The sequence below is a fragment of the Podarcis muralis genome, chromosome 13 (assembly GCF_964188315.1).
Source record: "Podarcis muralis chromosome 13, rPodMur119.hap1.1, whole genome shotgun sequence".
Classification (NCBI taxonomy): Eukaryota; Metazoa; Chordata; class Lepidosauria; order Squamata; family Lacertidae; genus Podarcis; species Podarcis muralis.
The window spans coordinates 47,146,308-47,290,486 of NC_135667.1; the positions used below are offsets into that span (position 1 = coordinate 47,146,308).

General features: G+C 44.8%; 2 protein-coding genes across 7 annotated transcripts; both read left to right on the forward strand.

Annotated features, from left to right (window-relative positions):
* Nucleotides 1-8,747: 8,747 nt before the first annotated feature.
* Nucleotides 8,748-118,128, forward strand: ANKRD17 (ankyrin repeat domain 17). Of its 6 annotated transcripts, none has more exons than XM_077917560.1 (34): nucleotides 8,748-9,281; nucleotides 53,339-53,492; nucleotides 54,843-54,999; nucleotides 56,518-56,665; nucleotides 62,243-62,390; nucleotides 66,688-66,921; nucleotides 68,588-68,682; nucleotides 70,894-71,131; nucleotides 74,161-74,352; nucleotides 74,593-74,702; nucleotides 75,192-75,279; nucleotides 75,904-76,031; nucleotides 76,558-76,701; nucleotides 81,990-82,092; nucleotides 83,922-84,680; nucleotides 87,720-87,868; nucleotides 88,633-88,744; nucleotides 89,643-89,788; nucleotides 90,947-91,089; nucleotides 93,691-93,904; nucleotides 95,369-95,544; nucleotides 96,918-97,080; nucleotides 97,570-97,665; nucleotides 99,223-99,339; nucleotides 101,498-101,669; nucleotides 103,630-103,726; nucleotides 105,147-105,302; nucleotides 106,748-106,897; nucleotides 108,517-110,168; nucleotides 112,065-112,262; nucleotides 113,370-113,621; nucleotides 114,395-114,573; nucleotides 115,061-115,225; nucleotides 117,543-118,128. In XM_077917560.1, exons 1-34 carry the CDS (start codon nucleotides 8,901-8,903, stop codon nucleotides 117,600-117,602), a joined length of 7,476 nt encoding a protein of 2,491 aa, XP_077773686.1. In that variant the 5' UTR covers nucleotides 8,748-8,900; the 3' UTR covers nucleotides 117,603-118,128. The 6 variants fall into 6 exon arrangements, with proteins under 6 accessions (XP_077773686.1, XP_077773684.1, XP_077773685.1 ...); XM_077917558.1 differs by having other exon boundaries at nucleotides 8,750-9,281; nucleotides 103,279-103,726; XM_077917559.1 differs by having other exon boundaries at nucleotides 8,750-9,281; nucleotides 87,723-87,868; nucleotides 103,279-103,726.
* Nucleotides 118,129-127,417: 9,289 nt separating this feature from the next.
* On the forward strand, nucleotides 127,418-140,358 carry COX18 (cytochrome c oxidase assembly factor COX18). Its single transcript, XM_028702762.2, has 6 exons — nucleotides 127,418-127,783; nucleotides 129,707-129,807; nucleotides 131,200-131,363; nucleotides 134,916-135,037; nucleotides 135,939-136,046; nucleotides 138,395-140,358. The coding sequence occupies exons 1-6, from the start codon at nucleotides 127,433-127,435 to the stop codon at nucleotides 138,563-138,565; spliced, it is 1,017 nt and encodes a 338-aa protein (XP_028558595.2). The 5' UTR covers nucleotides 127,418-127,432; the 3' UTR covers nucleotides 138,566-140,358.
* The last annotated feature ends 3,821 nt before the right edge of the window (nucleotides 140,359-144,179 follow it).

The following is a 144,179-nucleotide window of genomic DNA, read 5'->3' on the forward strand; positions in this document are numbered from 1 at the left end:
TCCAAGCAGTATCGTCCACACACCAAGGGCTGTTTAATTTAAGTTAATTAACTGTAATTTTATCCTCCTTTCCAGACAAATAGTGTCTCCCACAGCGGCTCACATCAATGCAAAAAATTAGACAGGCCCTGCCTTCGGGTTAACAAGTGTGGAAAAAAGGACAAGTTATATCCAGGTATTCGCATGCAGCTGGGGCACGGCTGATCTTTTCTGGGATAAAGGTGCTGCAACCGACCCAGTGTTCCAAACACTGGTAGCATTACCTCCTTTCAGGAAAGAACTGGCAGTAAATCACACTGTGCAAGTTGGAGTTAACTCTTTATTAGCAAGAGTACGATTTGTACAGAATTGGCGGAATGTCAGGCCTAACAAGCTCAGCAGCTCATGTCCGGTAGCTCTTGCCCCATGGATCAGTTGCTGAGACTGAAAGTCCCAGCCTCCTTAAAGGTAAAGCGACCCCTGACCATTAGGTCCAGTCGTGGCCGACTCTGGGGTTGCGGCGCTCATCTTGCTTTATTGGCCGAGGGAGCCGGCGTACAGCTTCTGGGTCATGTGGCCAGCATGACTAAGCCGCTTCTGGCGAACCAGAGCAGTGCACGGAAACGCCATTTACCTTCCCACCGGAGTGGTACCTATTTATCTACTTGCACTTTTTTGACGCACTTTCGAACTGCTAGGTTGGCAGGAGCAGGGACCGAGCAACGGGAGCTCACCCCGTCACGGGGATTCAAACCGCCGACCTTCTGATCTGCAAGTCCTAGGCTCTGTGGTTTAACCCACAGGGCCACCCGCGTCCCTCCCAGCCTCCTCACAGCCGTCTTAAGTACCCTGCTTTCCGGGTTTCCCCCAAGCAATCAGAGACTATACCTGCGTGAAGCTAACTTCTCTGCCCTGTTTGCTCTGCAGTGCATCCTTTTGTTTGTGATTCCCCTTGCGTACTTACAAGAATATGTCATTAATGTGCCTCAGTACTTCTTTGGGCCATGCTGTCCCTAGCACCCAAAATATTTTTATTCTACTAATAAAAATATTTAGCAACAACCATTATAAAAGCGGCTTAAACAACTCGCTGAGCCAGAATGCCAACCATGCCCAAACATGCACTGGCAGCTTCAAAGCTCCTTGTCTTGTACGTCTATCCATGCAGCCTCTATAAAGATCCACCGTAGTAAGGGTGGGGCTTGCCACAGCACGCTCGCTTTGCCCAGTGGTAGCATCGTACATGTTCTACGGGAAGCCAGCACAACTAAAGATCTCGTGGGCTAGAAGTGAATGTACGCTTGGGAGTGAGCATCCAAAACACTTCAGTAATCACGGCTTCTTTCTCAATAATACAAAGAGACCCAGCTGAATGGAGTGTTTATATGTACACCTTTAAAGCCCATTCGAAGCCCATTTTTTCCCTCAAAGAATTCTGGGGACTGTAGTTTTCCCTCTCACAGAGTTACAGTTCCCAGCAAGCCTTAAGCCACTGTGCGCAGACATCTCTGAGGGTGTAGAAAGCCCAAGTTTTATATGAAAAGAAGGTTTAACGAACAATTCCACTGCGAAATACTACTTCCAGTGAGACTTCCTGCTAAGTCCTTTGTGCATGAGGTGTATAAAGGTTTTTTTGTTAGATTGTCTCATACATACCACCCAACATTTCTCAGATGAAAACAGGGATGTCCTATTCCCCCCTTCTTCTTCTTCTTCTTCTTCTTCTTCTTCTTCTTCTTCTTCTTCTTCTTCTTCACTCTTCTGACTCTGGGTTGCTCCAGCCACTCTGGGTGGCTTCCAACCTATGTAAAAACATAGTAAAACATTAAACATTAACAAACTTCCCTATACAGGGCTGTCTTCAGATGTCCCAAACACATCATTGAGACTGGAGGCAAGTCTCCCTTCAGTAGAAGTATGGACTTGGCAAAGAACTCTTAACTTCTGGCTCTGCCTAAACTCAAATCCCCCCGGTTTACTATCCCTAGTACTTCAAGACTCCCATAAAAGAGTCTGGCTTAAAACCATCTATCAAAAACTTCACTCTTGTGGCCTATCCCCACAACACCTACTCACTATGGGCCCTACTAAAGCAAATTGTCTAATTGGTCAACCTCTAAAAGATATTGAGCATAAGAACAACCTGGCCACTATAAGGAAATTCTGCCCTTGGTATGTTCATTTTCCACCTCTCAATTTTGATTCTCTGGCCCCATATCTGCACAAACTTATTATCCCAAAATACATACGTGCTTTTACACTTGCAAGACTGGATGTTTTGCCATCTGCAGTACTTAAGGGTTGATTCCAAAAGATCCCGTCTGAGAAACGTCTTTGCCCCTGTGGAGATGGTAGCACCGAAACAGCGGCACACGTCCTCCTGTCCTGTACCCTCTACAAAGACCTGAGGAACGAGATCACCACCCCACTCGTACTAACCATCCCAGGGCGTTCAACCACTGCTACAATGTCCTTTCTTCTATCAGATCAAAATGAGCAGATAACAGCAAAGGTTGCTAGGTTCATAGCAGGGGCAATCAGAATAAGGGCCACTAACTGACGGCTGATTCAGGACTTAAAATTGTGCTCTTATATCAAATTTCCTTTTTTGCATATACTGTAATGTTTTACTGTTGCTATGGCAATTGGCTAATGCAAATAAAGTTTTATCAGATGTCTAAAGATTGTCTAATTATTTATCTCCTTGGCCCGTGGGTCGCATAACCATACCATCCAACATTTCTCCAATGAAAATAGGGATGTCCTACCATGCTCTCCGGGGACGCGGGTGGCGCTGTGGGTTAAACCACAGAGCCTAGGACTTGCCAATCAGAAGTTTGGCGGTTTGAATCCCCGTGGCGGGGTGAGCTCCCGTTGTTCGGTCCCTGCTCCTGACAACCTAGCAGTTCAAAAGCATGTCAAAGTGCAAGTAGATAAATAGGTACCGCTCCGGCGGGAAGGTAAACGGCGTTTTCGTGCACTGCTCTGGTTCGCCAGAAGCGGCTTAGTCATGCTGGCCACATGTACGCCGGCTCCCTCGGCCAATAAAGCGAGATGAGCACCGCAACCCCAGAGCTGGCCATGACGGGACCTAATGGACAGGGGTCCCTATACCTTTACCTTACCATGCTCTCCAACATACCTTCTGGGCTGAAATCAGGGCTGATGCTGGTGCTACTTCCCCACTGCTGGCAGCCTCACCTGAGTGCTGCCTATCACCAAGCCACAGCCGTTCCCCGCTTGCCCCATTGGATGGGTGGTACTGCATGTTGCTACTACGCTCGCCGCTGCTCCTGCCCATCCCAGAAAAGGAGGTGGGTCAAACATTGTGCCCACCCATATCCACAAAATAGGAGAGTGGCATAGTACCCCATTCCAGATTAAGGCAGAACACTGGGGTTGCATACACACCACAAATGTAAAGCACATTTAAAGCACGTTCCCTAATGGGAACTGTAGTTTGTTATATCACTCAATCCTTTATTAGGCATAGCAAACCACACATTATAAAACAAACACCGTATACAAATTGTGGAAAATACGAATTCAGCATAACAGTTTGCAGAAATAATACAGTATAACGCTACGACATCACCGACCAATCAAGAACCACTAAATCTCTCTATAATGGCCCAGTCTTTCCACATGGACAGCACTAAAAAATTTAGCCACTATTAAAGTAATTTGTTAAGGGTGTTGGGAATTTTATTTATTTTTAAAATTTAACTTAGATACCACCCTTATTCCAAAGATCACGGGGGAGTTTACGGCATAAAAATACAAAATGGGAACACAAAATACATAGCAACCCCCCAAAAAACAATAACGCCCCCTGTAAAGCTCTGTGAGGGGTAAACTACCGTTCCCAAGATTCTTGTGTTTGCATGTGTGTACTCACACTTTAAATGACACCAGAAACCACTATAGGCCTATCTGATATTGACATGTACGATAACTTTCAAGTCCACAATAGTTACAAAGCTGTGTAATTGTTCCATAGTCCACCCAACCCTACACATACATAGCTGTCAACCGTCCCTTATTTGGCGGGAAACTCCCTTATCCCAGTGCTGTGTCCCGCTGCTGTCCTTTATTGATGATGTCCCTTAAATTTCCCAGGTTTCAAAGGAAGTAGCACCTCTCCCTCCCTCCCTGCCGGCCAGGGAGGAGGGAGGCTCCAACTGTGTTGCTTGGCTGCGTTGCTCACCCAATAAGGAGTCTAAGAACGACTGGGGGGTGGAGCTTGCATGCCTTGTGCCGATCAAATTGGCCGCGTTGCCTGGGGACTCGCCTTTGCTCAGCGCTTCCCAGCGGAGAGGTGACGGTGGTTTTCCTTGCTGTATCCCCTTTGCAGGGTTGCTGCACTGTGGGAACCACCGCTTGAGGCTTTGTTTGGCTGCTGGCTGGGGTTTCTGCCTTTGGCTCGGAGGGGCTCAGAAGTTGAACATACCTGTGCCCTGAAAATCCCTTATTTTGGCTGCTGATCCCTTATTTTCAAGGCTGCTGGTCCCTTATTTTCAATTCTGTAAGTTGACAGCTATGCACATATTCATGTTGTAGAACAGCAACAGCGGGCAGGGTGGGGTGGAGAAGGCAAAACACTACCCTAACCAATTTGTTCCATTCTTCTTCTTCACTTGTTTCTCCCTCCTTTTCCTAGACTCCCAAGTGGAGCCAGCCTGGAGCAGCAGGAGTGTTAGCCCCCCACATTGAGTTAAATGACAGTTCAGAAGGGTGGTGAGGAGAAAACCAATTTGTCCTCTTTACCAAGCATTCTTGGCTTTTGAGCATCTGAATCACAACACTGATCTCCAGCTGCTGTGTACTTTCAAAGCAAACACACACACACACACACACACACACACACACACACACACACACATATAAGTAACAACCCAAAGTACCCAGCTAGGCATATTATTTATGCTCTTGTGCTCATTTTCTGCTTACTAGTTTACCACAGGCATCTGGCTGGCCACTGTAGATGGGCCATTGGCCTGATCCAGCAGGGCTCTTCGTACGTTCCTATATTCTTGTGTGCGTGTTAAGACTGGGATGCAGTGGCGTAGCGTGGGTTGTCAGCACCCGGGGCAAGGCAAGTAATTTGCGCCCCCTAATCTGTGGATTTGCCCTAACCCCAGATGTTGCGCCCGGTGCGGCCGGCCCCCCCTGCACCCCCCACGCTGCGCCACTGCTGGGATGTAGTCCTTGACATTCATTTTGACATTCATTTTTTGAGCCACTACATGGATGTGCCACAGCAAGAATTCTATTTGCTTTGAAGATTGCAAACACTGGGTGGCTCACCTGCTGTTTTGCTGAGAACTTTCCCTTCTTTTAAAGAGACTGTCCTCCTCCAAAACCTTTTTTGCTCTATAAGACTCGCTTTTTCCCTCCTAAAAAGTAAGGGGAAATGTGTGTGCGTCTTATGGAGCGAATGTAGACTGCGCAGCTATCCCAGAAGCCAGAACAGCAAGAGGGATTGCTGCTTTCACTGCGCAGCGATCCCTCTTGCTGTTCTGGCTTCTGAGATTCAGAATATTTTTTTTCTTGTTTTCCTCCTCCAAAAACTAGGTGCGTCTTGTGGTCTGGTGCATCTTATAGAGCGAAAAATACGGTAACTAGCTCAGCTGGAAGAAACCACCTTTGACCCTCAACTTTTTACTTGTCAATATATATCCTTTAAAGCAGTGTTCCCCAACCTTGGGCCTCCAGCTGTTTTTGGACTACAATTCCCATCATCCTTGACCACTGGTCTTGCTAGCGAGGGATGATGGGAGCTGTAGTCCAAAAACAGCTGGAGGCCCAAGGTTGGGAAACACTGCTTTTTAATGACCCTTTATAGAGTTGTATGGCAACATACGTGCAAGATTCCAAAGGTTCGAGGAGCTTACCCAGGGCTCGTGGTTACTTTTGAAAACGAGGTGCTTTATGATATATGGTTCATTTACACACATATAACCTGAACCTATGATGGAGGGGTTCACAGTATTAACCCCCCCAAGAGTCTTCTTTCTCCTATAGCCACGGCATTGGATTCAAGCACACATCAAACACCATGCTCAGACTCTTCTCTCCAGCTTGCTGCTTTCCTTCTAGTTTACATCACACACACACTTTCTACTCTGGCTTTTTCTGTTGAGGGCCCCCCACCCATTTGCCATCTTACACCAAGCTCCTTAATCCCCCCTAATGGCTCATCACCCAGGCTATCACCCCACAGGAAGCTAGATGGTAGCACATGCTGGATCCAGGGATTGAATTATTATTATTATTATTATTATTATTATTATTATTATTATTATTATTATTATTATTATTCCCCACCCATCTGGCTGGGTTTCCTCAGCCACCCTGGGCGGCTTACAGCATGTAAAACATTAGACATTAAAAATTTCCCTACAAGGCTGCCTTCAGATGTCTTCTAAAAGTCAGATAGTTCTTTATTTCCTTAACATCTGATGGGAGGGCACCACCACCGAGAAGGCCCTCTGCCTGGTTCCCTGTAAGCTCACTTCTCACAGTGAGGGAACTGTCAGAAGGCCCTCGGAGCTGGACCTCCATGTCCGGGCTGAATGATGGAGGTGGAGATGCACCTTCAGGGGTCTGGCACCCAATTTAACACTCCAAGCCTTGATTTAATTTTAACACTTGCTGGATTCAGGGATGAATTGAGGGGTCTGGCACCCACAAACTCGCATCAACAACCATTGCTCTGTTTGCTTTTCTGCTAACGCATGTACAAATATTTGTTTAGAAACCTTTTAATAAAAACTAAATTAAAACAGAAGTGGGATGTGGGGGGTCACAATTAGGGTTGCCACATTTGTTCTGGCAAAATACAGGACAGTTGGGGGAAAATTTCTTTTCCCCCACCTGCTGCTTAAGCGACTTCAAAGCAATCCATTACAATCTTTTGCAGGATGGCCCCTCTGGAATTTGTCACACACTCATGCACGCATACACTCACAGGAATCCGTAAATCTGTGCGTGCTTTGCTACATGGAGCTTAAGTACATGACCTTTCACACCCCCTTTCAAACACATGCATTTGGATAGGGTCCCTAACTTGGCAGAAAGATAGGTAGCTGTGTTGGTCTGATGCAGTCTATTAATAACAACAACAACAACAATTTATTATTTATACCCCGCCCATCTGGCTGGGCTTCCCCAGCCACTCTGGGCGGCTCCCAAAAAATATTAAAGTACCGTAATACATCAAACATTAAAAGCTTCCCTAAACAGGGCTGCCTTCAGATGTCTTCTAAAAGTCTGGTAGTTGTTGTTCTCTTTGACATCTGGTGGGAGGGCGTTCCACAGGGAGGGCGCCACTAGCGAGAAGGCCCTCTGACTGGTTCCCTGTAACTTGGCTTCTCGCAGTGAGGGAACTGCCAGAAGGCCCTCGGTGCTGGACCTCAGTGTCCGGGCTGAATGATGGGGGTGGAGACGCTCCTTTAGGTATACTGGACCAAAGCTGTTTAGGGCTTTAAAGGTCAGCACCAACACTTTGAATTGTGCTCGGAAACGTACTGGGAGCCAATGCAGATCTCTCAGGACCGGTGTTATGTGGTCTCGGCGGCCATTCCCAGTCACCAGCCTGGCTGCCGCATTCTGGATTAGTTGTAGATTCCGGGTCACCTTCAAAGGTAGCCCCACGTAGAGCGTATTGCAGTAGTTCAAGCGGGAGATAACTAGAGCATGCACCACTCTGGCAAGGCAGTCCGTGGGCAGGTAGGGTCTCGGCCTGCGTACCAGATGGAGATGGTAAACAGCTGCCCTGGACATATATATATAGACTTCGTATATAAATTGTTGCTAAGACGCTACTGGAAAAACTTTTATATATATATATATATATATATACATATATATATACACACACACACACATGTGTATATATATATACACACACACACACACACACACACACACACACACATATAAACACACACACATACACCTATACACACACACACACACATACACACACACAGTGGTACCTCAGGTTAAGTACTTAATTTGTTCCGGAGGTCCGTACTTAACCTGAAACTGTTCTTAACCTGAAGCACCACTTTAGCTAATGGGGCCTCCTGCTGCTGCCGCGCTGCTGGAGCACGATTTCTGTTCTCATCCTGAAGCAAAGTTCTTAACCTGAAGCACTTTTTGTGGGTTAGCGGAGTCTGTAACCTGAAGCGTATGTAACCTGAGGCACCACTGTATATATATACATACCTATACATATATATATATATATATATATATATATACACACACACACACACACACACACACACATATACATATATATATGTACACACATAAATAAATAAATACACACACACACACACAGGCAGAAAGGGAGAGAGAGAGAAGACCTGAAACACAGGACAAAACTGTATCAATACAGGACGAAATATTTTACATGGAAATACAGGACCATCTTGTATTATACAGGACAGGCGGCAACCCCAGACTGACAACTCAGAGCTTCCCCAGCGCAGCGCTTCTCGCGCGCAGACCCCAACCCGCGCGGAAAGGGCGCACGGCGATGACGCACGAACCGCCACCCGGAAACCCAAACCCCGGCGCAAGCGCAGAGGGTGAGCTAAAGCAAAACATTCCCTGTTGGTGTTCAGAGCTCGTTCCGGCCGCGGCCGAGGGCCTCTGCGCTTGCGCGGCAGCGACGCGGCGTCGGCGTCGGGGGCGGGTCCAGCCCTGACGGCTAAGCCTGAGGGCGGGCGGCGCAGGAGCGAGCCGGGTCTGGCCGCGGCGCTGGCCTGCGGGTCTCGCGAGAGCTGCTGCTGCTCCTCCGCCTCCCTCCCCGCTCCCACCTCCGCCACTTCCACCGCGACGGCTCCAGAAGGTGACCGGCTGCGAGACGGCGCGGGCGGGCCGGCGGCAGAGCGGTGGCGCGGGCGACCATGGAGCCTCCGCCGCCTCCTCTGGCGGAGGTGAAGGGCGGCGGGTGCGAGGCGGACCCCGAAGGGCTGGCCAGGGTGTGCGACCTGCTTCTCCTCAGCGGCGAGGCGCCGCCGCCGCCTCCTCACGGGCAGCAGCCGCCGGCCAAGCGGAGCTGGACCCGGCGTCGTCGGAGGCAGCAGCCGCCGCCGCCTCAGCAGCAGCCGCAACCGCCGGGCGGGGAAAGCGGCGTCGGCGGCCACAGCAGCAGCAGCGAGAGCAGCGAGGAAGAGGAGGAGGACGACGACGAGGAGGAGGAGGAGGAAGATGAGGAGGAGGAGGAGGAAGAGGAAGACGACGAGGACGACGACGAGGAAGAGGAGGAGGAGGAGGAAGTGTCTGAGGTGGGTCGGGTGGGGTGGGGATGGCCGGGGGGGGTCACCTCTGCCTCTTGCCCTCCCCCCCCGAATAGGTCTCCGGGGGGGCGGGAAGGGGAGAGGGGAGTCTCTCCAAGCCAACCACTCAACCCCCCCCCCCCGCATGTCTCTGATCTGGTTTCATAACCTTGTTTTTTTGCCCGGGTGGAAGGAGAGCGCAGCCAGGCGGAGGCATCTGCCCCGTGGGGCTTCTTCAGCGCTGCTGCTGCCTGCCTCCCTGAGGAGGATCGGGGAATTGTGAAGTTGGAAGGGGACCCCCAGGGTCATCTAGCCCAACCCTCTGCAATGCAGGAATCTTTTTGCTCAGTGTAGGGACCGAACCCGCCAGTCTACCTGACAGTCAGAAAGTTCATGTTGCCTGGGGGGGGGGCGGGAAGAGTGAGAGAGCATGAGTGGGGGTCGATCTGGATTCAGGGGTGAGTGGGGGTGAAATGGGGTCCCGGCAGCCTGGATCCGTTCTGCACCCCAAAGCTGGCAGCAGGGCTTGGAGCTGCCGCCGCCGCCGCCACTCTCCCCAAAACAAATGTCCCAGCAGAAGCTGCGCTGTGGCAAGCTTCAAACCACAGCTGTCATCACCCCCGGTGGGAGTCTTACGGGCTGCAATGATCTTGGAAGTGCTTCTTCAGGACAAGGCCCCGCTGGGATCTGTTGGGTTTTTGCTCCGTGGGAATGGCCGCAGCCACTTGCACATGTCTCTTTCTTTCTCCTGGGGTGGGTCAGTAAATTGAGTGGCCTCTGCTATGGGCTGGGGGAAAGGAAAAGGGCTCTTTGAGCTAGAAACACGCATAAGGCTCTTGGAGGCAATGTGAGAGAGGCCTGCTTGCTTGGTGTGTTAGATGCTTTCTCTATCAGTTTTTATTTCGAAAGCTAGTTTCTTATCTGCTGCCTCCTAAATAAAGGCAGTTTCTGCATGTGCTGTAGAGGGAAGCAAGGGGCAGATGGGACTCTTCAACTCATCTAGGAGGAGGAAAATTCTGATCCTAAAGCTCTGCTGCCTGGAGGAATATCTTCAGGAGAAGAAAAGGCTAAGGAGTAAGCCCTACACAAATCCAGAGTGGAGACCCTAAGACAGTTGGATGGTGCCTTGTACGCTCCCTGTCAGCAACCAAGCTGGTGCCAAACGTATTGCTCTGCTCTCCTTTGGACCACATCAATGAGAACGAGAGGGTGGATCATCTGGCTAGCCCAGGACCTCTGCCCAGGACACACTGCTCAGGCATGCACCCTGGGGAGCTGCTAATGCAACATTTAACATCACCCCCGATGGTGCACTCCATTGTCTCTTGAGACTGATGGGTGCCAACAAAGACATAGGCGCATCAGACTATTCTCAAGAGCTGTCTTTTGTACTTGCGTGGCATGCGCTTCTGTGTAAACTACAACTCCCATCATCCCTGACTGCTGTCTGTGATGCCTGGGGCTGATGCGAGTTGTAACTCAACTACATCTGAAGAGCCACCAGTTCCTATCCCTGCCTTAGGTGCTGGTTGTTCAGCCCCTGTTGCCTTCTGTCTTAAGCATGGCTGTTTGCTTTTTTATGAGATTAATTTCCTAGTATGAATCCATATAGTTCCAACCTTACAGCATGATTCTAACCTGATTCTAATCATAAGTCCAGTTGGTTCAGATTGCAGATAATTCCAGGTAAGTGTGGTTGCAATGGCTCCATATTTTAAAACTCAAATGGAGGTAAATCTTATCTGTAGGCATCTCCTCTGTTTTGACCAATTGATGCATGCTTGATTGGTGTGCTACAAAACCCATAACTACTTAATATATTTAAAAGTTTGATGTCTCTGAAGTTGTGAGTCTCCCACCAATTTGATTTTTATATGTGCAATTGACTCTTGAGCCATATACAGAAGTGCATAAAAACATACATATAATTTAAATGAATGCAAGCAGCATGCTGGTGGGAATATATTGTGTCGAGCATCATTAGCTTTTTACAAACCAAGGTGTGGCTATTTATATAATAGAAACAGGCCATGTATAATTTAGCATAGATTTGTTCATATGATTCATGCACAGTTAATACAATGAAGTTCTTCCCTCACTGCCTAGCTCATTCCCTGAAGAAGAAAGCCTTTAAAGCATATCCCACTTAAATCAGTGAGCGTGAAGAATATGCCATATTCTATATGTGGATGATACTTGGCTCCTTACCATAGAATAGCAAGGAAACCAGAGTTCCTGTGTATATTAATGGATGTGGGCTAAGAAGCTGAGGCTTAATTCAGACAAGACAGGTACAGCTGACTCGCATCTTGCACACATATAACTTGCGTGATCACAGCTTTACACGCTTGGCGGCCAGCTGGTTGTGACTGCACAAATTAAACATCAAGAGCTTAAAAGCACTTTCCTGGCACTGAAAGCACCTTTAAACTCTCTGACTTGCTTACCAAGCTTTGGAAAGGTTCTGTGTGGGCCCTGTGAGATTCCCAGAGCCCAGCGTGGGGGGTGATGCCAGCTTGGCGAACCAACTCCAAAATGGTAGGGATGGTTGTGCAGGGGCACTTCTAGGATTGTTCTGGCTAAATGTAATTTTGACTTTGCACACAATCCCTGGAACCTCACCCCCAACGCAGGTTATGAAATAAATATTGAGATTAGACTTTAAAAGGCAGGAAAGGGAACATAGGTTAAGATTTAAGATTGATTACAGGGGCAGTATTGTCAGCTTCCAAGGAAATCAATTTCCTAACCTACCAGAATCTTGCTGACATGGATTTGACAGAATTGTAGATTTTGGTGGATAGGACAGAGGTATGTGGGCCACCGTTTATTTTTTGTGTGAAGAGTGCAGTCAAGAAAGCTAATTCCCAATGGGAATTGTGGGAAGAAGACAGTATCTATGATAGGGAAAGCCCATGCTTCTTAAGGATATACTGTATAGTTCAGTACTAACCCGTTTCTGTCTGTCATAAACAATAGTTGGCCAATCACTCATATCTGCGGAAGCATTCGTGGCCTATAAGAAAAACAGACCAGCCTTAGCAGAGTTTCCCTGCTTGGTTACCTGGAAGCAATTCTTATTCTCCCCAATGGCTAGGTGAGAGGCTGCTACAAGGTTGGTAGTGATATTTTGTGCAATAATCCACTATGAAGTGGCTCTACAGTACATCATAGGAGGTAGGCTGCTTTGTTTTACATCATATGCAGTTTTAAAGAAGTTTTTGGGCAGCCACATTAATTCTTTTCATACATGTGCATCTCAGGTTTCCTCCAAGTAACTTGGAGCAGCATTTCTGCCTCTTGACAGGGTGTGAAGTAGGTTCGACTGAGAGAGTGCTCATGGTCAACTCTATGCCATTGGCAGAGAAGCTATAATGTATTCCCAAGTCAGTATACCTATGTGATGAATGTGAACGGCATGATGTCAACTGCATGTTTTTGTCCTCAACCCCATTGAAATGTGCACTTGGTTAATACTTCAGTATTCAGCTGCTGGGAGGGCCACAATATATCTGTGCTGTATTGCTTTGTTAGAATTTTAAGGTAGGAAGCATTTGGCATTAATGCATGGTTTTCTTAAATCTGTGCAACTGTAGCATTTGTATTGAAAAAAACATTCTGTATGGCCTTAAAATAGCTCTGTTTGTTTTAGCTAGGTTTCTTTTGCTCTTGATTCCCTTTTAGAAACTTGAGAGGAGAAATATCCTACCCTGTAGGTGTTTGTTTTAAGCACAGGACAACTACTGCGGAATACAGAAGGAGTACTATTCATCTATTTTGTGAATAGGTTCTACAGGATAGATATGAGTTCTGTGGACTAAACTTAAAACCAGGTGCTATTAAATGTCCTGAAACATTATTAAAACTGATGGTAATTTATCTCCAGCATCTTCCAAAACCAAAGAGAAACAGTTTACATTTCTATCAAGCTATTGCTAGCAGTAGTTCCAAATGAAAACACAGTTAAAACTATTTTGTTACACTGTGAGTATCAGTCTATACAGAATGATCTAAATCTTCTGTCGTATTCATTTCACATGGATGGTATATTTGTCATCTCCCAGTCAGGCTCCTGATTTTCATCTATGAGAATCTTAAGTGTGCAGGAGCTTCCTTCCTTGTGTGATGACTTACATTAGATGCACAACACTACTGATGTGGCCTTGGACGACTGCATCAACAAACCTATGATTTCTCTAGTGTTCATATACAATAGTGTCTCACAGAAGTCATTCAGGTTCCTCCTCCAACTTTTCTGCATTCATCTTGCATTCTTTTACAAGGTGCATCCAAATGCAAAGGAAAAACTGATGTTTATGGAATCACTATTATAATGCCTGTGGTTATGATGGCCCATATTTTGATCACTGGTTGCAGTTGATGTGTTGCTCCATGTGGCCACCATTGCTGCAATTCTGGAATTTTTTGAGGGTGGCAATTGAAATGCCAAGAAATCTTCACTGCAGGTTGAGGGAAGAACCACTAAGATGTTTTGATTTAGTTTTAGTTTCTTTTCTTTGCTTAGACTCTCTTACGTTTTCCACTGCCTGAACTGTACTTATAGCCAAACGTGGCAGTTTGGGACATGCATATATTAATCTTACAAAATTGCTTTAGACATTCTTCATCTTGGGATCTGCTATCAATTTTTTTCTGTGGAACCTAGAGACCAGAGGCCTAACTTGTTTACTCACATTTTCTATGGTCTGTAAACCTTACCAGCAGCACTGACTCTTATTGTTCCTGTGATCTAATTGTTCCTGATTATTATGCTGCCTGTTTCTCCCTCCTGCTGCCAGTTAGCTGTCATACTCTGTTGGCTCCTGCCTGTGCACAGGAAATGCCATCAGGATGCAAGGGTCTTGGGACTTGTCGTTCTTGAGAGAGCATGTGACATAGGGTAGCATACTACTCTCTTTCTCACCTTCACAAACAACACGTTCTGAAGTGAGAAGTTTTTGTCGCAATATCTGCTCTAGACCTATGTCAAAATATAGATTGATCGTTCCGTTGTGTGAGGACTAGACTACCTTATTCCTTTTGACACTTTTTTTGGAGGAAGGTCAGCCACAGTGTAGAAGTGACAGCTGCCTGGTGGAAACAATGGGAAAATCCAGCATACTTGTTTAACTGTATTTTTATTGCTTACCTAACATTTCTTAACTACTATTCATTGGAAAGATTTCAGGGTGGCATATAAAAGTGTTAAAACAATACAGTGGTACCACGGGTTACAGGCGCTTCAGGTTACAGACCCCGCTAACCCAGAAATAGTACTCGGGTTAAGAACTTTGCTTCAGGATGAGAACAGAAATTGTGCTCCGGCGGCAGCGGGAGGCCCCATTAGCTAAAGTGGTACCTCAGGTTAAGAACAGTTTCAGGTTAAGAACGGACCTCCGGAACGAATCAATCCCTCTTGCTGTTCTGGCTTCTGGGATAGCTGCGCAGCCTGCATTCGCTCCATAAGACGCACACACATTTCCCCTTACTTTTTAGGAGGGAAAAAGTGAGTCTTATAGAGCAAAAAATACGGTAAGTACTTAACCCGAGGTACCACTGTATGTACAACAGAAATGTAGGATTGCGGAAAAACCAAATCAAAAGGCAACCTAGCAATCACTAGTACAAGTAAAGTATTAATTGGTGTCAGAAAGGTGGTAATGTCAACACGCGATGTGACTCCTTAGGGAGGGCAGTTCGGAGATGGGCACCACAGAGCAAGCTATTTCCTTTGTGACTATATAATGCACTTCTGTTAACAAAGATTCCAGGAGAATGGGGTGGGTGGAGAGGGCTTAGAGACATGCAGGGCAGATGTATGTAGTGACTTTGATTACTAAAGCAGCTACTCCAGCTGTGTTGCTCTTCCCTCCAAGTGTATTTCCATGGAAAAATTATTTTCTGTTGCTTGGTAGTTTGAATATTCTAGGGGGCAAACCATCCATCCAGAACAGAGCTCAGATTGCAGCAAGGATGGGCCTTGTTTAACAGCCCTCTTTATCCCCCATTCCAAAATGAATCTGCTGTTCAGCTGCATGCATAAGCTTTGCGCGCCATGGTTTTCCAAGCACCCTTAGGAAGTGGTACATCCAAGTCAACCAGGAAGCCGGACAGAGTACTGGACTTGCATCTTTTATAAATCTGTAGTTATACACTGCCATTTCTTTGGTTTAATAACTGCTCCTTGTTAGATTTTCTGGCACCAATCATATCTAGACATCTCTTTAAAGATAAAGGAAAATACATTTGTGTGAACTTCCCTCAAGCCGATGTGGCAATTATTAGCCACATTTCCCCTCCCAATGAAAATTGTTCTATTATATACTATTGAAATAATTATACAATTGTACCTCCGCTTATGTATCCCTCTGGATGCGTAAACTTCGGGATGCGAACCCGGCAAACCTGGAAGTATTTTTCCGGGTTTCACCGCATGCGCAGAAGTGCTCTACGCGCCATGCACAGAAGTGGTCCTCCAGTTGCAAATTCCTCAGGTTGCAGCCAGACCTCCGGAACGGAACCCATTCACAACCGCAGGTACCACTGTACATCATGTCCAAGGCATCTTACAGCAATAAATATACAAATCAATAAATACTATACTTTTTATACAGATAGTATCAAAAACAAAGCAGTTAAAAGAAGCAATTGAACAACAAAGCAGCTAAAAAACCCTGAAAGATATAATCTATCACTCAGCATTGGAAGGCACATTAACTTAGGTGAACAGCATATTTGAACAAAGAAGGCTTTACATTCTGACAGAATTCCATCAAAGAAGGGGTCAGATGGGCCTCTAAAGAAAGGAAGCAGTATTAGAAACTCAGATATATGAGCTAGACGCCAAATGGCACCTTAAACCTAGGTTACAGTCACCACAATGGAATATCTATTCTCCAGGGGGTTTGGACTAGATCAGGGGTCTGCAACCCGCGGCTCCGGAGCCGCATGTGGCTCTTTTACACCTTTGCTGCGGCTCCGGGGCAGATACTAGCGAGGGGAGGAGGCGCATTGTGCGCCCCGACACTCCCCACTGTGGCGGGCGCTGTACTGGCTGTGACGTCACATGGGGGCGGTGCGTGCGTTAGTCACGCACCGTCCCGACGTCACCTTCCCGCCCGCTGTCAGATCGCGGCTCCGGAGATATATTTGTTTTAAATGTCGCAATGGTTTTGCGGCTCCCAGTTGTTTTCTTTCTTCGGAAACGGGTCCAAGTGGCTCTTTTTGTCTTAAAGGTTGCAGACCCCTGGACTAGATGAACCTCAGGGTCCCTTCCAATACTACATTTCTACGATTTTTTGACCTCAACTACATTGCTTGACTAGCTTGCTTTTACAACAGTTCACTTGTCCCATTATGCAAGAAGGAGAAACACACACAGTGGAAATGGAAATGGTATTAACTGTTGACTAAGGCAGAGGTTTTTAAACTGTGGCCTGTGAATTCCATTTGGGTGGCTTGTGGAAAGCCTGCTGCACAGTCAAATATATCTGTAGTCAGCCCTGCACTTACTTTCCTTGATATGATGATGGAGGACTGAATTATCAAAAGGTTAACAAGGCCCTAGACCCCACGATTTTCATAATGCAGTGCTGGTTTTGATGATGATGGGGAAAACATGTTTTATTTTTCAAATATTTGTACAAGATGGGATTTTCATCGCTTGCTGCCCTCAAAAACAAAACTGTGACGACTGCTGGACCCAATCCAAGGCTAAAGAGACAACTTTTGCTGTGCACAAGTCAGCTGACTCATCAGAGCTGTCAGTCGCATTTGGACCTGCGACAGTAGCAACACGTGCCGGTGGAATTTCGAACACTGGAAGGAAGTGTGTCACAGAGCCTGGGTGTAGCTATCAATAAAGTCCCCCCTCCCCAATATCCCTGTGAGATATGTCCTGGTAACTGGTTTGGATTAGCAGTTGATCAGTAGTGTTATGAACCAGCTGAAGTTCCAAATGATTTTCAAGAGCAGTTCCATGTAGTATGTTGTTATAACTCTGTCAAGATGTAACTAAGGTTGATTGTCAGCTTAGCCTCAAGGAATGGGCATAGTTCATGCATCAGCATAAGCTGTGCAAATCCACCCCTGGCCATCATTGACATCTGTGCATCTAGGCACACCTGTGGGTTCAAGAGTATACCCACAATACAATGGGAATTTTACGCTATCTAGCACAGGTTGAATCCTACCCGCTGCTCTAAATTTTACTGCCCTGGAGCACCTCTGTCTTGTGGAACACAGAACTTTACTATTTCTTGCCATTATATTGCAGGAACAGCTGGATCTGACCTTTGAACCGCAAGTTGCAACTTGTCAATGATATACCTTCAGGTTTCAGACTAACTCTGTCCACCCATGTTGGCCATTGGATTATTGCTGGGCCTCAAAGAGTATAAGAGGACTTCCTTTTTCAGTTAAGTCTTGCCGGAGCAGCAAGGTCTTCCTGAGTTTTAGTGTTTTCCTAGTTATTGGTCAGTCCTGATTTTATGCAGGAATCTCAACTAAAGCATCCATGACAGATGGCTATCCAACCTCTGTTTAAAAATCTCCAAGGAAGGAGAGTCCATCACCTTCCAAGGGAGTCTGTTCTGCTATCAGATCTTGCCATCAGAATGTTTTTCCTGATGTTTAGTTCAAATCTCCTTTCTTAATAACTTGAAACCATTGGTTTGGGTCCTAACCTCCAGAGCAGGAGAAAACAAGCCTGCTCCATCTTCCATGTGATAGCTCTTGAAGATGCTTATCATATCTCCTCTCAGTCTCCTCTTTTTCAGGCTAAACATGCCCAGCTCCCTCAACCATTCTTCATAAGGCTTGGTTTCCAGATCCTTGATCATCTTGGTCGCCCTCCTCTAAACATATTCCAGCTTGTCAATATCCTTCTTAAATTGTGGTGTGCAGAACTGGACACGGGACTCCAGGTGTGATCTGACCAAGGCAGAATACCTTGGGACTATTAAGACACTATACTTCTCTTGATGCAGCCTAGAATAGCATTATCTTCTGCTGCTGCATCTGCATCACACTGCTAACTCTTTTTAAGCTTGTTGTCTTTTCACATGTGCCACTGGCAAGCCGGATGTTCCCTATCTTATATTGGTGCTGCTGGTTCTTTCTCCCTAAGTATCGAACATTATATTTGTCTCTATTGAAAATGATTTTGTTAGTTTTGGTCAAGTTCTCTAATCTGTTACGGTCATCTCGAATCCCGATTCCCGCCCCCACCCCCCAGTAGTGATAGCTGCCCCTCCCACTTTGGTGTCATCTGCAGATTTGATGAGCGGCCCCACAGTTCCAACAATGAGCCCAGGACATAACCCTGCAGCACCCCATTTGACCCCTTTTTCCAGGATGATGAGGAACCATTAGTGAGCACTTGTTGAGTTTGGTCAGTCAACACAATGCATTGCTCTTCATGGTTCCTATTGTTATTCAAACTAGGTTCTAGTGTGGTTCCCCTCCAAAGGAAAAGGAGAATGGAGCAAACTACCCTATGTATAATCTATGCTGTGCCTCTTATTTAGGTTAATAAGTTATAAGCCTTGTGCCACTATGTGTAGCTTTATCTCTCAAGCTGGAATAAATTCAGTCTGAAAAAGTTTCAAGGGGTAGGATCACATTTATAGTTTAAGGCACTTGCAATGTTTTGTAGCCAAGGGAACAGGATTTTCTTGGATCTCTCTGTTAGATCTAATGCACACTATTTTAGTAATTCACTGGGCAAATGAACTATTAATGAAACATAAAAGCACAGTTATTTGCATGTTCCAAAGTCTTCATGACCAAATACCTCAAGTATTGCCTGTCAGAACTTCTTAATAATTTTCTCACTTTCTTAGAGGTGACATTGCCACCTACTTTCCACATCCTCTTACACTCACATTGTATAACAAAGTTGCCTATGACCTTAAAAGTAAAGGTAAAGGGACCCCTGACCATTAGGTCCAGTCGTGACCGACTTTGGGGTTGCGGCGCTCATCTCGCTTTATTGGCCGAGGAAGCCGGCGTACAGCTTCCGGGTCATGTGGCCAGCGTGACTAAGCCGCTTCTGGTGAACCAGAGCAGCGCACGGAAACGCCATTTACCTTCCCGCCGGAGTGGTACCGATTTATCTACTTGCACTTTGACGTGCTTTCGAACTGCTAGGTTGGCAGGAGCAGGGACTGAGCAACGGGAGCTCACCCCTTTGCGAGGATTCGAACTGCCGGCCTTCTGAACGGCAAGTCCTAGGCTCAGTGGTTTAACCCACAGCGCCACCCACGTCCGCCTTTGACCTTAGCCTGAGATAATTTCAGTAGTGATATTGATGCTGCTTTTTTATTTTAGAGATCTTAGTTTGTTTTGCTTTAATATCCTCCTTATTCCATTATGTGGGAATATCACACTGAATATCTGTATCTAGCATTACCAGTTATTTGTTATTGTCTGTCATCCTAAAACTGCATTTTACCGTGTATAAGGATGGGGTAAAGTATAAGGATGGCGCTGTGGGTTAAACCACTGAGCCTAGGGCTTGCCGATCAGAAGGTCGGCGGTTCGAATCCCCACGATGGGGTGAGCTGCCGTTGTTCGGTCCCTGCTCCTGCCAACCTAGCAGTTCGAAAGCACGTCAAAGTGCAAGTAGATAAATAGGTACCGCTCCGGCGGGAAGGTAAACGGCGTTTCCGTGCACTATGGTTCGCCAGAAGCGGCTTAGTCCTGCTGGCCACATGACCCGGAAGCTGTCTGCAGACAAACGGCGGCTCCCACGGCCAGTAAAGCGAGATGAGCATGCAACCCCAGAGTCGTCTGCGACTGGACCTAATGGTCAGGGATAACTTTGCCTTTACCTTACCGTGTATAGGATGATGCTTTTTTATTTTTTTAAAAAAGTTACAAATTGTGGGTTGTCTTATACACGGATATTGCAGAGGGTGGACGGGCGATTGGTTGCACCTGCGAATAGGAGATTGTCTGCGGTGATTTGATGGGTGATTGGTGACTGCTGGCGATTGGCTGCTGCGGCAATTGGGTGGGCAATTGGTTGCTGTGATAAGGCGGGTGAGCGGCACCCCCCCCCCAAAAGCTCAACAACTCTCTGCAATCTCTCCCCCATTTTTCCACGTTATACACGGAAAAATCTGGTATACATTTAAAATAAACCACTGCTTAATAGCATTAACTTTTGTGTTCTTTGTTACACAATTATTTATAGCAGAATTTAGCCAGCAATCTTATTCATACTTACTTCCAGCTAAGACCCATTTACCTTATTGGGTACAAGTATAGCATCACCCTGTTAATCACTTTTATTTTTCTGCACCACACTACGAAAAACCTTCATTTGGGACCAATAGGCATGGCGTAACACTGATTTAAAACTTGGAAGTATGAAACTTGCAGAGCAGTTCTGTACTAATATCACGCAGGGGAGGGGGGAGATGTATCACTCATCTCTCCCCCACCCCCCACCACCGTCCAATTCTGAAGCCAGCTGAAGTGAGATCACCCTAGTTATCTTCCATACCCTAGCAACAAAGAGATAACATGTGATGAAGCCATGGCCTTCATTGATCAGTATCCTGAATGGAAGAGATTCTGAAAGGCAAAGAAATGTGCATAGGGTTGTTGGCTGGCCACCCCAGCAACCCTTTTGTGCTTGGGACAGTGGTTTGGCAGCAGAGTAGGTTTTCCCAGTAGTGATGTATGGAAGTGAAAGTTGGACCATAAAGAAGGCTGATCGCCGAAGAATTGATGCTTTTGAATTATGGTGCTGGAGGAGACTCCTGAGAGTCCCATGGACTGCAAGAAGATCAAACCTATCCATTCTGAAGGAAATCAGCCCTGAGTGCTCAATGGAAGGACAGATCCTGAAGCGAGGCTCCAATACTTTGGCCACCTCATGAGAAGAGAAGACTCCCTGGAAAAGACCCTGATGTTGGGAAAGATGGAGGGCACAAGAAGAAGGGGACGACAGAGGATGAGATGGTTGGACAGCGTTCTCGAAGCTACCAGCATGAGTCTGACCAAACTGCGGGAGGCAGTGGAAGACAGGAGTGCCTGGCGTGCTCTGGTCCATGGGGTCACGAAGAGTAGGACACGACTAAACGACAAGAAGGTATATTAGCATGTTTGTGCTTCAATTATGCAGTGTTTTGGCTACATTACATTACACAAACTGTGTCTCAGGGCAGAAGGAGCAGCTGCTGCAGTATCTGCATCGCAGGAATGACAACATTATCAAAGTACAGTGGTGGTTTCCCCCACCCCCAGAAAGATCTAGACAAGCAATCCCAAGGTTTCCTCTCCAATTTTCAACTTCTTTCCCATGGTTGGGCAGTGTTCTCAAAGCTACGAACATGAGTTTGACCAAGCTGCGAGAGGCAGTGGAAGATGGGAGTGCCTGGTGTGCTCTGGTCCATGGGGTCACGAAGAGTCAGACACGACTAAGCGACTAAACAACAACAACATAGTAGGTGTAGTTTTCCTGATTGCACCAGCTTCGTGGCAGGAACACTTACCTGTCATGGAGCTTGCAAGGGTACAGGCAACTGCCCTGAAGGAAGTAGGTTACTAATCCCATAAAGAAACAGCCAGGAAAATCTTGGTCCTTGCTGTTGGTTGGACAGTTCAAACAACACACTATTGTTCAGTTACAGCAAACAAGGTGGGGGAAACAAGACAGTCCCAGCAGTTAAATTTTGCAATGTCTCTTTTCCCCTTCCCTTGCTTAAATGTGTTGGGTGCCTTCTCCTGGTACTCTTAGTTGTGGGAATGGAGTTTGGTGTTGGGTCTGGGGTCCTAAGGTGTGTATCCAGTGGGGTTCTCAGCTCAGGAACATTAGCCGTGTGGGCTATGGAAACCTTCAGTTTTGTGCACAACGCCCTTTCCTCATAGTTTTACATTGCCAAAGTTCCCGCTTGCAAACTCGAAGTGTGAACTACATGAGGCCAGGGAATTAAAACCCATTCAGTAAACTCTTATCATCTGAGTTGTGGTCTTCCTCTTTGAGGTTTATATATTGATGGTGATGTGTTGTGATTGGGTGCTGAATTGCACTACATCCTATGCTCTTGTGGCAACTATTGATGCAAGCGGCTGTTTTAATTCTCCCCTTTCATTTAAGTTGATGGCAGCAACTTATTGGTGCCAGGTTCTGGTGTAAAGTTGCACTGTTTACAGGAACATGGTGTGATTGAAGGGGCATAGGGAATGATGTAACAGTACTTCTCTGTTGCCCATGAGTGCACTGTTTAAACTCTTCTGCTGGCATATCTTTGCTGAGGAATTGTTCTGCAGATGTAAGATCCTACATTTTTCGTGGCAGTGGCGTTTCTGGCACTCTGTGACTGTAAAGGAGGCGTTCAGCAAATCCTGTTGCTTCTCAGCTGACATATAGTCAGCATAAGATTGCACCTTTTTCTTCTATGTAATATTTCAGATAAGTTCCAAATAAAGACTTGCTGGTGGTCTTCTGGCAAAGCTACTTATTGACAATGACTGTAAATAAGGAAAAAGCAATATATGTCAATCATAATATCTTTGCTAACCAAATCAAACTCTAGATAAAACAGCCAAATAAAACACCGAAGTGTTATCTTTTTTCTTAAATATGTTCTTCTAGAGGTCAGATTCTTATACTACTTGGGTTTTGTTGTTGTGATCTTAAAGAACTAAAAGTTCATTTTTGTTTACTTAAAGACTGCTTATTCTTCACTTACTGTATGATATCTAGAGTTGTGAAATTTCCAGAAATTTTGAAACCATGGGAACACCCATCTTCCCTTTTCTATGGGGAAAAATGGATTTTGGGGAAAATATTTTTTAAATGCAGTATGTTTTTTTAAAAAAGTATTTTACATATCAAAAGCCACTTTTTGAGCATAAAATGTATTATGTTTACCATAGATATAATCTCTGGCATATTAAAAGTGCAGGTTATTCAGACAACAGTTACAGGCTGCTTAACTTTAAGGAATCTAGCAACTATTTGCTTGTGGCCATGAATAAGGAGTAGGTAAAAAAATAAAATGAAAACAGAAACCACTAATATTGTAAAACCATTTATTTTTTATTCTGAAAATTATTATGTCTTTTCTAATCCCCCACAGTGTCAAGCAGACATAAAAGGAGATGAGAAAAAGAGGGGAAATAAGTTTCAATGAACACAACATGAAATTTAATCAGTCTCCTTTTCTACACTGTCATAATCTGTTTTTGTTTCTTTGTATTTGTCATCATGTTTATCACAGCCTTCTAAAATCTGAAGGTTTGCCCAAACTGTAACAAGCTTCTACCATTTCATATGTCAGGTCCCCCCCCCCATTGGGTGTCTTTCCAAACATAGACAATTTCTTTCACATGCTGCAGAAGATGGGGGAATCTGAGTTAGAGGTGGAATCTACACACACACAAAATCGCTGTGAAAAATACATTGAATTTTGCATAGCTCGCTGTCGCCATCTAGTGTCATGTTTGTATTGTGCACTTTACAACACATTTGCAACGTTTTATTTGCAGCTGTGCCGCTGAGTACAGAGGCTATGTTGTGCAGAGGTTTTGCCATCATTTTGCAGGAGGGATATCCTTGGCAGAATTCCAGACTGCATTCCTTGGCTAAATACCAGAAGATGTTCTGTTCACTTCAATGTATGAAACTACCTTTCGAACACCAAACCCTAACTGTGCTTCTTGGTTTGTAATCCATTCAAATGCAGAAGCAGTCCTATGCTCATTTACGTTTCTGCATTTGAAACTTGGATCCACCACCTTTGCAGCAGCACAGATTGGATGGCAACAAAATTATGTTGCTCTGTCCTTTTACCCCACTTTCCGTCAAGAGGACAGAAAACTCTACAGTGGACGCTCGGGTTGCAAACGTGATCCATGCGGGAGGCACGTTTGCAACTCGCAGTGGTGCATCTGCGCACGGGTGGGTCGCGATGTGGCGCTTATGTGCAAAGTGTGATTTAGTGTTTCTGCGCATGCGCAAGCGCCGAAACGCGGAAGTAACCCATTCCGGTACTTCAGGGTTCGGCGCGGTGGGCAACCCGAGAACGTGCAACCTGAAGCATCTGTAACCCGAGGTATGACTGTATTTGTAACTATTGAGGTTCAGCTTATTGGGCTGGATTCCAGTTCATAATCAGTCATGAAGCTCCTTTAGTTGCTCAGTGCCATCCGCTGCCTTTAAGCCTTTCCTACCTTTCACTGTACATGGGTGGCGCTGGGGTCTAAACCACTGAGCCTAGGACTTGCCGATCGGAAGGTTGGCGGTTCGTATCCCTCGACGGCGTGAGCTCCCGTTGCTCTGTCCCAGCTCCTGCCAACCTGCCGTTTGAAAGCATGTCGAAGTGGAAGTACATAAATAGGTACCACTCCGGCGGGAAGGTAAACAGCGTTTCCGTGTGCTGCTCTGGTTTCGCCAGAAGCGGCTCAGTCATGCTGGCCACATGACCCAGAAAAACTGTCTGTGGACAAACGTCGGCTCCCTCGGCCAGTAAAGCGAGATGAGCGCCTCAACCCCAGAGTCATTCGTGACTGGACTTAACTGTCAGGGGTCCTTTACCTTTATTTTTTTACCTTTAACTGGTATGGAAGGATAAAAGTGGGTGGGGGAGGGGGAGAGCCTATGAGTATCACTTGGAGCTTATTGGAGGTAGGATGTTGTAAATAATGTTGTAAATAAATAGTTCTGTTTATTCCGTTCGGCTTGTCAGCATTCTGTTCCCATTGAACATGAACATTTACTCTTTAAACATACACCCCTCCGTACTTTTGTTCTTGGCAAACCTCAGTTCCCACCGCTTCTCCCAAAGCATGCTGATATATTCCTCCAGTTACACTTGCTCAATCTTGGGTCCCCAGATGTTGTTGGACTACAATACCCATCATTTCCAACCATTGACCATGCTGGCTGGGGCTGATGGGAGTTGTAGTCCAACATCGTCTGTGGACCCAAGATTCGGAAAACTTGCTGTGGTACCATGGTGCTGGCATTTTGGCAATATAAGTAAAGACATTTGAAGAAGTGATATCACTTTTAGTATACATGCTGATAATGACATCATTGTATAGAGAAAATATTTAGGAAGTCCCCCCCCCCAGCTTTTCTCCCTGACCCCACCCATGTACTTTCTTTAAAGAGTCAATAAGAGAGAGCCAAGACTGCTTTGATGGGAGTAATAAATAGCATCTATTTATTTAGTGAACGAAGTCAATATATTCCATTGCTTTGGAGCTAGAGAAATAAAAATAGCAAATACGATTCTTACTTTGGTTCCATGCTGACCTTGTACCACAGGCATAGGCCAACTCGGCCCTCCAGATGTTTTGAGACCACAACTCCCATCATTCCTGACCACTGGTCCTGTTAGCTAGGGATCATGGGAGTTGTAGTCCCCAAACATCTGGAGGGGCAAGTTTGCCTATGCCTGTTGTATGGGTCAGCACTAATAATTTCACAAGTGCTGTTGAACCCCATATGATGCTCAAGCTTGACAAAAATACAGTGGTACCTTGGGTTACGTTAGCTTCGGGTAACGTAATTTCGGGTTGCGAACGCGGCAAACCCAGAAGTGTATACTTCCGGGTTTCGCCCCACGCACATGTGCAGAAGTGCTCTTTGTGCATGTGCAGAAGCGGCAGCTCTGGATACAGACTTTCGGGGTAAGTACGGACCCCCGGGTTGAATTAAGTTCATATCCGGAGGCTCCACTGTAAAGTAAAATGTAAAAATGACACTTCAGTATGCCGATGATACCCAGCTCTACCTCTCTTTTAAATCAGAACCAGTGAAGGCGGTGAAGGTCCTGCGTGAGTGTCTGGAGGCGGTTGGAGGATGGATGGCGGCTAACAGATTGAGATTGAATCCTGACAAGACAGAAGTACTGTTTTTGGGGGACAGGAGGCGGGCAGGTGTGGAGGATTCCCTGGTCCTGAATGGGGTAACTGTGCCCCTGAAGGACCAGGTGCGCAGCCTGGGAGTCATTTTGGACTCACAGCTGTCCATGGAGGCACAGGTCAAATCTGTGTCCAGGGCAGCTGTTTACCAGCTCCATCTGGTACGTAGGCTGAGACCCTATCTGCCTGCGGACTGTCTCGCCAGAGTGGTGCATGCTCTGGTTATCTCCCGCTTGGACTACTGCAATGCACTCTACGTGGGGCTACCTTTGAAGGTGACTCGGAAACTACAATTAATCCAGAATGCGGCAGCTAGACTGGTGACTGGGGGCGGCCGCCGAGACCATATAACACCGGTCTTGAAAGACATGCATTGGCTCCCAGTACGTTTCCGAGCACAATTCAAAGTGTTGGTGCTGACCTTTAAAGCCCTAAACGGCCTCGGTCCAGTATACCTGAAGGAGCGTCTCCACCCCCATCATTCTGCCCGGACGCTGAGGTCCAGCGCCGAGGGCCTTCTGGCGGTTCCCTCATTGCGAGAAGCAAAGCTACAGGGAACCAGGCAGAGGGCCTTCTCGGTAGTGGCGCCCGCCCTGTGGAACGCCCTTCCAGCAGATGTCAAAGCGATAAACAACTACCTAACATTCAGAAGACATCTTAAGGCAGCCCTGTTCAGGGAAGTTTTTAACATGTGATTTTACTGTATTTTTGGTTTTTATGGAAGCCGCCCAGAGTGGCTGGGGAGGCCCAGCCAGATGGGCGGGGTATAAATAATAAATTATTATTACTATTATTATTACTTATGTCTTAAGTAAAAAATAATGGTGATGGCTTTGTTGGTCTTTTACAGGAAAACAGAAACCATGTATAAAATTGCTTTCTCTTCCGGAATGGTTACAACTTCAGGTTTTATTCTCAAAACAAACATGGAAATAAAGCATTTAACTAAAATAGTGGAGGGAAGCTGACATCAGAAGTGACATGTTTCTGCCAATCCTTTGCCATGCTGTTCTCCCATTTTATTTTATTTTTTATTTAAAATTACGCATTAAGATTTGGGGTGAATGCCTTAGTCCATTCAGTTCAACTCCCTGCCCTAAGATGGAAGCCTTTCCTTGTCCTACAGTGAAGGTTTCCTTGCCATTCTAGGCACTTAGTACCTATTGAATTCCTCCTGTAGTTAATAAATCAATGTGTTCTTCCTTTTAGTGGAGATTTATACGGAAAGGGAAAGAGGAAAGAGCACCCTGGTCCTTAAAATATCTGAGTAGATAATGTATAGCCACCATAGTGCTGCCAAGGGGTGGGGGCAATGGCACAGCTGCATGACTAGGGTAGTGTAATAGTAGCTGTAGTGAGAAGAATGGGGTGAGGACCAGCTTTCATTGCCAAGCAATTTGTAAGACTAAGTTAGCTGACATCTTGGATGAGTAGCAAATAGTTGCTGGAAACTGCAGGAGGGGAGAATTCCCTGGTGCTCATGTCCTGCTTTGCAGGTTTCCCATCAGTATGGCCATTATGAGAACAGGAGGCTGGACTGGGCCATTTGCCTGATCCAGAATTCCTAAGGGATGAAGTCCCACGATACATTTTGCTTTAAACATAATTGATGTGGGGTTGGGTCTGGGGAGAGAGGGAGAAAGAGATGTGTGTAGTGCTTTTGGCATCCACACTGGCTTTAATGTAGTTACCATTTTCTTTTGCACACAGTACAGTCATACCTTGGGTTGAATATGCTTCAGGTTGAGCGCTTTCAAGTTACACTCCGCGGTGACCCGGAAGTAACGGAACGCGTTACTTCCGGGTTTTGCCGCTCATGCATGCGCAGACGCTCAAAATGATGTTGTGCACGGAAGCGGCAAAACGCGACCCACGCAGACATGCAGTTGCATGTTACGTTCTACTCAGGGTGCGAATGGGGCTCCGGAACGGATCCCGTTCGCATTCAGAGGTACCACTGTATGTACAAAGTATGTTGGATTTAATATCTGACAGACTTCAGGGTTCTCTGTATCGTTTGTTGGAAGCAGGTAATTACTTGGCTCCAGTTATGACCTGGGAAAAAACCCAACAACATTGTGTTGAACACCCCCCCCCCCAAAAAAAAACCCCATCCCACCCCCAATTTCCAGGAGAACCCGCAGTCTATAGTAATTTTGAAACTGTTCACAGCAGCGACAGAAGGAACATAGTAAAAAAGATTAAACTCATTCTTAATCATAATCATTGTATTTATTTTATTTTAAGTATTGTTATCCCACAATTCGGGACACGGGTGGCGCTGTGGGTTAAACCTCAGAGCCTAGGACTTGCCGATCAGGAGGTCGGCGGTTCGAATCCCCGCGACGGGGTGAGCTCCCGTTGCTTGGCCCCTGCTCCTGCCAACCTAGCAGTTTGAAAGCACGTCAAAGTGCAAGTAGATAAATAGGTGCCGCTCTGGCGGGAAGGTAAACGGCGTTTCCGTGCGCTGCTCTGGTTCACCAGAAGCGGTTTAGTCATGCTGGCCACATGACCTGGAAGCTGTACGCCGGTAAAGCGAGATGAGTGCCGCTACACTAGAGTCGGTCACGACTGGGCCTAATGGTCAGGGGTCCCTTTACCTTTACCTATCCCAGAATTCAGCCAAAACAAAGAGAAGTTTTCAAAGGTCACCTATAACAGCCTCTGCTCTCAGGTTTGCAGTAAAAAAAAAAAAAAAGAATGGAATGGAATATTTTCAAGGAGAGGCAGAGGCGCCAACTTGTGCCCAAGACTGGGGGGCGGTGGCACATGTCACGCATGTGTGACATTATGTATGCTGCGTCATGTGCGTGCGTAACGTCATATGCGTGTAGCACACAGCATCATATAATCAGGAGGAGACTGAGCGCAGAACCCAGAGTGGTGCGGCTTCAGTGGCCAGCGGCTCCTCTTTCGCGTTTATGTGGAGCCAGTCACTGAAGCTGTATCGCTCTTGGCTCCATGCTCAGCCTCCTTTGCCCACTTCCAACAGATTTTCTTGGTGGGCAAACACACCTCAGCCCCATAGGGTTGGTGCACCTGAGGAGAGGAAGCAGCCCCCTACAGCTGGGGACTAGAGTCAGTAAAGTCTTCCTGTTTGTCCTGTATATGCTTCAGTTGCACAAGGAACAGGCATAAGAATATTTTGTACATGTATGGTGGACCTGTGAAAAAATCAAAAGCTTCTGGAACATAGTATATGACAAGCTTAAAAAAAAGTTTAAGTATAGCTTTATAAAAAATACAGAAACTTTTCTACTAGGGATAACGGACGCAGGTATAGCAAGAGAAGATCAGAAAATATTCCTGTATGCTACAGGAGGAGCAAGGATCCTAATTGCTAAAAACTGGGGGGAAAGAAATTGTGCCAACAAAAATGGAATGGCAAGACAAACTGTTAGGGTATATTGAACTGGCTAGATTAACAGAGGCAATTAGAGATCATACTAGACAAGAATTTCAAAAAGCATGGGGAAAATGCAGAGAATACTTCACAAAACAGTGCCGTAAAATTCATAGCTGGACTTGTTTCGATTAATGTCTGCAGGAGACTTTGTGGATATTTAAGTTATAATTAGAAAAATCTTAATAATTATTCATAAAGGAAACAGCTTATAAGAAGTAAATAAGGATGCCAGAAACAGGATAAAGGAAGTCTTTTATTTGGTTGTTTGTATTGTTGTAAATTATGCTTGTTGTTTGTTATGTTTGTGTCTGATGGGGGTGGATTTCTGTGTTGAGGGGTGGGTTGTGTTATGTTGTAAATAAAATTTCCAATAAAAATTTATTTTAAAAAAAGAAGAAGAATATTTCATTCTGAGATGGAAAAGCCAGGCAGTCCATTCTGCTTTTTTCTTCTTCTCTTGCTTTGTTCTGGTGCTATGTGAGCTGCTTCTAGCACGAGAGCTTTGCACTCTTCTGCACTCTTAGATGTACAGTGAGAATGTAGCAAGGGAAGGCAGGGCTCATTACTTAATGACTCCCTGTGTCTTTATGTCCATGCAGCCTCGTAACAGCTGGCTTGTTTGGTCTTGCAAGGTGGTGCCTGAGGCTCACTGGTTACATCACCCTATCTTGTTCTGCCTATTCCAGTCTGGTATGGTGTCTGTTGCATCCTTTTTGCATAAATTTATGTAAGATTTGCCGGGTTTATATGTGCTACTTGGTCTCGTCTTCTTAGGGCCATTTTGTACAATATGTAACAGTAAACCCAGGTTTCTCTGCAGAATGTACACTTAAAATAGCAAAACCATGGTTTCAGGGCTGTGCCTCAGGTCTGCACTCTTCAGATGCTCTCCTTTCCTTTCCAGGTTGGGTAAATTACAGTTCGCCATTTACCTTTGTTTTCACAAACCACAGTTGGCCTGCAATGCAGAACTGGAAGCCATAGCTTGTTCAAACCAAGAGGTGAGGGAGAGAATAAAGAATACATAAGCCTGAGCCATGGTCCCGACGACTAAACCATGATTTTGCTGTTATTTGTGAAGTCAGAGAATTCTTTCTTGACTATTTCAAACCATGTGAACTTGTTTAATATATCAGTCTTGCACTTAATGAGGAACATAGGAATCTCCCTTATGCTGAGTCATATCATTGAACCATTTGTTGTATATAGCAGCTTTCCAGAGTTTCAGATTAGGGTCTCTGCTAGCCATACCTGGAGATGTTTGGAATTGAACCTGTAATATTCAACATGCAAATCAGTTGTCCTTTTGTTGTTGTTTAGTCGTTTAGTCGTGTCTGACTCTTCGTGACCCCATGGACCAGAGCACGCCAGGCACTCCTGTCTTCCACTGCCTCCCGCACTTTGGTCAGACTCCTGTTTGTAGCTTCGAGAACACTGTCCAACCATCTTGTCCTCTGTCGTCCCCTTCTCCTTGTGCCCTCCATCTTTCCCAACATTAGGGTCTTTTCCAGGGAGTCTTCTCTTCTCATCAGTTGTCCTACTGCTGAGCTATTTCTCTAGGCTCTCCTGTCCATTGCTGGTACTTCCCACAATCCTTGGGAAGTGACAAAGCAGATAGATTCCTGTGCTGATTGTCCATATATTTATAGAGAGAGTGAGTGAGTAGGAGACTGAACACAGGGGAAGATCTCTCTGTCTTTCAGCTGCCTTAAAAGGGCTAGTCGACATTAAAGCAGAAGGACACTGAGGTGTATGCCCAAGCATGATTGCAGTGGCAAGTTAAAATACTCACACGCGGCTCCACAAATTTTGGCAGGTCTTAGTTGTCCAGCCAAAACTGGTGGATGCCAGAACCTTCCCTTCCCCTTCCCTTTGGCTTCACACTGCACCCGTGAACAGTATCAGGGACACTGCCTCCCCATACTACCAAGTGTGAAGCTGGAGAAGGAAGAAATGTGGACCATCTCCATGTTTGTTCAACTGTGTGGATGATGCCTTTACTTCAGGTCCAAGCTTGAGTAAGTTGTTGCTGTGTGGAGTCAGGGGCAATTGGAACACTGGCTGTCTAGCATCCAGTCAACTACCCCCAAATTCTTTCTGTAGAGCCAAAGAGAGAGGTTAGAGTTTATTTTTGTGTTAAGCAGGTAAGCTATCTGAGTTTTCAGTGCTCTGTGCTTGATGCCAAGGTGGGCAGTCCCAAGCTTTGTCTACAGAGCTGGAGGAAAAAGCTGGACTTTATACTGGCACTGGATGGGCGGGCATTCTGAGTGCCCCCACCACCAAAGCTGCCAGTCTCAAGGGCAAGGATTTTCTTTGTAACTGACCTGTGCTCCTAGATTCAGTACAGCAGGGGTGTTGCACTTTCCCTCCCTAGCCCTGAGCGAAAGTAGAAGGCTGGGACTTCTCATCACACTCACATCAAGGGATCGCTTGCCATGGTGAAAGTGACTAGGGGGGGCGCTTCTCTTGAACTTTTTCCTGTCTCAATTTGCATATGCAGCAGCCTTAGTGCTGCCCTGTATTAAATACAAGCTGGTACAGTGGTGCCCCGCAAGACGAATGCCTCGCAAGACGGAAAACCCGCTAGACGAAAGGGTTTTCCGTTTGCGATGCGCTTCGCAAGACGAATTTCCCTATGGGCTTGCTTCGCAAGACGAAAACGTCTTGCGAGTCTCGCCATTTCCCCCCGCTTCCCCCCCCTTTTTCAAAGCCGCTAAGCCACTAATAGCCTTTTAGCAGCTTAGCTGCTAATCCTTTAATAGCCGCTAAGCCGCTAATCGCTAATAGCGCTAATCCTCTTAGCCACTAATGGGGTTGCTTCGCAAGACGAAAAAACCGCTAGACGAAGAGAATCGCGGAACGGATTCTTTTCGTCTTGCGAGGCACCACTGTATATAGATCACGGTCCAGTTATTCACTGTTCCCGGTTTATTTCTTTTCAAGGCAAGAGGAGAGGAGCTGTGTTGTTTGCCACTTGGTGTTCACCTGATGCAATTGCTGCTTGCCCCAGGGGTGCAGGCAAGTTTCATATGGCAAGGCTGCATTAGGCTACTGATAAGTTGGCATGTAAAAACAAGTTGCAAGCAGCTCACAAATAGAACATGTGCCATGAGCATCTAAGGTCCAGGTTTTTTGTAATCCTTAGCATTTCTGCTTTGGGAAGTGTGACGGAGAAGGCTTTGTGCCTGAGACTCAGATGGTCCTGCCAGCTAGGGCTTGACCATAAGGCAAAACATGGATAATTGTTCAGACCTGGTATAAATTAGGACCCTATCTCTGGAACTTTGAGACATCACTTGTTAGTGACCATGGACAGAATCTGGGGAGGGGAGAGCTCATGCTTTGACTTGACATGAGGTACCTATCTCACGTTGTTGTTCCTCAATGCAATATCTCATAGTCTTCTCCCTACTTTGGGGACTGAGTGGTCAAAATGTCCTATAAATATAAATTATGGATTATATTCAACTTTTACTCAGAGCAGGCCCATTAGAAGTGATGGACCCAAGTAAATTGTTAATTTCAATAGGTCTACTCTGAGGGGGACTAACATTGGCTACAACCCGATAATTCTCTGTGGAATCCAGTGAAATGTTTATTAGAACTGCATCTCTTTCACAGCAGCAAATATTTTCCCCTTCTTTACCCACAAAAATTGATCACGTCCCCCAATACATGTAAATATTGGACAGAAGAGTGTTTAAAATGATGTTGCAACTATCATGTCAATCCTAATTAGCAAGTGTTGGCAGCAAACCACGCTTTAAGCTCTCATTGATGCAATTATTATTCTTGACAAATATGTGCCCTTTAAATGGCTTCCAGAAGATAAGGGTTGCAGAAGTTAATTAAATGTGTTTTTAGGCATGCAACCCTACTTCAAATCCAGAAAAATGGCCATTCAGGCAGTATGGAAATCATTATGAATTTGGTTATTCTGTTTCCTAATTCTGCTTTTTCATAATCGTAGAATGCTGTTAATGGAGCCTTGTATATAAGGCTACGGATTACAGTTGCTCATCTCATCTCTTCTTCTCTCTGCCCCCTGCCCCCCGGTAGTCTATCCTTTTCCAAGTTTCTTTTCTGCTCTTTCCTTCTCATTGGGTACACCTGAGACTGGAAATGCCCAGGTTCTGTCTGCTTCAGGTTTTAAGCCTGGGATAACCCAAATAAACATGCATTGGATTGCAATCTAGGTCTAGAAAGAAGAGTTGCCTCACAGCTTTCAGAATGTAGCCTTGATTTAGGGCTGTGTTTCATAGTCAATGTGTTGTAACTGTTGCAATGCTAGAGGCTGTAGATCTAAGGTTAGGCAGCAGGAAGGAACTTTTCATACAGCCTCCAGAACGTAGCCTTGTTTGACACTTGTTTTGGCATTCTGGAGGTGAGCCTTGGGACTGTTTCGTTCCTCTTTTCAGGGACAGCCTCTTGACCTTTAAGTGCTGTTAGCTGTTAGGACAGCATGGAGAAGGCTCACTTTGGGATATTCTTGCATGGTACTGGCAATGAAGGGACACAAGTGGCACTGTGGGTTAAACCACAGAGCCTAGGACTTGTCGATCAGAAGGTCGGTGGTTCGAATCCCTGCGACGGGGTGAACTCCCGTTGCTCAGTCCCAGCTCCTGCTAACCTAGCAGTTCGAAAGCACGTCAAAGTGCAAGTAAATAAATAGGTACCGCTCGGGTGGGAAGGTAAACGGCATTTCCGTGTGCTGCTCTGGTTCGCCAGAAGCGACTTAGTCATGCTGGCCACATGACCCGGAAGCTGTACGCCGGCTCCCTCGGCCAATAAAGCGAGATGAGCGCCACAACCCCAGTTGGCCACGACTGGACCTAATGGTCAGGGGTCCCTTTTCCTTTACCTTACTGGCAATGAAGTAAAGTGCGTATTTATGCTAAGTCTGAGTTGGAAATCAAGGGTCCTTCAATCCTACCGGGACTGACTTTGTATAAATAATCACTCTTATCTCATGTCTTCCCCCCTCTTTTCAGAACTTCTAAAAATGGATTTTTCCTGATTCAGAAATTATGTCGTACTTTATGGCATCAATCAGAAATACCTCAATACTGTACACACTTTCCCAATAAAACAATAGTGAAATATTATAAGGAAAAGAAGCAGCTAGTTTTCACCTGTATGCCATATATAGATACCTGTGGTACTACTATCTCATGTGCATTCTGGAATGGCAGTAGATTGACCAGGTGCCTCATAAATAGATCTCTCAGGAAATATATTTGTTTTTTTAGTCCCTTAGCGAAGTGCATATACTTTGTCTTCATAAGCCCTTATTACTAGATGATGCAACTGAGTCTTGCTTTTCGTACTGTAGAATAATGCATTGCCTGGACACAGAATTTTAAACTTTTCCACTGCAGAGTACATAAAGCTCTGAGATTAGTTAGGTTTGTTGCAGAGAGGCAGTGTTTGTATTATTCTGTAGGTCAGCTTGTGTTAGGTATGAAATAATCTTAGGAAGGGAGCTATCCCATGTAAACACATGAATGTTCATGTTTTAGAAGACTCAGACATTTTCTATCGTTTGCTGTAATGGATGAGCAGGGTATTGGAAATTTGTCACAGATATTTATTAAGCACAGATTCATTCAGTGTCCGGTATTCTAACAGAGCTAAGCAGAACAGCATGCAGGATTCTTGGGTGCAGGTGAATTGCAATTAAGTTTTAAAAAATGGTAACCCAGGATGGTTTGGTTTTTAAAAAAAGAAGAAGAAGAGTTGGCTTTCTATTTCCAATTCAAACGCACGTCCAGAAAAGGATATTGCAAAAGAAGAAAAATCTACTTGTGTTTGCTTTGTGTGCTTCCAGAAAAGAGCAGCTGTGTCTTTAAAAAAAGATATCCAGTGAGTCACCCCTGCTCTGTTGGTAGATCCCTGGTTTGCCAGCAGTAAAGCTGCTTGAGGGGTATAATAGAACATTCCATTTCCTGTTCCCTTGCTGACACAGAGGAGTGTTCCTACTGGCAGTGATCTAATCATAGTGCAGTAAGAATCATGGCAGTTTGATAAAACATGGTGGAGACAGCGGCTGAAATGGAAGCGTATGTTTTAGAAGACATTCTTGAGGTAGGGCTTGCTCTTTTTTTGCATATTGCAGGGTGCCTTTGAAAGCCGATAATTTTAAAAAAGTCCCTTTCAGGCGACGCTGTGCTTTAAGGCAAGTCACAGAGTCCTTGTTACGTGTGTGATGTGCTAAGATTAACTTGCAGTGCAGCTAGATCAGTCGAGAATGGAACATTCAGTGTTTATAAATTGTGGATGTGGAATATGCAGTGGGGGGGGGGAGAGGGGGGGAGGGAGGGAGGAAGAGGAGTCTGGGATTTCACATTACGCCTGCCTGCTTGTGACCTTTAGATTAACTCGTTAGAAGGTGGGGCTGCAAATCGGCAGATAATCATGTTAGATTCTGAGTCCGACATACTTAATTATTTGGAAGAGAACATATGCTTTTATATTTCAGTTTCGAGGGAGCAGAATTGTTTTTAATGCTAGTGTTGACATCGATTCAACTGCAACAGAAAATTAATTACCAAGTAAAATACACGGCCACATCTTGACTGCCGTTTTAAAGGTGAAGTGCTGTTTAGCAGTGTCTTTACTTAGTAGGTGATGGCCTATGCACTGTGCAGTGACTGCAGACTTGCAAGTTATTACTTAAATATGACAGCTTGGCTGGGTGGTCAGGCAGGGGTTTATTTAAATATGTCTATAGCATGCCGACTAATAGAATTCTCAGTTACAATAATGCTGAGCTGGGAGGAGAACAGGCAGTGCAGGAAATAAAGGCCTACTGCGCATTATAAAGTGCTGCATGATCAATGAACATTTTCTGGAGTCTGTGTGTGTGAGAGAGAGATGGGAATTGAGCGAGTGTGTGTTTTGTGGTTGGGGATGACGCTGCAGCAGCAGTTTTATGCCTCTGTGATCTGGAGAATGAAAGCTGCTTCTGTAATTTTTTTTTTTTTACTAATCTGAATTTTTTACTCAATCTGAATCTGTAAAATAGTCCACCCCACCCCACAGTCGTCAGACACCAATGGCTGAATGCCTTTCTGACTCAAGCAATACTTTTTAGAAGTTCACTTCTTCAGCGTGCTACGGAATACTTTTTAGCAATGCATGTACTTGACGAAATCGTGGAAAATGAAAGTAGGAAATCATTTTTGTATGCAGTTTCCCTTTTACAATTAAATGCCCTGTGCATGGCTAGCTTTTCTTTTGTAGTTGTACACGCCGTCTACACGTTCCAAAACAGCAGCTGATTTTTCCATGTTTCTAAAATGTTTGTAAGCATCATAGCTGTGCATCTACTGTTGTGGTAGATTGAAGCAACTATGTTATGAAACTGCTTCCCAGTTTACGATTAATTTAAAGATTTAGGTACCAAATATAGGACATCTTCAAAGTACTTGCTCTTGGATTATCACTACATCACGAGTTGGCATTATAATTTTTATTTTCTGAAAATATTCCACAAGACTCTTGAAGCAGATTATGGTATTTAACCCACAGCAATACAATACAATACAATACAATACAATACAATACAATACAATACAATACAATACAATACAATACCTGTGTGAGAATTAGAATCAAGCAGTAAAGTAAAACAATCAGAAAAATAAATAACCAGATAATCAGTAAAGGCAGTCTGAATCTCCCTCCATGGGGAGGGAGAAGAGTATACAGGTGAAAAACATCAGTGACTGTCAGATGCCTTGTGGGAAAAGCATGGGTGACAGAGCAATTATAGCAAGAATCCATCCCCTGTAGTTCTCTCCTAGCTTAGTAACTGTTGGTTGACTTGCATTTATGAAGATTTATATTTATATTTTTAGTCGGCTTGCGTTTTTAAGCTTATATTTTTTTGTAACGTTCCATAGGTTTAATTGTGTGTAATGAGTAGGAGGTACTTCCATTAATTGTGTTGCTCTGTTAATGTAAGTTAGATGAATGTAATTTTGGTCCTTCCTGGTTTTGGGTGCACATCAGAAGCAGGAAATCAGCCAGGGAGGAGGTTAAGGGTATTAGACAAAGAGGTGTAAGATGTATTAAAAGAGAATAGGGTGATTGCAGAAAAGCTGAAAGAATTATTTGTGAATCTCTTCACTGAGGAATATGTAAGGCTGAAGAACTGAGTCAAACACAGCTGATGAGATGAAGTTTTGGGGCTTATCAACAAATTAAAAGTTAACAGCTCACTAGATTGCATTCAGCAGAGAGTTCAGAAAGAACTAGAGTTTAAAATTGATGGTCTTCTAACAAAAAGTGGATTCCCTGTCAGAGAATTTAAAAAATAGTCGTCATTTTTAAAGGATGCAGGAAATTGCAGGTCAGGTTAACATTGAATATGGTTAAATTGGTGGAAAGCATTATTATTGTAAACTCCCCTGGAAGTTTTGAAAGGTAGAAACAGGTCATCTTTTAAACCTAGTAACTGGTTAAGTAACAGGAAGTGGAAAATAGTGATAGATTGTGAGTTTTCACAATAGATGGGAGTAAGTAGTAGGATCCTCCATGTGTCTGTGCGGGGAGCTATGCTTTTGACTTGTTTGTAAATGATCTGGCATGATAGGCAAGCAGTGAGCCCGGATGACACCAAATTATGTCACAAGCACTCTGCAGAGAGCTCCAAAATGATCTCCCCAAATCGGATGAAAACTGGCAAAGGAGGATCAGTGTCGGTAAGTGTGAAGAAATGCACATTGAGGCCAAAAAATTCCAAACTTCACATATACACTGGTAGGGTATGAATTGGCAGCGTTGAGCCTGGAAGGGCATCTTGGGGTCATGAGCTTACTGAAAACCGTAACCCAGCATGCAGCAGCCATGGAAAAAGGCAAATTTCATGCTGCGGATTATCGTGAAAGAAGTTGAAAATAAAACTGCTTGTATCGTAATGCCCATATAGAAATCTGTAGTGCAGCCACACTTAGAATACTGTGTACAATTCTGGTTGCTCACCACAAAAAAAGATATTGTCAATGCTGAGAAGGACAGCTGAAATGAGTTGGAACATCTCTACTATGAGTTAAGGTTAAAGCATTTGGGGCTTAGTTTAGTGGGGGGAAAGGTACGTTGGGCATGACAGAGGTTTCAGCACATGCTAGAAAAGTGGGCTAAGTATCCTGCTGGCTATTTTAGATATAGGAAAAAGACTGCATTTTATATTGATTTTAGGTTATTTTATTTGCCATTGTTCTCTTTTGTACATCAGCATTTTTAAAAATGTTGAGTGGTTTATACTTTTCTTAGAATAAATCGGATAATAAAACTACTATAAATGGCGTGGAGAAGGTTGACAGAGAAGGCTTTTTGTCCTAGTGGCATGGGGTGCCTTTCATCAGCTTTGACTGGTGGCCCAGCTGCGCCCCTATCTGAACAGTGGTAGCCTAACTTCTGTTGCTTATGCTTCGGTAACCTCTAGGTTAGATGACTGCAATGTTTTATACATGGGGCTCCAGTGCTGGATTTACATATAAGCTAAACAAGCCCCCCAAAAATTTAAAGGAAAAAAACCTGGATACTTCTTAATTGTATTTCAGTTCAACAATTACTTTGATAAAATACATATTTTGTTATGTACAAATGGCTTTAGATACCTATTAGGTCCATAAATTACCATAAAGCATATATTCAACACAAAAAACAGTGACAATTTGTTGTTGACAAAGGACAGCTGGACATACAAAGGGACATACCTTCAGTAGCTTAGGGCAGTGTTTCCCAACCTTGTGCCTCCAGATGTTTTTGGCCTACAACTCCCATCATCCCTGACTAGCAAGACCAGTGGCAAGGGATGATGGGAATTGTAGGCCAAAAACAGCTGGAGGCACAAGGTTGGGAAACACTGGCTTAGGGTAGGGCCTCATCAAACCTAAATCCGGTCCTGGTGGGGCTGCCTCTGAAGATTGTTTGGAAACTTCAGCTGGTGCAGAATTCGGCAACCAGGATGCTCACTGGGGTAAGACGGTTTGAGCATATTACCTTGATCCTGGCCCAACTGCACTGGCTGCCAATTAGTTTCCAGGCCCAATTCAAAGAGCTGGTTTTGACCTATAAAGCCTTAAACAGCTCAGGATCGCAATGCCTCATGGACCACCACTCCCCATATGAACCAACTTGGCTGAGGCCATTCTTCATATGCCGCCATGAGAGGTCCAGAGGGTGGCAACACGAGAACGGGCCTTTTCTACAGTGGCTCCTCGATTGTGGAAAGCTCTCCCAGGGAGGCTCATCTGATTCCTTCGGTTTACATCTTTAGGCGCTAGGCAAGATTGTTTCTTCAGCCAGGCCTTTGGCTGATTGACATCCAATGCCCATTTAAATGTGTTTGTAGGAGGGAGGGTGTTACGTGTTTGTTCTGTTCTTGTTCTTGTTTTTATTAGGTATTTTGTGTTTCTATTTTGTATTTTTGTGGGGTGAACTGCCCTAAGATCTTTGGATGAAAGGCGGTGTACAAGTTTTACTACTACAGTGGTACCTCGGGTTGCATATGCTTCAGGTTACATACGCTTCAGGTTACAGACTCCGCTAACCCAGAAATAGTGTTGTCGTTTAGTCGTGTCCGACTCTTCGTGACCCCATGGACCAGAGCACGCCAGGCACTTCTGTCTTCCACTGCCTCCCGCAGTTTGGTAACCCAGAAATAGTACCTCGGGTTAAGAACTTTGCTTCAGGATGAGAACAGAAATCGTGCTCCTGCGACGTGGCAGCAGCAGCAGGCCCCATTAGCTAAAGTGGTGCTTCAGGTTAAGAACAGTTTCAAGTTAAGTACGGACCTCCGGAACGAATTAAGTACTTAACCCAAGGTACCGCTGTACTACTACTACTACTTGAGTAATCCACTCAATGCTTTGCCTAAGGTTGAAGACAGACCTGCTGCATGCCATCTTAAGACTGTGACTAGATGCAGATTCCATGACTTCAAAGTTGGCCAAAAGCAGTTAATGATAGCCGCTGGATAAGATGACTGTAAAAGGGGAATGGTTTGTTGATGTAAGGCAGGGGTCAGCAAACTTTTTCAGCAGGGGACTGGTCCACTGTCCCTCAGATCTTTGGGGGGTGGGGTGGCGGACTATATTTTTTTGGGGGGCGGGGAGAACGAATTCCTATGCCCCACAACTAACCCAGAGATGCATTTTAAATAAAAGCACACATCCTACTCATGTAAAAACACCAGGCAGGCCCCACAAATAACCCAGAGATACATTTTAAATAGGACACATTCTACTCATGTAAAAACACACTGATACCTGGACCATCCATGGGCCGGATTTAGAAGGCGATTGGGCCGGATCCAGCCCCCGGGCCTTAGTTTGCCTACCCCTGATGTAAGGTAAAGTTGATCAATAGCTAGGAGCTATGGCTGCTGTAAGGGACGCGGGTGGCGCTGTGGGTTAAACCACAGAGCCTAGGACTTGCCGATCAGAAGTTCGGCGGTTCGAATCCCTGCAACGGGGGGAGCTCCCGTTGCTCGATCCTTGCTCCTGCCAACCTAGCAGTTCGAAAGCACGTCAAAGTGCAAGTAGATAAATAGGTGCCGCTCCGGCGGGAAGGTAAACGGCGTTTCCATGCGCTGCTCTGGTTCGCCAGAAGCGGCTTAGTCATGCTGGCCACATGACCCGGAAGCTGTACACTGGCTCCCTCGGCCAATAAAGCGAGATGAGCGCCGCAACCCCAGAGTCAGCCATGACTGGACCTAATGGTCATGGGTCCCTTTACCCTTTACCTTTATGGCTGCTGTAGGCAACCTACAGTTTCAGAAGAAGTATGCCTCTGGAGTGACAGTAGCTGGAGAGCAGCAGTGGGAGGAGGCTACTTGTGGACTTAGCAGAGGCATGTGGTTGGCCAAAGTATATGAAACAGGATACTGTTCTAGATGGAGTTCTGGTCCGATCTGGCATGTTGAAGTGCTTCTGTATTTTCTACCACTAGCTACATCTCCTTGTTTTGCAGTGGAGGTTGCTCCTGAGGGGTCTGTTTTGATTAAGACAAAACCTTTCTTGCTGCTTTGCCTTGCTGGAATGTGAAAGTTCTTTCTAGAGGGGAAGCACATAACTGAACACACTAAACCTTGTAGTCAAAACAAGCCGTTCTGCCCTAATGTTAGAAATGCAAGAAGGAAGTATTGAGGGAGTTGGTTATTTTATTTGGGGATTATTTATGCCCACAGAAATTTGTCCTGATACACAAACAAGCAGACAGTTGTACAGAGGGCCTTTCTGTAAGGCAAGTTGCATTTATAACACTTAATAAAAAATTATTATCTTGGGAGCATCCCCTTTGATAGGGAGTTTGGTAGAGGGATTCTTTACGGATTTTGGATTTTACAGCTGGCTTCTGAAGTACAGTCAAGTAAACGAGCATGTGAATGCTTAATTTTTCATTCATATTGATTGTATTTGAATTCTCAGGAAATGTAATAACAAAAGCACCAATCTAGCCTTGCAAGTGGCTACAACATTTAGTAGGCCTACATTGCCTTTTTACTAAACAAATTGCCTCATTATTTTATTTTTGAGACACTGATTGTGTCTTTTAAGACAAACAACCAGTTATTGCTTGCTATAAGTGACTATTATAAGCTTGGTGTTTTTTCCTTAATGTGCAGACCATTGTGTTAGTTAGAGAGAACAATACTCTTAGTGGGTTGACCTCTAGAGCTAAAATATTAAGTATACAGTTCTTCATTGTCACATCTTTGTATATTATAGAAGTGGTTTTGAGATAAGGGTTCTATCCAGAGCCAGTCCTCCTCAGGGTAGACCCATTGCAGTTGATGGCATGCTTAACTCAGTTTCATGAATTTCAGTGAATTAATTCAGTCTGACTGGATACAACCATAATATGTTATGAAAAATGACTTCCTTGGGTGGGCGCATCAGCAGAAAAAGACATGTTTTAATGTTAGTTGTACGAGTCAGGTACACTCTTCAAGTTAGTTAAAACAGTTTTTGTTGTACTAAATGAAAAACATTTTAGAAGTAGTCTACCTAATATTAAGTATACACATTTTGTACTAATGGACTAGGATACAATCAGTGTGGGCTAATATAAAATTATTCTATCCTTTGTCTAGGTCAGGGGTCTGCAACCCGCGGCTCCGGAGCCGCATGTGGCTCTTTTACACCTTTGCCGTGGTTCCGGGGCGGATACTAGCAAGGGGAGGAGGCGCATTGTGCGCCCCGACACTCCCCACTGTGGCGGGTGCTGTACTGGCTGTGACGTCGCATGGGGGCGGTGTGTGCGTTAGTCATGCACCGTCCCGACGTCACCTTCCCGGTTTTGTGGCTCCCAGTTTTTTCCCCTTCGGAAACGGGTCCAAGTGGCTCTTTTTGTCTTAAAGGTTGCAGACCCCTGGTCTAGGTGAATCCAAATGATATTTGAAATAAAACGACTGTACTTTATTCTGAGGGTGCATTCTTGGACACTGAGCCCCTACTGGGCATTGCCCTAGGCTCTTTTTGTGATGCTAAATCCACACTGTGCAATGCATGCTGTGAATCTTATGCATATTTGTTCAGAAGTAAAGTCCAACACTGTTCAGTGGGACTTTCTGCCAGGTAAATGTGCATACTGCAGATAACTCAGTCTGATGAATTTTGTAAACTCAGGCTTTATCTAAGTTGATAAATGTGATAAACACATGAAAAAGCTTATATACTTTTATTCTTTGATTCATTTCACAGCTTTTGAGAAGTTTCTCCCCCCCCCCCATAATAAAGTATTTATTTTACAAAAGCATGCATATTAAACACATAAATTGTTTTCAGGTTCAAAATCCAAACAGCTGTGCATGTGTGGGTTTTGATATTTAGATGCCTGTTTTAATTTCCTGACCAAGAAATGTTATTACTAAAATGACATAGTTGTCAGTTTCTCAGTGCAGAGTCCCTGAATGTCTAACATTTTTTGTTGGACGAGATTTCGTAGACGCGAGTCTATTTATCATATGCAGTCTTTCCAAGATGGATTGTTGAAACTCTCTGGCCATGTGGTTTGGAAAAGCTGTACTCTGGATTTTATAATGAAACTATTTTTAGCGTATGGGATTATTCATTTAGCGTGCTGATAATGGTGAAGATAGTTCATGATTGGATTTCTCCTTTGCCGGCTTGCATGACACATGATATGTATGGTACAGTCATGCTTTCACAAGCAGATGCCACTTTACTCTAAATACCTGCTGAGAAAATCCATAATTTGGTAAGCTGTTGAGCAAGTTTTACATGAATTATTGGTTGATAATATTGGCCTAAAAAAAGTTATTTTAAAGCAGAGAGTTGAAAGGATTTTAACTGTTTAAAAAGTGTTTAAAAGGATTTGTGGCGGGTCTCCTGATTCATAGAACACTTCTTAAATTCCAGCTGTTCCTGAGTAAAAGTTTGGACTTTTCACCATGTCATTCTAAAACTGCAATTCATATTTTATTCAGAAGTAAGCACTGTTAAGCTGACTAGTGCTTACTTCCGAGTAAACATGGATAGGATCTGTAATATATGTTGAACATTTGGTTAACAATATCTTTGCTTTAGCCAGCTGAAATACAGTCTATACATTTATGTTGGAAAGCTAAACAATCTTGCAAATAAGTTATATTACTTCAAATGAATTTTCTTCAAAAATCTTAAATTACTAACCCGATCTAGGAGCCTCAACAAGATAGGGGGAGAAGTATAGAGGCTGTATTTTATTTTTCATTTGTTGGTATTTAGTACCTCACAGATCATACCAGGAATCTGAAGTATTAGAATTGAAGATGTTTTTCTTAGTGATTTGCAGACCGAAAGAGAGAACTGAATTCTACTCCATCCCCCAGCACTAATTTTTAAGCTGGAACCCCTGTTTCTTCCGATTGATTAGTGCAGATAAAATAAGTGAACAAATGTTCTCATGCACCTTGTGAATGTGAGCTAATCAGCACAAACAATAGTAAACTTTAAAGCCTGCCTGTGCCTTATCCTTATCTCCTCATTTCATTCAAGTCAGAGAAGAGGGGAGGATCACTCTCATGAGCAGGGAGGAATGGTCGCTGTTGTGATTGCGACCATGGCATTTGTGGAATCCTTACTGGAATGTAACTTTGGCTTAAATGGTATTGCTCAAGTAATGGCTGGTCCACTTGGTATTGCCTCATATTGTTGATGCCAATTCTATTCTTAAAAACCACATTTATCTGACCATTAATCTAACTATAACAATACCTCTATAATGCACCCTCCCCTAATTTATAAAACAGTATTTTGGAAGTCTATGCAAGTAACTCACTCATTAAGAATGGTAAGGAAATCCTTGTGATCTAGGCCAATCATCTAAAGTTGTCTTAGATCTGGGACCTTCCTCCAACCCCAGTCTTTTAAATGGGTTTCACTCTTCTTCTTCTTCTTCTTCTTCTTCTTCTTCTTCTTCTTCTTCTTCTTCTCCTTTTCCTTTTAGGATGTAACTTTCTGATGACTGTGCCCTGGTGTGACTCACCTTACAAGGCCAGTGGTTTAGACCTATGGAAACAAATTACCTTTAGGCCCCAGAAGGATGCTGGGTACATGATACAAAATTAGAACATATTTGTCTGCACACCTTTTTAATTGTAAAATTTCCATTAGGTGTTACCAGGGAGTTGGGACAGTTAGGAAGACCCTTGCTAATTAGAAGGGGTCCTCCTTAAGTCCCTGCTGTCATCTTCTAGTGAGGAAATATGGTGCCATCTGAGCTGGACAAAACACTTCCCTCTATTATACAGTTCAGGGCTTACTATTGTGTTAGTGAGAGCTATTATTCCAGCCACATTTATTTATACAATATATAAAGAACTCTTTGTTTTCTCAACTGTCATTTTGGATTTTGTCATGAGAATCAAATTTGTGTAGCATAATTTGGGGGAGTTACGGGGGTTTGTAAGTTGCATGCTGCATTCAACCACCCTACACTGGCTTTTTATAGCAGCCTATGGGTTTTCGTTAACAATCCCAATAAAACTTACATGCTGCCCTCACAGTTGCAGAAATTTGAGTGCTGAGGCACAAATTTCTTTGTAGATTTTAGTGCTAAAGCAGTTGTTAACAGTGCACACTTCTTCGTATTAAGATTTACTTGAATAATTTGTTTATGCGGAATCTGTCAGAATCTGACAACAATCAGAGGTTCCTGAGAATTCCAGCTAGCTATTATATTTTCAGCTTTAAATACATGTAAGAATGTTGGTGGCTTTTGAAAAAAGAATGGGAGCTTTTCTGCTTAAGGATAGTTTGTATGACTAGGTGCTCCCGTCCCAAGTCACATTTTTTCACTTACATTCATTTCACTGATCACTGCCAAAAGAAAGGCGAGGTGCATATTTTACAAAAGCAGCGGTAGTGAATAAAGCATGACATTTGTATGCATTCTGAGAAATAAATTGTTTTGCATTAGTTAGTAATTGTTTAAAAATTTCGTACCAAATTGTAAAATCTTAAGACGTATATACATAATGTGATATTTGCAGAATGTTGCTTAATGGACATATATTTGGGTTCAAAATGTGGTGTGTTTGGTGCAGAATTTGATTTGTGTTTACTTGGGTCACAGAATATCCTGTATTAAAGGAAATAAACTTGTATAGATGAGGGATGATTTCACTCTACTTTGCTCATTAAAATTGTTTCTTACCCATACTTCATCATAAGGTCCTAGTTACAACTGTATAATCCAGTGACAAAGGAGTTCAATGAAACAATTTAAAACAAGTCAAAGAATGCACAAATGGAGGTAGTCCTACAGAAATCACATACATTTTACCGGCCCAGAAAAATAAATTGTGCCCAAGAAGGACCTAATTTTGCATGCAAAGCTATTTACCTGAAACCACACTCAGTTGTCTCACACCTCATGTCATGTGTGGGGCACATTAAAAGGTAAAGCCTGCCTGCCAAGGAATGGTGTTCATTTGCATGCAGCTTGAAATCACACCACCCCAGCAAAGAAAATGGGCTTTGCAATAGCAGGCAGCTGCTTCCGTTGCCTGCAAGGTTTGAAATCAAACTGGGGGCAAAGGAACATTTTGTTTGCAATTCAGGCTGGTCTGTAAAAGAAAACACTTGAACTGATGCCATGGTGATGTCAGGTCATGGAGATCTGCCACTCTCTCAGCGTGACTCATGGAAGTTTGGCGAGGTCAGGATCTGGTCCACTGGCTGCATCCAGTTCCCTACTCCTGTCCTAAACAGTTGATGCTGCACTATGAATTAGGAGGCAGGCTTTGTTCAGCAGGGATGACTCTGAGGGCTGAATACAAGGCTCTTCCATGTGACTGCCATTTTTTTTTAAAGCAACAAGGTCAGAAGCAATCCCATACAATATGTTCAGAGTGCTCACTTAGAAGCACAGAAAGGGTGGCTAAGCAGTCTTGGTCATCCCAAGTAGCAACCAGGGCTACCTCCTAGAATCTGTACAAGAGGCTATTTCCCTTCTAGTCTTAATTGGGCGTTGCCCTAAAGGGTGGCGGTGGTAAGGGAAAGCTTTTAGGAAATGACACATGGAGCTGCAGACAAGATAGCTGCTATATATTGCCCTGCCGCATGTCCCGCCGTTCTTAATTTAAAGCTGTATTTGTTTGCACAGCAGTTGCAGCATAAGACTAAATGCCAACTTTTAGCCTTGTGGAGAGGGATAGCTGCCTCCAGGGGCATGAAAGAATGAAGAACAAGCCTCCTTGCAGCCTTTGAAGCACTAGCCGATCCCATGTTAAGAGGGCAGTACTAAGAGAGTCTAAACCACAGAGCCTAGGGCTTGCTGATCAGAAGGTCGGCGGTTTGAATCCCCACGACGGGGTGAGCTCCCGCTGCTCGGTCTCTGCTCCTGCCAACCTAGCAGTTCGAAAGCACGTCAAAGTGCAAGTAGATAAATAGATACCGCTCTGGTGGGAAGGTAAACGGCGTTTCCGTGCGCTGCTCTGGTTCGCCAGAAGCGGCTTAGTCATGCTGGCCACATGACCCGGAAGCTGTACGCTGGCTCCCTCGGCCGATAAAGCGAGATGAGCGCCGCAACCCCAAAGTCGTTCGCGACTGGACCTAACGATCAGGGGTCCCTTTACCTTTACTGAGAGAGAAGGTACACATTCTTCTTTCTCCTAAGAGATAGCAGCCAGGCTACAAGAGAGGTTATAGCCCTGTACAGTTTAAAACAGGTATGGTTATAAAGGCTTCACGTGAGACCTCATTGTTGCTGCTATTTCCCGACTTTGGGTTAAGCGCACCACCGCTGTATGGGGATTGCCAAAGGAGAGTCCACAGAGCACAAGCTGGGCTGCCGCCCCATTCACAGTTGCTTGCAGCCTGATCTACTTTGTATTTCAACTTTTTATATTTACACTGTTAAGAGGAAGCTACTGTTAAGCACCTTATATCTCCTGTTGTGCGGTGTGAAGTGATTTGGCCTTTTATGTGATTTCTCCACAGAGTGAGGAAGCAGGTCCAACTAAGCTAGTACATACAATGCCGTTGAAACGTGGTTTTTATTTATGTCCTTGTTTTGTAGCTGCGCAGAGAAAAAACACTTTAGGCACCCCCGCCATCCCTTCTTCCTGGTCCTTCTTTTATGAAGATGAAAGCAGGGATCCTTTTTTATTTTATTTTAAACAGCTTACCAAGAAAATGACCTTGATCTTTGAGGCTGTTATCCTTCCTGCACAGGAAGCCTTTATTTGGCAATGAGATTCTGTTCTAACGCACAGAGGCAACGAGAGTGACAGTACTTGCTGTGGTAACTGAGCATTCAGCTTGGAGCAGACCTTGAAATCTCCCAGGTGATGTTTTCTAAGCCTAGGTAACTAGGTCTCTAACAGGATCTGGACGTTAGACCTTATCTCACCATTACCTGCCACATCTGAAATACATTCCACTTGTAGATGGAATAGGGAAGTTAAATTTGATAGTCTGGTTAATAGTGTCTGCTGTATCTATTTGTTTCGGGAACTTTTTGGTGGATTGTGAGGCAAGCCTGCCAGGATTCTTCCCTCACCTCAAGTCCCAAAATTGCAAAACTCTACCTGCTATTCCAGTGCACCTTCAATACTAGCAAATGTATTATGACATAAGCTTTCGTGTACAGGAGTATTTGTTGTTTTTTAGTCGTTTAGTCGTGACCGACTCCTCGTGACCCCATGGACCAGAGCACGCCAGGCACTCCTGTCTTCCACTGCCTCCTGGGCTTTAGTCAAACTCATGCTGGTAGCTTCGAGAACACTGTCCAACCATCTCATCCCTGTCGTCCCGTTCTCCTTGTGCCCTCCATCTTTCCCAACATCAGGGTCTTTTCCAGGGAGTCTTCTTTTCTCATGAGGTGGCCAAAGTCTTGGAGCCTCAGCTTCAGGATCTGTCCTTGCCAGTGAGCACTCAGGGCTGATTTCCTTTAGAGAGCCAGTGTGGTGTAGTGGTTAAGAGCGATAGACTTGTAATCTGGGGAACCGAGTTCGTGTCTCCGCTCCTCCACATGCAGCTGCTGTGTGACCTTGGGCCAGCCACATTTCTTTGAAGTCTCTCAGCCCCACTCACCTCACAGAGTGTTTGTTGTGGGGGAGGAAGGGAAAGGAGATTGCTAGCCGCTTTGAGACTCCTTAGGGTAGTGAAAGGCAGGATATCAAATCCAAACTCCTCCTCCTCCTCTTCTTCTTCTTCTTCTTCTTCTTCTTCTTCTTCTTCTTCTTCTTCAGAATGGATAGGTTTGGGACTCTCAAGAGTCTCCTCCAGCACCATAATTCAAAAGCATCAATTCACCTTCACCAAATACTACTTTCTATCGGCAGTAAGGGTGATGTGGAAGGAGCACTTAAACCCTAGACTTGGGACCTCTCTCTCTTTTTCCTGCAGTGGAGGAGGGGTTCCATGAATGGGTTGTCTCCTCCCAATTGCTGCCCTAGGAGGGAAGATGCAAATGAGCAGGGCTCACCTGAGGGGGACAGACAACCTCTCCCCAGTTCACTTTCTGCCCATCTCAACCCTAGGATGTGTTTGGCTTGGCTGGCTGTCAGCTTCGGCCCTGTATACCTGAAGGAGCACAGGGTCCTAAGCAGTGTAGGGTTTCAGGTGAGCAGCAGCACTTCAAAGCATGCTTGGAAATGGTCTAGAAGCCTTTCAAAATTGGCTAGGTATGTTCCTGCCAACCAGACTCAGTATTTTGAACAAACTGCAGCTTATGAAGTCTTCAAAGGCTGCCCCGGCCACAGCACACATTGCAGCAGTAAATCGTAGATGTTGCCAGAGCCTACAGCCGTGGCCATAGTATCTTTGAAGGAGAGGCTACAGCTGGCACACTGGCCATAAACTGCTGAGAGGCACTCCTTGCCAAGGTGACTACTTGGTCCTCTGGTGATGCAACTTGATCTCGGAGTACTGCCAGGCAGTGATCTAGATCCTTTTATAGGGAGTGCAGTTTCATCTGGGTCAGGTTGAGCACCATCTCCCTGGATGGGCAGATCAGCTACCCACAGAATCTCCATCTTCTCAACTTTGAGTTTCAGTTTATTGGCCCTCATTCAGCCCATTACTGAGTCCAGGTAGTTACTCAGCATTTTGACTGCCTCACCTGACTCCTGAAAGAAAAGCTGAGTGTTTGGGGAAGCTTTTAATGTTTGATGGATTACTGTATTTTAATATTTTGTTGGAAGCTGCCCAGAGTGGCTGGGGAAGCCCAGCCAGATGGGCGGGGTATGAATAAATTATTATTATTATTATTATTATTATTATTATTATTATTATTATTATTATTAAGGTAAAGGTACCCCTGCCCGTACGGGCCAGTCTTGACAGACTCTAGGGTTGTTCGCTCATCTCACTCTAGAGGCCGGGAGCCAGCGCCGTCCGCAGACACTTCCGGGTCACGTGGCCAGTGTGACATCGCTGCTCTGGCGAGCCTGCACCAGCGCAGCACATGGAACGCCGTTTACCTTCCCGCTATAAAGCGGTACCTATTTATCTACTTGCACTTTTAAGGGTGCTTTCGAACTGCTAGGTGGGCAGGAGCTGGTACTGAAAGACGGGAGCTCACCCCACCACGGGGATTCGAACCGCCGACCATACGATCGGCAAGTCCTAGGCACCCACAGCGCCACCCGCATCCCATTATTATTATTATTATTATTATTATTATTATTATTATTATTATTATTATTGCACTTTACTCCAAATCCCTGAATAATCTCTCCCAGCAGATTCATGGAGATGTTGCATACTAGGTGTAATATCTAATGCCTTCCTTCACTTAGGATAAGGATTTATGCTTCCACGACAGAACGTTGCCCCTCCTCTCCCCATATGTACCCTATAGCCTCCCAAAATCTGCTCCGGAAAACCCCTAGGACACATTTAGTGGGTGTGCAGGGGGAGGTCTGCTGCACAAGGGAAAATCCTAGCGCTGGTGAAATGTGATGGAACTGGCGCTGATGGAACTTAGCTCTGTTTCTGAAAGAAGCATAATCGAAGTTTATTAACCTATGAAATAAGTGATTTCTACTTGAATGGTAATACGTCCAATTTATACAGAAGTGAATATTTTAAGTAGAGTATTCCAAGGCTGAGATTATTTTACTGATTTTATTCATTTAGGAACCACATCCCGTAAATAACTTTTGGATGTTTTAACAATGAAAAGCATAAATAAAAACAATTCAGGTCCAGTGCAGATTCAGACTGCGATAAATGTCTCCACTTAAAAGGCTTTTTGGTAAGGGAATGTCTGCAAGAGGCACCGAAAGGGTAGAAAAGATGGCTCCTGTATTGGAAGGGAGTACTGTAGGTGCCGCCATACTAAAGGCCTGGTTCCTACGTTGTGCAGAAGGGACCTCCTGATGAAATGATTTGCGTGGCGATTCCCGCCTCCCCCCAATTGGAATGAATAAAGACACCGGACACCATTGATTAAGGTTAATGGGCAAAAATCGGCCACAACTTTCTTAGTTACAGGTAAGAGCGGTATTGGCTTTAGGCATTGGTCCTATCAGACTATCCGGCTTCAGCCTGTTAGCATGAAAACCGGAAAGGGTTAACACCAGCAGGGGGAGCCCTGGGATGCACATCACTAGGAACTCCCCCAGGGGTCACTGCTCGGGGGCGTGCTTTAGGCCCTGGCCTCCATAGGTTTTGGACGAGGCAACGCCCCCCGGAATCCTTTACCGGATTACCCTTAAATATTTGGGTGAGGTGATGGCGCTCCTCCCCCCAACACATCTACATAATAATACCCCCTACCAATGCCTAACCACCATATTAAAGGCCTGGTTCCTACATTGTGCAGAAGGGACCTCCTGATGAAACGATATCTGTAAAATGAGCTTGAATTGTATCATATGAGAGAAGGGAAAAAACACGTTTCTATCTGCTTCCTCCACTCCATATATAATGTACAAGCTTTCGTCATAGTTTGCATTAGTTGCCTTTCAAAAAGCCAGAAATGCTTTATCTTATTGTAAAGATGTTCCCCACTCATTTCAGATGCCCTTTCCAGCTCTACAGCATCATCTTTGTGATGGGGCAGCCAGAACTGCACACAGTATTGCAAATGTGGTTAAGTTTGTACGAGAGCTTTACAATATTAGCAGTTGGGTGTTTATTCCCAATCCTAATAACCCCTGACATGAAATTTGCCCTTTCCCATGGCTGCTGTACATGGGACAGTGTGTACTGTACGTGGGCTGCTGTACATAGGCTATCCACCATGACCATCATATCTTTTCCTGCTTAATAACTGCCAGTTCAGACCCCTTCAATGGATATGTGAAGTTAGGGTTTGTTAGTGTGTGTTGACTTCTGTATGTGTCCCTACTCTACATGGTAAACCCATTTGGACTTCATTGTGCCTTATTGTGTAAATAAGCTAGGAAACAATGCAGAAGATGAGATGAGCCCCACAGTTATTCAGTTAGTCTTAATCTAAGACACTTTGATGAGATCATGGCTCACAATGACTAAGGTAAAGGTAAAGGGACCCCTGACCATTAGGTCTAGTCGTGACCGACTCCGGGGTTGCGGCGCTCATCTCACTTTATTGGCTGAGGGAGCCGGCGTACAGCTTCCGGGTCATGTGGCCAGCATGACTAAGCCACTTCTGGCGAACCAGAGCAGCGCATGGAAACGCCGTTTACCTTCCTGCTGGAGCGGTACCTATTTATCTACTTGCACTTTGAGGTGCTTTTGAACTGCTAGGTTGGCAGGAGCAGGGACCGAGCAACGGGAGCTCACCCCGTCACGGGGATTCGAACCGCCGCCGACCTGATCGGCCACTCCTAGGCTCTGTGGTTTAACCCCCAGCGCCACCCATGTCCCTCACAATGACTAAAGTCCCTTACTAATGGGAAGCTTTTGTTAGGCTAGAGATGGAGTGGCATGTCAGCTGGGTGTTCAGAAGTAGCTGTGCATGGTGTTTCTAGGCAGGAGTGCAAAAGAAACCAATAAATTTAGAGACAAATAATAAGCATTGTAGTTAACTTTGTTGTTTTCATAAATATTGCTCAGTTGGGTTCCGATAACGCCACGGTTGTATGCTTGATCCCTGTAAGGGACAACTGCATATTCCTGCATTGCATAGGGTTGAACCAGATGGTCCTCAGGGTCTCTATGAAATAAGGCCAGTGTTTTGGAAGCAAGTCTGTATGAATGCTTTTATTGCCATTTATTCTCACACTGTAGTAGAGCCAATTGGATATTGAAGGGCATCATCAGCGTCTTTTGATTTTGTCACAGCATTGCAAATGGAGTATGTGTTAAAACGTTTTCCTTCCTTTTAGGTGGAGTCCTTTATTTTGGATCAGGATGACCTGGAAAATCCAATGCTGGAGACAGCTTCAAAATTGCTGCTGTCGAGTACTGCTGATGGTGCTGATCTAAGAACAGTAGATCCAGAAACCCAAGCTAGATTAGAAGCTTTACTAGAAGCTGCCGGTAAATATTATTATTATTATTATTATTATTATTATTATTATTATTATTATTATTACTATTAATTATTAGTTTTATTCGAATTCAGGATTTTTACATACATTATATTATCTCCTTCCAATTTTAAATTTCCCGTACAATTTTTTCCTCCCCCCCCCCTTCCATTGGAAGGGTTCAAACTATTATCCTTAGCCACGGGCATAGTGTCTTTAGTTTCCACTGAATGTCTTTTGTTCCAGTAGTTTTTATCCATTGAAGATAGGGGTTCCATCTGTTCCTTATCGTGGTGGACTTGACCTTCCACGTTGTTTCCTCTGACATGACTGCAACAATGTCCGACTGAATAAGTTCAAACAAATAACTATTTCATAGTTTGTTTATTATTATTATTATTATTATTATTATTATTATTATTATTATTATTATTTGTGTACCACTCTTTATTGGTAGATCCCAGGGTGATTCGCAACAGAAAACTACAAAATGAGAACACAAAATGCATAATAAAACAAACCAATAACCCCCTCCCACAAACACACTTTAAAATCCATAGAATGTTAATCAGCTGAATGCCTGGTTGAAGAGAAACGTTTTCGCCTGGCGCCTAAAGATGTAATGAAGGCTGCAGGCAAGCCTCCCTGGGGAGAGGATTCCACAAACGGGGAGCCACTAACAGAAGAGGCCTGCCAAAAACTATTGATCTTAATTTAGATACTTCCTTACATTTGCCAGTGCCTTTTTGAGTTTTTAGGTTTTTAGCAAAGCACAAACCTGTTTTTTACCCGCTTAACATTTGCACAAACCGTTTTATGTTGTTTTATGAGCAGGTTCTATTCATTTAATTGCTAATACTGGTTTTATTTTCTGCCTATACCTTGGTTGACAGACTTTTTTGTTATATCTTAAATGTTAAGTTTATTGATTTGATGTTTGCTTTGGAAATGTATTTTAAATTTAAAAACAGTGTATAAAGGAGAGATTGTAGGAACACAATAAACACAACCTGTCAGTTTCTTTCTCATTAGGGCTATACATATTTGGTTGTGTGGAGATTGTGGTTTCTGATTCAAAAGTCAGAATTGAGGATTGGTTGCGATCAGTAGTAACCTGAAATAAGAAACTATAAACTCATTGAAGCCAGGAAGAATGTACTAGTAACTTTTAATATCCTCAAAAGATTGATCTGCAGTGAATTTTCACACTGCATTTCCACCGCTGAAAGTTTGTTGGCCTTTCCCGATATGATAAAACTAGTATTTTGCTAGTATTTTGTATGCGCTCAAATGGCCTTTGTTCTTCTCTTTCCCATGCAAAAACTGCTTATCCACTGGTTTGTTGATCTTGGAACAAAAGGAATAGGTAAATTATCCACAGCCGATGGAAAAGCCTTTGCAGATCCCGAGGTGCTTCGCAGATTGACGTCTTCGGTCAGCTGTGCATTAGATGAGGCTGCTGCTGCGCTCACCCGAATGAGAGCTGAAAGTACAGCAAATTCAGGGCAGATGGACAAGTGAGTGTTTCCTTCACCAGAGCCTGTTCTAACAGTCTTGACAGCTGTTCCTTGTGTTTCTGCGATGGTTGAAAGTGTCTGCTAAATTACCCATATTATTAATACAAATATTATTTCCTACTTGATCCATTTGGCACTAGGGATCTCAAGAAAGAGAAAGCAGTGCACTTTGGAATAACCTTGGAACCCCCAGAAGAAGGGGTGCACAAATTTTGGCATGTCTTCATAGTCAGGCATTGTTTGGGGTCACCATCAAGGCCCACTCTTAAGTCCTCTGGCAAATATCTTTCATAGCTTCTGCACTCTGCGAAATGCAGCATGAAGAGAGAGAACAATCCTTTCTCTTCTCCAAGTTCTCTGCATGTGCCACAGGACTCGGCAGCAAAGGCAGGATTAATATTTCATACCAGGCATAGTGAAATACCTCTCTATCTCTATCTCTATCTCTCCAAGTACTCTGCAAATTGCTGAGAATTGATGGAGGAAGATGTTTGTACATTTGGGGCAGAGGTACCGTAAATATTCGAGTATAAGTCGAAGCACCTAATTTTAGCACAAAAAATTGGCAAAACTTATTGACTCGAGTATAAGCCACTTCGGTGGTGGCGGCAGTGGAGGAGGAGGAAGGAACAGCCCAAAAGGGCTCCTTTCAGGCCACTCATCCCTCTGCCGCCTCTGCCACTCGCAAGAGCAGGTATAGGAGCCACGGTTGGGAGAAGCGCAGCGCAGATTTAAGTAAAGGTAAAGGGCCCTCTGACCTTTAGGTCCAATTGGGGTTGCGGCGCTCATCTCGCTTTACTGGCCGAGGGAGCCGGCGTACAGCTTCCAGGTCATGTGGCCAGCATGACAAAGCCACTTCTGGCGAACCAGAGCAGCGCACGGAAACGCCGTATACCTTCCCGCTGGAGCGGTACCTATTTATCTACTTGCACTTTGACGTACTTTTGAACTGCTAGGTTGGCAGGAGCAGGGACTGAGCAACGGGAGCTCACTCTGTTGCGGGGATTTGAACCGCCGACCTTCTGATCGGCAAGTCCTAGGCTCTGTGGTTTAACCCACAGCGCCACCCACGTTCCTCATCAGATTTACCTTGGTGTAAATGACTATGTTGGATTATGAGAGGGAGTAAGAGATGATTGGAGTTCTAACTGTAAGCTACTGGAGGGCAGCAGATTGAGTAAAGTTGACCTACGACCATAGCCAGACTGTATTTTTTTAGCTCCATATTTCCCCCCACGAGGCCTAATTCATGACATGCAGCCATTCCTGATGTCCAGTTCCTTGAACCCAAGGACAGTTCCTAGCACTCTAGTTATATTGCTAATTTTGGAGGAACCAGGGGCAAGTATTGTGATGACCACTATACATCCTATAGTAATCCTCACCTTCGCTTTTTAAGGCTTGCCTGTTGTTTTTCAGTGTATCCAGGTGGCATGCCAGGTCTGTATTTGATGGGGACCCAGTGCTGCCACTTCAAAGCACTGGGGTATAACCATAATTTCCTCTTTCTCTTTATAGCCGCAGCTTGGCAGAAGCTTGTTCAGAAGGTGATGTAAATGCTGTGCGAAAATTGCTAATTGAAGGGCGAAGTGTGAATGAGCACACTGAAGAAGGGGAAAGTCTTCTTTGTTTGGCTTGCTCAGCTGGATATTATGAGCTTGCTCAGGTTTGTAACTTATGCTCTATTTTGGCAGAAAATACAGAGTACTGGCCTTTGACTTTTCTGGATTCATAACCCACCTTGAATGGGGAGGGGGGCATTTTTAATTTTTACACTTAAGATGGTTAAGCTCACTGGTGTTTAGAGCAGGGATAGCCAACTTCTGAATTGTTCTGTTTGTTGCTATATTTGTTGTTGTTTAGTTGTGTCCGACTCTTCGTGACCCCATGGACCAGAGCACGCCAGGCACTTCTGTCTTCCACTGCCTCCCGCAGTTTAGTCAAACTCATGCTGGTAGCTTCGAGAACACTGTCCAACCATCTCACCTTCTGTCATTCCCTTCTCCTTGTGCCCTCAATCTTTCCCAACATCAGGGTCTTTTCCAGGAAGTCTTCTCTTCTCATGAGGTGGCCAAAGTATTGGAGCCTCAGCTTCAGGATCTGTCCTTCCAGTGAGCACTCAGGGCTGATTTCCTCCAGAATGGATCGGTTTGATCTTCTTGCAGTCCATGGGACTCTCAGGAGTCTCCTCGAGCACCATAATTCAAAAGCATCAATTCTTTGGCGATCAGTCTTCTTTATGGTCCAGCTCTCACTTCCATACATCACTACTGGGAAAACCATGGCTTTAACTATACCGACCTTTGTTGGCAAGGTGATGTCTCTTGTTGCTATATATCCCCCTCCAATTATTGTTTTGAAGGCTGGAGCATTCCAATTTCTCCGCATACACTTATGAATAGGGATCTGCTAACAGGTCATCTGGACTTCGTGGGTATAGATTTTTTGCACTCAGATGCTGGGATGTCATTGGTTGGGGACAGGACAGGAAAACTCGTGTGCATTGTGGAATCTTTAAGGAGTATATTGGCAGTGATTCTTTGCTGTTCCCAAATGTGTACAAGATGGCAATACAATAACTTCTGGCAAATACATGCAGAATTTCATTTCTGATTTTCCTTTCAAATCAAACGGTAAAACTCTTTCCTCACACCCTAAATCAGATGTCGGAGAGCCTCCATAAAATAATAAAAGTTGCTTTGAGCACCAAATACAGACTACAGTTGACCAGTTGACCACCCTCTGTTCTTCAGCTGCCTGTTAAAGAATGCATATGCCAAAAGGGTCACCTACATTTAGAGTAGGTTAGACCTGGAATTATATTGAATTTGTGGGCTGGATGTTTGTTATATTATGATTTCTGGCTTTTTTATTATTATTAACTGTGTTCATTTTGCTTTCATTTTGTAAACTGATTTAAGCTGATTTTAAGCTTAAAGGGGGCTAGAATTTAAGTGAGATGAGAATTAACTGAGATGTCCTCCTTTACCGTATTTTTTGCTCTATAAGACTCACTTTTTTCTCCTAAAAAGTAAGGGGAAATGTGTGTGCGTCTTATGGAGCGAATGCAGGCTGCGCAGCTATCCCAGAAGCCAGAACAGCAAAAGGGATTGCTGCTTTCACTGCACAGCAATCCCTCTTGCTGTTCTGGCTTCTGAGATTCAGAATATTTTATTTCTTGTTTTCCTCCTCCAAAAACTAGGCGCGTCTTGTGTTCTGATGCGTCTTATGGAGCAAAAAATACGGTAATTGGAACATGAGGAAAGTGTAGATCTTCCTGCACCCCAGAATACAAACTCTTCCACCTTAATAATTAGCCTTTGCTTGAAGTTTCAGACTTCATTGACGTTTCAGCCACCTTCCCTGCAACCTTGCAATCGGTCCTTGAGCTCCAGGGACAAGTGGAGGCCACTGCGATTGCTTCCCACGAATCTGCAGCGTGGGAGGGAAGAGACCTTGTTTGTATCCTAGGGCTGCTTAGTGCCCGTATTGGCAAAGACATAACAATGTGCTCAAGGTTACTTGTGTGATAGCACACTACGTGGCAGATGGAAGGAATCATTTTCTCACAATTAGCTGTATTTTTCAAAATTCTTTCCTTTATTTATTTAAAGTCCTCTTTTTAAAAGAAATTACCCTCTGCCTCCATTTAGTTCCTTCTTTCGTCTTAATGAGGTTGACTTCATTTTTAACATTATCATTTCAATGTTGTTTTCTATTTTCTTTACAATTACATTTTCAAATGGTTATCATTCCTTTTTCAGTCCTTTTTGTAAAATTATTTTTTTTCCTGATTAGTTCTGCCAGTTTCCAGTTAAGTTTCCTCCCCCTGCTCCAAAAATTCTCCAAAGAAAAGTTATGTTGCTTAGCAGTTATAGCCCACACTCTTCACTACTTCATGCTGGCTGTTGTGACACTGGATGCCTTCATAAGGACTCAACAGTGATGGTTAATCTTCAGGTGAACGCTGACCTATTTATACTGATTGCAGCTCTATCTGCCACTTTGATGCCTTTGGCAGGAATTGGCAGTCCTAGTTGATCTTCGGCTGCCGGTGGCATTACGGGCAGCTTCCTGTTTAGCACTATTAATAGCGGCAAAACACACTTACAAAGGACACGTTTTGGAGGTTTTTTTTGGAAAAAGTGGTTCGGGAAAATAAAAATTGAGGGAGCCCAATGAAGGTTGGTAGACAGTGAAATGTTTTAAGGGTGTGTGTAATTGTATATGTGCGGAATTTTGCCACCAAATTGTCAAGGCTGCCACAAAATATATATGAGCCTTGGGTCTGCCATCCCTGCAGCAAGGCATGTGAAAAGTATTTTACAGTGCACACAGTGCTGAAGAGACCTATATTGTCCTTAAATACATATCTGCTTCCTGTTGTTGTTTAGTCGTGTAGTCGTGTCCAACTCTTCGTGACCCCATGGACCAGAGCACGCCAGGCCCTCCTGCCTTCTACTGCCTCCCGCAGTTTGGTCAAACTCATGCTGGTAGCTTCGAGAACACTGTCCAACCATCTCGTCCTCTGTCGTCCCCTTCTCTTTCCCAACATCAGGGTCTTTTCCAGGGAGTCTTCTCTTCTCAGGAGGTGGCCAAAGTCTTGGAGCCTCAGCTTCCTAGTCAAATGCAAATTCTGTATGAAAATGCTTTGTTTTGATGATGACCTGTATTAGAAATGGAGATTTCATGACCTTGATCAATCTTGATCAACTTCAGAGGCCTACCTACACCCCCCCAGTTTGAATAGACTGCAGTCTCTTCATCCTAGAGTCCTCTCTAAGATTCTGATGGCTCTAAAGGACATTGCTTTGACCATCTTTGCTTGAGTAGAGTCACTGTTTCCTATCTCTGTCTCTTCTTCAATTCTACTAGAACGATGGTCTTGTGTCAAGACTTTCTCCTGGGGTGTGAAATGGAGTTTTGCACACACAGGCAAACATTCCCCCTAGGACTCCTAGGATTCCAGGTTCAGTCACAGTCCATTGAACTCAATCACTTGAAGGATGAATATGACACTTCAACCCAGGAATTCCAGTAGAGAAACCCTCAAATGAGGTGATCACAACAGATGTCAACCAAGTGGATGGAGTGCTCACTGCAAAAGCATTTGGGCTGTTAGATCCCCCCCCCCCCCGGTAAAGGAAAAGAATATTAGCATTCTGGAGCGTTCATACTGCTACCTTTCCCTCTAGCCAGTTCATCTTCTGCAACCCAAGGGAAGTTCATTAGTTTTTGCTGATATTGTCTAAAGTTGCTTCAGTCTTTCCTACGTGTTTCACTAATTTGGTGTGCTCCTTAACCATTTTTGCTTTCTTTGAAACAGTGGGGTGCTTTTGCCAACTATGACGGGGTTTGAGGTGAGAGGCCCCATTTCCTCTGGATACAGAAAATGGGGGGCTGTTTTCATTGCCCTGATCGACAATCTTATCCGAGGACTTGGTGCCATTTGCCTTGATAAGAACAGAATTTCACAGAAAAGTCCCAATAATTTCTGGGTTTTGTGAGCCTTTTTTGCAGTTGAAAAATCCACTTCAGTGTTGGGGGTCATAGCTGCAAAAGGCAATAGAAGTATTTTGCCTTGTCAGAAAGCATTATCCTGAATAGGATTAGTTTTCATATTAGTTATATAGCACAGAATATAGGTATAGTCGCTGCTTCTCTGCCCTTGCAACGCCCAGTCATATGTATGCATATAAGGGCAAGGTTTGCAAAGTTTACAGGGGATCAGCTTTGAATTTTTGTGTGGCAAACATAAAAAAGGAACAAATTCAGTCATCGCTGAATTAGCCATAGAATGAGATGGGAAAGAAGTTGAAAATTGGAGAGGAAACCTTGGGATTGCTTGTCTAGATCTTTCTGGGGGTGGGGGAAACCACCACTGTACTTTGATAATGTTGTCATTCCTGCGATGCAGATACTGCAGCAGCTGCTCCTTCTGCCCTGAGACACAGTTTGTGTAATGTAATGTAGCCAAAACACTGCATAATTGAAGCACAAACATGCTAATATACCTTCTTGTCGTTTAGTCGTGTCCGACTCTTTGTAACCCCCTGGACCAGAGCACGCTAGGCACTCCTGTCTTCCACTGCCTCCCGCAGTTTGGTCAGACTCATGCTGGTAGCTTCGAGAACACTGCCCAACCATCTCGTCCTCTGTCATCTCCTTCTCCTTGTGCCCTCCATCTTTCCCAGCATCAGGGTCTTTTCCAGGGAGTCTTCTCATGAGGTGGCCAAAGTATCGGAGCCTCAGCTTCACGATCTGTCCTTCCAGTGAGCACTCAGGGCTGATTTCCTTCAGAATGGATCGGTTTGATCTTCTTGCAGTCCATGGGACTCTCAAGAGTCTCCTCCAGCACCATAATTCAAAAGCATCAATTCTTCGGCCATCAGCCTTCTTTATGGTCCAGCTCTCACTTCCATACAGTGGTGCCTCGCAAGACGAAATTAATCTGTTCTGCGAGTCTCTTCGTCTTGCGGTTTTTTCGTCTTGCGAAGCACGGCTATTAGTGGCTTAGCGGCTATTACTGGCTTAGCGGCTTTAAGAAAAAGGAAACAAACTCGCAAGAACTCGCAAGACGTTTCGTCTTGCGAAGCAAGCCCATAGGGAAATTCGTCTTGCGGAACGACTCAAAAAACGGAAAACCCTTTCGTCTAGCGAGTTTTTCGTCTAGCGAGGCATTCGTCTTGCGGGGCACCACTGTACATCACTACAGTGGTACCTCTGGATGCGAATGGGATCTGTTCGCATCATGAGCAGAACGCAACCTGCGTCTGCGCGGCTCGCGATTCACCGCATCTGTGCATTTGCGTGACATCATTCTGAGCGTTTTGCACATGCGCGAGCGGCGAAACCCGGAAGTAACCCATTCTGTTACTACCGGGTTGCCGCAGAATGCAACCTGAAAACGTTCAACCTGAAGCGACTTTAACCCGAGGTATGACTATACTGGGAAAACCATAGCTTTAACTATACGGACCTTTGTTGGCAAGGTGATGTGTCTGCTTTTAAAGATGCTGTCTAGGTTTGTCATCACTTTTCTCCCAAGAAGCAGGCATCTTTTAATTTCGTGACTGCTATCGCCATCTGCAGTGATCATGGACCCCATATATACCTACTGTACATTTTATGCTTGAAGGTTCTTGCACAGATTATTTTACAAGACACAGTAAGCACCCAAGAATGGCGCCTAACTGAACCAGTCCCTTCCACCTCACCCGTTTTTTGTTCTCTCCGTCAACAGGTTCTCTTGGCAATGCATGCAAATGTTGAAGACAGAGGCATCAAAGGAGATGTAACACCTTTAATGGCTGCTGCTAATGGAGGACATGTCAAAATGGTCAAATTGCTGCTAGCTCATGGCGCTGACGTGAATGCACAGTCTTCAACAGGTAACGAACGTGTTACATTTAAATGTAAACTGAACGTGTCGCAACCTGGAAGCTGTGCCGCATTTCTTAAATGAAGGAGTCCAGTATTTTGCTGGCTATTCAATATTACACCAGTTGGGGGAATTTCCTCAGTGCTCAGTTATCTCCAATCTGAAGAATTTTGGCAGCGATTGGTTGGCACTAGAGTGCAGGCAACAGAGACGTTGCCACACTGGAGCAAGGAGGTCTTTCAAAAAGAAGTGAGTGCAGAGAAAGGGAAAGGGAATTTAATGCACTGTTTTCCCTCATCTGGGTCAAGAAGACATTATTTTTAAGATTTGCAGAAAACAATGCAAAACAACTAGGTGAAGTTAGGATGTGAAGAGTGTACAGGGATGCTAGCAGTTTCTCTGGAGAGCTGGCAGCTTTGGTTCCGATGCTGGCAACTTTTCAGTTTCAATTCATTGCCCTCCCCTTTTTCTGTTGTTGCAAAAACTGCACACACACAAAAACAGACATTGTGTGATCACATCAGGGTACACACTGGCCCCGTTTGCACTAGTTTAATCTGTGGCTCAATGTGAATGAGCAACAAGCTAGGGTAAGGTTACCAGATTTTTTTCAAAGAATCCAGGGACACTTTCTTTTTGGAAAAGAGGAAAAAATTGGTATTTTTTAAAAGGGTTTTAAAAAATATAAATAAATTAAGAAGTAATATCTTCTCTTCTGTGGTCTTCTCTGTCGCGCAGCCTTCCTCTGGGCCCCGGCCTGCTCTCTTGGAGCGCTAGCCGCCATGGAGTAGGCTCGGGTCAGGCCTGGGCTCGGCCATGTGTCCTTGCCTTCCCGGTGCTCTCCTACCCCTCCTCCTTAGCAGCGCAGCAAGGTCGGGGCTCCCTCTTTTTTCTCCTTCCTCTTTCTCTCTCCTCCTTCTCCTCTCCTCCTCCTCTATGCCTTGGCTCTGGGGTTTTCCTGGCCTGGGAGTGCTGCTGGGCAGTTGGCTGGGTGGCTGGGTGCTTTCACTCCTGGCTCATTTTGGGTCACGGGTGTGTGTGTGTGTCAGTGGTTCCCCCAGTTGATGCGCTGGGTGTCCCCAGTTCCCCCTTGGCAGTGGTGGCGGAAGCTCTGGCTGGCTCTGGCTGGCTTCAGGAGCTGCTCGCTGCTGTGGCACCCGCCATTTTGCCTCGCTGGAAGTCCCCATATGATGTGTCTTGTGCCATTGAACCAATCACGCAACATTCATTCCCTACTAATAAATCTACAACACTTAAAATATAAATCCAGGGACGGTACCGTATTTTTCGCCCCATAAGACGCACCTAGTTTTTTAGAGGGGGGATGCAAGAAAAAATATATTCTTTAAATGGAGCGCTGAGCAGAGCCTGTATGGATCCCAGGCTCTGCTCAGCGCTCCCTTTCACGAGCTGCGTAGAGCGTGTGTGCGGCGCTTGCAGGCTTTTCCCCAAGAAGGGAGAAGGGCAGCCTGTCACTGATGAGTTGCCCTTCTCCCTCCTCGGGGAAAAGCCCCCCACAAGCTCCACGCGGCTCTTTAAAGGGAGTGCGGCTCTTGGGGGCTTTTCCGGGAGGTGGGGGAAGGGACAGAGCACGACTAAGCCAGAAGCTAGAACAGTGAGAAGGAGTGCAGCGAACCCTCTTGCTGTTCTGGCTTCTGGGATAGCTGCGCGGCCTCTTCATGGCAGCAGGATGAAGGCTCCCCACTGCCCTGAAGAGGCTTCGCGCGGCTAAGCCAGAAGCTAGAACAGTGAGAGGGAGCACGGGCTTCTGGGATAGCTGCGCAGCCTGGATTTGCTCCATAAGACTCACACACATTTCCCCTTACTTTTTAGGAGGGAAAAGGTGCGTCTTATAGAGCGAAAAATACGGTAGCTGAAATCCGGGGGCATTCCAGGGACGGATTTTGTCCGGGAACAGATTTGTAAATCTGGGGACTGTTCCCGGGAAACAGGGACGTCTGGTAACCATAAGCTAGGGGCTACTGCTCAAAAGTCCCTGAGTTGCTCATTGCCCATTCCTGCTGCCATGCCAGGGAGGAAACCAACCAATCTGTGGGAAATGAGCAGCCAAGCCTAACAGATGCATATTCTTGCTAGTTAGCCTGAGGAGGGGCTGTATTTCTGATAGGCAGACACTCAGGCCACGGAAACACAATTGGTAGGGAGGGCTCAGTGTCGTGTCATTTCCCCTCCTCTCCTGGAGAAGGAGGAGCAGAGAGTACTTTCTGTTCTTCTTTTTTCATCTGACCAGTGATGGAGGCAGACATGCCTCTGCTCGTTCCAGCTCCAGGCACATGCCTGAAGCTGATTATACTGTAAATATAAGTATGTTGCCTGCATAGCTTTCACTGCTACTGTTTCTGTGAACCGCTGCACCAATACAAAGTAAGTAAATAAATCTTATTTTAAAATTTACTTTACTGGTAGTAGTCTGATTCTTCGTTAAGCGGCGAAGAAGGGGGAAGCCGGCTTTCTTCGTTAGGTGAACTCACTGGAAAGGAGTCTTTGCAGCCCAATTCCTGTGCTTCTAATTTTGCTGCCAAGGATGGGATTTCGAAACGCTGTTTAACCCACACATCTGGGGGCATGGGGGGATAAATTTCAATTAATTTCCTCTCCTACCCATTAAAACTCATCCCACACAGTCGTGGCTTTACGTCATTTGCAGACTAACCTTGAAAAGAAGCCAAAACCAAACTTTGATCAAACCAGTTCAAACTGCATCATATAGTTTACGTACAGTGAGTTAACAGTGACCTCCAGATTCACATTCTTTATCTGAAATTTTACAATGCTTCACATTATTTTTCTTAATAAGTGATGTGTGCATTCACTTCATGTCACACCGATTAGTTTCCTTCCTGTTGTCTTTCTCTCATATGAGAAATAGTGAAATGTCTCTAGTTATCTTTTTTTCTAGCTTAACTTACAATTGAAACCACTTATTGGACTATTTGCTGTTACGCTTTGTTTCAACCAGTTGCGTTTCATGTTACGGTTGCCTTTAGTCTGTTTTTCTCAAGCTTTCTTGAGAGGGTGTCTTGTGGGACTAGGTTAAAGGCCTTCAACTTGCTTTCTTGCTTTCTTTTTCAAAGAAGAAAACTTGGTTGCATTGGTACAACTTACTCCATATTTTCCCAAAGATAGAAGCCATATTTTCCTTCTGTGTACCCTTCTCCAGTTATCTGGAAGGTGTTCTCTAATTCTTCTTAGCCCTCTATCAATTTTCATTTCTGATAACTTGCTCTTTTTCCAACAAACACTTCCAAAAATTTTGGGTTGAATAAAAAAACTGGGACTGAGGCAAGATGTGCTTGGCAAGATTTGGTACAGGCACGCCCAAACTCGGCCCTCCAGATGTTTTGGGACTACAACTCCCATCATCCCTAGCTAACAGGACCAGTGGTCAGGGATGATCGGAATTGTAGTCCTAAAACATCTGGAGGGCCGAGTTTGGGGATGCCTGCTACCACTTTACTCTTAAGAGAAATGACCATGAAAACAAGAGTCTGTATATTATCCTTACTGGGACACATTTACTACTCACTTCTCTGAGAGCTCAGGGTGGCTTAAAACAGAATTATCAATAATAAAACCCTTATAATACAGTAACAATAAAACTTCATCTCATTTATACATCAGTCAGACCTTCACATTAATATACAGTGTCCAAGGCCTGCTTGAAAACAACAATTTTGCAGTTATCTTACAAAAGGCTGTGCCACTATCAAGAGGGTTTTGGGCTGCCAGGGTGGGATCTGAACCTGGGCCGCCTTGACTATTCTCAATTCATGTTGAGAATGACAGAAATGCAGGATTGTCCCTGTGGCAAGGGCTTCATTGCTTATAATTAGTACCCTGAAACTCACAGGAGAGCAAGTGCTGCCACCGATGAATTAGTGATCTGTTGTTGCTTTTTTCAATCCAGAATTCTTGGGTCACGTAGAAGTTACCTCCGGATAACACTCTTGTTGCATGGCGGTGTTTTTTCAAAAAGGCCAATTAAATGCTCAGCTTTTATATTGCAGTTTAAAGGGTTCAAAGCGCTTCACGTACCTCCCCTCTCTTGGCGGCAGTATTATTATTATTTCCTTATCTCAGATGAGGTCTGAGGGAGAGTGGACTTTCTCTGGACCGCTAACGAGCGGAAAGATTGGAATTTAGGATTTCCAATCTCATGGCTCAGCTTCTTGGCTGCAAGACCACCTGTTTTCTCACGAAAGCAAGTGGCCAGCGCTAATGCGAATTTGGGGGGCAAGAGAGGATTATCCAAACTGACTTCAATGTATTTTCTTTTCTGAAATTAGGGAACACAGCACTCACGTATGCCTGCGCCGGAGGCTATGTAGATGTGGTCAAGGCCCTGTTGGAGTCGGGTGCTAGTATTGAGGACCATAACGAAAATGGCCATACTCCTCTCATGGAAGCTGGGAGCGCTGGGCATGTGGAAGTTGCCAGAGTTCTGCTGGAAAACGGAGCTGGAATCAATACGCATTCCAATGAATTTAAGGAAAGTGCACTAACACTGGCTTGCTATAAAGGTACAGTATCTCAACTAAAGCCTTTCATTGATGAAAAACTGACATCACTCTTCTGCGGGGCTTGCAAAGCCCCTCAGTCAACTTACGTTATTAGGATTGAATTTGGAGATCTTAATTCTCATTTGTTTCTGCACTTCTGGTTCAAACTAATAAAGTGAGAGAGACTGTAAATGGTTTTAATTTCTGACCTAAACCATCGGAATCCAGCCCTGCCTTCGTTCGATGTTCAGCAGTTTTCATTACTCCCGCTCCCCAGCACCCCTCCAAAAAAACCACCTACTTAAATTACACATGTTCAGTACTGGAACGTGCCGCAAAATAACAGGGGCTGTTGTATTGAACATTGTGTAGTGTTCAGTATTCATGCTATACTTTTGTTCTTTTCTGCTTAGGAGTGAGGTGCAGGTCTTTCCAGGGCTGAAAACAGGTTGAAGCAGTGGAGGACTTCTAAAGCAGATTATTAATATTAAAATTATTAATATTTCAATTTTAAGCTGTGAAATATAGTGCCCCTTGGAAAGAAAACAGCTAAAGATTTGAGGCTATAAAAAAACCCATTTTCTGCAAGACTCACGAAGGAAGAAAGCTTTGTTTTCCTTTGTCATTTTTTTAGTTTTTTTCAATGAAGTCATCCTGTTAATGCAAGGACTTACACCTGCACAATGGAGTGTCCTCTCATCTCCTTGCGCACAGCCCAATCCAGGCATAGGCAAACTCCGGCCCTCCAGATGTTTGGGACTACAATTCCCATCATCCCTGACCACTGGTCCTGTTAGCTAGGGATGATGGGAATTGTAGTCCCAAACATCTGGTGGGCCGGAATTTGCCTATGCCTGGCCTAATCTGTTCTGGTGGATCGCCCAACCCTTCAGGGCAGATTTTCTTTAGGCGAGAGAGAGAAGAAGTCCTGTTGCACTGGCAGCAGCCCTAGCACTGATAGGATGACATTGTTGGATACAATCTTTTTCACTTTTCCAGGTTTTGTTCCTGGTTTCACTTTTGAGATTTGAAAGCTATTTTTATCGCGGCACTTCAATGAGTGTCGATATGGACAAACCCACTGTTTTGGGTGTTGTTCATCCACTTTCCCTTGATTTTAGTAGTTTTAAGAGCAAATTGAAATTAACATTTTAGAAAGAGAGATTTTATTTGGATTTGTATTCTGCTGTTTCTCCATGGCTTATAGCAGGGGCGGCCAACTCCCAAGAGACTGCGATCTACTTTCAGAATTAAAATCTGGCTGCTATCTGCCCCCGTTTTTTTAGGGGTCTATTTTTGGGGGGGGGGGGGGAAGGCAATGGAGTTTGAGGTTAAGTCACTCACAAAAACATCACTATGGATTAAAACAGCCACACAGAGGGATCTCCGTCTTCCCTTCCTGAGTTCTAATAACAATGGAGGGCGGGACAGGAATCAGATTTAACAACGCAGAGGAAAGAGAGTCAGAGATCGACCGCAATCTACCAAAACATCATAGGATTCTACCAATACATAGCGATGGACCTGTTGGACTACAAACACTTTCTCTCCCCCGCCCCACAAAAAAAAAAAGTTGTTCCCAGATTGCATCGTTACAGAGAAAAATAATATCTTTCTGAAATCATCAGTGGATGCCAATAAATCTTTGCTGTGTTTTCTTTTATTAAAATGTGTGTTTGTGTTTTAGGTCATTTAGAAATGGTGAGATTTTTGCTGGAAGCAGGTGCAGACCAGGAGCATAAAACAGATGAAATGCACACTGCATTAATGGAGGCATGCATGGTAAGAAGTACAGTAGATGATGCCCAGAAATCAGCCTGCTTTTGTGCTTCGAGTTTTGGTATAAATTGATAGGAGGGGAAGAGTTGACCTCACTCTGTTCACCAGACAGACAAACGTGTATTTTATCTGATGACATGTGTAATGGTTCTAGGGGTTGCTCGTGCGTAAGCCTGGCTGGGTTGCCTGAGTAAACCTTTTCTTTCCGGACAGCCACTCTCCCGTGGCTGTCTCAATCGCTGGCAGAATCCGTCAGTGGGCGTTTCTTAAACTTCTTCCAGCAAAGAAGCTCTTTGACGCCTAGTCTCCTCCTACTCTCTCTGCGCGAAAGCCTTCTGCGCAAGGAGGGCGTAGGCAGCGGAGGACCTCTACTCTCCCTGCTGGTCCCCGGCAAGGAGTCCTGGGACCGCCTCGCCGCTTCCCCCATCTGCCCCCCTTCTCCACTGGTGCTACACTGATTCTCTTCCCCAGAAGATGGGCTGCCTCTCCCACTCCCGGGACGCTCTCTGGGATCCCTCTGGATTTTGCTCTCTCCCTCTGGCACTGATGGCAGTTCCCTGACAACATGTAACCTATGTTGATCTTGTCTGAAGGCAGAAATTTTGCTAGTGAGGCATTCCTCTTCCACAGCACGAGTCATTTGTGGGACTCAAACTATTACTGGCTGGGTAGAGATGTGCTGCCTAGGTTCTGTTCCCTGCCCAAGTAATTTTTGCACGTGTTAGACAAGGCAATATTACAATACATGTACATCTGATCATGACTCGGGATGCGTAACACATTCCACTTACCAGCCCCACCAAACCCTCCACCCTTTTGCCACTTCCTTCCCCTCAACCTGACCAGCTCCCTTCCCTTTATACTTTCCCCCCTTCTCCCCTATCCCTTCACAGCTCAGAGAAACCTCCAACCCCTTTTAAAGGAGGGTGGGAAGCGCTTCAGAGAACGGTTTGGCAAACTGCTCTCTGAAGCTCCTCCCCCAGTCTTTTAAACACTGGTCCGGCAAAGTTTAATGGGGTGGGGAGGTCATTTTAGAAAGCAATTATACAAACTGCTCTCTGAAGCTCCCCCCCCCTTCTGCTTTTAAAATTGCTTGCTTTTTTGTTTAACTGCTTTTGTGATTCGCCTCCCCCTTTAAGAAGAGCTGCAGGAATTGAAAGACGCATTGGCTGGCTTCACAGTTTTTCCAATATTGTGATTTTTGCATAGTGTGCATGCAGGGACACCCCCCCCCCCCCCGATTCGCAATATATTACCAGGTAAAAAATTATGAAACCGATATCACAATATGGGCTTCTAGTCGGTTTTTGACAAAATAACAACAACAACATTTTATTTATATCCTGCCCTCCCCAGCCAAAGCCGGGCTCAGAGCGGCTAACAACAATAAAAGTAACACGGCATTCTAAAATCAATTCATTCTAAAATCAATTCAAAATCAAATTAATGGCAACCATTGGGCTAGAGTTCTGTGAGGGTTACCAAAGGAGGGGGTCAGGCTGTGCCTTGGCCAAAGGCCTGGTGGAACAGCTCTGTCCTGCAGGCACTGCAGAAAGATGTCAGGTCCCACAGGGCCCTAGTCTCTTGTGACAGAGCATTCCAGCAGGCCGGGGCCACGGCCGAAAAAGCCCTGGCTCTGGTTGAGGCCAGCCTAACCTCCCTGTGGCCCGCGACCTCCAAGATGTTTTTGTTTGAAGACCGTAAGGTCCTCCGTGGGACATAGCAGGAGAGGCGGTCCCGTAGGTACAAGGGCTTAGGCCGTATAGGGCTTTAAAGGTTAAAACCAGCACCTTAAACCTTATCCTGTACTCCACCGGGAGCCAGTGCAGCTGGTATAGCACCGAGTGAATGTGATCCCACGGTGAGGACCCTGTAAGGAATCTCACCGCTGTATTCTGTACCCGCTGGAGTTTCTGGGTCAGTCTCGAGGGCTCTACTGCCCAGGCTTGCACACCAGAGAGGTCACTTTGCTGTGGCTAACACGGCCATTTGACTTCACTCCCGGAGGTGCACTCCATTGTCTCTTGAGACAGATGGATGCCAACAACAGTTTCTGAAAACCTGAACCTGCCGCTGTCTGCCGACTGTGCTCTGCAAAGCTTTGTATAAATGCCTCACTTAGTGGTGTGAAATAAGTTAGTGGGAGTGAAGAAGTTCTTCATCCAGAGCTCGCGTAGTTAACCTTTTATTTATTTGTCTGTTTTTGCTTTCTAGGATGGGCATGTGGAAGTTGCAAGGCTGCTCCTTGATAGTGGTGCCCAAGTGAACATGCCTGCTGATTCCTTCGAGTCTCCATTAACTCTGGCAGCCTGTGGTGGACACGTAGAGCTGGCTGCCTTATTAATAGAGCGAGGGGCTAACCTGGAAGAGGTGAACGATGAAGGCTACACGCCATTGATGGAAGCAGCCCGAGAGGGTCATGAGGAGATGGTGGCATTACTCCTAGGTCAAGGTAACTGTAACAGTATACAGTGGTACCTCTGGTTGCGAATGGGATCCGTTCCAGGGGCCCATTCACAACCTGAAAAGAATGCAACGCACGTCTGCGCATGTGCGGGTCGTGATTCACAGCTTATGCGTGTGACGTCATTTTGCGCGTCTGCACATGCGCGAGTGGTGAAACCCGGAAGTAACCCTTTCCGGTACTTCTGGGTCGCCGCGGGATGCAACCTGAAAAAATGTACAGTGGTATCTCAGGTTACATACACTTCAGGTTCCATACGTTTCAGGTTACACACTCCGCTAACCCAGAAATAGTCCTTCAGGTTAAGAACTTTGCTTCAGGATAAGAACAGAAATCGTGCTCTGGTGGCGCGGCAGCAGCAGGAGGCCCCATTAGCTAAAGTGGTGCTTCAGGTTAAGAACAGTTTCAGGTTAAGAACAGACCTCCGGAACGAATTAAATACTTAACCTGAGGTACCACTGTATCATGAAGCAAATGTAACATGAGGTATGACTGTAACAAGTACGCTAATAGCGGCACTGAAAACTTCTGAATGTCCTGAACTGTATATTTTAGGAAGCGATTTTTCAAGATTGAATTGTTCTGCCCATTTTTCCTATTTAACTTGTACTGCACATTCTATAAAAGCTCCCTTTTCAAAACGTAACATGTTGACTCCAGGGAATGCCAACCTTCCTATGAGTTCTGTTAATACCTTACATGTCAATCACAGCAGAAAATACATTCCTTAGAAGGTCACCTTAGAAAGTCCGTATTCTCTTAATAGATGCACTTGGCAGACTCCTATACTGGTGTACAGTGGTACCTTGGGTTACAAACACCTCAGGTTACAAACACTTCGGGTTACAGACTCTGCTAACCTGGAAGTAGTACCTCAAGAACTTTACCTCAGAATGAGAACAGAAATCGCGGAGTGGGGAACTTCCGGGTTGGCGCGATATGGAAATGGCGGATTCCCTCCGAGCTCCGGGGGGAATCGGCTCCACTGAGGACGGGTCTTGCCGCGCCGGCGACGCGGGGACCCTTAGAAACCGCAGGCGCTGAAGCCTGCGGACCGGAGGACTCGGTGGGCACCTTAAGCGCCCCCCCCGACCCTCAAAAAGGGTACGGAGGGTGGCGTGGTGCTGAGAGTCGATCGACACCTCGGTGGAGCGAAGCCGCGAGCCATGACCAGAGAGCGCTGACTTTCTACCCTGAAATTTGGACTGAAAAAGAAGAACCCGTGAGTAATAGGGAATTCGGCTTTAAGAAAAGTTTTCCTCGAATTTGAGACGACCGGGGGGTGTGCTAAAAGGGAGTCCGCACCCCCTCTAATTACAGATAATTTTAAGCAAGGGCTGGAGAACTAAGGCGGAGAGGTATTTTTACTTTTACAAAAGAATCTAACTTCCGCGATTTATTAAAAGAAGTTTTGTGCTGGAGAGGAGTTTGAAAGTTGGAGAATTTTTCCGTGAAATCCCCCCTCCCCCCTGACCAGGGGAGCCCCGAATTGGAGCCTGTTGGAGAGGAAAAAGGAGTTTTGACAGCTGTCAAAAGAGCTGTCAAAGGGACAGACCAAATTAAAAGTGCATGATATTTTTCTGAAATTAAAGTATCAGAAACTGTAACAAAGTATTGGAAATCCGAAAGAAAGAAAGAAGGAAACAAAAACAAAAAAAAGATTTGGACTGGTGGAAAAGTACACAAAGTAACTAGAATCCCTCTAGGGGGATTCTTGAGTCATTACAATGGCTGCAGAGGGGAAGTTACTGGCAGAGATAGACAGGATGTTTTTTCTCGTGGGAATATTGCAGAAACAGAGTTCGACTATGAACAAACAACTTATGACCTTGACTTCTGGAATAAGCAACTCTGCTGAATGCATGAATGACCTAACAGGAAAGGAATCTGCAGCTGAAACAGAAGGAACATTTCAAGAATTGGAGGAAAGTGAGCAAATAGAGGACAAATCACAGATGGGAAATACTAAGCAAAAGTCTACAATGCCGGAACACAAAGAAGAAGATTGCTGGGATATATGGATTACAACTCTGCAAAAGATGTTAAAGAGGAAGGAAGGGGCCCCTGAAACGCTTGGAATACAGGAACTAATAAGAAACAAGAAAAATGATTGGGGCACCTCCTTTGAATATGAAAGACTGGTTGGTTTGTGGCAGCAGTGGTTACCAAGTATCCTGGTGGGAAGAAAAATTGGAGTGATGGAGACTGGACTGATTCGAGATTTGATGACCAATAAAAGAGATTTCCAACAAAATCGACGGAGAGGAACGGAAAGGGACTTAAAAGCCTCGGACGTCAGAAACCCAGGCTAAATATCAATGTTGACTTTTATCTGGAAAGGGACCAGAACTGGGGCGGGGGGAGGGGGAAGCAGAACACTGGGTTGTGTTAATGAGGTCTTTACTTAATATAAAAATGGGGAATCTGTGGAAAGGAAATTGGGCTGACCTTAGGAAAGAATCTAAATGTTTATAAGAAATGGGATTAGGAGAAATGGGGCAAACTAGGAGGAGTTACACTAAAAAAAATATATATATATATATGTTAACTTAAGGAGGAGAAATTTGAACTTGCTGAGCCAATTAAGGAAGCAGGGATGTATGAAGGGGGGTGGGGGGGAGTCCAGGGAACAAGGTTAAAGGAATGTGATTTCTGATGTATGCTTGTTGTTAAAAAAATGTGAAAATCTAATAAAAATTATATTAAAAAAAAAAAAACAGAAATCGCGGAGTGGGAGGCCCCATTAACTAAAGTGGTACCTCAGGTTAAGAACGGTTTCAGGTTAAGAACGGACCTCCGGAACAAATTAAGTACAATGCCAGAGGTACCACTGTAATTGTAAAGAAGGGGCCATGATGAGATCTTGAAAAACTACCAGTCAATAACCTGAGGAAGACTTATCTTAATTGATTTAGTAATTCATCTTGAAAAAGACGTGATATCCATGTACAAATATTGTCTCTCTTTCTGTGCTGTTTTCTAAGCTTAATTTCCATTGGTATGTTTCTTTCTGGAAGGAGCCAACATCAACGCCCAGACAGAAGAGACCCAAGAAACTGCCTTAACTTTAGCGTGCTGTGGAGGCTTTCTGGAAGTGGCTGATTTTCTTATCAAAGCGGGAGCTGATATAGAGCTTGGCTGCTCAACGCCTTTGATGGAAGCTGCTCAGGAGGGTCACTTGGAGCTAGTTAAATACTTATTAGCTGCAGGTATGGAATTGTTCCCTTTGCACACTTTTGTTCATATTTATAATTGCAAACCCATTCTTAAAGCAGTACTGTCACGGGGCTGTATTTCCCTGCTGCGTGGATTTAGTAGTCCATGCAAATATATGCTTTGGAACTTAGTATCCAAGCACCCTAATACTTGGCTATTTTGAAATGTGATGAAATGTCTTGCTGGAGGATGGGGCACTTGCATATTTTCTAAGCTTATTGTACTTGTTTCAGGAGCCAACGTGCATGCAACAACAGCAACAGGAGACACAGCACTGACATATGCCTGTGAGAATGGCCATACCGATGTAGCAGATGTGTTGCTTCAAGCAGACGCTGATCTGGTAAGCTGCCAGTAGAAGCTTTGAGCATTTCTTACATTGTGTAAGGACCCTATTGGACTTGGTTATATTGGTCCATCCCAACCCTCACATCTCCCAAGTATTGGCAAATAACAAAGTATAATTAAACGGATTAGAGGAAAGTTGCTCTGGAAGGGTGGGGAGAGGAATGAATGAAGATTGCCATCTATTTCCTTCTAGTTCCTTCCTTCGGTGGGGAGCCTCCACTGGTTCCCAGTTGCTTCCATGAATAGAAGGAGGCCTTCCATTTGTGAAGGGGCAAATCTTGATCTAACCCAGCAAATTTAGTTTTGAAAGTGTAGAAATTTTCCATTGCAGTTAATGGATTATTAAACACTGCACTTTCAAATTTGAGCATAACTATTAGGTAAAACAACTGAAAAATAGAGGTTGCATGAAAAACATTTTAAAAAAAACAACAACTAGGAATTTCTGATTTCCAAGTTGGATTCTATTTCTCCTTTCCCCCAGGAACATGAATCTGAAGGGGGAAGAACTCCTTTAATGAAAGCTGCAAGAGCCGGTCATGTCTGTACTGTTCAGTTCTTAATTAGCAAGGGTAAGTTTGAATAATGTTTCACCTTTTTAAGGATTTTCAGGTGTTTGTTTAATAGCCCAGCAGTTCACAGAATCACAATTGAGCAAAGTATAATTTCATAGATTTGAGTCTTCCAGAAATTAAGGGTGAAAGTAATTTCTTTCACTTGCCTGTGATTCAATTGAGGAAGAAAAATTGTCCTATATGCTCATGCTTTTTCTTCTATGTCAGACTTGTGTCTCCTTCAGTTACTTACATGACCCAGTGTGGCCTTGAATAATGGAACAGAGTTCAAATTCCACTTAGCCTTGAAGCTTAGTGGGTAGATAGATCACTATTCATAGGGTGGTTGTGAGAATAAAATGGAATAAGCTTCTTGGTTATGTGATTTGGGTGCAAATGTGATGAACATATTGCAAAACAGCATGCAATTCCAAAGAAATGTACAACTTTTAAGCAGCCTCAGTAGTAAATAGTCATGGTATAGGAGCCTCCACAGACGGATATGGTTTTTTCAGGGATAGGGATGAGATTGGAATCCAGCCCCTTATAGGAGGAGATCAGTGGGAAGGGTCTAACCTTAGAAGTAAAGGTGTGATTTAGAATACAAATTACTCTTCATCTTCTTTCTATGCTTTATGCCAGGAGCAAATGTGAATAGGACCACAGCTAACAATGATCATACAGTATTGTCGCTTGCCTGTGCTGGAGGCCACCTGTCGGTTGTGGAGTTGCTGTTAGCTCATGGAGCTGATCCTACGCACAGACTGAAGGTATGCAATGTTTTACTTTCCATATTTTGTAGTGTGTGTGTGCTTTAGAGCAATAAACCAGTGTAACAGTGGGGAATATAGCAAAACGTCTTGATTATGCAGTTTGGGTATTTTTCATCCACAAATGGGTTTTCCATCAAGTTCCCCTCTAACTGTTTTTTATTGGGGGGGGGGGAATCTGTAAGAAACTCTTACATGAAAAAAAATGGCTGTTATGCTATTTTTATATTCATCTCTGAATATAACTTCCTAGTAAACTTTCTGTCCATTGTACCATTTACAGGCAGCCTGGGAATCTTGGTTAAGGAAGCCAAAAACTGATTAAAGTGTGGGCAGGAGCCAAAATAAATTCATTAAATACTAGTTAAATTTACTCTTTTAAACATTAAGAGTAATTAAAAACAATTTAAATGTTTTGTAAAATGTTAGATATCATGTAACATACCGTTTTTGGGTTTTTTAGAATTCAAAACCAAAAAACGTCTTTCAGTGTGGCTCCTTATTTTAACCCATGATTTCTTTGCAGGATGGTTCAACCATGCTAATAGAAGCCGCTAAGGGTGGTCATACCAGTGTGGTTTGTTACCTGTTGGACTACCCTAACAATCTACTTTCTGCTCCTCCGCCCGAGTCCACCCAGCTGACTCCTCCATCTCACGATTTAAATAGGGTAAGATTTAAAGCGGCAGCATGCTTGCCCCCTTTTAAAATGTTTTAGAGTCAATTTCTTAGTGATGAATTTATTGCCTCGTAGGTGTTCTAGTCATCAGATATTGTAGAAGTCCTGCTAATCTTCAATGAGAAACTGCTAAAATTCAAAGGAAATACTGCCGTCTTTTGTTAGATGTAGTTTAATCCTTGCCTTCCAGATCTGCAAGAAAACTATTACAGAGGACTCTTTGCTTGGAAAGAATATTTTGCTTATCACTTGGTTGGGCTTACTTGTGCCTCTAGTGCAGTGTTCCCCAACCTTGGGCCTCCAGCTGTTTTTGGACTACAACTCCCATCATCCCTCGCTAGCAAGACCAGTGGTCAAGGATGATGGGAATTGTAGTCCAAAAAACAACTGGAGGCCCAAGGTTGGGGAACACTGCTCTAGTGGACCAAGGCATCTTTTACAGGAAATAGGCTGACCCCTCTTCAGCTTTTGCTCCTTCTTCAACAAAACAGTCACCTTCTCCTTTGGCTCCTCTTAATCCTTCACCTTGGCTTGACAATTTACTTTTTCTGTGATTCACTCTTTTTACGGTTCTTTTCTGTATTTTCTAAAAATAAAAAAGATTAGAATCCTTCCTTTCCACGGACTGGCTTCTGGGACAAGCAGCCCATCTACAATTTTTTTCATGTTTGGGCAAAGCAGTGAATGATCTCCCCATCCCAAGGAGCATTGAATCGTCCTCCGTAGGCTGGGGGCAGTTTACTGAGACCTACCGCCCCACAGGCTTTAATTTTCAGCCCTTACGGAGGCAGCTTCAGCTGGGGTGGATTCCTGGAGACATGTCCAGGCAGCACTAGTCAAGATATGGGCTGTTCCCTGCTCAGACTCCAAAGCCACAAAAGCATCCCACCAACGCTCCCAAGCAGGCCAGATTAGGCCTTTTGGGGCCCATGGCTTCCCCATAGTAGTTGCGTGTGGCATTCCTTTCACCACTGGAGCTCATATCCTCCCTTATATGGAGAGATGGCAGCCTTGGCCCCACAGAAAGCCCCAATGGATGATAATGGAGCCTAGCAGCTCGGTAAGGCCTCATGCAAAACATGCACTTTCAAAGGCCAACTACTACCACAGTGGACAGGCAGGAAAGGAGGACAACCAGGCTACAGACAGCAAGGTAGAATGAAGGCATACAGGCCAAAAAAAACCAACAACCCTGGAACAAAACATGTTTTTCTCCGAAGGGACAGCAGGAGACAGATTCAGCACCTCCGACCTTCACCAAGAACCCTCAAAACCACCAAACGCTCCATCAGCGATAAAGTTCAGGGGTGGGTGTGTTGCTTCCAAGCATTCATACATGTTGGCACCACTCAACAACAACAAATCAGTGGGTTCTGAATGTCATCTACGGTTGCTGCAAAAAATTCATCAGTTATCCCATCATTCACCCTGCCTCACCCTCCAAATGCCAGATTGGGATGTGTTGTGTGTGTGTACAGCATCTCATCAACATGGCAGCAATAGAGCCAGTACCCCCAGAGGAACACTTATCAGGTGTCTCCTCAGTCTTCTTCGTAGTTCCCAAAAAAGACCACAAAGCCTGGAAGGCAGTACTTGATCAGAAGGATCTCAATTGCTGGGTGATCAGAATTTTCTGGATGAAATTCCTGGCCTCCATCAAGCAGTTGCTTCATCTCAACAACTTCATGACATCCATAGAATTACAGGATGCATAACTGCATCTTCCTATTAATCCCAAGTTCCACAAGTATCTCCAGTTCTTCATTGACCTGCACCATTACCAATTCATAGCCCTCCTGTTTGGATTGGCCTCATTTTCAAGAGCCTTCATGAAGATAATGATTGCCCTGGTAGCTCACCTCCACCAACAGGGCAACCACAACTACCAGTACTTCGACAACCTCCTCATCCATTCTGCAACCATGAGCCAGGTAGCCCGCCATCTTCAGGGCATTTTGAGGACTCTCCAAACTCAGATTCGTCATCAGCCAGGAAGGGCCATTTCCTCCATATGTAGTTCCTCATACATCTTTGTGCACTGATAAATGCCACCTGCCTCCTGAAAGGATCATCAAGATCAAGGCAGCAGCCACGTTCCTTATATCTTCCAAAAGGATGGGCATCACGTTATTGGTTCATATCCTGGGCCTATGCATGTCAGCCTCACAAGTCTCCCTGTGGACCAAGCTTCAAGTGAGACCACTCCAGTGGTTCTTTCTACCACACCAGTGGTTGATCATTCACAGCAAACACTGCTACATCTCAGTCCCTCCATGCCTAAGAGAGACCGTGTGCTGTTGGATCAGGGATTGCAACCTCTGAAAAGGAACCCAATTTAGAGATTCCCCCAAAGACAACCATAACATCAGACACTGCCAGCCTGCAGGGCTGGAGAGCACATTTTGCGAGAAGCATCTGGTCCAGGTGGACTGGACACCTGTTGAGTCACAGCACAGCATCAACTGGCTTGAACTTTAGCACGACCGGCCACTAAGCACTTCTTCCACAGCATGCCTCTGTCTCACATCCTAATCAGAACGGACAACACAAGTATTTGCTCCTATGTCAACGGAGAAGGCAGGACCAAAGCAGCGGATTGGTAACAGGAAACAACATTATACCTGCTCTGGGTTTGAGAACTCCCTTCTCAGCGGAACACAAGTCCTGGATGTCCAACACACAAACTGACTGGTTGAACCGCACCAGACTGAACCCAGGGAAATGGACACTACACAATGCATTGTTTCGACAATTTCAGTAAGTCCTTGGTCCATTAGACATAGACCTCTTAGCCTCCAAGGTGAACCACTAGCTTCCTTACCACTACTCAAGGTTCAAGGATCCAGGAGTGAAAGCTTGGGTCTTGGGGTCTCCACTATGCCTTCCTGCCGGTAATGATTCTCCCCAGAGTTCTTTACAAACTACAGGGGGGAAAGGCACAGCTGATCCTGGTGGCTCCCTATTGGGATCTTGACCCTGGCAGTGAACAAACCCCCCTACAGACACTTCTAACCAGACCAGGCTTCATTTCACAGGGACCAGTCCTACATCTGGACTCAGCCTAGCAATACCTAACTGCCTGGCATTTGAATGACAATGTCTGAAGAACTAGGAACTCTCACGGACAGTCATTTCCACAGTTGTGCACTCCCAACACCCCTTCACAACCCACATCTACCAGATGATGTGGAGGGCCTTTCTTAAATGGCCCAGGCACAGGCAAGTTTTGGGGGAAACCACCTCTATCCCTGACTTATTGGTGTTCCTACAGGAAGGCCTTCAACAAGGTTCAAAACTAATATGCTTAAACAACAAGTGGTGCCCATTTCTTCTATGATATTATTAACAATAATTTTACTATTTATATACCACCTATCTGACTAGGTTGCCCCAGCCACTCTGGGCTGCTCCCAACAAAATATTAAAAGCATTCTATTCTGGCATGGCCATATATGCCCGCTCTGACCACTCACTAGTAAAACACTTGCTCCATGGCCCTCCAGTTATTCACTGTTTTCCTTCCTGGAATCTTCACAAGGTGCTCTCAGCTCTCCAATGACCAGCTTTTGAGCCACTGAAACAAGTACCATTGAAGATCCTCTCTTTTCATGTCCTGTTCCTGATTCCATCACCTCAGCCCACAGAGTCTTCAAGATCAATGCCCTTTTGGTAGCAATGTGTCTTGGTGTCTTCCATAGTGACAGAGTGATTCTCCAGTTGGGTACCACCTTCCTTCCCAAGGGGCTGTTTCATTTTCCGTAAGAAGTCATCATGCCCACCTTCTGGCAAAAATCCATCACACAACTTGGAGAAGGCTTGGCATTCCCTCAATGTTTGCCCAACACTGAAGGTATATATTGCCCATACAAAGGACATACGACAAACTTCCTCCCTCTTTGTCTCATTTCACCCCTCCTCCCTGGAGCAGAGGATGACACCAACTATGCTTCCCAGATGGATAAAAGCGTCCACTTCACTGTGGACAGAAACTGCCTGTTCCCAAACACCTGACCGCCCATTCCATGAGAGCAGTGGCAACTTCTGCTGCTTTTTCTACAAATGCCTCCTTGTTAGAAATATGCTGAGCAGTGACCTGAGTGTCCCCAAGCACGTTCACCAGGCACTTTTAAGTTGGATGCCTTTGCTTCCTCTGAAGTGGCATTTGTTGAGGATCTTACAGCAGGCTCTCCCACTGTAATAACATGTTGCAATTGAAACCCATCCTAGCTGGGTGATCTTTTGTACGTCCCAACCTAGTGATGCTACGCTGTTGTTGTTGTTGTTTAGTCGTTTAGTCGTGTCCGACTCTTCGTGACCCCATGGACCAGAGCACGCCAGGCACCTCTGTCCTCCACTAACTCCCGCAGTTTGGTCAAACTCATGCTGGTAACCTCGAAAACACTATCCAACCATCTCGTCCTCTGTCACCCCCTTCTCCTTGTGCCCTCCATCTTTCCCAGCATCAGTGTCTTCTCCAGGGAGTCTTCTCTTCTCATGAGGTGGCCAAAGTACTGGAGCCTCAGCTTCACGATCTGTCCTTCCAGTGAGCACTCAGGGCTGATTTCCTTAAGAATGGAGAGGTTTGATCTTCTTGCAGTCCATGGGACTCTCAAGAGTCTTCTCCAGCACCATAATTCAAAAGCATCAATTGCTACGCTAGCAATCAATATGCTACGCTAGCAAGCGAAATAGTACCATTGTACCTACCGGAAGGGTAGATCTGCTGGTCTAGTGTAACATCTCTGGGGCCACGCTTTTGCATGGTCCGCAATCCCTCTTCCCACCTCTATTTGTTCAGTTAGCTTTCAGTTAATGGGTTTGTTGTGAGAAATAGGTTAACGCTATTCCGAGTTTCAGTTCTGGACTGTTGATGCTTGTCGAGTATGCGAAACTGAAGAGGGGCCAGCCTATTTTTTTGTAAAAGCTACTCCTGCCTTTGTCCGCTAGAGGCACAATAAGACCCAACCCAGTGATACTACATTGGACAAGCAGATCTACATTTCAGGTTGGCATAGTGGTACTTTTTACCCAGTTAACTCTCTTGAGATGCGTATGTGGACAATTTTTTGACTTCACACTTGTCTTAAAGCAATTTTCATTACACTAGGAAAGCTACTTCTGTTAGTACAAATCAAAGCATAAGCCATCTGAAGCTGTAACTGTTGGTGCTGAGTCTATTGTATGAATTGTGAGATGTTTACACATGCCACTTCGTTGGAACAGTTTGTTTTGGTCATGTAGGACAACAAAGGATGTAACCTCAGTGTCCCCTGTTCTAGGCTCCTCGTGTACCAGTGCAAGCACTCCCCATGGTCGTCCCTCCCCAAGAGCCTGACAAACCCCCTGCCAACGTCGCTACAACCCTTCCCATCAGAAATAAAGGTCAGTTGTAGCTCTACAGATTATCAGTAAAATACGTTTTGTAGGTGTGATATTAGGATTGCTTTCAATTCTTCAACATCTCTCTAGTTTCTCTAGTGGGTATTTGTGGAAAACAAAATTATTAAGGGATGTTTTCCAGGAAATCTGTCTTTATGTATAAGTTAGCTAAATTGCTGGATTGGGTTTTCACATTAATAAGGAGACATTTTTCATGGTGGAGCAACTGAGAGATAATTGTGCTGTTAACAATTGTTCTGGCAGAATTTCTGGCTAGCACTACACCGATAAATTTTGATATGCGTGCACTTTGAATGTTGTCATTAAAATATTATTGTTAGGTATAATTTTTAACACATTTATCCTTTTTAAGATACACTTCTCTGTAAAGGATTGTTAATAACTCTCCTATATTTGGGAGAAAGGAGTCAACAACTTATTTCGAAACTGGGGTGCTTGCATTCAGATGAGGGGTTGTTGCCTTCTATCTTACTGTGTTTTTGTTTATCTATTAAAATAAAAGCATAACTCTGTCCCTAGTGTTGCAGTTGCAGCTAAATCACTGTAATGTTGCTCAAATTGGTAAAAAAAACCACAACCCATGAAAAGACTTGTAATCTAGCAGTTGTTATTCTGCAATGATGGGATTATTTGCTTTTCACTTCAGGAAACTCAGATTGGTGGCATGTGCAAAGCCACTTCTTACGTAGAACATGGAAGTGTACTCACTGCAGGCTTTTTTTTAATGATTTCCGTTTTTGAAGATTGGGCACTGTGCACAAGCCCTCAAATGTTAAAAGATAAAGGGACCCCTGACCATTAGGTCCAGTCGCAGACGACTCTGGGGTTGCGGCGCTCATCTCGTTTTATTGGCCGAGGGAGCCGGCATACAGCTTCCGGGTCATGTGGCCAGCATGACTAAGCCGCTTCTGGCGAACCAGAGCAGCACACGGAAACGCCGTTTACCTTCCCGCCGGAGTGGTACCTATTTATCTACTTGCACTTTGACGTGCTTTTGAACTGCTAGGTTGGCAGGAGCTGGGACCGAGCAATGGGAGCTCACCCCATCACAGGGATTCGAATCGCTGACCTTCTGATCAGCAAGCCCTAGGCTCTGTGGTTTAACCCACAGCGCCACCCGCACTAACAAGCTAACATTTTTAGTAAGGTACCAATATAGTGTTTAAACTTCATAGAGGCATTCAAAGAATGTGTTTTTGCATTAAACGATGCACACGCCAGCCCCACTTCTAGCTTCCCTTCCCGCACGACCTCTATCCTTCCCACATTGAGTATGGTGATCTGAATGGGAATTCTTCACACATTTGGTTCGAACATGCTTAGTATCTCACTGCTGCTGAGAACCTCAGTCCTGCAGGTTTCCAGATCGCGAGGAAGATTCTAAGCACTTTCAGTCAAATGTCCATAGCCTCTTCCTTCATCCCTCCCCAATCAATGCGGGAAGGTTGGGGGTGTAGTGTGGACATGGGAATGGGGTCATATGGACTGCACCCTACAATTTAAGCACATGTGTGTTCTTTGACTGGCAAGTAGGTTGCAAAGCTACTGCTGTTTATGTACCCTTTATCTGAAGTGCACAGCTATTGTACAATATCTGTACCCTGAAGCAACCAAGCTCTTTTGGTTTACAATCTTAATCCCTCAATAAAATGCTCAGAAGAAAAATAGGTATGTCTCTTTTCCCCATAGAGACAGTTCACCTTTTGTGGATTCCGCAGTGTGTTTGTGCTTTCTTGATCAGTAAGTCTGTAATGAGAATGCTGTTCACATGCACTTCCATTTGGTTCTGAGGGGGTTTCTCTTTCACACAGCCACTTCCAAACAAAAGTCCAGCAACCATTTGCAACCAAACAGCCCAGATGTACAAGGTTACATCGCCAATCAGTCTCCAGAGAGTATTGTTGAGGAGGCTCAGGGCAAGCTGACAGAGTTGGAGCAAAGGATAAAGGAGGCCATAGAGAAGAATGCCCAGCTGCAGTCTTTGGAACTGGCACATGCCGACCAGCTGACCAAGGAGAAGATTGAGGAGCTGAACAAAACGAGAGAGGAGCAAATTCAGAAGAAGCAAAAGATCTTGGAGGAGCTGCAGAAAGTAGAGCGGGAACTGCAGCTGAAAACCCAGCAGCAACTGAAAAAGCAATACCTGGAGGTGAAAGCGCAGAGAATTCAACTTCAGCAGCAGCAGCAGCAGCAACAGTCGTGTCAGCACTTAGGACTTCTGACTCCCGTTGGCGTAGGAGAGCAGCTGACCGAGGGAGACTATGCACGGTTGCAGCAGGTGGACCCGTACTTGCTCAAAGACGATCCCCAGCCAACGGCGGCCCAGATGGGCTTCGCTCCAATCCAGCCCCTTGCAATGCCGCAAGCTTTGCCTCTTTCTGCGGGTTCCTTACCTCCAGGGTCTATTGCAAATCTTACAGAACTGCAAGGTGTCATAGTTGGACAGCCAGTACTGGGCCAAGCACAACTTACAGGGCTGGGGCAAGGAATTCTGACAGACGCACAGCAGGGGTTAATGGTAGCCAGCCCTGCCCAGACCCTCAATGACACGCTGGATGACATCATGGCAGGTGTGTATAACTTGTTACATACAAGTGCAATGTCGTATGCTTAAAAAAAAAAAAAGCAGTTGAGGCATGCCAACATTTTTATTTTCTTTCAGCTTTACAAAGCCTGGGTTGTTTTGGCCCCTTATTTTAGAATAAGGAATACCTGAAACCAACATTCCCATTTAAGTTTGCTTTTGGCGAGTTACGTTGTCCCTTTTAGTCCCAAGCTCCGGAAGTCAGAGGTTTTTGCCTTGATAAAGGATGCTGTGTTCCTTGCCCGCTCCCATGAATTAATTTCATTTTTTAATTACAGCTCATTCATGTTTCTGAAATACATGAAAAATACTTTGAATTGACTTGAATTAACACTTTGAATTATAGAAGAACATTACTTTGGGAAGGATGACTTGGATAAGAAATTTAATTTTCTGCTTTTTTTTACTTCCACAGTAATGTTCTGAAGAGATCATAGCCAAGATCGATCTAGCCATATTAATGCGCTCCTTCCAGAGCTCTGTGGCTGCAACAGAGTTCTCCATTCCCTTCCATCCCCATTGCATAAACAGAGCTAAACAAGGAAGGCCTTTTCTGCATGGACCTCCATTTGTGCAAATTGACTCTGGGTTTAAACCAGCATTCCTTGGTTAACCTGAGTTCATGGTTGTTTTGGTTTAGCAGAATAGGTGTTGCCAGTTCAGATTCATCTGGCCAATCACAGCCAGACAATGTCTTTTGGTCAACCCTTTGAACATGCAAGAAGCAGAAAGATAGTAGTAGTGAAAATAGGGTCATCACCGTAACCTGGCTTTTTAAAGATGATTTGTAAATTTTACCGATTTACAAGTATTGAAGCTTCGCCCTTCAGTCCAAAGAGTTTACTGTGCAAGTCAAGCTTGCATCTGCCACAGGCCCTTCATTTCATTTCAGCAGCCTTAGCTGGCTTTATTACATGTACAGTGGTACCTCGCAAGATGAATGCCTTGCAAGACAAAAAACTCGCTAGACGAAAGGGTTTTTTGTTTTTTGAGCTGCTTCGCAAGACGATTTTCCCTATGGGCTTGCTTCGCAAGACGGAAACGTCTTGCAAGTTTGTTTCCTTTTTCTTAACACCGTTAATACAGTTGCGACTTGACTTCGAGGAGCAACTCATAGAACGCGGTGTGGTAGCCTTTTTTGAGGTTTTTAAAGACTTTGGTCATTTTTGAAGCTTTTCCAAAACTTTCCCGACACCGTGCTTCACAAGACGAAAAAAATCGCAAGACGACAAAACTCGCGGAACGAATTAATTTCGTCTTGCGAGGCACCACTGTATTTAGAAGACCTTCATTTGGGTCATTTGGCAAATCCACCCAAAGTATTCTGACACACATCTGGCTCTTGGATTATTTGCCCTTAATATTCCAACTGGTCCGTGACTTGGCCAGAAATCTGTTTTTTGGTTGTTGTTTTTTGAAAAGTATAGGAGTGAGTTGGAATTTCATTTACACAAAGAAGTTGTTTAGCAACCTTTCAGAAGCTTTGTGGTGATACTAATAGAATATTGATATGTAGACAGCTTGTTTCTTGATACCAGTCATATTGAATCTGAGTTTGAGCAGTTAGTGGTCTTCTTGCCCCGTGCTCTCATAGTTATAGCCATGTACTGATACATAAAGATGTTAACCTTAATTATAGGATAAAAGGTATGAGAGACCACAACATGGTAATTTACTTGCTCAAAAAATTCATATTCTGCTGGCAGTTAAGATTTGTTTCAGTGTGTATCAATGTTTTCTAAGACAATTAAAATAAAGATAATGTGAGCTCTGACTCTGAATTTGCTATTTCTTGTTCGACAACAAATTCTCAAGGTTTTGATTTCCCCCTGGATATTTTTTTTGGGTGAGAGAAGCTTCCTAAAGATATTTAATACAATTGACTTAATTCAAGGACTGGTTCACATGTCATCCTAAACCATGACTTCTCTGGGAGCAGGACTCGGGCAGGTTTCCCCGCCCCCCCCCCTGCTTTCCCTGAATCCCTTTACGTCATTTGTACCCAGAAATCATGGTTTGTAACAAATTATCGTATTTACTTGAATGTAATGTGCACCTTTTTTGGCGAACTTACATCGCCAAAATTAGGATGTGCATAAGATACGATGGCGCTTTAGAGTCGATTGCAACCTTGAAAAACACGGCTGACATAGCAAATACTTTTTTGGTTTCAAGGTTGTGAAAATTGAGGTGTGCATTAGATTCGATGGCGCATTAGATTCGCATAAGTACAGTATAGTTAGCTTAAACTAGCTTCAGAAAGCATGATTTGAAGTCAGATTGTTCTGAAACTGGCATGAGCTTAAACAAGAGGCCCTGGTCCGGATGCCACAACAATCAAAGTGTTAAGAAAGGCGAAAGTAAAGCAGTTATAGTCCTCCTGGCCGTGCAGAAAGTGTAGGAGCCCAAGACTCACAAGAATTCCTACATATGGTTGTCTCACCAAAGCATGACTTTGTACGACATGCAAACTGGGCCAGTGCCTTCTATCCTAGGTCAAATATTTTGAGCATAGTTCCCTGAGTTAAGGAATCCCTATAGTTCTTCTCACTTAAATACTCTGATCCATACATAATTGTAACTTTGTGGTTTTCGTTTTTCAGACTGTTGGGTAGAAGCAGAGATATTTTAAGAAGGATTGGGTGGCTGTTGGTTTCTAACAATCCAGTCCCAGCCATTTTTTAAATGTCAAACCTCTGTTCTATCAAACCTTCCATTTCTCAGCAACTCTTATCCAACATAGCAGTACATTCCAAACAAGAATTAAATTGGTACAGGCTAAATTTTGCTCTCATTAGGGCCAAATGCTGTCATCTGCCCCCATACAGCTGACTCTTCTTGGCTACGTTTTTACCCCAATGAAAGAAAGGCAAGAGCGTGGCATGTTTTGGAGATTGATTCAGCCTAAGGAATACCGCTTTTCACATCTTGCCTAACATGCAGCTTTTAATTAGACCATTTTGAGAAACTTTCAGAAGCTCTAGCTAATCATACTTCTAATAAGCACAATTGTTCTCTCCAATAGCAGTGAGCGGAAGAGCGTCTGCGGTGTCCAACACCCCTACCCACAGCATCGCGACGTCTGCCTCCCAACCTCAGACACCAGCTCCAAGCCCTATCATTTCTCCCTCAGCCATGCTACCGGTCTACCCTGCCATAGATATCGATGCGCAGGTAAGCCAGAAATAAGCCATAGACTCCCATACTCACTCCTCCTCCAGTTTTAAGAAGTTTAAAGCTGCTTCTGGTGGTTTTGAAGAACGCGCACTTGCCTGTTAACATCTGAATATCGTGAGCTATGATTTGAACCTAACCATGGTTAGAGAAAACAATCCTGGTTTGTTAGATAAAACTCTTAATACACATGAAGATGGGAGAAGACGAGCCCAGTGTTTACCACAGGGTGTCCTTGTTGCATCAGATCACAGCTTGTGATATAGGAACTGGAATGCGCATTTACATTTACTCAGTTCTGAATTGTGCTTTTGTTTTTGACATGGAGACCTTGGGAACATTTTTGGGAAGTATGACTTCCAATTTAAATTATTTATTTATTTATTTATTTATTATTTGTTAATTTATTAATTTATTATTTTTTGTATTTGTATTTATTATTTATACCCCGCCCATCTGGCTGGGTTTCCCCAGCCACTCTGGGCGGCTTCCAACAAAGACCCAAAATACACTAAAATGTCACACATTAAAAACTTCCCTGAATTGGTGATTCTTTATCAGAGAGTGAATTAGATGGATTTCCTAAATTGCACTGTGTTTATTACAAAGCCGCTTTAGAAGCAGAGCGTCTCGTCCAAAGACTCTACAGGCAATAATATTTCGCATTTAATGATGTTTGTTGTAGTAGTAGTTAAATGGTGTACATTTCCTTTACAAAGTATAAGGAGAGCCATTAACGTGTTGAAATGGCATTTATCTTCCAGACTGAAAGCAACCACGACACTGCGTTGACCCTTGCATGTGCTGGTGGACATGAGGAGCTGGTGCAAACGCTCCTGGAGCGGGGAGCTAATATTGAACACAGGGACAAAAAAGGTACATGCCTGCTGATAAAGTAATGGTATAAACAGAGTTTTCTGTAATGACAGATTTACATATGCTGGTTTTGACCTTTAAAGCCCTATGCGGCCTAGGACCCTTGTACTTACAGGACTGCCTCTCCTGGTACGTCCCGCAGAGGACCCTAAGGTCCATGAATAATAATAGCTTAAAGGTCCCGGGCCCTATGGAAGCCAGACTATCCTCCACCAGGGCCAGGGCTTTTTTAGTGATGGCTCTGACCTGGTGGAATGCTCTGTCCCATGAGACTAGGGCACTGCAGGACTTGATCTTCTTCCGCAGGGCCTGTAAGACAGAGCTATTCCGCCTGGCCTTCAATTTGAATTAGCCTGATCCTCTTTTCCCTTTCCTCTTCTATGAAGAAACCCTTTTCTGGGACCCCACATTTAAATTCTTATTCACACACCTCCTTGCTGACCCTAGTAGGACTAACTTGGCCAGTTAGCCCTGATGATCATTCAATGTCTACTGACTGGGGTCCCCCCCCCCCAAAAAAAAGACCCCTGAATTTTTGAATTTTATTGATATTGATGCTGCGTTTTATGTTGTATTCTGTGCTGTTTTATGCTGTTTTTAAGTCGCATTTTAATCAATGTTTTATATTTGCTGTTAACCGCCCTGAGCCTGGTTTTTAAACCGGGAAGAATTAAAATTTATGATTATTTATGATTATATTCCCGTGAAAGGAGATCCTCCTCCAACTAATGTGTGTTTCTGATGTAGATAACATTTTCCACCTGCAAAATTAATTTGATTCCAGGTGCCCTGTATTAGGGTTGTTGTTGTCATTTTGGTTTCCTGTTAAAATTCGTTGTTTTCTTAGAAATGGGTGCAAGTCAAATATCCTTGAGCAGTGCCTATTTTCCCCTTTCAGGATTCACCCCCCTTATTTTGGCTGCTACAGCTGGTCATGTCGGTGTTGTTGAGATCTTGTTGGATAACGGTGCAGATATTGAAGCTCAGTCTGAGAGAACCAAGGACACACCGTTATCTTTAGCTTGTTCTGGAGGAAGACAGGAGGTGAAGTAAACAGTACCTGTTGTTGCGTACTAACTGAAAGCCTTTCACTGTGATTAATGCTTGTCATATAACTCTAATCCTTGATTCTGAACACACTCCACAAAAGCTTGTTCAGCTGACTCCAGTTAGAATTTACAGAATTCTAATCAATTTAAAAATAGGTGTTTCTGATCATCTCATCACTGCTGTACCAAAGGGGAGGGAGAGCACATGAACTCCAGGCTCGTGAAGGCTAATGTTAAACATGTGTCTCCCAAACTGTTGCTTCCAAACTGAGGTGCAGTATCAAAATGCCAGCTCAGCCCTAGACATGTAATATTTAACAGTAGTATTCTTTTTGCTAACCATATTTTATAACCAGTGTAATCTACTGTTTTATGTTGTTTATTTGATTGTGCAAATTACAGTGGTTCTGGTTTTCAGCAACTTGGTATGTTGTTATAAGTCACCTAAAGCCCACCCTGTAGTAAATGTCTTCTTTTTCAATATGATTACTGCTATTAGCATCTTTTTAATACTGTAACTGTGATTTAAGATATCTAAGGTAGAACCGGGTTAGGAGTTTGTCAAGTCTTCTCTGTTTACTCAGATTTTCCTTGATACCCCAAAGGGCCAAAAAGCAACTAGCATGTTTACTAGGTAAAATGGTGGTAGTTATCCAAAGAATTTTATGACTAGCTCCATCTATATAGAATCATAGAACTTCAGAGTTGGATGGGACCACGAGGGTCACCTAATCCAACAAGTGACACTACTTATTTCAAATAAGGGTTCTCTGCTCCCATTTACCTTATAGAACATGTATTTAGGAAGCTTCTCCTGTGTTTCTATGTTAATAAACGATATCTAATTTAGGCACCATTTGTATATGAAGTGCCATTACAGCCCCAAGTCAATGTATAATCATCTTGCATGGTTAAAGCAGATCTTATAAGTGTTTATACCATGGCTTAGCATCACTAGCGTGGTACATAGCCATACCTTCTCTCTGAGCCACGTGAGCAGAATTGTGTGTTCTGCCTGGGGTAACACAGAGATGGCAATAAGCCTCCATTTCCACGCTGCTACCTGAGGGGCCTCTGACTGCAGTTCTGTGTTCAGGATGGGAGTGATGATCATTTCTCGAAGGTAACTATTTGTATTTTTACAACAATTCAGGTGGTGGAGCTTCTGTTAGCTAGAGGGGCAAATAAAGAGCACAGAAATGTTTCTGACTACACCCCTTTAAGCTTAGCTGCTTCTGGTGGTTATGTGAACATCATCAAAATACTGCTGAATGCCGGTGCAGAGATCAATTCAAGGCAAGTTGTCCTGTTTATTTCATGCTGCTCTTGTTTCTTGTTACGTTCTTCCATTCTACCCTAGGTTCACAACAGGGTTCCAGGAGGACCCTTCTCATACCGAGAGAAGCTTTAGACTGGGCTCTTGATCCAGAGAAAAGGAAGCAGAGCAAATTACGGATGGCATCTATGCCCAGACCAGGTGCCCTGGTGGCCCTGTTGCTGCAGTATAATTTAGTGGACTTCTGGTGTCTGTTGAATCATATTGAGATAGATTTCTCTTTTTCTCTCCAGTAGCTATGTGTCGTGTAACGGAATTGATTCCGTGTTATGATCCCGCTACCCTATCTAGTAACACCAAAGCATCTTCTATGAGTCTTATTTTGATTTTATATGACAACCCACTATTTACTATTTTACAGCTCAATGATGAACCGTGAAGGGATCCTACTTGGAGATTGAATTCTCTCCTTCTACAGTGAAGAGAAATAGTTGATAGTCTGAAGCAATGGAAAGGATAGGTTTTTGTGCTTAACAGTCCTATCCAGTTTCCTGAGCTTTTGCATTGGGAAATTCTAAAAGCAGTCATCTGGGGAGAATTCATCAGTGGATGCTGTTACTTAAAGAAAGAAAGGAACAAAACATGAACCTTACTGATCAAAGACATAGCTGAACTGGAAACTTAAATATAAACTTACAGAGAGCAATCTGCTGTATAACAAATCCAAAGAGGAACTGAATTAAAAGCTCTTGAAATGATTATGATATTGGCTTGTAAATCTGATTATTGGCTTGTAAATTTACAAAACGTGTTTAAACTAATAGGTGCTAACCGTAACTAATTACACTTACAGGTACAGTGGACCCTCCGGATATTAACTTACCGTATTTTTCGCTCTATAACACGCAGATTTTTTCTCCTAAAAAGGAAGGGGAAATATCTGTGCGTGTTATAGAGCGAATGTGTGGTCCCTGGAGCCAAAAAATCAAGCAAAAGTCAAACCGCGAGTCATGGAGAAGGGAAACCTGAAAAGAGGAAGTGGCAGCTTTCCTGCATTCTGCCTCAGGGTCTTACTGCCCACCCTCCTCTGTTTCGTTGCTGTGATTGCTGAAACGGAACAAAGAGCAGGGAAAGCCCCTCCCCTCCAGGCAAGCAGAGTGTCGTTCTTTCTAATTCCTCTCTGTGCTCCGGTGCTGCTGGGGGAGAGGGAGAGAGAGGGGGGGAGGGAGAGGGAGAGAGGGGGGGGGAGAGGGAGAAAGAGGGGGGAGGGAGGGGGAGAGAGAGAGAGAGAGAGAGAGAGAGAGAGAGAGAGAGAGAGAGAGATGGCTGGCTTGGGGGGGAACTTTTGCCTTTCTTTCCTCCCACTGGTTAAATCCCTCTCCAGCATTCTTAGCCAGCTGCTTCTCTGCCCTCTCATGTCCCTTCTTTGTTTTTCCTTCGCTCCCCACTTAAAATGTGGTTACAAAGCATAGATCAACATGGATCCTCAGGATCTTTGCATTGGGTCACCCCAAATTCACCATCAGATCACATAGCATGTCCATGGCTACAGCCTGCACCAAAAAAATCACGCACCCACTGTTGCCTGGGGCTGCAATGGTGCAAAAACGTGGTTAAAAAGCATGGATCCACATGGATCCTCAGGATCTTTGCATTGGGTCACCCCAAATTCACCATCAGATCACATAGCATGTCCATGGCTACAGCCTGCACCAAAAAAAGCACGCACCCACTGTTGCCTGGGGCTGCAATGGTGCAAAAATGTGGTTACAAAGCATGGATCCACAGGGATTCTCAGGATCTTTGCATTGGGTCACCCCAAATTCACCATCAGATCACATAGCATGTCCATGGCTACAGCCTGCACCAAAAAAAGCACGCACCCACTGTTGCCTGGGGCTGCAATGGTGCAAACACGTGGTTAAAAAGCATGGATCCACATGGATCCTCAGGATCTTTGCATTGGGTCACCCCAAATTCACCATCAGATAACATAGCATGTCCATGGCTACAGCCTGCACCAAAAAAAGCACGCACCCACTGTTGCCTGGGGCTGCAATGGTGCAAAAATGTGATTACAAAGCATGGATCCACAGGGATTCTCAGGATCTTTGCATTGGGTCACCCCAAATTCACCATCAGATCACATGTCTGTGGCCACAGCATGAAGCACAAAAATGATACATCCACTGTTTCATTCAGAATGTTTTTTCCCTTGTTTTCCTCCTCTAAAAACGATGTGCGTGTTATGGTCAGGTGCGTGTTATAGAGCGAAAAATACGGTAATTCATTCTGGGGGTCCGTACATACCCCAAAAAGTCATCATCTAGATGCGCTGCTTCTGTGCATGGCGCGATAGAGCGCTTCTGCGCATGCACAGAAACCTGGAGGTATACACTTCCGGATTTGCTGTGTTCACAACCCGAAAGTGATGTTACCCGAAGGTAACATAACCCGAGGGTCCACCGTATATGGCCTCTGTAGCTCCCATTTAGAGGTCTACAGGCACCTATAGGTTCATACGTACATGGACTTCCATATTACAGAAATAGGTAAATGCAAATTAAAAAATCACCATGCTATGTAAAGTTAAAATGTAACCTGTGTTCATTTCTTTCCAGAACTGGTAGCAAGCTGGGCATCTCTCCATTAATGTTGGCAGCCATGAATGGTCATACTGCTGCTGTTAAGCTGCTGTTGGACATGGGTTCTGATATTAATGCACAGATAGAGACCAATAGGAATACTGCCCTGACACTGGCCTGTTTCCAAGGAAGAACTGAAGTGGTTAGCCTTCTCCTCGATAGAAAAGCTAATGTTGAGCACAGAGCTAAGGTAGGAAGATCTTGGTTTAAATGTCTTCAACTTAAATTTGCTAGTACTTCTATTACTTTTCACACTCCAGGTGTTTGTCTGCTCAGCCTTGAATGTACACAGCCGTTCTATGTCCACCATCAGGGTAAACAAATTTTATTTGCTTCATTGGAGTGTTGACTTTATATTGTTCCTCACTGCCTTGCAAGTAACTTTGCAAAAGCTGGGATATATGCTTATTAAATACAGCAAAAAAAACATCATGCTTTTTTATTTATTACATTTATATACTGCCCTTCTGGCAAGGCACCCAAAGAGGTTTACAGTGGTACCTCAGGTTAAGTACTTTATTTGTTCCGGAGGTCCGTTCTTAACCGGAAACTGTTCTTAACCTGAGGTACCACTTTAGCTAATGGGGCCTCCCGCTGCCGCTGCGCGATTTCTGTTCCCATCCTGAGGTAAAGTTCTTAACCCAAGGTACTGTTTCTGGGTTAGCGGAGTCTGTAACCTGAAGCGTATGTAATCTGAAGCGTATGTAACCCGAGGTACCACTGTACTAGGCAAAATCCTAACATGGAAAAATGGGACAGAATATTTTCAGGCAAATTTCGGGAGTTGATGCTGGCTCTAGCTCCCTGGCCCGTGTTTCTTCTCTTAAGCCTTTCCTGAAGGTCCACAGACCTGCCTTAAGCAGCCCAAGGGAAGGCGGGGTTGCCCCAATAGTTATCTCATACAGTTGATGGCCCTTTCTGGGGTTGGTATCCATCCATCCATCCATCCATCCATCCGAGGAGCACATGTGGTTTGTAGTCCTTTGCTTCTCTTTTAAATCATCACTATGGAGATGAAACAGGTTTGATGTGGATGAGGGGGTGAGTTTTAAAACGTAAGTAAAAGGAGGGAGTTCTTTATTCCCAACACATTCTATTTGGTGAGAAGTGGAATGGGTATAAAGTGATGAATCTGTTGGATCTCTCTTCATTCAGCTGTTAATAGTTGAATATTCCATGAAGTAGAGTGCCTGATAATAAACATACCTGAAGGAGTATACCTGAAGGAGCGTCTCCACCCCCATCGTTCTGCCCGGACACTGAGGTCCAGTGCCGAGGGCCTTCTGGCAGTTCCCTCGCTGTGAGAAGCCAAGTTACAGGGAACCAGGCAGAGGGCCTTCTCGGTAGTGGCACCCGCCCTGTGGAGCACCCTCCCACCAGATGTCAAAGAGAACAACAACTACCAGACATCTGAAGGCAGCCCTGTTTAGGGAAGCTTTTAATGTTTAACGGACTATTGTATTTTAATATTTTGTTGGAAGTCGCCCAGAGTGGCTGGGGAAACTTAGCCAGATGGGCGGGGTATAAATAATAAATTATTATATTATTATTATTGTGAGTTAACAGTGGTCACTGATACTCTATAAGCCAGAAATGATTGTTGCCTTCTTGTAGCTATAGATTCTCACACATTTCTAATGTATTCTTAACCTAGACTGGCCTGACGCCCTTAATGGAAGCTGCCTCTGGTGGATATGCAGAAGTAGGCAGAGTTCTTCTAGACAAAGGTGCAGATGTAAACGCTCCGCCAGTCCCTTCTTCAAGAGACACAGCTCTGACCATTGCAGCAGACAAAGGGCATTACAAGTTCTGTGAGCTGCTTATCAGCAGGTACCATATTTGATACGATTTAAAGGGGAGGATCAAGAGGCCTAGGCTACAAAGAATGTCGCTGGCTCTAGGATCCTGATATGCTATCGATGGGTGTTTACTAATGAGTTTCGTTGAACCCACACAGAAGTTGCACTTATAAGATTAGAAGAGTTGGTCTGATGAGAAGGTTTTGATTGGTGATTTTTTTCAGGAAACAACTGTGTGTGCTTTAAATTCTGCATCTTCATTGAAGGTCTGGCATAATGTTCCATTCCTGAGTAGCAATTCCGTAATTGCAATTCCAGGGGCACTACTATAGATGAAAGCAGGAAATTCTAGGTTCTGATGTGGCACTACAAGTCCTCCTATGTTAGCTGCACGACAACAGCATTACATTTTTAGGAAGAAAATGGCATCTGTTAAGATAGAAGGTGTGCAGATGCCAGGAGTTCATGTTTCAGAAATGAACTACCGTATTTTTCGCTCTATAGGACGACACTTTTCCCCCTCCAAAAATGAAGGGGAAATGTGTGTGCGTCCTATGGAGCGAATGCAGGCTTTCGCTGAAGCCTGGAGAGCGAGAGGGGTCGGTGCGCACTGACCCCTCTCGCTCTCCAGGCTTCAGGAAGCTATCCGCAAGCCTTTGGAGCCCGGCGGGAGTTCCTGCCGGGCTCCCAAGACTTGCGGATAGCAGCCTGCAGCCCAAAGCCCAGGGAGCGCAGCGCTGCGCACCCTGGGCTTTCGGCAGCTATCCACAAGCCTTGGGAGCCCGGCAGGAGTTCCTGCCGGGCTTCCAAGGCTTGTGGATAACAGGCAGCAGCCCGGATCCCGGGGAGTGCAGCGCTGCGCACCCCGGGCTTTGGGCAGCTATCCGCAAGCTGTCGGAGCCCGGCGGGAGTTCCCGGACCCGTTCTGGGGGCTGGGGTTGGGGGAAGCTTGGGCTTCCCCCACCCCAGCCCCGTGGCTAAAAAGGAAGCCATGACAGTGAGCGGGATCCATCCTGCTAGCTGTCTTGGCTTCTGCCAAAGCCGCGCGCAGCCTCTCCCGGCTGGAGAGGTTGTGCGTGGCTAAAGAGGAAGCCAAGACAGGTCTTGGCTTCTTTGCTCTTTGGGGCTGGGGGGAGGGGATAATTTTTTTTCTTTATTCCCCCCCCCCAAAAAAAAACAACTAGGTGCACCCTATAGAGTGAAAAATACGCTATTTCAGAGTTGTTTAGAAACGGTTTTATGAAGAGCAGGTGATGTTCTCTAGAAGTGCTGTCCCACTAACTTCCACCACCTTTCTAAAGCCAGTAGCAATAACCAGTCCTTCAGTTCAATTTTGTGTGTTGTTTTTTTAAATGGTAAAATACGCATTCAGTATTTTGATCGGGCTTTTTGATTTTTTTGTAGGGGAGCTCACATCGATGTCCGGAACAAAAAAGGAAATACTCCATTATGGCTTGCTGCAAACGGTGGTCATTTAGATGTTGTCCAGTTGCTAGTGCAAGCTGGAGCAGATGTAGATGCTGCTGATAACAGAAAGATAACCCCGCTGATGGCAGCCTTTCGAAAGGTAGAGTGAAAGCTTTTGCTTTTAATCCTCTTGATAAAAAAAGAACTAATTTGTTGCAGCATGAATTTGGAAATATAACTGCATCACCCACACAGTGCATGGCAGAAATTTAATAAATGGACTGCTACGCTTCCCATAGCGTGCGGTTTTCAGGGGGGAGACTTATATAACCATTGCAAAAACAAAAAAACAAAAACCCAACATATTGGCAGTGTGTGCAATATTGCAATTGAATAAGCTGCCCTCACTGCTTTTCTGTATCTCAGAGTATTTTCAAATGCCTTGCTTTATTAAAGAAAACGGGAGTTTTTCCTTCCCTAGCTTCACAGATTGGCAAATTTTGTATGCTTCTGCTGCACTGGAGAATTGAGGTTGCTGCAGTTACTCTTTTCACTGAATTGTCTTTTATAGTTTAGTTATTTCACTTAATTTAAATGTGCAGCCTGCCTTCATGTGAAAGGGACTAATGCTGGAAACCTTCATTGTTAGGGTCATGTGAAAGTTGTACGCTACCTGGTAAAAGAAGTCAACCAGTTCCCATCAGATTCAGAATGTATGAGATACATAGCAACAGTTACTGACAAGGTAAGAATAACGTGCTGCTTAAGTTACTCAGTAAAACTTTGGTAAAACCAGTGTTTCCCAGTAAGCTGATCAATACATCATAAGTGCTTATTAAAACATTGCACATCTCGACCCTGAACAGATTCTTTTTCTCTGACTTTACACTCCCAATTCAGTTGTATGGCTTCATTCAAGAGCACACTATGTTTTAGTGTGTTTCAATATTTAACCTTCCTAATCCCAAAGTATGTTATACAGTTAAATACCACAGGAGGGGGGGGGGGAATGCAGACCAAAGTTACTGTCAGGGAACTGACATCGGAGCAGAGGGGAGAGGAGGTACTTCCCGATTCTGCAGAAGGAACGAGTAAGGGTAGAGAGAGAACGTCATCTGGGGAAGAATGTCCAGGTGACACCAGGAAGAAGGAAGAGGGGGAAAGCATCTTGGAGGAGAGGCTCCGAGACTCTGGCACTGAAGGCAGTGAAGAGAGTGGAGGGCCACCCCTGGGCACGCCCACTCTGTGCAGAAGGGTTTCACGCAGAGAGGGGAGGCGGAGATTATCTGTCAAGGAGCTTCTATGCTGGAGGAAATTTAGAAAACACCCACTCACGGATTCGTCGAGCGACTGAGCAGCAGCAGCACCCAAGCTGCTCAGTCAGGGAAGACACACCCCAATCCTAAGCAGTTTGGAACCGCTAGAAGGTTACACACAAGCAACCCCAATTCCCGTGACAGTTACCATTGTTAAATTTCTATGCCACACTTCATCCGAGGGGTGTTTTAAAATATAAAAACACAAAAATACAAAACAATAACACCCCACACCCTCACGCAGTTTAAAAGGTCATCAATAATTTAATTAGCCAAAGGTTGCAAAGCTCCTATCCCTTCCCACTTTTTCTTATTACCGTATTTTTCGCCCTATAGGACACACTTTTCCCCCTCCAAAAATGAAGGGGAAATGTGTGTGCGTCCTATGCGGCGAATGCAGGCTTTCACTGAAGCCTGGAGAGCGAGAGGGGTCGGTGCGCACCCACCCCTCTCGCTCTCCAGGCTTCAGGAAGCTATCCGCAAGCCCTGGGAGCCCGGCGGGAGTTTTTCAATACTTTTTTCAATACTAGAGCACTTCTGAATCCTGTGTTGCCATTTGGAATCTCTTTGACTCCCACTCTGGAGAATTCTGTCCCTGCGGCATTTGCCATTCCACACAACCTTCCCAAAGCAATTACAACCCTTTAGCTTTTACTGGCAGAATAAAATCCCTCTCACCATGTGCTCTCTTGTTTGTCTCCTCTGCAGCCATCTCTCCATTCTTATACGAGGAGACACAGCATATCCATAGTCATTAGCAGTTCGGCCCCTTTAATGCCACAGGAGCATTCCAATCCAATCCATTCTTTTCATATCTGCACTCTTGCCTGTTTGTTAAGCAGCTTCCCTTCCTTTGCAGGCCACAATGAGCCCCCCATGCTCCCTGTCAGTTCCCTTCTTGCAGTGTTTGAGGCTGGTACATCCATTATTTGTTCACCTGCTTGTGTCAATTCAGAAATGATGTTCTTTTTGCATTGTCCTCGCAGGAAATGCTGAAGAAGTGCCACCTCTGTATAGAATCAATTGTTCAAGCCAAAGACAGGCAGGCTGCTGAAGCAAACAAGAATGCAAGCATTCTTTTAGAGGAGTTGGATTTGGAGAAGGTAAGTAATGCTTCAAGTTCAGATTTCCACTTTAAAACACTTTATAGGCTGGCTTTCTGTAGTTGCTCAAGGCAGGGCATGCAAGAATAGGGGGGGAAATAGTCATCAAAAAATACTCCTTATGGTGGAGTTGAGGAAACCTCCTACTGTAGGGTTACCAGACGTCCCCGTTTCCCGGGGACAGTCCCCGGATTTGTGAATAAGTCCCCGGACAAATTCCATCCCTGGAATGTCCCCAGATTTCATCTGATGTCCCTGGGAAACGTAGCAGTCTCAGCAGCCCAGAGCAGTTGGCTCTGGCTGGCTTCAGGAGCTGCTTGGAAGTCCCCATATGATGGTGGTGCAGGAGCTCTAAGATGCAGCTTCCGGGCTGCCTCCACCTTCCCTGACCCCAGCAGTTAAGCTGTGAAGGGAGATTTCATGCTGCCTATCGGAGCAGCCTCCCAACTCCTACTTGCGTGCAAGCAGGAGCGGGACGGGGGTCTCTCAGCTGTGAAGGGAGGCTTCACGCTGCCTATCAGAGCTTGTGTGCAAGCAGGAGGGGGCAGGGATCTCTCAGTTAGGCAAGGGGAAGCCTCCCTTCCCAGCTGAGGGATCCCTGCCCCCTCCTGCTTGCACGCAAGTAGGAATGGGATTGGGGCTGCTCTGATGGGAAGGGAGGCATTGCGCTGCCCCAGCCTAGCCGCTGCCGGGGCTCTCAGCCCTCCTCTCCCGTCTTTCATGCCTGATCCACACCACACACCGCTTCCCCACCGCCAACGAAGAACCAACAACTCAGGGGCTGCCCAGGCTCATGGAGAAAGGAGATAGAAGCCTTGGAGGAAGGCGAAACCTGGTGGTTGAGGTCAAGGCAGCGGCCGCCCCTCTGCCACCGCCATTGCTGCAGCATCAGCGTCCCAAACCTGTAGTATTTATTTATTTAATTAATTAATTAAAGTTTCCCGGATTCATTGAAAAAAATATGGCAACCTTACCCTACTCTCACCCTGAAAAGGAAGAGTTGCTAAAATGTTTAATTCCCAGCTGAAATAATCGCCCTGAATACACTGTGGGGCCAAGAGGTTCAACCTCCTCCATGAGTGGAAAGCCTTTATGTTCAAACTTGAGAGGCTCTTCCAATAGAATCACAGAACTGTAGAGTTGGAAGGGACCACGAGGGTCATCTAGTCCAGTGTTTCCCAACCTTGTGCCTCCAGCTGTTTTTGGACTACAATTCCCATCATCCCTTGCCACTGGTCTTGCTAGTCAGGGATGATGGGAGTTGTAGTTCAAAAACAGCTGGAGGCCCAAGGTTGGGGAACACTGATCTAGTCCCACAATGTGCTCTCTTGTTTGTCTCCTCTGCAGTCATCTTTCCATTCTTATACGAGGAGACACAGCATATCCACAGCCATTAGCAGTTCAGCCCCTTTAATGCCACAGGAGCATTCCAATCCAATCCAGTCCTTTCATTTCTGCACTCTTGCCTGTTTCTTAAGCAGCTTCCCTTTGCAGGCCACAATGAGCCCCTCATGCTCCCTGTCAGTTCCCTTCTTGCAGTGTTTGAGGCTGGTACATCCATTATTTGTTCACCTGCTTGTGCCAATTCAGAAATGATGTTCTTTTTGCATTGTCCTCGCAGGAAATGCTGAAGAAGTGCCACCTCTGTATAGAATCAATTGTTCAAGCCAAAGACAGGCAGGCTGCTAGTCCAACCCCCTGCAATGCAGGAATCTTTTGCCCAATGTGAGTCTCAAGAACCTATGACCTTCAGATTAAAAGTCTCATGCTTTGCCAGTTGAGCAATCCCAGCTTCTGTGGCTCAAAGTGGGCTCATTGATAGACAGCTTGCCCACAAAATTAGATTCAAGGCCATATGATTTCCCATCTGCTGGCTTCCGCTTGGTCTGGATGCAGGATGATCAAATTAGCCACTTCATCTTGGGCCTGTGACAGTGGACTTGGTCAAGTTTCTCTTCCCACTAGCTCAGCCTTCCTACAGTGTAGGGAACTAGTTTAGAATTCTCGGAAGGCAAGGTATTCTTATAAGTAACCAGCTGAGACTGATCCACAGCATCCAGTCTCTTCCTAATGCTAAGCTGTACAGCCTTAACTGCCCAAGGTGCAGTTTCCTTTTGGCAGTTTCCTTTCATCGCTGTTGAATGAATTTGACTTGCAGCTACGGGAAGAAAGCAGAAGGCTGGCATTAGCTGCTAAAAGAGAGAAAAGGAAGGAGAAGAGAAGGAAGAAAAAGGAAGAGCAAAGGAGGAAGCTGGAAGAAATAGAGGCAAAAAACAAAGAGAATTTTGAACTGCAAGCTGCTCAAGAAAAGGAAAAACTAAAAGCTGAAGGTAAGTATTTGATTTGTGTCCCATGGGCTCAGAGCAGGTGTCAGCAGTTGTCCAAAACACGGAAAATGGCTGTTCTTCATTTCCAGCATCTCTTCTCTGAAACACGACTGAATGCTAAATCATTAAATCCTGTCAGCTTGAATATATTCAATTGGAAATGATTACAAATTATTGAAGAAAATAGGACATTGTCATAGATCAGTGTTAAAATCATGGGATAAAGATAAATGGCATTCAATTTAATAGTTTATCTGCTGAAACTGGTTTTTCCTTTCAACCGTCATAATAAGCATTTCACTAGGGGTGGTTTTTTTTATTGTTTGTTTTGCAAAGGACTACCACTCTTGACACGTGCAGTGGCGGAAACATTGCCTTTCATCAGCTTTTGGATAAACCACTTGGGTTGGGATCCAATTAGCTGCTTAGGTTCACACAAAGAGATTGAGTTCCCATTGGGGCATTTGGCTACCTTGTGAGTAGCTGATCCTTCAAATCATTTGTCTAATTCTGATCGAACCTCTCTCTAAACAGCAGTTTGCCGCAAGGCACTCAAAGTTGTTGCTTGAAGTAAAATAAGTGTGGAGACTTGGACTTGTAGAAGTTGTTTTATGATTCTTTGGATCCTGGTTTTGAAGAGGTTGCATACAAAGGCCAATAGGCAGAACATGATAGGCATTTCTTCACTGTTCAGTCCTAATTATAGCTGGTTCTCAACTTGCATATTAGTAAATAAGCATTTGTTATAAAAACAAGAGACTTGTGGCATAATAAATACACATTTATTGTGTCACAGATTCATCAGAGGGACAAAATAATATCCTGAGTTGCCACAATAAATTTGTGCCATGAGACTCTTTGAGTTGTTGTTTGCTGAAAGCAACTAACATGGCTACGCCTCTGGAAAGTATCCCTTAGAACAGGCATAGGCAAACTCAGCCCTCCAGCTGTTTTGGGACTACAACTCCCATCATCCCTGACCACTGGTCCTGTTAGGTAAGGATGATGGGAGTTGTAGTCCCAAAACATCTGGAGGGCCTAGTTTGCCTTTGCCTGCCTTAGAGCATATCAAAGTAGGAATCAGCCTTTCTCAATTGCAAATACTTAACTAAAATTGCTTATGTGAATACATTGTGGCTTATTCCAATATGTCATTATCCACCTATGCAAATAATCATTTGTGCCCATGTAAGCATGTTTCTAATGGAGAGTATTTGGAATCCCCTTATCCCAGGCCATTCAGATATGACTGTCCGCTTGTGAACCTTTTCCATAGGTTGTTCTGAGAGCTTAATCTTTCCAAACCCTCTTCATATGGAAAGGCAATAAAGTTATCTTATCAATCAGTCCCTAAACCCAGGTGTTCCAGTTCCCTGGATATTTGTAAATTAGAATTGTATTAATTTAAACTGCTTTTAGAAATTGTGTGTGTGTGTGTGTTAGGCCATATGCACTAGGTAAATAGGTTTGAAATATGAAGTAGTATTAAAGGATGTTTGTGCTGTGTAAGTGACTTGCATTGATCTTCATGGGCCAGTAGCATAGTAAAAACCTGTTCAGGCAAGATGATTACTGTGGACTTTAGTCAATTCTTCTTCTCGTTCTCAATTAGATGAGCCAGGGATCCTAACAGAACCACCCAGTGCTACCACAACGACCACCATAGGTATATCTGCAACATGGACAACTTTGGCAGGTTCCCATGGCAAAAGAAACAATACTGTCACTACGAGCAGCTCTAAGAGGAAAAGCAGGAGAAACAAAATTGGCCAAGATACTGTTCAGATCATCTTTGATGATCAGCTCCCCATCTCCTATTCTCAACCAGAGAAAATAAATGGCGAATCCAAAAGCAGCAGTACCAGTGAAAGTGGTGATAGTGACAACATGAGGATTTCCAGCTGTAGTGATGAAAGCAGCAATAGTAACAGCAGCCACAAGAGTGACAGTCTTTCTTCCACAGCAGTCACTAATGCTCAGAGCAACAAGAAGCAGCCATCGGTGCTGGTCACTTTCCCAAAAGAAGAGCGAAAAGCAGTTTCTGGGAAATCTTCAGTCAAGTAAGCTACTTTAGCTTTTGCACACACACAAACAAGTTGTTATCTCATCTCTTGGGATGTTCTCAATGCTTCCATCTTCTTCCCCCAGTGTTACTTCATGGACCAGAACTGTGAAATTATTATTTACCATATTTTCTGCTCTATAAGACTCACCTTTTCCCTCCCAAAAAGTAAGGGGAAATATGTGTGCGTCTTATGGAGCGAATGCAGGCTGCGCAGCTATCCTAGAAGCCAAAACAGCAAGAGGGATCTAGCTTCCGGCTTAGCCCCTCAGTCTCTTCCCCCACCTCCCAGAAAAGCCCCCAACCTGTCAGTGATGGGCTGCCCTTCTCCCTCCTCGGGGAAAAGCCTGCAAGCGCCACACACATGCGGCTCTTTAAAGGGAGCGCTGAGCAGAGCCTGGGATTCATACAGGCTCTGCTCAGCACTTTAAAGAATATTTTTTTCTTGCATTCCCCCTCTAAAAACTAGGTGCGTCTTATGGAGTGAAAAATACGGTACTTTTTATTTTGTTGAAAAGTCTCTGCTGCCGTTCTACCAACTTTGGTAGTGGTTTACCAGAATTATTAAGAACAAACCAGAATATACGATGCCAGTAGAACTGACCGTGAAGCAGCAGATAAATAGCATAATCAATAGCTGTTTGAGCAGCCAAACTAACTTGGCTTAGTTCTGAGTTGCTTAATTGGAGACCATAGTAACAGAAGACCAAAATTATAGGTGGGAGCTTTTCAAGATCCTATCCCCACAGCAGAATCCCAGAAACACTGCTGAAAATCAGGCTACATTCAAACATTGAAATCAAGGGAGTCCTGTGACAGTTTTCGCATCCTAGACTATGCAAGTGCATGCAGCTTTTCCCCTTTAAGATTTTACTTCTGCCTTCAGACAGCCCATATCTGCTAATGAAGAGGGAAAGGCCCAATTTTGAGTTAGATTGTGATGAAGGTAGCGTTCAGTTGCATTCCACCACTTGTGTTTTTACATATGAATGGACTTTGATTATCAGTTGCTAGGTGCATTTCAAGCTATGGTTTGCATGAAATGCAAGTGGAAAACTTTGTTTTCTTATGTCTTGCTAGTGTAGATTGCTTTGGCGCTGTTCTTCGTCTGCCTCATTCCCCCCCCCCCCCCCCACTGTGAATCTTGGGATATTGAGATTCATCCTCATTTATATCCAAATGTATTTTATTCTAAACAGGCTTGCAAACAAAAGCAAGCAAACAAAAGCCAAGTATACTTTATCTATGATTGATCAGTTTACTCTTTAGCACGGTGTTAAATTTAATATTCTAATACTAGAGATGTTATTATAGGGCTGAACAAGAGTCTCTGCATTTGTCTTTTACGTTTTTCTCATAAGATATGCGTTAACAAGCGCTCTTTTTCCTCCCCCTCCCCTCCCCCTTTCCTCTGAAAGGTTGTCAGAAGTTATTAGCGAAGTAACTGGCAATTCCTTATCTACTTGCACAAAACCTTCTCCATCGCCACTGTCTTCTCCTAATGGAAAATTGACCTTAGCTAGCCCTAAACGTGGTCAGAAGCGGGAGGAAGGATGGAAGGAAGTTGTAAGAAGGTAAGTCCAATTCCGTGATGGTGGTAATTGCCAGTGATTCTCTAACTCATCCACCCACCCACCCCTAGTCCCTGCTTTGAATATTTTACCTTAAACCATGCTTTGCATTGCTGGCAAAATTAGTCATGGTATGGCCGTTTCAGATTGTGATTAGGGACGCGGGTGGCGCTGTGGGTAAAAGCCTCAGCGCCTAGGGCTTGCCGATCGAAAGGTCGGCGGTTCGAATCCCCGTGGCGGGGTGCGCTCCCGTTGCCCGGTCCCAGCGCCTGCCAACCTAGCAGTTCGAAAGCACCTTTGAGTGCAAGTAGATAAATAGGGACCGCTTACTAGCGGGAAGGTAAACGGCGTTTCCGTGTGCGGCTCTGGCTCGCCAGAGCAGCGATGTCACGCTGGCCACGTGACCCGGAAGTGTCTCTGGACAGCGCTGGCCCCCGGCCTCTTGAGTGAGATGGGCGCACAACCCTAGAGTCTGTCAAGACTGGCCCGTACGGGCAGGGGTACCTTTACCTTTACCTTTTATGGCCGTTTCATTCCCCGGTCGTCAAAGTCTGTAACTTCCAAGAGATAGTATCAGAGCCTGTTTTCGGTGCCAGCACCTGAGAAGCAGGATATGAATACATTCCCCATGCTAGTGTCTTCCTGTTTTCGTTTTCTTTTTCTCCTTCAGCTTTTTGTGTAGACTCGGGACACTTTCACAGCTACAACTATTAGCAGAGTGCTTCAGTGCTTTGTTTCAGCCAAAGCTTTCTAACCGCAGACTCCAAAGGCCATGTGCAGGGGACCCTCCGGATATGAATTAAATTCGTTCCTGGGTTCCGTACTTAACCTGAAAAGTCCGTAGCTGGAGGTGCTGCTTCTGCGCACACGCATGGCATGATTGAGTGCTTCTGTGCGCATGCGCACAGCGAAACCCGGAAGTATACACTTCCGGGTTTGCTGTGTTCGCAACCCGAAAGTTATGTATCCAGAGTGGTATGTAACTTGAGGGTCCACTGTATTAGCTTTTCTGTTTTTACATTTGAAAGGTAGATGGACAGGAGAATGTCTCGTAAGAATGCTTTTCTTCTCCACTAAATATCTATAGGGTGAATTCCATTGATGTCCTGCTTGTGCAATGGGACTCCCGGTTTCTCTCTTTCACCCCCCAGTCCCCAGAGCGGATTTCGTGGGGTGCAGGGGACTAAAGGGGAGAGGAGAGAAAGAAGAAGCCCAGTTGCTCAAGCAGACACCTGCCTGTGCTACGTTGGATCGCATCCATAGCCAGCCTTTGGGCCTCTGATTTCAGGCATGGCACACATGTTACAAAGCTTACAAGCCGCTGGCACATCTCATTGCATCATACATACTTGCTTCTGACCGTTCGCTCCCAAACTTTTAAGTTTGATACAAGTATACTATACTAAATCTGGTCTACCTGATTGCCGTAATTTTCTCTTGTTTCTTAGATCAAAGAAGGTTTCTGTTCCATCAACTGTCATTTCCAGAGTAATTGGAAGAGGTGGTTGCAACATCAACGCTATCCGAGAGTTTACTGGCGCGCATATAGACATTGATAAGCAGAAAGACAAAACGGGGGACAGAATCATAACAATAAGGTAAATTCCTATCCAGGCACTGCTTACCTTAAGTTACTGAATTGGTTTGGAGGACACCGTATTAATTTGCCAGTTTATATAGGAAACAGATTTCAAACTAATTTCTGTTAGATGGACATTTATTTATTTATTTAATACAATTTATGCACTGCTTCAATTTATATACTGCTTGATTACTTTAAAAAAACAACAACCCAACAATTTCAAAGTGGTAAACATTCATGGGACTTGTATGAATCAGAATGTCTCAGTGATTCCTTACCCTCCAGCAGGGTTGGTCCTGTTCAGAACTCCAATAATAATAATAATAATAATAATAATAATAATAATAATAATAATTATACCCCGCCCTCGCCAGCCAAGGCCGGGCTCAGGGCAGCTCACAACCAATAATAAAAATGAGTTGAATGAATACAACTTAAAAACAAGATTAAAATACAACATTAAAGCAATTAAAATGCAGCCAGACATTCATACCCTCTTCCAAGATTCTATTAAGTCTGTCAGGCCCATTTACGCTCCCCACCCACTTAGTCTGCTTTTTCCTATTCCACCTGTTTTGTAGCTTCTGGAGGCCACTGAGCATGCTCAGTACTCCTCAAGCTTTAAATTTTTTTTTTATTTTTACTCAGATATATGCTGACACCCCACTTTTGTTTCTCAGAGGCCCCGTTGCAGCTGAAACATTAGCATTTTAAAAATGGAATCAGTCTGGCCTGCACCAAACCACCTAACCTTGCTGTCCGAGGGAACGGTTGTGTATTCAACCATTGCATCATAAAACCGTTAAATTTCATTCATGCGAAGGTTTTTACACTTGCATGCATTTTTCTAAAAAGGGGAAATATTTATTCTTAAGCTTATCCACGAATGAAGAAATGGTCTTCATGCATTTATTTCCGAAGGGTGCATTTACCGTATTTTTCGCTCTATAAGATGCACTTTCCCCCCTTTAAAAATTAAGGGGAAATGTGTGTGTGTCTTATGGAGCGAATGCAGGCTCCTTGGCTTCAGCGATAGTGACGCGAAGCCTCCGAAGCGCAGAGGGAGAGCTCCCCCCGCACTCCGGAGGCTTCATGTTGCTTTCGCTGAAGCCCCCGGAGTGCAGCGGGAAGCCCCGCTGTGCTCCGGAGGCTTCTGGCAGCTATCCGCAAGCCTTCGGAGCGCAGCAGGAGTTTCCACTGCGCTCCGAAGGCTTGCGGATAGCCGCCTGAGGCCTGGAGAGTGAGGGGGTCGTTGCACACCGATCCCTCTTGCTTTCCAGGCTTCGCTTCGCTGAAGAGGCGCTGGACAGTTTTCCCTTTCTGCGCTGCGCCCCTTCAGCGAAGTAAAAGGAGAAATGGAAGGGGCTCCGTTTCTCCTACCGCTTCGCTGAAGGGGCGCTGAGCAGAGAGGGGGAGATTTTTTTTCCCCTGTTCTCCCCCTCCTATGGTCCGGTGCGTCCTATAGAGCGAAAAATACAGTAGACCTGAAGGAGAGCTCAAGTCAGTAGGGCATGACTCTTAATCCCAGGGTTGTGGGTTGGACCCCCATGTTGGCCAAGAGATTGCAGGGGTTGGGGTGGACTAGATGCCCCTCGGGGTCCCTTCCAATTCTACAATTCTATTATTCTCTTGCAGGGGAGGCACGGAATCAACAAGACAAGCAACACAGCTCATCAACGCTCTGATCAAGGATCCCGACAAAGAAATCGACGAACTCATTCCAAAGAACCGTCTGAGAAGCTCTGCGGCCTATCCCAAAACGGGGGCGCACGCCAGCCCCACCACTACCCACAATTCTGTCGCTGGCAGCAAGGTGACCACTGTCGCAATCTCCTCCTCGTCTCAGATGGCCACAGCGCTTTCCGTGCCTGTCCTCCCTTCAGCACCGACGCATAAAGCAGTCAAGAACCCGGTGAATAACGTGCGGCCTGGGTTTCCAGTTTCTCTGCCGCTGGCGTACCCTCCTCCCCAGTTTGCACACGCGCTGCTGGCCGCTCAGACTTTCCAGCAGATCCGTCCGCCGAGGTTACCCATGACCCACTTTGGAGGGACTTTCCCGCCGGCTCAGTCCACCTGGGGTCCTTTCCCCGTTCGGCCTCTCAGCCCCGCAAAAGCCACTAACTCACCTAAGCCTCACACGGTGCCTCGCCATAACAGTCAGAACAGCAGCGGTTCTCAGGTGAATTCGGCGGGTTCGTCGGCTCCCAGCCCAACAGCCGCCACAAGTCCGGCCGTGTCTGCTGTGCCTGTTCCTCCTGCAAATGGCAGCCCCAGCTCCCCTTCCGTCCGAAGGCAGCTCTTTGTCACCGTGGTCAAGACATCCAGCACCACCACCACCACCATTGCAACCACGGCCAGCAACAACAGCACAACGCCCACCAACGCCACCTACCCTTTTCCTACTGCCAAAGAGCACCACCCTGTGTCGTCCACTTCCTCCCCTTCACCGCCAGCCCAGCCAGCCCGGGTTTCCAGAAGCAGCCCTTCAGAATGTGTCGCGAGTTCTCCCAGCAAAGGGGTGCCCTCCTCGGACCAGGAAGTCAGTAGCCCCCCAGCAGCGGAAGCAGCAAATCTGACCAGCAACAGGCAGGCGAGTAGCGGCTCTGCTGGGATTCCATCGGAGCATCTCGCTCAGCCGCAGACGCTCGGGTCTGTTTCCCAGGAAGCAAGGCCACCTCTGCAGCAGCCTCAGGTCCCGTCACAAGATCCGCGAATGGCCGTGCCTCCAAACTTAGCAACTGCGAGTTCCGCTGCCCCAGTAGTTGCGCCTGCTAGTACGCCAGCGAACTATCTCTTGCCTCAGGCATCGGCGGGATCTGCTCAGCCGTCTCCGCCAGCGAAAATGGAAAGCCCCGCGATCAGGCTGCCATCCCATGGGGCAAACCCCGTGCACAAGAATTCCGCTCCCGTTCAGAGTTCTTCGGTTGCCGTCCTCAATATCAGCCACATCAAAAGACCCCACAGTGTTCCTTCTTCAGTGCAACTTCCTTCTACCTTAAGTACGCAAAGTGTCTCTCAGAATTCTGTCCATCCGGCAAACAAGCCCATGGCTCCCAATTTCAGCGCTGCTTTGCCGTTTGGGCCCTTCAGCACACTGTTTGAGAACGGCCCGGCCTCTGCTCACGCCTTCTGGGGTGGATCTGTCTTGTCGTCTCAGGCAGCGCCGGAATCCATTCTGTCTGGGAAGTCTTCATTTCTGCCAAACTCGGATCCATTGCACCAGTTAGATACTTCCAAAGCCCCAGGTTTTAGGCCCCCACTTCAGAGACCAGCTCCGAGTCCCTCAGGTGAATATTTATTTATATTCCGCTAGGATAAAGTGATCTTCAGGTCTGATTGCTCCATCTGTGTGTGTGCAGTTGGGCGGGGTGGTGGTAGTGGGGTGGGTTGCCCCAACATTCATATCTTTACACTTAACCCTTGAGCCTCGCCTGCTGTTTTGCTGTCCATTCATTGTCTTGGTTTCATTGGTGAATTTGGTCACATCGCTGCTGACTCTAGTCCAGTTATGAACAAGTTAAATAGCACCAGTCCCAATACTGATCCTTGGGAGATTTCCATGCTTCCTTTTTCTCTTTCCATTACCAGTTACTAATCCATAGGAAAACCACGATGTTCCAAATTTATTTAGGAGCCTTTGGTAAGGGATTTTGTCAAAAGCTTATTGAAAATCCAGGTATATAATGTTGACTGGATCACATCTATTCATATGCTTGTTAACATTCTCAAAGTAAAAGATTGGCATGGTAGAACTTCCCTTTATACAAGGCATGCTGTGATTCTTCCCCAGAAAGGCTTGTTGTTCTGTAAGCTTCATGCATCTATGGTTTTTTAAATAATGATTTATTTTCCCCAATTTAACCAAAACAGTGGCTAGGTTAACCGACACAGAATTTTGGATGCCAACCGGAGCAGGCGACTTGTTTGCAATTGGTCAGTTTCCCCTAGAACTTGCCTTGTCACTTCTTTTTGATTCAGTTCTTCAGGTGCGAGATTTTGATCCGGACATGGGTAATCCCACTGCGGATCACCTGCAGTGAAAATAGATGGAGGAGTGAATTGGGAGATTGTACAAGCATTCTTTGCAATTTACAAGAATAGATTCAGGTTGTGCAGCCTCCTATCTATACTCCTCCGTGGCCAGAATGCAGTTGCCACATTCCAGCATAGTCCCTTCTCTTGGTTGAAAGACGGGGTGAGCTCTGTAGACCAGAGTAGACCCGTTTGGTGGTGGGGGAGAAGCCCTGGTCACCTGGAGACCCTTGAGGTTCCCATCTTCTTCTGACTTTGGGTTTCCCCTGCACCCCCACTTTTCCCCAACCCTTTAAAATCATCCCTTCCCTCTCCACCCACTTCCGAAGTCAAATATTCACTTTTATTTTTGTAGGGAATCTGGGATGGAATTCTCAGAGTCAGCTGCTCTGCCCGTAGCTGGCAGGCTTGGCATAGGAAATCCACCTCCACTTCTTCCAACTGGACAGCAAGGGCACATCAGTCCAGCGACTTGGCTGCTGAGTGGTTCTCTCTCCTGTAGCCCAGCTGGAAACAGGAGCACCCCTTGCTCTACTGCCCTTTCCCCCTAAGTCTGCCATGCAAACATTATGGCAGATGCCTTGATTTTGCCTTGCATAACCTATTTTCTCTAAAACATAGGCAGTTTTTAGACTTTATGGAGCAACTCGATACTGGCAAAAGAGGCTTCAGCGTAGAATGAATGGGGAAAACAAATGGAAATGGATGTGAATTAAAAATGAGAACAAAATTATAACCCATTGGTGCTATGCTTCATGAGAGGATAAGGCAGATGTTTTATTTGTTTGAAAGTATGCTGGAGGTGTGATTTCCAAAGAGATGATTTTAAATGTGGGTTACTGAGCATCTTGTCTAATTTCAAATAGAATCACTGATCCATTGAGATATATCTGAATGGTCAAACCGTAAGAATACAGTATTATAAGGAAGCACATAGTTTCAGGAATCAGTGCCATAAAAACATCTGTTACAGAAAAGCAGTCTGGAACAAATTAGTTTTCCAGGCTCCATAGAACAGAATCATAACTATTTTAGTCCGAACTGGAAGCAAACTGTACAAGATGCAAAAGTTAAGTTCCTTCCCTACACACCCTGCTTTGAATGCTGCTATTTTCCCAGAAAGTACTGACGTTTTGCACATCATTCTGTAGGTATTGTCAGTATGGATTCACCATATGGTTCTGTAACACCACCTTCTGCGCACTTGGGTACCTTTGCCTCGAACCTTTCAAGCAGTCAAGTATATGCACCAGGAACAGCCCTTGGGGGAGCACCGGCAGCTGCTAATTTTAACAGACAGCATTTTTCTCCACTGAACCTATTGCCTCCATGTTCCTCTGCATCAAATGGTAAGCTGTTAAAAAAACAAAACAAAACACCACACTATTTTGTTGCTGTAATATAACTCTGGGTGTCCCAACTTCTGAATTGGATGACGCAGGGAAGAGTGGGATGGTTGTGGTTGTTGTTGTTGTTATTATTAAATTTTGTGTGTATCACCCTTCATCCAAAAATCACAGGGCGGTTCACAACATAAAAATACAACATGAGAACACAAAATGCATAATAAGCAAAAAGGCACTAATAACGCCCCCAAACACATTTAAAAGGCCATAGAATTTTAATCAGCCAAAGTCCTGATTGTACAGAAATGTTTTTGCCTGGTGTCTAAATATATGTAATGAAGGTGCCAGACAAGCCTCCTTGGGGAAAGCATTCCACAAACGGGGAGCCACCACAGAAAAGGCCTGTTCTCATGTTGCCACCCTCCTGACCTCTTGTGAAGAAGGGCCTGAGATGCTTGTTGCAGGGTCTGGGTCAGTTAACAACAACAACAACAACAACATGGCAGATCTGATGTGCAAACCCAGGCTCATAAATTTCTCTCCAAACAAACCTTGAGCAGTATTCAAGTTCTTGGCTTGCTACTCCTGATTTGTTTGCAGGAAACAAACTAGAAACATCTCAACAAGCCAGACTCTGCCTTGTTTTCAAGCAGCAGCATTAAGAGCAGGAGTAGAGCAGACAGAACTTTTCGTCAAGTATGTACAGCACACTGAGCATTCACATTAAACCACAGTTCATTTTTAACTGTGGCTTAATATGACTTGCAAAAAGCACCGTTATATCCTAAGTAATCACTTTTTAATATATTGAGTTCTGATAACTCTGGCAGTGATTTTTTTGCAGCTGACAAAGATTCATTCCGTTGTACGTTGATTATAGAAAGCCAGTTATAAAAGGTTTAAACTACTGGCTCAATGCGGCATAATGTGGCAAACCTCTAGTAGGCTTTTTGTAGCTAATACTGTTTTAACAAGTCATGAAATTTCCTGGGCTTGCATTGCTACTTCTGCTGAGACCGGTGTAGAGAGAGTATTTTTGAATGCCGTCATATTGCCTTTAAATACTAGGACGGATGTCTGTAACTCGTTTAAATATTTGTTTTCCTCTAGAACCACCTGCTCAGCCAGTGTCTGCTGGAGTTAGAGCACCATCTCCTACCCCTTCCTCTGTTTCCCTGGGGTCAGAAAAACCCAGCAATGTCTCTCAGGACAGAAAGGTCCCTGTCCCAATTGGAACAGAGCGTTCTGCGCGTATCAGACAAACTGGAACGTCTACACCCTCTGTTATAGGGAGCAACTTGGCCACTCCAGTGGGGCACAGTGGTATATGGTCTTTTGAAGGGATAGGAGGAAACCAAGCTGGTATGTATTGCCCCTGAACAGACATATTTGTTTATCATCTTCTGATTTTCTGTTAGAGGAGAGCTAAGACAATTGATTAGGTAAAGGTAAAGGTACCCCAACCGTTAGGTCCAGTCGCGGACAACTCTGGGGTTGTGCGCTCATCTCGCTCTGTAGGCCGAGGGAGCCGGTGTTTGTCCGCAGACAGCTGGGTCATGTGGCCAGCATGACTAAGCCGCTTCTGGCAAACCAGAGCAGGAACGGAAACGCTGTTTACCTTCCCGCCGGAGCGGATCCTATTTATCTACTTGCACTTGACGTGCTTTCGAACTGCTAGGTTGGCCGGAGCTGGGACCAAACAACAGGAGCTCACCCCATCGCGGGGATTCAAACTGCCGACCTTCTGATCGGCAAGCCCTGGGCTCAGTGGTTTAGACCACAGCGCCACCCGCGTCCTAATTGTCCTAAAAAGACAATTGATTAGGACAACTTAAAATGCAGAAATAACATTCCCACTACAAATGGCAGCCTTGACAAATCTGCATTGCAGCATTGTTCATGAATTGACTAATTTAAAGTTCACAAATGATTTAATCCTGCTTTAAGAACATAATTTCTTTTTAGTCTCACCATGAAGCTGCCACTAAGTATACCTTACCTTACCGATGACCAATCTGACTCTGTACTTCTTGTTTAGATGGTTCTGCCAAGTGTTCAGGACGCTGACTGCTGCTACTGAATAATTTAGGTTAAAGCGTGCTACTAACGGATAATACCCACTTCTTTCTTGCCAGATAAAGTAGATTGGTGTCACAGTGGAATGGGGAACCATATGATTCACAGACCAATGTCTGATCCGGGTGTATTCTCGCAACATCAAACAATGGAGAGAGACAGCACAGGAATTGTAACTCCTTCCGGTACATTCCATCAGCATGTCCCTGCTGGATACATGGACTTCCCTAAAGTTGGGGTAATGATCCAAATGTTATTGTTTTTTTGCTAGAAACTCAGACATAGAAGCTTTCTAATATGCATACCCTGTTTAAAAGCTACATCATACATTGCTTTTTGTATCGGAGCCTTCATTACCTTTGTCATTCCTTTTTAGTAGTTTTGGTAGCCTTGTATTATAAACCTCTTTATAGCCAGAGGGTGAGCAAGTATCAATTTGCCTGACTGTTCCTAGTTACTTCCTTAAATGGACCAGGAGCAGCACTAGAGGTTCCTGGGAGCCACATTTGGGCCACCTTGACACACGCAGAACTATTAATTCAAAACGATGCCAACAAAATCATTTCGCAGAGAAGTTGTGAAACAAATTTCTTTGGCCGATTAAGTATGTTGATTTTATAATTGGGATGAAAACACGCACACTTTTCGAAATTTGAGAGGTGAAATGATGCATATTGTGACTGTAGAAATATAAAGCATATAACTAGCTCTTTTCCCCCTTACAGGGCATGCCTTTCTCAGTGTATGGGAACGCAATGATTCCTCCTGTCGCACCCATTGCAGATGGTACTGGGGGGCCTATATTCAATGGACCTCATGCTGCTGACCCATCTTGGAACTCACTTATAAAGATGGTTTCAAATTCCACAGAGAATAATGGCCCTCAGACGGTAAGCTCAGGGGTCGCGTAGTCAATGTGCTGATAACTTTCAAACTACAACATTACTATTCCGCCTCCTTTTCCAAGTTAAAAGTGTTGATTGGCTGGGGGGGGGGCGGGATTAGGTTTAACAGGAGAATTCCTGGATGCTGAGATCCAAGTTAGGGGCAAGTATTCTTTGGTGAAAGAGCCCCAGCAGAGATTTAAAATGTCAAAATACGCAGCAAAGTAAAGTGTGGAAATGTAAGCTGTTAGACCTTTAAAACACGCCTTTGTGAGTTCCAAAACTTCCCTTTTCCCCCGGCGTAAGAAAAGACCTCACGTTTGGCAATTTAAAAATAGGTTTACTTACAAACTCTTCAATTGTCTGTTTCGTGTACTTTTCCATACATTAGTCAGAAAAAGATGCACAGGCAGTAAAACTTGGTCTAGTTCCAAAGTGAAGGAAATTCCTAAATTATTGGTATAGGAACTCAAGAGAGGCTTGTTGGAGCCATGTGGCTGGAGGCTCAGAGCTCCTCAGAGTTCACACGTAGACAGAAGGGGAACAATAGGCTTGACTACCTTCCTCCCAAGGTGAGGAGAAGTGACCTAGCCAAGCCTGGCAGAACAGCTTACTCTATGGCATTAACCCCTTCAGCCTGTTGGTTGAATGAGACTGACTATTCCACATATGTCTGACCATGACCCTGCCACATATTTAGTTGGCCCAATACCCAACATGGCATTGTTACTAATTCCATAACAGATGTGTGACCCTGGTACTGAGTTGTGGACGAGTTTTTTGAGCAGAGGTGGCATTTAAATTGCCACCTGTCTCTGCAGTCAGAGGCAATATGCTTAATACTGGTTGCTGGGAATCACAAGTTGGGAACATGCTGTTGCCCTCAGGTCCTGCTTGCAGAGTTCCCTTTGGCATCTACGGGACCGCCTCTCCTTATATGCCCCACGGAGGACCTTAAGGTCCATAAATAGCAACACCCTAGAGGTCCCTGGCCCTAAGGAAGTCAGATTAGCCTCAACCAGAGCCAGGGCCTTCTCAACTCTGGCTCCGGCCTGGTGGAACGCTTTGTCTCATGAGACCAGGGTCCTGCGGGATCTGATTTCTTTCCGCAGGGCCTGGCCTTTGGCTTAGAATCAGTTTGTTCCACCTGGCCTTTGGCTTAGAATCAGTTTGATTCCTTCCCCCTCTTTCTTTTTCCTTTCTCCTCCTGTGAAGAGGCTGCATCCTAATGTTTTAATGTTGTATTTTAATCTTGTTTTTTAAATTGTATTTCAATCAACTTGTTATTAATATTGGTTGTTAGCCGCCCTGAGCCCGGTCTTGGCTGGGGAGGGCGGGGTATAAATAAAATTTATTATTATTATTATTATTATTATTATTATTATTATTATTATTATTATCTGTTTAACTAGTGTGAGAACAGGATGCTGGACTTAGATGGCCTGAGTTGGCGGCGCTCTTCATATGTTATCACTGCACTGTGTGCTAATCTGATCATGGTAACAGCCGAGTTCCCGTGGAATTTTGGCCTCTCTCTTTTTGCAGAAAATGATGTTGAAGAAGAAAAGAAAGGAAAAGCAGAAAAATTGAGTTTTGCAGGACAGCGAAGCCCCATCATCTAAGTCCTAGCACTCCACACTCCTTTAGCCAGCACAAGCCTTTAGCCAGCATGCTCCCCAAGTTGTAACAAGTTTTACGTCCCGCTTTTGCTTTTGCGATGGAAATGAAAGAAGTGATAAGTGCATGTGACATATAGTGGTGGCAATATTATTATAATCGTCATGACTACCACTGCTATTAGTACGGCTGCTGCCAGTGTGGTGTAGTGGTTAAGAGCGGTAGACTCGTAATCTGGTGAACCGGGTTCGCTTCCCCGCTCCTCCACATGCAGCTGCTGGGTGACCTTGGGCCAGTCACACTTCCTTGAAGTCTCTCAGCCCCACTCACCTCACAGAGTGTTTGTTGTGGGGGAGGAAGGGAAAGGAGAATGTTAGCCGCTTTGAGACTCCTTAGGGTAGTGATAAAGCGGGATAACAAATCCAAACTCCTCCTCCTCCTCCTCCTCCTCCTCCTCCTCTTCTTCTTCTTCTTCTATATTCCACTAAATGCCAAAATAGGCTTCTGAGCAGGTTAACAAGTATAGTTGTACGCACGCTAAGACGATTTCACACATGGTTAAAAATAAAAGTAAATTGAGATACGCACAGTAGTTTGTCCTTGAAATACAGAACCAGGCAGTATAAAACCCCATTGCAATCCATTTCTATACCTATATGAAACAGCTGGTTCTGCATAGCTTAACCCCGCTTTCCTTCTTCTTCAGGTATGGACTGGAACGTGGACACCCCATATGAACAGTGTGCATATGAACCAGCTGGGTTGAGCGGGGGAGGTCTCTTCGGATCGCCCGGAGATTTCCTTTCGGCTTGGAGGAGAATGCAAATGACAGCACCGTTTTCCTCGTCTCTCAGATCATTCTTCTGATAGGTTGGACTGATGTAGGCTTTTGCAGAGGGAGCGTACTAACTGACCCTTTTCTGTGAACATTGTGACTGCCCATTCCCTGCCGTCATATGGTTCCACTTAGCCTCTCTTAGTTTCATTTTTCTTTCCCCTTTGATTATTATTAATTTTTGGGACATAACTTTCTGTTGAAGCTGTTCTTTGGCTGGTTGGTTTTTAGTACTGTAAGCTGCTTCTGGGCATACACAGAAATTTAGCAAAATTATGTAAACTTGATCCCGAAGTTTTAGAATGGCAAATAAATGTACAATTGTTTACATAACAGAAATGGCTACGCAGAAAGTAAATTTTTTCAGTATGTCAGGCTCTACTTAATGTGACAGATGTATCTACATATACAGCAGTCTGGATGTTTCCTTCATACATTAAACTATTAATAAGCATAACTTTTTTTTCTACTTGTGTAATTTTAAATACAGCATAAAATTGGGCATTATTTGTGGGGTGTCCCACAGTTTTATACTACGGAATTTGACATCGATTCAGTATTGTTTTGTTTAATTTTGTAACAGAAATATGAGGAATTAGTTCCCCCGCTCCTTTACAGACATTGAGCAACACGACACACGAACACAAATCTCTCATCTCAACTACTGTTTCTAAGCTATTTTTTCCCTTCCTCAATAAGCTTCGCTGTTCTTTTAAGTGATTTTGCAGCTCTGCAGAGATCTCCTCTAACTTATCTCCTCCAAAGGTGGGTTTATAAAGCCTGGTGAAGGATGCCCTAAGGTGTGTTTGAGCAAAGTCCTCCATTGCTTTCTCTTGTCATCCATCGTTGTTGCCATATGTCCTTTTACAGATAGCTCGCCCTGAAGGAGGAGGTGCATAGATTGGGTGTGCTCCTTGATCCCATTGCTGTCACTCGAGGCCCAAGTGGTGTACTGCAGCCTTGTGCAGCCTGGCCCCAGTGGTCCATGCTTTGATAACACAGGCTGGATTACTGCATAATGTATTATGTGTGGGAATGGCCCTGCAAACTGTGCAGAAGCCACGTCAGTTGGGAAGGAACTATGTAAACTGCCTATACAGTGGTACCTCGCAAGACGAATGCCTCGCAAGACAGAAAACTCGCAAGACGAAAGGGTTTTTGGTTTTTTGAGTTGCTTCGCAAGACGAATTTCCCTATGGGCTTGCTTCGCAAGACGAAAACGTCTTGCAAGTTTGTTTCCTTTTTCTTAAAACCGTTAATACAGTTGCGATTTGACTTCGAGGAGCAACTCATAGCATGCGGTGTGGTAGCCTTTCTTGAGGTTTTTGAAGACTTTGGTGATTTTTGAAGCTTTTCCAAAACTTTTCCGAAACCGTGCTTCGCAAGACGAAAAATTCGCAAGACAAAAAAACTCGCAGAACGAATTAATTTCGTCTTGCGAGGCACCACTGTATGCTAGCAAGCTTAATTCAAGGTGCTGGTGCTTAACCTATAGAGCCCTAAACCACTCGGAGCCCGGATTTCAGAACAAGTGTCTCTTTCCATATCAACTTTCCTGTGTATTCAGATTGTGAGAGGAGAGGCCCTTCACTGTGTTCCATCTATAGGACGACGACACTATGCATGCACAAATGAGAGCGCCTTCTCGGTGGTGGCACCCCAACTTTCAAATTCTCCTGCAAGGGGTGGTAGCACTGACGCAGTATTCTTTCTGGTTCAAACGATTCTATTTGCCCAGGCATTTAAAATGCTTGCTTTCAGCTGGCTGAATAGTTCTTTTCCTCTCGATTTTGTTGCTTTTCCCTTTAATTCATGTCTTAATATTGCGTTGTGGATTTTAAATTCTTAATGCGTCCTGCCCCTAAAATCTATTTTGGATTCAAGTGAGTTTCATTAGCTCTTTAAATAAATACAGTGAAGCGAGCAGCCGTGTATTCAGCAACTTGCTGGGTAGCCATAAACAACCAGGGATTCCATGCAGGTGAGTAAGGAGACTGGTGGAGAAGGGACAGCTCTTTCTATTCCTCCCTCCACCTGTCTGCTTGGTTTCTGTGCTAGCCACAGAGGAAGGAAATCCCCTTCCTTCACCACAGCGTAGAGGTCAATCGAACTGGTGAAGGAGGGCTGGACACTTCCGACTTCCCCTGCATGTAAAGACAGGCTCGGGGCAGATTGAGTGGACGAGACCCCAGGCTACTGTACTCTTAGCAGGCTAGTGAAACGTTTTGCAGGCTAGCAACTTTTGAAGACTGGATGAGCATCATCTGCTAATAGAACTTCGCTATCGGGCGTGTCCCAAATACAAGCATTCTTCAGAAGACCTTGGGCTACTAGGCCAAGAAAACGATCTATTCTGAAATGAAACGGCTTCGTTGCTCGGTTGTATCGATTTGCAAGATTCCAATCTAAGATGATTAACGTGGCCATCTTTAGTTACTTGCCTCACCTAGAAAGCTGGATGGCATGAAAGCATCAGCGTTCCAATTAAGAAAGAAGCTGTTTAGCTCTAGAGGAGATTTTAGAAGTGCCTGCGGCAACTGGTGACGCCCAATTATCTTAACGGAAGACCCTACATATAACTGATATGTCTGTGAATGTGTGATGTGTATTTTAAAATTTATAAACTGATCTATTAATCATGTTTAGTATTGCATGTTAGGATACAAACAGTCCATTGTCTCTTTCCTTTGCTAGTTTGAAGAAAGTGAACTGAAAGTCTGTTTTAATGTTACACTGGCACTCAGATTAGCCCTCTCTCATACAGAGGTACTGGCTCTAACTCAAGATTTGGATGAATGGAAATCTCAGATTACCTAGACCAGCTCAATTTTTCAGCCACAAAACTCGAGCTCTAAAATGCTTGCTTCACCTGTAAAGCCAGCAAGAATAATTCTTTTCCCAAAGAACCCTGCAGCCTTCTGGATGCAACTTAAAAGATGTTGAGAGGCTTGTGAATAAATACCAGTTCATCTGTGTACATGCCCTCTGTTGGTGCTCTTAAAATAAATAAAAAAAAATAACCTTTCCATTGTCATGTACTATTCCTACTGATATGTCTGAAATTGGTTGAAGCAAAATGAATGCCTAACTTAACCAAACAGCCACTAGTGGAAAGGAGAGGGAGAGAAACTAATTTTCAGCACTTTACTATGTAGGAGGGGGGAGTAACGCTATTCAAGTATTTTATATAACACCACTCCCCTTTAGTGTATGCAAAATGCCTCTCCACAACTAGCTGGGATTATTTTTGCTCACGTGAAATAATCCTTCAGCTTGGAGTAGATGCTCAGTATTTATTACAACAAAACTATATTGTCAGAATCAGCTGAGCTTAATTTCTTAGGATGTGGTTTCTTATTAAAGCTATCTGTATTTTATTGACTTGAAAGCAAAACTGTTAATAGGAGAACAACGCCCCGTGTCTTGTTTCCTGGATGAGGCTTGTTGAACAAAATATTTGGGGTGGGGTGGGGTGGGGGGTGATAGAAGTCTGTATTAGCAACATTTTTGGAACACTTTTTTATATTTCAAATGTAATGCGTACTTGACCAATAAAAACAAGGAACATCCTCTTCTGAGACCTTCTAGGGCTTCTCTATTTTTCAAAACATATTCATTTATAACATACAAGAACCGTGTACAAGCAGAATTTCCCCCCGTGTGATTTAGGGCTGATGTGGTGTATTTTTAATTTGTTTTGCTTTGGTGTATGAAAGAGGAGCCCCACATTCACTCCTTAAAATCTCAGCACGCTAAATGTGGTTGAACTTGCTTCATAGACCCACCCAGGCACTTTAAAATCCTAATGTGCTGAAGTGCATTTCAGACCACATGTGGTATCTAATCCACTGTTTTCTCTGTACCTAAGGGACTTCACTGGGTGAGTTTTTGGCTTTCTCCATTTTGAATGGCAGACATAAACATACCGCAAACTGCAGAGGCTGAGAGCCTGCTGTTCAAGAAACACAAGTCAAAACCTCCCTTGGGCTCTTGGAAGGAGTTGCACAGTTCTTTCAATCCAAGTCCACGACCGTGTTCTCACAGTTTCCACTTCTGCATTTCCCATGTTAACCTGCTATTAACTGCTGCTCCACACAATTCGTAGCAGGAGAGAACCACGTGAAGTAATACTATTTATACAGACTAATTAAAGTGTTCCGATTGCCTACATTATATGAGAACAATTCATGAAAGTTGTATAACACATACAGTGGTACCTCGCAAGACGAATGCCTCACAAGACGGAAAACTCGCTAGACGAAAGGGTTTTTTGTTTTTTGAGCTGCTTCACAATACGATTTTCCCTATGGGCTTGCTTCACAAGACGGAAACGTCTTGCAAGTTTGTTTCCTTTTTCTTAACACCGCTAATACAGTTGCGACTTGACTTTGGGGAGCAACTCATAGAACGCGGTGTGGTAGCCTTTTTTGAGGTTTTTGAGGACTTTGGTGACTTTTGAAGCTTTTCCAAAACTTTTCCGACACCGTGCTTCGCAAGACGAAAAAAATCGCAAGACGACAAAACTCGCGGAACGAATTAATTTCGTCTTGCGAGGCACCACTGTACTGGCATTCCACATGCGGTCCCTGGCAGCCTTCCTGCACATCTCAGGGTTTGTACTGTCAGCAGCTGAGGAGCAGGCATATTGCGATTCCTGAGATCCCATCATTTGCCTCCCCTGCCAAGCTGACTGGTGACAGGTACTTAATATTTTTTCCCAGCGCCAGTCAGCAGGACACTGGGAGTATTGCAATATCAACATGCCAGAATGGGAAGCTTTAGCTTCCTTGTCTCTGCTTGCTGAGATGGGAGGAAAGGTGGTACATTCATACCTCGGGTTACAGACGCTTCAGGTTGCTTTTTTTCAGGTTATGGACACGCTGAAACCCGGAAGTACCGGAACGAGTTACTTCGGGGTTTCGGCGGTCGCACATGTGCAGAAGCGCTAAATCACGCTTTCCGCATGTGCAGAATAATAATAAATTTTATTTATACCCCGCCCTCCCCAGCCAAGGCTGGGCTCAGGGCGGCTAACAACCAATAATAAAAACAACTTAAAAACAAGGTTAAATACAACATTAAAACATTAAAATGCAGCCTCATCACAGGAGGCGAAAGGAAAAAAGAAAGAGGGAGGGAATCAAATTGACTCCAAGCCAAAAGGCCAGACGGAACAACTCTGTCTTACAGGCCTTGCAGAAAGAAATCAGATCCTGCAGGGTCCTGGTCTCATGAGGCAGAGCGTTCCACCAGGCCGGAGCCAGTGTTGAGAAGGCCCTGGCTCTGGTTGAGGCTAATCTAACTTCCTTAGGGCTTGGACCTCTAGGGTGTTGCTATTTATGGACCTTGAGGTTCTCCGTGGGGCATACCGGGAGAGGCAGTCCCATAGGTACAAGGGTCCTAGGCCGTGAAGGGCTTTAAAGGTCAAAACCAGCACTGAAGTGCCGAATCGCAACCCGTGTGTGCACAGACGCAGTGCTGCGGGTTGCGAACGTGCCTCCTGCACGGATCACGTTCGCAACCCGAGCATCCACTGTATTTTGAGAGCTGGGTAGTTTGTCCACCTTTGGTTGCCACCCTGCACTCAGCTCTCGCCTGTGGTTCCAAAAACTGTCAGTATGTGACATCAGCCACACCCTAGGAACGGCTTCAGCCTGCCAGCTAAACCCGGTGAGGTTAGTTGATGGGTCTTAAACCCTTGGTGAGTTAGGGACTTCCTTTGCATGCAAAGACAGGCTCTGGTAGATTGAGCAAATGAGGCCAAACGTGGGTCTGGCGGTCAAGCAGGCAGTTTCTGCACGTGCTGCAAAGGGGGCAGATGGGGCTGGTCAACCTGGGGAGGTGGCCTGTCTAGGAAGAGGGGAAAAACTGATCCCAAACCTCTGCGGCTTTGCGGGATATCAAAAGCCTAAGGAGTAAAGCCAACACAAATCTGGGGTCCCTAAGATGGTTGGATGGTGGCTTGCATCCTTCTGGCAACTTTAGCAGCCAAGCTGGTGTCAAACCTATTGCTCTGCTTTCCTTTGAACCACATCAGTGTGGCCAAGCGGGGGTGGTCTTATCTGGGCAGCCTAGGATCTCCAGACACACTGCCCAGGCTTGTGACCCAGGTATATCACATCAGAGCTGCCAACACAACAGTTTGACTTCACCCCCGGAAATGCACTCTGTTGTCTCTCAAAACAGATGCCAGCAACAATTCCACCTTGGGCATACGGTGAGCTGAGGCTGAGAGAATAACACCCCCTATTGGATTTGTGATGATATTTGAAACAGCAGCTTCCCAAGTTCATTTCAGTTATACTGGTGCAAGAAGCAAGGAGGTGGTTGCAAACCAGCAACGAAAGGTGGTCCACTGTAAAAAGTTAAGTTCTATTGAGTCGCAGTGATGCTTTTGTTGTAGAGAATGTTTTAATCTTCCCATAAAGAAGACAAGATGGGAAGCTTAACCAGGATCCTTTTCTACAGCATCTTTATTGCTTGCAAAGCGGAAAAGTGAAAGAGAAACACAACTTGGGAAGGCCGCTTTCTGTTCCCAAGCCTAGATACATTAATGCTTTAGTTCACCAGTTCCCAATTGCTGTATTCTTTGCTCCGTAAGACGCACTTTTCTCTTCCTAAAAAGTAAGGGGAAATGTCTGTGCGTCTTATGGAGCAAATGTGTGGTTCCTGGAGCCGAATTGCCCAGGGGCAAAAAGCAGATCATGCTTTTTTTTTTTTTTTGAAAGAGGGAAGGGGGTGTTGAAACAAAGCCACTGATCGGTAAGCGGTCGAGATGGAGATAAGCGACGCTAGCAATAAAGGAGACTGCCTGGGAGGGGGGAGGTAAAGACAGAGAACTTGCAAGGAGAGGAGACAGGAATGATAAAGCAATGAGGAGAGAAATTAGAAGAAAAGGAGGAGCAAAAAACTGCTCCAGCTAAGGAAAAGACACTAAGGCAAACAAGAGGGAAGGGACTGTTGAAAGGAAGCAGCTGATCAGTAAGTGATCAGGAGGGAGATAAGGGTGTCAGCATCGCCCTTGAGCCAGTGCACCAACTGGACTCATGCACCTCAACCCCGACTGGGCTAGGCGAGCTGGGTAGCACTGCCAGAGACCTCCTTTCTCACAGGAACAGGTCACAGTGCTGTGGACTCACAGCTTAGAGCTGAGAGCACCGGATTCACTGTCTCAATAATACAGTCGTTGTGCAGCAGAGTTTTGCAGAGTCTTGCAGAGTATAAACCACTCGGAGAGCAGCTCTGTAAAATATCTTCCTTTTATTCTGTAACTACAACTATGATACAAAACTATATACAGAGCTGAATATTCTAAGCATAAATCAATGCTACACTGAGAGTCTGCAGCTGCTCTTAGCAGCAATCTTATCTCTAGACACGATCTCTAACACTCTCTCTCTCTCCGATACACTGACTGACTGACTCTCTCTCACACACAGAGATGTGGTGCTAGGCAGAATAAGTAGATAGCAGGACACGCCTCCTGCTCTCTGGAGAGTCAGCAGAGACCATCAGGAGATCATCAGGAGATTCTTGGGTATGGGAGGGGTGAAATCTCCTCAAAGGGATGCTAGTGATAAAGGAGGCTGCCTGGGAGGGGGGAGGTAAAAGCCCATGGATCCTCAGGATTTTTGCATTGGGTCACCCCAAATTCACCATCAGATCACATAGCATGTCCATGGCTACAGCCTGCACCAAAAAAATCACACACCCACTGTTTCATGGGGCCGCAATGGTGCAAAAACGTGGTTATAAAGCACGGATCCACATGGATTCTCAGGATTTTTGCATTGGGCTATCCCAAACTCACCGTCAAATCACATGTTTGTGGCCACAGCATGAACCACAAAGATCATACATCCACTGTTTTCATTCAGAATATTTTTTCCCCTTGTTCTCCTCCTCTAAAAACTTGGTGTGTCTTATGGTCAGGAGCAAAAAACACAGTAGCCAAGTGCTGCAAATCCCCTGTGTTACAAAAGCCAAGCCATGGAAACTGTACTTCTGAAAACGTTGATCTCTCCGTGGTAGTTTTTGTTGTGTGAATGGTGCCACTATACCCTCCAACAAGCCTCAGTGCAAAACTGGGATACATGTGCTCCTGCGCGAGTCATGTGACCTGTGCGCGAGCACAGCACCCCCAAAAAAACACCTTTGGGGTGCTGTGCTCTCATATTGAGATGTGCATCCTCCTGCAACCCTGCACATTTTTGGGTGCCATGCTCTCGTGTGGGAGCGCGCCCCCCCCAAAAATACAGGATGTTCCAGCTAGTTGACAAGTATGTGCCACCAGCTATGTAGTATGAACGCCCGGTGCCCGAAGCAGGCGCACACACACACACGCCTCTTAGCAATGTTTTGCCACCATGTGGGTGCCATGAAACACCATATCTGTGACTTAAAACAACTGTGCCATGAGCAGGCACAGATATGATCTGTGATTTGACAGTAGTTTGGTGGGATCCTATGTAAAAATTCCATTAGCTAAAAGTAGAAATTGTAGATTTTGATACGATCAAAAAGATTTTGATATGATTTTGCTGAGCATTTAGGGTCAAAAGAAAGCAATTTAAAACAACTGTCGTGGAGACAGTTCATTCTGAATCTGCTAGACAGAGGATGATGACAGGTGGGTGTCCTGCCCCCATTAACATAAATCCTGGCTACTCCCATGGGATTATCTACTTGAGATTTCTGCATTGCAGGGGTTTTCGACTGGTTTCCCAAACTTGGGTCTCCGGCTGTGGTTGGCACTACAACTCCCATTGTACTTAGCAGGACCAGTGGGATGATGGGAGTTGTAGTCCCAAAAACCACGTTTGGGAAACCCTGGACTAGATGAGGGTCCCTTCCGACTCTACACGTTCAGGATGCAATCAGGGCCGGATTTAGGTTTGATGAGGCCCTGAGCTACTGAAGGTAACGGGGCCCTTTATATGTCCAGCTGTCCTTTGTCAACAACAAATGGTTGCTGTTTTTTGTGTTGAATATATGCTGTACAGTGGTACCTCTAGATGCGAAAGGGATCCATTCCGGAGCCCCGTTTGCATCTAGAAGCGAACGTAACCAGCGATGGCACGTCTGTGCACGTGCGTGTTGCTTTTCGCCACTTCTGCGCATGCACGTGACGTCATTTTGAGCATCTGCGCATGCGCAAGTGGCGAAACCCATAAGTAATGCGCTCCGTTACTTCCGGGTTGCCGCGGAGTGCAACTCGAACACACTCATCCCGAAGCACATTGAACCTGAGGTATGACTGTATGGTAATTTATGGACCTAATAGGTATCTAAAGCCATTTGCACATAACAAAAGATGTATTTCAGCAAAGTAAATGTTGAACTGAAATACAATTCAGAAGAAGTATATTAATAGTGAAATAATTATTAAGCTCTAACCTAAAATGATTTTTTATTTCCTTTGGAAACATAATTTCCTTTGGAAACATAATTTACAAAGACTCATAATCTAGTCTCTAGGAACTTGCTATAACCTGAAATTATGATTGCAGGTTTTATTTTATTTGTTCTTTATATTATATTTTGGAAATGTCCATCCAGTTTTTTTTCCCCTTTAAATTTTTTTGCCCTAAGCTATAGCTTGTTTAGCTTCTACTTAAATCCGGCACTGCATGCAATTGGGAAGCAACTTCCGAGGGTTGCGCGCGGGCCGTTTGGGGCGCTCCAACCACGGGGCTTGGAGGAGGAGCGCGGGGAGGAGCGCCACCGCGCGCCCTGGGCGCACGCGCTGCGCGGTGTCCAAGATGGTGCCCTGCGCCTCCCCTGCGCTCCTGGTTGCCGCTTCGGCCGCGCGCACCTTGCGCGCCCCGCGGCTGCTGCTGCTTTCCCGCGGCTGCGGCGGCGCCTCGCGCGCCCTCTGCGCGCCCGGAGGTGGCGGCGCCGGCGGCGGTGGCCCCGGAGAGCCCTCCGCGTCCTGGGCCTGGTACGAAGCTTTGTCGACCTCGGCGCCCGTGGCGTGGATGGAGTCGAGCCTGGTGGCGCTGCAGGCCGCGTCCGGGCTGCCCTGGTGGGCCGCCGTGGTCGCCGCCAGCGCCCTCCTGCGCACCGGCGTCACCCTCCCGCTCGCCGCCCTGCAGAGCCGCGTCCTCGCCAAGGTGGGCTCTGCGCAAGGGTTCCTGAGCATCTGCAGAGGGCTGCCGCGCGCGCGTGTGGAGCAAAGGGGCGCACGGGGAGGGTGGAACGCGTAAACTGGGAGGAAAAAATGTAATGTACGGCATGACTTTCCGTGGCGGGTTTCGGTGTGGTCCGCGCGAAATTTAAATAAACATCAGATGACACAAATCCGGCAAAGTATTTCGAGTCCGGTAAAGCTTTTAAAATGGTTAAGCCTGTCCATATGCACATGATACTTAAAAAGTTATTTCAATGCGTATTTGTGTAAGGACCAGATTAATAATTTTTTCTCTCCAATTTGGAAATGTTAGGTTAGGTTATAATTAGCTTAAAGTTTTTCTTAAAAGTGCATATATGAAAGCTGCCGCCTTGCAAATGAGCTCGTATAATTTAATATGTTTTTTAGGGGGAAACAGTTTTATCTAGATGCAGGATGAAGTGTGGGAAAGAGATAGCTTTCTCTGTCAAACGAATCAGTGCTCTTGGCTGCGGAGCTCAGATTGTCTCATGGCCTGGAATTGGGGTTATGTTTTGGCTACTCCATGTGGAAAATAAAATAAAAATTCTAGTGTACACCTAGGAAAATGTCATATATATCAGTCGGTAGAGCATGAGGCTCTTAATCTCAGGGTTGTGAATCCAAGCCCCACGTTGGGCAAACGATTCCCACATTGCTGACGACCCTCTTGGTCCCTTCCAAGTCTACAATTCTACGATTTTATGTCTCATCATCCAGACCATTTAGCATAGCCCTTCAGCTATTGCTCATCCAGATATTTCACTACCTATATAGTCTTTAAGCACTTATATGGCAACTTTCAAACTTGTACTTATGCATGAGGATACTACCGTTTCTAGCAAAATACTGAGCTGTACTCAGTGGTAGGGTGCATGATTATTATTTTTGCATGCACAAGGCCCCAGATTTAATCCCTGGTATGGCTGGGAAAGAGGGACGCAGGTGGTGCTGTGGTCTAAACCACAGAGCCTAGGGCTTGCCGATCAGAAGGTCGGTGGTTCGAATCCCCGCCACGGGGTGAGCTCCCGTTGCTCGGTCCCTGCTCCTGCCAACCTAGCAGTTTGAAAGCACATCAAAGTGCAAGTAGATAAATAGGTACCGCTCCGGCGGGAAGGTAAACGGCGTTTCCGTGCGCTGCTCTGGTTTTGCCAGAAGCGGCTTAATCATGCTGGCCACATGACCCGGAAGCTGTACGCCAGCTCCCTCGGCCAATAAAGCGAGATGAGCGCCGCAACCCCAGAGTCGGCTACGATTGGACCTAATGGTCAGGGGTCCCTTTACCTTTACCTATGGCTGGGAAAGAGCCCCACCTGAAACCCCAGAGAGCTCTTGCCGGGCAGCATAGACAATTGTTGTTGTTTAGTCGTTTAGTCGTGTCCGACTCTTCGTGACCCCCTGGACTAGAGCATGCCAGGCACTCCTGTCTTCCACTGCCTCCTGCAGTTTGGTCAAACTCATGCTGGTAGCTTCAAGAACACTGTCCAACCATCTCATCCTCTGTCGCCCCCTTCTCCTTGTGCCCCCCATCTTTGCCAACATCAGGGTCTTTTCCAGGGAGTCTTCTCTTCTCATGAGGTGGCCAAAGTATTGGAGCCTCAGCTTCAGAATCTGTCCTTCCAGTGAGCACTCAGGGCTGATTTCCTTCAGAATGGAAAGGTTTGATCTTCTTGCAGTCCATGGGATAGACAATACTCAGATAGACTTGTATTTATATTGCCCACTTACTGCATTTCTATACTGATGCGAGTGTGCCTGGGTCTATGTTTTGGCAGGTAAGCAAGAGTAAACCATTAATGCTAAGGGAGAGTTCTTTAAGGGACACTGCTGGGGGGGAAAGAAGCACTTAACTGGTTTATAACTAAGTCGTCCGTGTCTTTTCAGCTAGCTGGAAAACCTGAAGCCTGAAATCCACAGCCTAGCCAAGCACCTTCGCTATGAAGTTTCCGTTTGTGCAAAACAACGGAGTTGGTCTGAAAAGGAAGCCAGGTAAGAGCATTTTGAGCAGTATCTCTGCTCATCCAGCTAGAATAATATTCTGTGTATGTATTCTGAATAGGGACGCGGGTGGCGCTGTGGGTAAAGGCCTCAGCGCCTAGGGCTTGCCGATCAAAAGGTCGGCGGTTTGAATCCCTGCGGCGGGGTGCGCTCCCGTTGCTCGGTCCCAGCGCCTGCCAACCTAGCAGTTCGAAAGCATCCCTGGGTGCAAGTAGATAAATAGGGACCGCTTTCTAGCGGGAAGGTAAACGGCGTTTCCGTGTGCGGCTCTGGCTCGCCAGAGCAGCGATGTCACGCTGGCCACGTGACCCGGAAGTGTCTCCGGACAGCGCTGGCCCTCGGCCTTTTGAGTGAGATGGGCGCACAACCCTAGATTCTGGCAAGACTGGCCCATACGGGCAGGGGTACCTTTACCTTTATGTATTCTGAATAATACATTTCTCTTGCTCGTGGCTACTGCAAGCCACCTAGCAGTATACAGTGGCACCTTGGTTCTCAAATGTAATCAGTTCCGGAAGTCCATTCCAAGACCAAGGCATGCTTTCCCATAGAAAGTAATGCAAAACGGATTAATCCGTTCCAGACTTAAAAACAACCCCTAAAACAGCAATTCAACATGGACCATTGATCCATAAAATGAAAGCAATAATCAATGTACTGTACTATAAAATAAATAAGACAGTATTGTAGATAACAACAGGGCAGCTGACTTTTGGGTTTGGTTGGTGTGCGTCAGTAAACGAGGGGAATTAAGACTAAGAGAGCTGAGTGGGGGGTGCTTGTGTAACCTCACTGTATACAAGTTGTACAAGTGAGAATAAGGTAAAGGGACCCCTGACCATTAGGTCCAGTCGCGGACGACTCTGAGGTTGCGGCTCTCATCTCGCTTTATTGGCTGAGGGAGCTGGCGTACAGCTTCCGGGTCATGTGGCCAGCATGACTAAGCCGCTTCTGGCGAACCAGAGCAGCGCACGGGAACACCGTTTACCTTCCTGCCAGAGCGGTACCTATTTATCTACTTGCACTTTTATGTTCTTTCGAACTGCTAGGTTGGCAGGAGCAGGGACTGAGCAACGGGAGCTCTACCTGTCGCGGGGATTTGAACCACCGACCTTCTGATCAGCAAGTCCTAGGTTCTGTGGTTTAACCCACAGCACCACCCGCGTCCCCTCTACAATAAAGTATTTCAATTCAATTTCAATTGTTCTGCGATTGACCTTTCGGCACTGCCCACAGACCTGTCTATGCGTTCTTCCACTCCTTCTCTGTTCCTTTATATTGCCCACTTAACGCATTTCTATAGCGATGCTAGTAAACCCCTTTATAAAGATCGCTGTAACCTCCTTGTTATTCCCTCCCTTCTGCTTCCCTCTGCCCAAGCAGGTTCCATTTCAAGAAGAATCTGAAAAGGATTGTTTCCGAGTTGTACGTGCGAGACAACTGCCACCCTTTGATGGCCACCTTGCTCGTATGGATTCAGATTCCAATGTGGGTCTTCGTTTCCATGGCTTTGCGCAACTTCAGCATCGGCAGAGCAGCTGCTGACGGTAAGGCTTTTGAACTGGTGTCGTGAAATGTTAGGAAGTCATTCTTCAAAGAAACGGAAAATGAGCTTGTAGGTTTAAAGAAGTTTTCTTTAAAGGTTAGGAGTGACACTCTAGGCTGATTGGTTACAGCTGGGGGTGGGGGAAAAAAGGAGGAAGTTGCAGGTTGCACTTCCCTGCATGAGGAAAGAGTACCCACACAGTGTGAGATAATAATAATAATAATAATAATAATAATAATAATAATAATAATAATAATAATAATAATTTATTTATACCCCGCCCTTCCTGGTTTAAAAACCAGGCTCAGGGCAGCTAACAGCAAATATAAAACATTGATTAAAATGTGACTTAAAAACAGCATAGAATGCAACATAAAATGCAGCATCAATATCAATAAAAATCCAGGGGTCGTTTTTGTGTGTGGGGGGGAACCAGTCAGTAGACATCAAAATGATCACCAGGGCTAACTGGCCAAGTTGGTGCTACTAGGGCCAGCAAGGAGACCAAGGAGGAATTTAAATGTGGGGTCCCAGAAAGGGTTTCTTCATAGAAGAGGAAAGGGAAAAGGGAATAGAGGATCAGGCTAATTCAAATTGAAGGCCAGGTGGAATAACTCTGTCTTACAGGCCCTGCGGAAGGAGATCAAGTCCTGTATATACCAGGCATAGGGAAACTCTGGCCCTCCAGATGTTTGGGACTACAATTCCCATCATCCCTGACCACTCATCCTGTTAGCTAGGGATGATAGGAATTGTAGTCCCAAACATCTGGAGGGCCAGAGTTTGCCTATGCCTGGTTTACCCCGTAGTGGAAAGATGTATGTAAATAGTTTTGTATATAGGTAAAGGTAAAGGTACCCCTGCCCGTACGGGCCAGTCTTGACAGACTCTAGGGTTGTGCGCCCATCTCACTCTAGAGGCCGGGGGCCAGCGCTGTCCGGAGACACTTCCAGGTCACGTGGCCAGCGTGACAAGCTGCATCTGGCGAGCCAGCGCAGCACACGGAATGCCGTTTACCTTCCTGCTGGTAAGCGGTCCCTATTTATCTACTTGCACCCGAAGGTGCTTTCGAACTGCTAGGTTGGCAGGCGCTGGGACCGAACGACGGGAGCGCACCCTGCCGCGGGGATTCGAACCGCCGACCTTTCGATCGGCAAGCCCTAGGCGCTGAGGCTTTTACCCACAGCGCCACCCGCGTCCCTTCAGTTTTGTATATAGTCGCCACTAAAATGCTTGTGAACCAGCCAAGAAATAAAGTAACTCTTGACTGAGTATTTTGTACAAGTCTCGTAGTCTCTTGCCGCAAGGAAGGAACTCTGCTCTAGGCTGTTTAAAGCGGTTTTACAGAGGAGCCACCACACCAGCAACAAGCGTGGTAGAAGTGTGTGGGCAGCAACGTCCAATATAAAATGTACCGTAGAACCTCTACTTACATCCTGCTCTACTTAGGCCTGTTCCAAGTTGCAACCGCAGCAAACCCAGAAGTAAACACCGGGTTTGCTGCGATTTACGCATGTGCAGAAGCGGCTGCCGCTAAATGTGCCTGCGCACAATGATGCTTCTACCAGCAATCCATTTCGCCATAAGGACGGGCCTCTGGAACGGATTGTGGTCGTGAGTAGAGGTTCCACTGTACGCTGTTTCCCCAAACCCTATTTCTCATCCCTTGGCTTAATAATAATAATAATAATAATAATAATAATTTTTATTTATACCCCGCCCTCCCCAGCCAAGACCGGGCTCAGGGCGGCTAACCACCAATAATAAAAACAAGTTGATTGAAATACAACTTAAAAAACAAGATTAAAATACATTCAAATAATCAAAACATTAAAATGCAGCCTCATTACAGGAGGAGAAAGGAAAAAAGAAAGGGGGGGAGGGAATCAAATTGATTCTAAGCCAAAGGCCAGGTGGAACAACTCTGTCTCACAGGCCCTGCGGAAAGAAATAAGATCCTGCAGGGCCCTGGTCTCATGAGGCAGAGCGTTCCACCAGGCCGGAGCCAGTGTTGAGAAGGCCCTGGCTCTGGTTGAGGCTAGTCTGACTTCCTTAGGGCCCGGGACCTCTAGGGTGTTGCTATTTATGGACTTTAAGGTCCTCCGTGGGGCATACCAGGAGAGGCGGTCCCGTAGGTACAAGGGTCCTAGGCCGTGAAGGGCTTTAAAGGTCAAAAGCAGCACCTTAAATCTGACCCTGTACTCCACCGGGAGCCAGTGCAGCTGGTATGGCACTGGGTGAATATGCTCCCATGGCAGAGACCCCGTGAGGAGCCTCGCTGCAGCATTCTGCACCCGCTGGAGTTTCTGGGACAGCTTCAAGGGCAGCCCCGCGTAGAGCGAATTACAGTAGTCAAGCCTGGAGGTGACCGTCGCATGGATCACTGTGGCCAGGTCGCGGCAGGAAAGGTAAGGGACCAACTGCTTGATGCGGCAAAGGTGGAAAAATGTCGCCTTGGCTGTTGCTGTAACCTGTGTCTCCATTGAAAGGGAGGCATCAAGGATTATACCCAAACTCTTAACGGAAGGCAATGGCACTAATTGGGCCCCTGCAAGAGAAGGGAGTTGGTCCCTTAACTGAATGCATCTCCTTTTCCGCACTTGGTTAGCTGTTGAACAGCATAAACTGTTGAAAGGACTCCTTAGCTACGGCTGCCAGCTTGACTTTCCAGCTGCAGGGATGGGTCTAGCGATTGCTAATCTGAATCACGGAGGAGGAGAAAGGTTACGTTCCAGAAGTTTTCGGTCATTTATCCAAGATCTGCCAACAATGTTTTCTTGTCTGGATTCAGCCTTGTCTGCCCTCAACCTAATCATAGAATCACAGAGTTGGAATAGACCACAAGGGCCATCGAGTCCAACCCCCTGCCAAGCAGGAAACACCATCAGAGCACTCCCGACATATGGTTGTCAAGCCTCTGCTTAAAGACCTCCAAAGAAGGAGACTCCACCACACTCCTTGGCAGCAAATTCCACTGTCGAACAGCTCTTACTGTCAGGAAGTTCTTCCTAATGTTTAGGTGGAATCTTCTTTCTTGTAGTTTGGATCCATTGCTCCGTGTCCGCTTCTCTGGAGCAGCAGAAAACAACCTTTCTCCCTCCTCTATGTGACATCCTTTTATATATTTGAACATGGCTATCATATCACCCCTTAACCTTCTCTTCTCCAGGCTAAACATGCCCAGCTCCCTTAGCCGTTCCTCATAAGGCATCGTTTCCAGGCCTTTGACCATTTTGGTTGCCCTCCTCTGGACACGCTCCAGTTTGTCAGTGTCCTTCTTGAACTGTGGTGCCCAGAACTGGACACAGTACTCCAGGTGAGGTCTGACCAGAGCAGAATACAGTGGCACTATTACTTCCCTTGATCTAGATGCTATACTCCTATTGATGCAGCCCAGAATTGCAGTGGCTTTTTTAGCTGCCGCGTCACACTGTTGGCTCATGTCAAGTTTGTGGTCAACCAAGACTCCTAGATCCTTTTCACATCCATCCGCTAAAGTGATGGATGTTTAAGGTAACAAAATGCGCCAACCATGTGTGTGGTTTTTCAACAGGGTTCTTAATTCAAGAGCAACTTTCCACAGGAGGGATCCTCTGGTTTCCGGACCTCACTGTACCTGACTCAACTTGGATTCTGCCAATCACTCTTGGACTCCTCAATCTGCTGATAGTGGAGGTATGGAAGGCTGACTCTGGGACCGCCATCAAATCACATCTACAGCTATTTGGCCGACTTGCAATTTACTCTGCAGTGGTACCTTGGTTCTCAAACTTAATCCGTTCCAGAAGTCCGTTCCAAAACCAAAGCGTTCCAAAACCAAGGCGCGCTTTCCCATAGCAAGTAATGCAAAATGGATTAATCTGTTCCAGACTTTTAAAAGCAACCCCTAAAACAGCAATTTAACATGATTTTTACTATCTAACGAGACCATTGATCCATAAAATGAAAGCAATAAACAATGTACTTCAGTCACAAAATCAATCAATCAATCAATAGCTGAATTGGGTTCCACACAGTCACAGAAACAAAACATAAAAGCAACAAAAACACAAATTAAATAGCAAAAACAGATAGGCCTTAGTGTAACACTCAAAACGGAAGTGTAACACTCAAAACGGAGCACGTTTGGCTTCTGAAAAAAGTTCACAAACTGGAACACTTAACTTCTGGGTTTGCATTGTTTGGGGTCCAAGATGTTTGAGTACCAAGGCGTTTGAGAACAAATAAAATAGACCAGCAGTTTGTCAGCAGAGACAGATAAACAAATGTAATGGCATTTAATTTCTGCTTTGGAATAGCAGGGCTATACTTCTTAAAAACAAAAACCGTTCCAGTTAACATTGTCTTTCGACCGTTAGATACAGTTTTTAAAGGAGGTGAGAAGCTTGATAGATAAAGCAGATTTCTGGCCACATTGGGAGTTCTCACGCTTTAAACCTGGGAAGGACTTTAAACCGTAGATAATAACTTGCGTTGACCTGTACGCACCAGTTCCTGAGTTGCATATTTGCCTCCTCGACGCTCCGGCTGACATTTTGTTCCCCAAATTTCTTACAAGTGAAATTTGTCTCTCCAGATTTTTGCTTTGCGGAAAACTGAACTGTCTCGGCTCCAGAGGTATGGCACTAACTTCTTCCGAGGTGTCTCGGTGCTTATGATTCCAATCGCTGCAACTGTACCATCAGTAAGTAACCTAGAACAACATTGTGTGTGCCTTCAAATGCCAACAGTGCCCTTCAGCTCTCTGTATTGGACAAACAGGATAAACCCTACACCAAAGGATAAATGGACATAAGTCTGATATCAGGAATCACAAGACAGGGAAACCAGTAGGAGAGCACTTCAGTCTCCCAGGACATTCTATACAAGATCTCAAAGTAACTGTCTTACTGCAAAAGAATTTCATAGACTGGAAAGAGAAGTTGCTGAATTGCAACTTATTAACAAACTTAAAACCATGGAGAGACCTGGTCTGAATAGAGACATTGGATTCTTAGCTCATTATACATGATAAAGCTATTTTGAGCCATCTCACCCCTTGCTTTTTCCTGTAAGACCAATTGCAGTCGTTGTTGTTTAGTCATTTAGTCGTGTCCGACTCTTCGAGACCCCATGGACCAGAGCACACCAGGCACTCCTGTCTTCCACTGCCTCCCGCAGTTTGGTCAAACTCATGCTTGTAGCTTCGAGAACACTGTCCACCATCTCGTCCTCTGTCATCCCCTTCTCCTTGTGCCTTCAATCTTTCCCAACATCAGGGTCTTTTCCAGGGAGTCTTCTCTTCTCATGAGGTGGCCAAAGTATTGGAGCCTCAGCTTCACGATCTGTCCTTCCAGTGAGCACTCAGGGCTGATTTCCTTCAGAATGGAGAGGTTTGATCTTCTTGCAGTCCATGGGACTCTCAAGAGTCTCCTCCAGCACCAGAATTCAAAAGCATCAATTCTTCGGTGATCAGTCCTTAACAGTCATCAACAGACCACACCTATCAGCCAATCACCCATTCCCACCACCCTTCTGAGTAATATCCCACCCCACCCTCTCACTATATATAAGGGTCTGGTGACTTCTGTTTCAGTGTATCTGAAGAAGTGTGCATGCACACAAGAGCTCACACCAATAACTAACTTAGTTGGTCTCTAGGGTTCTACTGGAAGGATTTTTTAAATTTTGTTTTGACTAGAACAACAGCACTGAGTTGGGCCAATGCTTCTTCCAGGCTCTCAGGTGGTTTGGGAAACCCATTGCGAGTGAACCCCTAATTCTCCAGTTTGGAGCCTGGAAATGGTTTTTGTGCCGTGGCCTCATTTCAAGAAGTAATAATATGCTCCAGCAGTGTGTACAGGCCCCCTCTCTGGGTTATTTGTGGGGCCTGCCTGGTGTTTTTACATGAGTGGAATATGTGCTTTTATTTAAAATGCATCTCTGGGTTATTTGTGGGGCATAGGAATTCATTCATTTCCTCCCGAAAATATAGTTCGGCCCCCCACAAAGTCTGAGGGACAGTGGACTGGCCCCCTGCTGAAAACGTTTGCTGACCCCTGCTATGTTAACTCCTGCTGAAGCTGGGTAGAATATTGCTTCTAAGATGCTCCAGTTTTTAAGACGGCTTCATAAATTTGGAAGAGCCAAATTTTGTGGCTGGAGTGAGGCCTGGGTTCAAATTCCCCTCGGCCTTGGTGATTGGACCATCTTTCACCCTAATGTACCTCAGGGGGTTGTTAGGAGGAGGATAAAATAGGGGACTGAGAGCGCTTTGTCACCCTGAGCTTTTTGGAGAAAGGTGGGCCGAAATGTATCCCATCAAGTTTTCCACATATAGCGGTACCTTGGTTCTCAAACTTAATCCAGTCCAGAAGTCCGTTCCAAAACCAAAGCGTTCCAAAACCAAGGCACGCTTTCCCATAGAAAGTAATGCAAAACGGATTAATCCGTTCCTGACTTTTAAAAACAACCCCTAAAACAGCAATTTAACATGGATTTTACTATGTAATGAGACCATTGATCCATAAAATGAAAGCAATAATCAATGTACTGTACTCTAAAATAAATAAGACAGTATTGTAGATGATGAAAATTAAAATTCTTTTTCCCCCCTTAGCTGCACTGATGATAGTCATTATTTGAATGGGGGGCTTTTATCCATTTCCTCAGTCACACATTCAATCAGTAGCTGAACTGGGTTCCACACCATCACAAAAACAACCGAAAAAGCCTCAAAAACAAAAACGCAAAATAAATAGCTCCAAACTTAGTCCATTCCAGAAGTTTGTTTGACTTCTGAAATGTTCGAAAACCAAGGCGCAGCTTCTGATTGGTGCAGGCGGACCAGAAACAACGCATCGGACGTTCGGCTTCTGAAAAACGCTTGAAAACCAGAACACACACTTATTTTTCGGCCTTTGGGAACCAAGGTGCCGCTGTATTTGATATTCCTAAAAACGAAAGATAGCGTCCGTCCTCTTGGGTGGTTGCGATACTTTTTCAGCATCCTGGCTTTGTTGAAAGTAATGCTTCTTTCCTCTCTGGTTTCAGGCAATGGCTTTGTACTGGGTCTCCTCGAGTTTCATGGGCCTTTCGCACAACCTCCTGCTTCGTTCTCCTGCTTTCCGTCGACTCTGCCACATACCCCGGACCAAGTCTGATTCAGACACTCCTTACAGAGATATTGCTGCTGGAATCTATGCAAAGTATTTCCCAAAGTGAAACACTCTTTCAGAAGACCTGTGCTATGTTTAGATTTGGAATTGAGCTGTGCTCTGCTATAAAAGACTTATTTAATGTGGCTCCATTGGACTGATGAGAATTGTGACACCGTATTTATTTTCCTAATAAAAAGAGTACATGTCGTTACGTTGGGAGGCCTTGTGGCTAATATGTTGGCAGAGTGGGGAAATGTGTCGATCCTTCACCACTACCAGTAATAATTTCATCTGTACATTTTGTTCAGCTTCTAAAACAGGCACCCCCAACCTGCGGCCCTCCAGCTGTTTTTGGACTACAACTCCCATCATCCTTAGCTAACAGGACCAGTGGTCAGGGATGATGGGAATTGTAGTCCAAAACATCTGGAGGGCTGAAGGTTGGGGATGCCTGTTCTAAAACATTGTGCATGCTTTCAGATTGTATTGGATTTCTGCAAGTCCCTCTTTTTGTATTAATTTGCATTTTAACAAATGCTATACAGTGGTACCTTGGGTTAAGAACTTAATTCGTTCTGGAGGTCCATTCTTAACCTGAAACTGTTCTTAACCTGAGGTACCACTTTAGCTAATGGGCCTCCTGCTGCCACCGCGCCATTTCTGTTCTCATCCTGAAACAAAGTTCTTAACCTGAGGTATTATTTCTGGGTTAGCGGAGTCTGTAATCTGAAGCGTCTGTAACCTGAGGTACCACTGTGCTGAAATTCATGATTAGATGCATACTTAAGTTTGTTGTTTACATATATACATATTTAAATACCTATTTTATCACAGTGTATGCATCTCTATGTATCCCCAAAACACCCATCTTTAATCTTTTTCAAATCGCTTTTTGAGATGAGAGGTGTACTGCAGAATTTGGGGATGTACAGAATCTGAAGAACAATTATGTTGCAATCCATATATTAGATGGAGAGATGTGAATTAAGTCAGTTCATTGAAAAACCCCCGGACAGAACGACATTCACATCCATCCTTAGAACCAGGCTGAGAATGTCTCTTCACTAGCGATCACAGTGCCTCCTAGCCATAATTCCTTTAGGGTGGTCTCTAAATAAGCAAGACCACCTAATATTATCTCATGATGCAATTATGATGAATTGGAATAAACAAAAAATATTTCCTCTTGTACTCTTATTAATAAAAAATGTCTGATACACAAGATATCAAGGGTAGGATCAAATGCAGCCCCCCCCCCAATAATGTATAAAACAGGATTTAAGATATGTTGGAGCTTTCATGCATGGTGGGAATGCAAGAAGGTTAAAGAATATTGGGAAATGATATATAATGAGTTGAAAGAAACCTTTGTTAAAAAACCAGAATCTTTCCTGCTCAGAATTTTAGATCATGATATAAGAGAGGGAAATTGGAGATTGTTTATGTATGCGACAACAGCAGCAATAATTTTATTAGCACAAGTATGGGAAACAGAAAACGCCAACAAAGGAAGAATGGCAAGCCAAACTTATGGACTACGCGGAACTGGCTAAGCTGACAGGATACATGAGAGAGAAAAATATTGATTTCAAAAAGGAATGGGAACCAGTTATAAACTATATAAAAAGACAGTATAAAGATTTGGACCCATTGGCAGGTTTTGACTAAACTTTCACAACTATATAATAGGTAAAATCAGCAGGGTATAGAATATGTTTAATAAGTCAATACGGAAATACGGGGGAAGCCAAACAGGGTGGAGGGGAGAAATAATGGATGTATAAATTGTTCAGTTAAGATTTGTGGAAAATTTGTTGTTATAATTTGAAAATCCAATAAAAAAAAATGTTTAAAACATCCCTAAGCCCTGGGGTCACAATTTCAGCAAAAATCTGACTTTTGGCAATTCACTCAAAAGTGGTGCCAAACACTTGCTAATGCTCCCCTGAAAGCTTTGGCAGTCGAAACAGAAGGCTTTTTATCACAGGAAAAGAAATCAGCCCTCAGGAACTTAACCGGCGGAAAAACTTTTTTTGAAAAATTCCCTAAGCTCCGGGGTCACAATTTCAGCAAAAATCTGACTTTTGGCAATTCACTCAAAAGTGGTGCCAAACACTTGCAAATGCTCCCCTGAAAGCTTTGGCAGTCGAAACAGAAGGCTTTTTATCACAGGAAAAGAAATCAGCCCTCAGCAACTTAACCGGCGAAATATTTTTTTTTTTTAAAAAACCCCTAAGCCCCGGGGGTCACAATTTGAGCAAAAATCTGACTTTTGGCAATTCACTCAAAAATGGTGCCAACTGCTTGCAAATGCTCCGCTGAATGGTTTGGTAGTCGAAACAGAAGGCTTTTTATCACAGGAAAAGGAATCAGCCCTCAGCAACTTAACCGGCCAAAATTTTTTTTTGGAAAAAATCCCTAAGCCCCAGGGTCACAATTTCAGCAAAAATCTGACTTTTGGCAATTCACTCAAAAATGGTGCCAACTGCTTGCAAATGCTCCCCTGAAAGCTTTGGCAGTCGAAACAGAAGGCGTTTTATCACAGGAAAAGAAATCAGCCCTCAGCAACTTAACCGGCGAAAATTTTTTTTGGCAAAAAATCCCTAAGCCCCGGGGTCACAATCTGAGCAAAAATCTGACTTTTGGCAATTCACTCAAAAATGGTGCCAAACACTTGCAAATGCTACCCTGAATGGTTTGGCGGTCGAATCAGAAGGCTTTTTATCACAGGAAAAGAAATCAGCCCTCAGCAACTTAACGGGCGAATTTTTTTTTTTTGAAAAAATCCCTAAGCCCCGGGGTCACAATTTCGGCAAAAATCTGACTGTTGGCAATTCACTCAAAAATGTTGCCAACTCACTTGCAAATGCTCCCCTGAAAGGTTTGGCAGTCGAAACAGGAGGCTTTTTATCACAGGAAAAGAAATCAGCACTCAGCAACTTAACCGGGGAAAATTTTTTTTTTGAAAAAATCCCTAAGCCCCGGGGTCACAATTTCAGCAAAAATCTGACTTTTGGCAATTCACTCAAAAATGGTGCCAACTGCTTGCAAATGCTCCCCTGAAAGATTTGGCAGTCGAAACAGAAGGCTTTTTATCACAGGAAAAGAAATCAGCCCTCAGCAACTTAATGGGCGAAAATTTTTTTTTTTGGAAAAAATCCCTAAGCCCTGGGGTCACAATTTCAGCAAAAATCTGACTTTTGGCAATTCACTCAAAAATGGTGCCAAACACTTGCAAATGCTCCGCTGAAAGGTTTGGCAGTCGAAAAAGAAGGCTTTTTATCACAGGAAAAGAAATCAGCCCTCAGCAACTTAACCGACGAAAATTTTTTTTGGCAAAAAATCCCTAAGCCCCGGGGTCACAATTTCAGCAAAAATCTGACTTTTGGCAATTCACTCAAAAATGGTGCCAACTGCTTGCAAATGCTCCTCTGAAAGCTTTGGCAGTCGAAACAGAAGGCGTTTTATCACAGGAAAAGAAATCAGCCCTCAGCAACTTAACCGGCGAAATTTTTTTTGGGCAAAAAAACCCTAAGCCCCGGGGTCACAATTTCAGCAAAAATCTGACTTTTGGCAATTCACTCAAAATTGGTGCCAAACACTTGCAAATGCTCCACTGAAAGGTTTGGCAGTCGCAACAGAAGGCTTTTTATCACAGGAAAAGAAATCAGCCCTCAGCAACTTAACCGGCGAATTTATTTTTTTGAAAAAATCCCTAAGCCCTGGGGTCACAATTTCAGCAAAAATCTGACTTTTGGCAATTCACTCAAAAATGGTGCCAACTGCTTGCAAATGCTCCGCTGAAAGGTTTGGCAGTCGAAAAAGAAGGCTTTTTATCACAGGAAAAGAAATCAGCCCTCAGCAACTTAACCGACGAAAATTTTTTTTGGCAAAAAATCCCTAAGCCCTGGGGTCACAATTTCAGGAAAAATCTGACTTTTGGCAATTCACTCTGAAATGGTGCCAACTGCTTGCAAATGCTCCCCTAAAATGTTTGGCGGTCAAAACAAAAGGCTTTTTATCACAGGAAAAGAAATCAGCACTCAGCAACTTAACCGGGGAAAAATTTTTTTTGGAAAAAATCCCTAAGCCCCGGGGTCACAATTTCAGGAAAAATCTGACTTTTGGCAATTCACTCTGAAATGGTGCCAACTGCTTGCAAATGCTCCCCTGAAATGTTTGGCGGTCGAAACAGAAGGCTTTTTATCACAGGAAAAGAAATCAGCCCTCAGCAACTTAACCGCCAATTTTTTTTTTTTTTTGGAAAAAATCCCTAAGCCCCGGGGTCACAATTTCAGCAAAAATCTGACTTTTGGCAATTCACTCAACAATGGTGCCAACTGCTTGCAAATGCTCCCCTGAAAGATTTGGCAGTCGAAACAGAAGGCTTTTTATCACAGGAAAAGAAATCAGCCCTCAGCAACTTAACGGGCGAAATTTTTTTTTTGTGGAAAAAATCCCTAAGCCCCGGGGTCACAATTTCAGCAAAAATCTGACTTTTGGCAATTCACTCAAAAATGGTGCCAAACACTTGCAAATGCTCCGCTGAAAGGTTTGGCAGTCGAAAAAGAAGGCTTTTTATCACAGGAAAAGAAATCAGCCCTCAGCAACTTAACCGACGAAAATTTTTTTTGGCAAAAAATCCCTAAGCCCTGGGGTCACAATTTCAGGAAAAATCTGACTTTTGGCAATTCACTCTGAAATGGTGCCAACTGCTTGCAAATGCTCTCCTGAAAGCTTTGGCAGTCGAAACAGAAGGCTTTTTATCACAGGAAAAGAAATCAGCCCTCAGCAACTTAACCGGCGAAATTTTTTTTTGGAAAAAATCCCAAAGCCCCAAGGTCACAATTTCAGCAAAAATCTGACTTTTGGCAATTCACTCAAAAATGGTGCCAACTGCTTGCAAATGATCCCTGAAAGATTTGGCAGTCGAAACAGAAGACTTTTCATCACAGGAAAAGAAATCAGCCCTCAGCAACTTAACGGGCGAAATTTTTTTTTTTGGAAAAAATCCCTAAGCCCCGGGGTCACAATTTCCGCAAAAATCTGACTTTTGGCAATTCACTCAAAAATGGTGCCAACTGCTTGCAAATGCTCCCCTGAAAGGTTTGGCGGTCGAAACAGAAGGCTTTTTATCACAGGAAAAGAAATCAGCCCTCAGCAACTTAAAAGCCGAATTTTTTTTTGGAAAAAATCCCTAAGCCCCGGGGTCACAATTTCAGAAAAAATTTGACTTTTGGCAATTCACTCAAAAATGGTGCCAACTGCATGCAAATGCTCCCCTGAAACATAGGAAATGAAATCAGCCCTCGAAGACAAAACCTCTGGAAAAATATTTTTCTAAGCCCCGGGGTCACAATTTCAGCAAAAATCTGAAATTCTCAAGTTCACTCAAAAATGGTGCCAAACTGTTGCAAATTCTCCCCTGAAAGGTTTGGCGGTGGAAACAGAAGGCTTTTTATCATAGGAAATAAAATCAGCCCTCGAAGACAAAACCTGTGGAAAATTTTTTTTCTAAACCCCGGGGTCACAATTTCAGCAAAAATCTGAAATTCTCCCATTCTCTCAAAAATGGTGCCAAACTGTTGCAAATTCTCCCCTGAAAGGTTTGGCGGTGGAAACAGAAGCCTTTTTGTCAAAGGAAATGAAATCAGCCCTCGAAGACAAAATCTGTGAAA

Coding starts and splice junctions, on each gene's coding strand:
- ANKRD17 (XM_077917558.1), top strand. CDS start 8,901: ATGGAGCCTCCGCCGCCTCCTCTGGCGGAGGTGAAGGGCGGCGGGTGC. Junction 53,493..54,842: donor AGCTTTACTAGAAGCTGCCG/GTAAATATTATT, acceptor TTGGAACAAAAG/GAATAGGTAAATTATCCACA. Junction 76,702..81,989: donor CATCTCACGATTTAAATAGG/GTAAGATTTAAA, acceptor CCCCTGTTCTAG/GCTCCTCGTGTACCAGTGCA.
- COX18 (XM_028702762.2), top strand. CDS start 127,433: ATGGTGCCCTGCGCCTCCCCTGCGCTCCTGGTTGCCGCTTCGGCCGCG. Junction 129,808..131,199: donor TGGTCTGAAAAGGAAGCCAG/GTAAGAGCATTT, acceptor CTGCCCAAGCAG/GTTCCATTTCAAGAAGAATC. Junction 131,364..134,915: donor CGGCAGAGCAGCTGCTGACG/GTAAGGCTTTTG, acceptor GTTTTTCAACAG/GGTTCTTAATTCAAGAGCAA.